The following is a 144,179-nucleotide window of genomic DNA, read 5'->3' on the forward strand; positions in this document are numbered from 1 at the left end:
TGGTAAACACTTTTTAGATGGAAGCGTTAATATGTCATATTATCAAGAAACATTGAAAACTACAAAACTGGGCAAAGATATGACTAATTGAGTTTTTAACGCTGTCATTATAACAACAATATTTGAGGTTTATTCTATGTTTTCCTTGGGAATTGTTTGTGTATGTGTGGAGGAAGGATTGAATGCGTGCGTGGCTGATTTTAAACAGTACAAATACTGATAATGACATTGTTAATGATGTTATTTTTTTGATTGGGTAGAATTGGATTCTTACTTTCATCATGGAGGCCTCTGAATGATTTAAATCTTTAGAATGATACCATTCTTGTTCTTTACGATATCATTAGTATTCAAGTTGGGTGTAACGCCGTATACGACGAAATCCACTACATTACTTTAATCCCTGTCGTTCCTGGCACAATCGTTTTTCATAAATATATTAGTTTCCCTCTTATCAGGCTAACATCATTGTAAGATCAGTTGTAATTATCGGATCATGAAAGGATATTGGGATAAGGGGAGATGTAATAGGGATTATCTATGGAATATTTACTATGAATATGGATTTTTGTTGTCAAGTTATACCCACTATACTGGGAGAATAAGTTCTTTCGGTGTTTGTGAGCGGACCATGATATTACGGAATTCAAATAATGTACTCAAGTTGGGTGATCGATTTCACTTTGATATGGGAGATACCTTGCGGGTCCCTGTGTTATTTGTTCGAAAAGTATGTATCTTTAATTCATATCGGCACAACGCCGGGTGAACGGGAAATAGTTTCGGCAATGCGTACCCTGCTAAATCTCTGTTTTTGTTTGCTGATATGGTTTCTTATTCATGTATGTACGTCTCCGCCTCCCAGTGCTTCTTATGGCCTTGCCTCGCATCTTGAATTAATAGATTACTCCCAGGACTCCTCATTTGAGAGAAAGTCGATGTATCTCGGCCTATACCCGTAGAGTCATTAGAAAACGCTGTATTTTGTTCTTCTTCCAATTATACATATGAATCAACACATTCGAGGTGATGGCTCTGTTTAAAGGTATAACTCAAAAACTTTCGAGCGGAAAGAGTGCTTGCATCTAGCGTAAAATGTGACGAAAAACGCTTTCAATTAAAATTATAATTGGACAGGTTCAAAACAAAGCAGTATTAATGCTTTATTCGTCTAAAAGAGAGATTTGTGTTATTCTTTGGGTACATTCCTTTTCTATTACCGTAGGAAAACAAAAGGATAAATAGTATGACTAGCCAAGTCATCTTCCAAATTCAACTTTCATCACCGTTATTACTTTAAAAAAAAATATTCATCATCATTTTTTGCTTGTTTACGGGAAAGATAACCAGATACTAGTTGAACGAAACGACACCCCAATAAATAACTTTAGTTATTCTGAGAGAACTATTGTATTCTTGTTCATTCAGCTACAATATTCCATACCAAAGTGTACGAGGGAGGGAATAAAGCAAGAATAATGTGCAGGTTCTCAGCAGGACATAGACATGCCATTTGTATGATAATGTGACGTACTATATATGCGAAGTCGTTTATCAACTAAATGTATTTAGATGTATAGATGCGTCCTTTCCAGGTGCCTGTGTGTGGCGATGAAGCATTTAATTAACTCACATTTCGGTATTTTTTTAAATAAATGATTGAAAATTGTTCCCCTTTAAAGTGCCTAGTTAACATTGTTAAAGGTTGGTGAAAAAACTGCGTAATTTGTGTATTGAATGTAACTATATTCCGTCAAATTTACTAACCCTCTAACCTGCAACAAATCCTGAACAACAAATCTGAAACCTCAAATATATTTATGGTTTTCTTTAAAGGCGTCACTGTGCGACACCCTCTAACAGTAAATTCCCCAACCATTTTTGAATGTCACCAACTCTTTTTCCTTGAAAGCTTTACATTCACCTAAAATGTAATTGAACTGTAATGATATAGTTTGGAGAATTAAGGAATCGATCGGATCAGTTTTCCCCAATTGTTATCATTAATGGTCTGTTTTTCACTCAAAATTTCAGATTATCTTTAATTGTACATCTTGCATTGAAGTCACTACATTAGCAAAATAGCCTCTTATTTGAACAATGTTACCAAGTCCCTATAATGTATTTGTTCACCAAATATAATTATTATCTTCTCAGCTATGGTTTTCCCTTATTGAAAAATAAAGGCTTTGTTAATGAATTAAAAAGTCTTTTCAACTTATGCTTGGTGCGTGATACATCATCTGGTGCGTCACATTTTTCAAGAATATTTCATCATTTTTGCATGTCGGGTATGTTATTCTCCCCGCTGGTCTATAAGCCCGTTCATGTAGAAGGTTTATATCTAATTCAACTTAATTGCGATTGATATCAATATATAGCAACTCTGTAACACAAGAGACAGGAGACTGTAAAGTTGTGATTGATTGGAGGCTTGTGATTAATTTGAATACAAGAATAAATACATCAATCCCATGAGCATAAATCTTGTACGTCGGTAATGCCTGCAGGCGTAAACAGGACAGCGCTCCCTACAGTGCTCAACGACTCCTCCCTAATTCTCAATGATTTTACTGGAAATGTAGGTCTTAATATATTATACAGACTTAGATTACCATGAAATGAAATATCAAGCAGTACATCGAGAAAAAAAAGCAAGAATGTTTAAAAGCCTATAAGGCACGCGTGACTCCAGCACTTAAGACACATGAATGCCGATATCGATTCTGATCTTTACTTGCTATTGATCTCTGTCCTAGGTTTCTACTCAACAATCATGGGAAACCGTTTGCGCGTTGTATTCCCTAAAGCGTTCTCCTTTCTACTACCACTATCTCACTGTTTCTCTCTGCCTCTCTGTCTCTCTGTCTCTCTCTCTTTATATCTCTTTATTTCTCCATTCTTCCTCTTACTCGCAGAAAGTAAATGAATAGATAATTTGAAATGATAAAATAAAATACAAATAAAATCACATGAATAAAAAAGCTTATACTCTCCCGAAAATCAAAAAGCCTTATTTAACTTCTAATTTTCAACTGTGTAAATAGGGTTTACTTGCTTACTGATTCGATTAACAAAAACATAGTTTTGCCCTGTCTAAGGACCGTCTGGCCCTTGAAGTTCTTCCCTTGTATAGATAAAGTGACGCTCATTGAACGTTCCTGAAAATAGTGCCTAAAACATTAATACGCTGGCCATTACAAAACCAGTTGCAGTATACATTTGACTGCACATTTGTGACCATTTATTTGAGTGTATGGGTGAGAAAAAGTAGGTTGAGATGGAAGGGAAGAGAGTGCAAGAGAGAGATGAGAGAGGTTTGTCTTGATATGGTTTATAACTATTTACAATATCGGTCTTTTCACTTAGTAGTTAATATTCTTGAAGACACCATGATTTCTTTCAACGGGTAACTACTTTAAATTCTATTTTAATTTTCGATCTTCTTTTCGTGTTTTTATAAAATCACTGGACGGGTAATACGAGTAATCAGTCATAGGCACCCACGGCCCTGCTTCATGGGAGGCTTATTCCTACGATAGCATGCCGAGGAATACTCCTTCAACCTGCCCCTCCATCTGAAACAAAATAGTTTGCTCCACTCTAGAAAGACGATGGTTTTACTTCCTAAAACGTCTCACTTTCACTTTCGACAGGTTTTTGGCTGGTATTTCTGCCTTGAAATGCTCTCTTCCGCCTCTGGGCTTGCATTAAATGCTTCAAACGTGATTGTATAGCCAGAATAAAAACGTGCAGGCCATGCTGCACTCTCATTTCTTTCCCTTTTTCCCTCTCTTAATGCACGAAGAAAAAAAGGGGTTTCTTCTCTCCTAAAAGATCATGCTTCATATCGAAGTTATAAACAAGGTGAATAGGGAAATAGACATCCGGGGTAATAAGGTAATAGGATCAATAATGAATGGATGTTGAACCAGTATTGGTGAAAGGATGATCTCTAAAGAAAAGATATCAAGTGCAAAGGATATCCAAGGAGTTTTCATAATAACATTCTTATTCCCCTAGTTCACCGACGACAAACTTTCTTTGTAACTAATCCTTTCTATGATTTGACTACTGCTCCGATCATGTGCGATATAAAATACATCAGGATGATATTTTCATATTCTTTTCGATAGATAGCTGGCTGGAGGTGTCTACACACCTCACCAGCAACACCTAAACCTTATCCAAACATTTCCCGATGGTGAGATATCTATGTCACCGGGCTCACACCCACGAGCCGGCAATCATTACCTACTACATATTTTCTAACACGAATGAGATATGTTTCATCAGGACCGTTCCCCCTGCAACTGCTTCTGTACCAATCGTCTTCAAACCGTGGAGTACAGCCCGCTTTGACATTCATCTGGTGCTATCCAGACGTGCGTTAAAGTTTAAATGCGCGATCTATGTTGCGATGAAATCCACATGATACCACTGTTCGGGCAGAGAAACACCGAACAAAACAAAGCTCAGGGGACTCTATTCAGGCGCCATCTTGTACCACGGAACGCTTTTTTTGGCGCCAATTCGAACCTACACAATCTGTTGTTAAGCTAGGGGCGCTGACATCTCCTCATGTCGCAACAATTTAATTCCACAATAACATTGTCCCGGGCCGATCTCCAAATTAAGTTTCCACATTATGAAGAGAGTCCATTCGTGTTTATGTACAGCCTCGGGGCATTAGGTATATCACGCCGAGTAACCTATATACGGATAGGATATATATAGGCCTATATATATCCTTGGAAATGTGTGAGGTGTTTGTAGAGCTTAGATTGAAGACCTCGAACAGCCGTGAGATCGGACCAAACACAATGCTTACCCAGCTTTTAAAGCTGTCCGGTCCATTTTCATATTTTGAAGGATTCGTGTGGGCTTAAAACCCGAGAAAGCTCAGCTTACCCTCTGTCACAGTGCGCCTCGTGTCACAAGGCTAGTAAGGTATGCAGAACGACAAGGTTAATATCACTATACCTTGGTGTAAGCTTCCTGTGGGGTCCTTAAGTAACGCGGCAGTAAACGGAATATGTTTCATCTGACATTTATCATTAAAGGTATCATTTAACAATGTTAAATCTGAGATGCATGGTCCTACGTGTTATCAGTATCTGTGATATAGTGTAATATTGAAGCCCTAAACAAATTGCGCTTCAAAATGATCTTGAAGTGCCTGAAAAAAAGTATCAACAATCTTTAAGTGACCGGTTTTACCATACCCATTATCCCCAATAGACTGTAGTGTTATACAAACCATGAGGAAAACGAAAAATGAAATTTCCAATCATGAATATCTTGATAATCAGACAGGCGATCGGCTTGTTAAAGTCATGGGATTCCTGACTGACCTAAAGGTTTATACTTATGATTGAAGAGCATGAGTTAAATCCAGGATTTTGGTTCAGAATCTGAGGCAATGTTACCGAGTCACAGTTAGGTGTTATTCTCCTCCATTTTAGCGTATTCTCAACGAATTTGAACTACATGCATCGTGAACTTTCCGCTACCCTCATGACCATCACTCAATGGTAATCATAGTCATACTGCACAACCTAGACTGTGTGTTGTCATTAAACACGACAAAGGCTGTGTACATGGATTCATCATTTCCATGCGAAGTATGTCAACAAATAACTGCAATGTCTGCTGAGAGAAGTGTTTTAACTCTGTATGAAAAGGTATGAGATAACATCCTTCTTGCATTAAACATTCTTGTTACAGCCATATCAGCACCCATTCGAGGAAGGCACCCTGCTTAGGTACATCGTCAATATCATGGATATCATTATAATCAGCATTACTATCATCTTCATCATCATCATTATCATCATCATTATCATCATCATCATCATTACCATCTCCATCATTTATATTATAATCATCATCATCCTGGTCGTCATCATTATTATCATTGTCATTGTCATCGTAGTCGTCGTCATTACTATTCTCCTCATCATCATCACTATCAACGTCCCCATCGTCATCATCATCAACAACAAATTCCTATAGATGAGACAAAATTAAGCTCATTATGTCCGTGCTTATCCCCCTTCTATATAGCATACACAATCCACCATCTTTCTTTTATTCCTTCTTCCTTTTGTTCCGATTCTTACGTCTTTTCCTTTCCCGTCCATCTTTCGATCTCATTTTTGTTCCTAATAATTCAACCTTAATACACCCTTGCAATGTTCCAAATTTCTATATTATGCGTATTCGTGTTGTGTTCCTAGAGTGTCATTTGCTCGGCGTAGGATTGCGTCAGATGACGGAAGATGTGGGAGTGCTATGATACTATGAGACATTAATTACGATATAAACAGCGCAAACAGTGCGTTCAATTACCGGCGTACGGGCTTAGTGCATTCACTATGTTTACAGGCCTGATTAGCGCAGGTAATAGCGCAATCGTAATGGCGCCTCGCTTGCAACGGGCGTCAGAGAATGCATGCACAACGGCAGACGATTCCTTTAGCACCATGTGGTCAGCATATCCATTACATCCTATACTCTATACGTGCATATCCTCTATAGAAGAGATACTGATATGATTTATTGATCTGTTCTATATTATTGCACCCTAAGGCTGCCCTACTTTGGGCTTGACATCATTTGCATTTCGATTTTTCGGGCACTTAGAATGATTTGTTTCATAATTTCCATTTATATGTGTATTATACATAGATCGTAAACACGGTGCTCCATATTAACCCTTTTATCCTTTCCATATTGCCGTTCTTCATTAATCTTGAATAACACGACACAATAAGACGGGTTTATTTAGTGTTTGATTCATCTGCGATGCCTCGGAGCACTTTTGATACAGAAATTATAGCTAATTTTGCATTCATATATAGATAGTAATTATAACTTTTAAAACTTGTGAATTCTTTTAAATATTTGTAAAATTTTATTTTACTCTCACCAATATGTTTGCTTCTTTTTTAAAACTCTAATTCAACTTATTAGAAATATTGGGTTGTACAATGTACAACCCAATGTCATGTCCTGTACTTCAGCACGTGAGCAAGCTCAAGCTGAAACTCATTCAAAATTTTGTTTCTGCTTTCACCCAACTGTAGAAAAGCTAGATGTCCCTACATCGCATGGTCGCAATTTCCATGATGATGGTGATGTTGGTGATGATGATTACGAAATTCACATCAAAGAAAACAATATGGTCAACCAATGAAACCTGATAAATGGAAATTAAAATGACAGGATGGAGACGAAAATTGAAGAAAAAAAGACACCATCCCTTTAGATGTGTAATACTGCTGTAAAGGGACTTCCTAGTTCATGGTTATTTTTTCTCCTCCGAGACAACGTGAAAGTTAATACCCACATGCCCGATTGGCGTCGCGTTCTGTGCAACCGATATGGCAGCCAAAGTACATTTAATCTCCGATGAGTTGTGTATTATGTTTTTGACTCTGAACTAATCCATTATCAAATGGTTGTGTTTTGTTAGCTTGTCGCCGATGACTGGAATTTTGTATTTTAGTCTTCTCCTGCACAGTCTTGCCCAAGAAACAGGATCTTGGGTGAACAAATTTGAATGACACGAATTCATCATGTTGATAAATGGTATATATAGAGCGTATATTCATATATTTATTTCTAGGGGGTTTCCTCATCTCATTCAAGTACTTTCACATGGCCAAGATGACACTTGCCCCGGATCGAATGATGAACAAAGGGAGGAGAGGAAGAGAGAAGAAAAGGAGAAAAGAAGGGGAAAGGGAGATTAAACAATAAAAAAAGATTGCAAACCTTTTCACACCTTCGCCAGATGGACGGCATTGCTCTGTGACACTTCACAGGGTTCATCCGAAACACCAGTGCCCTCACCTCTATCTCCCATCAATGGCTGAACCCATGCTACGCCATTATAAATAAAAATACTTTTTCATTAAAAATTTATCATCTAAATGATGACATCAAGTCATTAAAATCTATATTTGATGATGACAGTAATCTGGATGTACCCTGTTTGACGTCACGCTACCCGTACACACATAGACGCACTGTTTGCGTATTGGCCAACAATACGTTCATGAGACTGAGAAATGAGAACATCATTGAGGTTAATCTCGAAATTTAAGAAATTATCTTCCATTTATTGTCATTATTAGTAATTTTTTATTATCTAAGTGTTTATGAATAGTTTTCCCCTTTAGAATTTCTTTTAAATCACAGACATAAATCAACTATACAATGTACTGTTTTAGAGGCACCGGTAAAACATTGGTCTCTCTTCGGTAACAAGCAAAATTACTATTTTCTTCGTGGCTGTGCACCTTAGAAAATAGTGCTTTGCCGGTCACCTCAGAGGGTTCATAATTTCAACCGGCGGACTCGAACCGCGAACCTTGTTATCGACAGTCCGGTGACATATCCACTCGACCACGACACCTCATCATTAGCTTGTACACATTTTCATCACAACAACAATTAGCATCAAGGATTACCATCACCATCATCAAAGTAATCCACCGTGGCATTCCTTTGCTTGTCTTACCATAATTAGATCTAAGATATGTATTCTCGTGTCTACACGCACATGTGCTTACAATTTCCTTCACAATGTTGAGGGGGAATTCCAAAGACATATCTATCGACTTAATTAAGGACTGAATGACAAATGTAGTATGTACGAACAAGAGGGAGAAATGTAGAAGCGGCCGCACCAATCTAAACTAATTAATTACGCTCAACAACGTTCAAATATATATTGTATCACTGATAGACATGTATTAAGATAATCACATTTCTTTCATACTTATACATACTCCAAATGAATGCGAAAAGGTTAACATCATTCCACGTGATAAATCAAAACATGACAGCTTTTTTGCTGAGATAGAGAAGAGTTTTATGTTCATGAGTTTAAAGGCGAGGCCCCAAGGAACGTTTTTCAAAGTGGCGAGGATAAAGTATTTACGATCATGTAAAGCGGAGCGTAAATTGGCGGGGGTCCAGGGGCAAAGGCAAAGCATATAATATAATAGAATAGAAAACCTATGTAATTTAATGCCAATCATGTCTGAATTATTCACAATACGTCATTGCTGTAAATCTATTTATGCCTAAGCCTTCTTAACACTGACAAATTTAAATTAATGTTATATTATATACGAGTTTACGGTAATTCAGGTCAGTTCACTTAAGCATATCGGCCTCCATCCAGACGACTGTTATGGGCATTTACCATGTCTATGATTTTTTATGCATACGACCTGTACCTACCATTTCTTTGATATACTTCAAATGTAAGTTTTCCGTTTTCAGGATCGCAATTAACTATGATTTTTACAATTTAACCATCAAAGATATAGCGTCTTTCTTTTGTTTTATCTTTAACATTTTTTCTTCAAAAACGTGACTAGGGTAGGTGCAGGGAATTGGAGACCCTTAAGCACATTTACATAATTTACATAAATATGAAAAATGTTACACATACAGAAAGTTTTGTATTCTCTTCAGTAACTTCTTCTCTGTATTTGGTCACAAAATTGTGGGCATGGTGTAACTGATTAATAACATAACAATGTTTAATGAAGTCAGCACCAAAGGTCTGTCATTACCTGCATGTGCAGGTTATAAGGAACAGTTACAAATCAAGACATTTTAAATACAATTTGAATGAAAATGGGATTATTATGGTTAGTTCAAACACTTTTTGAAAGAGATATATGCAGCCAATGGACTTACTGTATTAAATTTGAAACGATTTTAAAACAATATGGCCCCAAATATTTCTGTACATGGACAATTAACCAACCAGCATCGGGTCATTGACTGTCCTCGGCATACTCGACATTCACAACAAACGATCCCCATCTCCCTCTCTCACTCTTTCTCTCTCTTCAAATTTCTCTCCTTCTTTTTTTTCTTTTATCCTTCCCTTTTCTCTCTTCTACGATGTACTTGTATGATGATTATTGTTGTCTCGCCGAAATCTGACTCTCTTAATTTTCATTAATGTATTTGTAATTAGGTATAATATGTTTATTTAATTATGATCATTCGATTCCCTGCTCTCTCTTTCTATCTCTCTCTTCCTTTCTATCTTTGTACCTCCCCTTTTCTCCCATCCCCCCTCTCTCTCTACTCCATTTGCTTCATCACTCTCACTTTCATGAGCCATAAACCTTCCCCTGCTCTTGTATATCTTCTGCTAGTACATCCTTTCACGTAATGTACATAAACGAACGCAATATAATTATGCTGTATTGTCATTATGTTACAGATTTATTTACTATTATTCGTAATACTATTGTACATGTATATAACTTACATCACTGTACCTTTGTAAATTTACCCTTTCAGCCTTGTGCTGCTGGTCGATCATTATATACCAATAAATAAATAATAATAATAATAATAATAATAAATCTTGGACCTGGTGTCCCCTATTGCCTGCACACATTTCTGATCAGACACCATTCATAATGTGATGGTTGGCACACTTCATAAACTTCATTTTAAAACTACTTTTTAAGAGCCACCCCTAAATATCTCCATACACCACAACATTCAGTAAAAATTGTGTTCTTATATCAGAGCAAAATGTTACGATCAAAGTTGGTTACCTTGCTTAATTTTGCCAATTTTCTCGGAGTAAGAGCACATTGTAGTCTTCGAAATGAATTGGATATATTGTAGCCAACACGGACAGACAGTGATGGGTTCAAGCTTGATGGTCTCCAATTCCCTGCGGTCTCCAATTCCCTGAACCTACCTTATTTGTTTACAATTTTTTTTAAGAACAAAATTATCACTCATATTTAAAAAGGGTGACCCATTTAGCTTTTCTGGTTGCAATGGAACTTTTTAACCTGAACACATAGACATTAAAAAAAAAAATCAAACGTGGATATGCACAATTTACAGTTAGATAGTTCGGGTATAATTAAGAAAAAAAAAACATCAAGAACTTTAAAAAAAATAGTAACATACAGATAAAATATAATGAGAGAAAAACAGAATTAGAAAAAAGATGATAAAGGTATACTGGAAAAGAGGGGACATAATGAGATTTTTTTGAATGAATTGACTAATACAAACAATTAAACAGTAAATTGATATTTTTAAAAAGTGTAGTAACGCAACAGATGAAAAATTTGAACAAAGTATTAACCGAGAAAGTAAAGGCCACCATTCTCTAAACACACCAATGGTGGGGATCAAGCCACATCTCCTACACAGACGTTAAAGGTGTGACAGTGTTATTAATTAGGACTAATATTGATTTCGCACCATCGCCTAAAGTAGCGGTTCGTTACTATTGGATAAACGTTGCCGATAGGGGCCCATACGAAACACGCGCGATACAAGGGAAATATCGTGCGACAACCCGGGATGTCTTTTTTTTTGGGGGGGGGGGGGTGTTATTGAATTGAAGTTCATTCTGGTAATCCCTGTAGTTATTTTATTTCCATACACTTCAATTAGTAAAATGTTATTTGTAATGTGTTATTATAAAGTAATGATTTGCTTCGCGTTCTTTCTCCTATGCCACATCAGCGCATTCAATGCGAAGGCGCCTTTTGCTGACGTGCTTTTTTTTAATACCCATCAGCTGTAAAACACTATTTTCGACAATCGCGGAAAATGACTTGGTTTCTAACTGATTATTTTCCAGAGAAACGTCTCATTAGTCCAATTCTACTAACTAATCCCGACCGCTTATAGTTTTAAGCTATTCTTTTAAATCTAGTTAGCCTAAGGTCGATTTTTTTCCTTTCTCTCCTTTCACTTGATGGGTCAGGTTTAATTAAATTAGAATGTGAACCTATGTGTTTGAACGGAATCCTTGATCACACCTTGTGTAAAAGTAATCGTAATCGGCTTCATATAATTGAGTCTCAGGACAGTAGATCTCACTTGTCATTCTGTTTGTTTTTGTGCGCATATCGTGCATCGCGATTGAGTAATATTTATATTCATAGAGCTGTCCAATACGTTGTATTAATTCAATTAAAGGCTATCAAAAGATTGCCTAATGATGTTTTCCCTTTGTTATGATGACAAGCAGATAAAGTCTTATCACATTTATTCATACCTCACAGCATATAAATGTATCAACATGTCTAAATGATATGACGTTTAAAGGCTCTTGTTTAAGGTAACAATGTTTGTATAGATTTTGATAAGAGCTACTTTAGGAGTTAACTATGAGCTTAAGGGTAGGTTCTGTCAATCCATTAAGTCCGTCTATCAACAGTTTGAGATGACATTAATGTCCTGATGTTTGTATATCTTTTAAAGCCATCTCCACAAACAATTCAATTGCCAAGCCGGTGAAAGCTAGATGGCAAAGGAATTTGCGTGGTTAGCATTTCTTTCACGGTATGAAGACGGTGTCGCGGAAGCCACATCGTTATGAGAAGATCGGTTTATAGATGTAAGCATTTCCATTCGGCAGAATTTCATTAATGTCTTTTAAAGCCAGACAGAATCTTCTACACAGCTTGATTTAGCCGAACAAATGAATTAGCCACTGGAGTTAAAATGCGAAACAAAATAACAAAAAGGCACAGTTTGACCTGAAATATTAAATCATTGATTAAGGTTTCATTGCTAGCTGTGCAATATGTAAAACAATATAAGAACATTTAATATGTAAAGTACGTATTCATATACAAAGTGTATCCCCCCCCCAAAAAAAAACCCACAATAATAATAAACAATTCAAATAATAATAAAATATCAATTTTGGCACAATTAAACATACAGTTTGGAAATGATAATAAATGATAATAGCTAGTTCTTATATAGCGCTTTTCAGGACCGAAGGCCCTCTCAAAGCGCTTTACAGATAAATATATTGTTACCCCATTCATCGGATTCAGGCTTACCCGCACACAATGTATGCACAATCTCCACTCCCTGGGGAGCATTCCAGCCAGGCGTCATTTTTACAAGCGCACACTTGCTAATCTATAGCTCAATGGCACATTTCTGCCATATTTTTATCAATGTTCTTGGAATTTCCTAAAGGTTAGAAACCGATGTTGCTTTTGAATCTTATAAATAGAGTTTTGCTTCGATATATTTTAGGATCATTTTGTTTCGCCTTTACTAATTCACCGTTTCTGAAGATTATATACATTGTTCCTTATAATTTCGTATTCATCTTTCTTAGGTTATCACATTACCGTTATCCTGATAATGATATTAATACAATAAATAAACAGGGGAACCAATAGTGCAATGCATAGGTGTGCCATTTTCCCCTCTTTCTCACTCTCCAGTGTATCGTCATTATAATTGCTATTTTCGGGGATGCTATTCGCTGGAGGCACAAACGGGACGTGATATGACAGATGTCCAGCTGTATGTTGAACATTCGCACATCAAACGGACGTCGCCAAAGGGGGATGAGGGGAGTGACACCCTTAAACATTTTGTCGGAAAATTCAATGATGATTTATAAACATTTTGTTTCGGATAAGTGCTGTTTCTTTTTTAACTTCTCGTCTATTTTCATCAATTTTTTTTCTTCTTCATTTTCATCTGTTTGCAAATTGTATAGGTTTTTATTGTCGCATATGTCAGATTTGTCGAAAAAATATTCCGTCAACTCCTATGTAGACTTATTCTAGCGATGCCTTTGATACATTCATCCTCGGGTGTCAATCCCCTCAATGGTATTCGTTATGGGCTTTTCCTTCACAATGACAAAAATGTAATGGCGAGGAGTAAATTTAATAAACGGTGACAAGAATAGTTAATGCATGGTATTTTACCTCACACTTGTTTATACAACAAGGGGAATAACTTCAGATATGTTGCCTCTCTCAAATAGTGTAAAATGTCATATGTATTATTGAATCGCTTCTACATGGAAGCCTTGGTATTCTATAGACACGATAACTAAGTTACATTTTGACTTCTTTTCCGGTGAACCATTATCCCTGAAGAAATACAAGTATGTGACAATGCCCTATTGGAGAAGTCTCCTTTTTGTTCGAGTTATATTGATACAATTAATACATGAAATAAAAATAGGTATCCATCAATAACTGACTACCTGAATATTTTTCGGTGTATTCCTAAATTAAAGACATAAACACATGAGCATTGGCTGAATATTTTTCGTGTTGATACAATTTATTGTCTCCCGTGGCATTGGCCATCAATATTTTCTAATTGACTCGACCTCAAGCTTGAATCGATGTGTGGGTTCTCCGACCCGCACGACCTGCAATATCACACCAAAAAATAAGTCGATCGATTTATGATGAATGTATCCTGCCCCACAATCCCCACAAATCGAATACACATATACATGCTGTCCCATGTATTTAAACATTATTTGAACGAAATACACAGACAACGTGACATGCGCTAAATCAGTTTTAAGCATTTTAATACATGGGGAATATTGGTTGCCAATATTCATTCTGATGTTCACCGACGATTAATTTCTCTCGGGTGGTCTTGCAGGCGCTTAAATGTTCTTTTGTAATCTTTAAAACATTATGATTTCAATTCGTCGCGTTGAATATAAGTGATTATAAATACGATCACTCGATTTTTCTCAGCGCCACTCTTTCTGTGAACATTCATGAAGACAACATTAAACTGTCTCATCGTCGATTACATTTGAAGAAAGCCATCGCCCGGTTTGTGACGCGTCTCATAAAGAACCTATGACGTAGGCAGACAGTTGTATTGAAATATGGAATAAAGACATCTTTTTAAGATAACGGCCCTTCCCTCATGACGATTCCGAAAAATTCATCGATTTATTAAATCATCATAAAAGGGCAGAATTGTGGATGTTTCCCTTTAGATTATTCCATCCTCTGTGAGAATAAAAGAAATGTTTAGGCATAGAAAAGAAGAAAGAGGGAGATGAGGGTAGAAATTGAGAAATGGGAGAAGTGAGGAGAACGTGAGCGAGGAATGCATGGGGATCGTGGAAGAGGGAAGGGAAGAGAAAGAGAGAGAGAAAAGGGGATGGCTCAGATTAATTAGATATAGAGAGATAGAGATTATTTAAATGGGGAGAGAGAGAGACAGAGAGGGAAAGAGAGAGAGACAGAGAAAGAGAGAGACAGACAGACAGACAGAGCGAGAGAATTTCACTGCTGAGGAGAACAAAAGTTGGTAGGGAGTGAGATGGAAGATTGGAGGGATATACGGGAAAGTAGGGGAGAGGGAATTAGAGAGAAAAAGAGGAACACTATCTAACAATATCTAACAATATCTAACAAATAAGATTGGGGGCACAACACAATGGAAGACATGAACAAAATGGAGAGTGGAAGAGATAGAAAGAAATAGAAAGAGAGAGAGATAGAGAGACAGAGAGAGAGAAAGAGAGAGAGAGAGATAGAGAGGGGGTGGGGGAGTAAGGAAAGCAGTTGGAGCGATGTACATCGAAAAGATTATTTCAAAATGTTGGACCCTATACCCTTGCCATTGACAAAACTAAACGCACAGGAAAGTTACTAAATCATCATGAAAATGTATACTGTTGTTTCCTGTAAAGATAACGGCAGATAAAAAAAAAAATATATGTTCTAGACTGGCATTTGTATGCCATGGTGAACTATTCAGATCTGTTTGATTTTTTAGGAGAAAGAAAAGTAGAATTAATTGAATTCGCGTCCTCATTTCAGAATCCGTTTTCATCCCAGCAGAGTGATTCCTAATTGGCCCCTGATTACTGAAATGCCACGTTCCATTAGTAAGACGAAGAATCAACGTCAATAAAAATGATTATTTGGTTTCTATTACATTTCTGTTTGTGAAACTATCTTTATTCCCGCTGTCATATATAAATATATTTCCTTAATGATTATTAACGTATTTTCTAGCTTAAATTATATACATATAAACCTAAAGGTTTCTATCTAGTTATTACTTCAAGATTATGACATCTACATGAATATTCTCAATAAGATAAGCGAATTTTGTTTTCTTCTCTTTTTGTTTGTGAGAATTTGTTCTTGTTAATTTTTTCTATTAAAAAAAAAAAATCTTTCACGTGGATGTTACAATTTTTTCGAGGAGGGCAATGACGTTACCACTTAGTTAAAAGTAGTGCGATAGACTATTTCTCTTTATCATTTCCCAGGGCTTTTTACGTCTCCCAATCTGCCCCACTTCTCTCTCTCCTCCCTCTCTCTTTCTCTCTCTCTCTTTCTCCCTTCTCTCTCTCTTTCTCTCTCTCTGTAGTCGCTATCCCATCAGCCTTCCGGAGAGAGTCTCTTTCCCCGAATTGTTGTTTAGCATCGCATCTTTGTACTCACGAAAAATATTTAACCCATATCTTAGTCGTCTCAGTGATCGTGTTGATATGGCAGACACAGCGATACAAACTTCAAATTAATATCGGTCCAATTCCTTACAATCAGTGACAAAATATGAAGAATATAAACCAATCACAATCACGGTCTGATTGTGATTGAAAATTTGCGGTCACTCGAAGAGACAGGAACTTAAAAAAGATGTATGCTTAAGTATGCATACACCCGTCACTGCTTTATATCGCACTCGTTGATCAGTTCATTTGAGTTAAACAGCTGGTAGCAACAACATGACCTACAAGTAGGATGTACTGTAGCAGGAGGGGGTCGGGAAGGGGGGGGGGGGGTAGAGTATCTACCTAACGAAGAGTTACGTTTCCTATTCACTAACCTTGAAATTGTAATATGTATTACATTTGTTTTCATTCGACATTGGACATTCGAGAAACTATGGATTTTTTCCCGATTTTCAAATCATTTTTTTTTCTCTCTCTCTTTTCCCTTTTTTTCCAAGAGTTTCCGTTTTTTTTCTCTTTTCGTTATGTGAAACATACTTTCGTGTCATCCCTGCATCTTTCTCACCTCATCATCTGCTCATCTTTCTCTCTCTCCCTCTCTCTCTCTTTCTTCCTCTCTCTCCTGGGTTTTCTCTCTTTTTTCCAATACCCTCATTATCCCGCAGGCGCTACCTTGAACAATCCAGCGCTAACATGCCAATTATTTCGATTGTCTGCGATCAATAGAAATTACACACACAACTCATTCGTAATTTAACATCTTTAGTTCCTTTGCAGACAATTTCAGGGGACTCCCACCCCCCTCTCTCTCTCTCTCTCACTCTCTCTCTCTCTCTCACTCTCTCTCTCTCTCTCTCTTTCTCTCTCTCTCTAAGTATCCTCTCTGCAATGTGATTTCTATCCTCTCTATACCCATCTCTTGCTCTCTAATTCTCGCTTTTTTGCCTGTTTTTGAACCCACTCTCTTCCCTCGCCCACACTGCTTCGAATCCATCCTCATTTGACCTGTGTCTCTCGCCACTTTTGGTGGAATATGAACATAAACATACTTCGCCATACTCGCCATTTATCGTGATGTTATGTTATCAATGGTAAGCACATAATGCGTACTAAAGGAATTATACTCGTTCTTTTCAATTTCCAGAAGTGGTTAAGCTCGAAACGTGCGCTGAATTGAAGAGGCACGAACGTGACTGCAGTCGTTTGCGCAATCACCCAACGGATATATTTGTGGTTTTTGAGGATTTCTATGATTAAATCGTATTCTCTTTACTTGTTCATGCAGCTGTACTTATCCCTTTTCCTAATAATTCTCTATTTGAATGATTTTATCGTTCCGCTGTTCGTTGTAGTTGTTTTTTCTCTCTATCTATATATCTCTTATTATCTATTTTTTCTCTCTCTTTCTCGCTCGCTTTCCTATTTTATTTTTCTGTTTTTATGTACATTTTTATTTCCATCTCTCCCTACATCTTACCATTTTCCGCTTTATATATCTCCACCCCCCCCCCTCTCTCTCTCATGCTGTCATAAAGATCCATTTATTTACTTCCGACTTGTTATCTCCCTCAGTCGGCTCTACCTTTCTCTAATAAATAACCACTGGTTTTCTTTCACCCCACGGTCATGCTACATAAATGTGACGGAGTCTAAAATAGCACTTACCATTAATGATCAGAACGGTTTTTATTCTGCATATTGCCCTATTGTGATGACTGTAGATGACAAGATCATTTAAATTCGATGTGTTCATTCGATTACAAACTGTTTATTGGCATTAATATGGATTTAATTAATATGGCCACAAACGTCGCCTAAGACAAACGGTTCTAGGCCTCCCCAACGCAAGAGCAATTTGTTATGCTCGTAATTTGTTATTAAGATTTGTTTAACCATGAACCCATCTGTCGATATAGCTGGCGTATTCATGCTAGGATGGGGTCGGTCAACGCCCCTTCCTTTATTAGACCCTTAACATCAACACAATTTGAAAGGGCACTCGGATGTGTCCAGATAAATGCCACCGTCAGGGTAAGTCTCCCCTACATCTTCAAATAATTCTCGACATTTCACGGGTAACCCCCTCTATTTATTTTCAAGGACCAATAAATCGATCCGTTAAAGTGTTTTGCCATCCTTTCTCTTTAATAATAACCCCTACAAGCATGCTACCATCCTTTCCCCAGCCTCCTTATTAAAATAAGTAAAGAAGGCCATCTTTTAAATGCATTACAAAGATACAGCCGGCTGGTCACTTCAAGGAAATGCGTGCCTTAATATGGTCACTTATTAGCGGACAAGTGAGTGACCAAACGGCAGAGGATACTTACAATGTTTGCTGACCAAACGGTGACTTGTTCAAAGAAGCTAAATGCGAGATATCCAATGATAGATTAACGGGGCAATTCAACATTTGTCATGAGTTAATTCGTATGAACAATGGAAAACGAAAGAAACAGAATGGCGAAAGTTTGAAAATAATCGGAACAATAACATGAATAACAAGAAAATTATGAGTGTTATTAGATTATTAGATACATGCAAATCATACATTGGTAATTATGTCCAGGGATAATGATGTATAAACGGATACCTCTACCCTTTTCGTGCAACAAAATTTACTCCTATTGAAGTCCTACATTTGGGAAAATTGACATTAATTTTAGTCGTTACGTTTGTTGAAACGGAGGGGAATTTAATCCGTCACTACATCACAATGACATTCACGATTTAGCCAATTTCAAATTCCCATACGTATAGTGATTACAACTTATACAATTCTAAACTTTCTTACGTTTGTATAATTTCGTTTCGATTTTCACTATATTCTCTGTCTGCTTTCTATTAGAATAGTTTCTTTGTTAGGTTTGTCTTTAGATTCTGGTAAAGATGAAGAAGAATGGTTGAGCTTTCTCATTCTCTTTTTGCCACTCTGGAAGACTATACAATAGGAGTGCCCCCTATATTAAAAAACTGCTCTTCAAATGCCATCAATTTCTAGAATATGACGGGGAAAAAGTGAAAAGTTTAGACCCAGCTTGTCTCAAAATCCATAATCAAACAAGTCATGAAAATTGAAAACACACAAAATCGCAACAAAAAAACAAGCAAACAAAAATGAGATATCTTGCAGAGATTTAAGTGATTGCGACTTTCATTTCAGACAGGGGTAATACATCCATGAATATTTCATTATCGTGAAAATACATTTGAAGAGAAGGTTGAGTTCAGGGAAGAGGTGAAAAATTATTTGTGAGCGTTATCATTGTTATTATGGAACTGTGGAAGGACATCAGATATAAAATGTTTCCTGAAAAGCACGGCTCTTCAATTGCGTTCATTTCCTAAATATGGCATGTTAAAGCATACAAATCGGGACGAATTTTTATGTAGCCCCATATACATCTTTCCGTGTACAGTGCTTGTAACTGTACCAAGACTTGGCCAAATTTCTTATAAATTTGATGACTCCAGAACTTTGCAGTACACACCAATACTTACATGCTACATGATCAACTTTTTCGGATCCATTCCATACATTTTCTTTCACAGTGCAATCGCATGACCAGAACTCAACTTTTTATTTAAGTAGAGGCACTCAAGAACTTTAGATGATTTCATATCAGGTCTAGATAATCCTACAAATGCACTGATAAGCTCTACTGGATCGAAAAACGTGTTTATTCAAAACTTGGTGTATGATAAAAACGTGCATCTACATTGAGTCTGACGAAGCATAGAGCTGTATTGAACATAAGCTCCCCTGCTAGGCATTTATACTGTCTTTGGGACTTCAATTTCCTTTCAACGTTGCATGAGAATTGAATTGCAATACATTTGGGAGTATCTGACGACAATCCAGGCTTAAATAGCGAATATTGTTTTCAAAAAAGCTCTTTCTATCATACTTTTAGCACCCTATTCATGGTTTTTATGTTTCGTTCAACAACAACAAAATGAACAAGCTTTAAGTTGGAATAATGCATAATGTTAGAATTTATAATTGGCAGAGTAGTCGTCATATTCGTAAAATAATATGAAATATATCCAGCTATACAGCTCGGGATCAACATGATAACAGAATAATGTTGTCAGGTCCTTTATGGAATTGAAAGGGAAGTCCACCCTAATATAAAGTTGGTTTTAATAGAAGCAGAAAAAGAGAGAAACAGGTCAGTGAAAGTTTGAGCAAAACAATTTTGCTCAAACTTCAATTTATTTATTCCCTTCATTTCTCTGCTTGTATATCCCAACTTAATATCAAAGTGTTCTTCCCCTTTAATTATAATAAGAAAGTCTCAAGGAATTCGGTAATCGCTTTTCCCCAACCATTTATCGTTGTTTTCTTCATTCATTAAGCGACTGCAAAACATTTTTTTCAAATATATTAACAAATATATACCATGCTTGTCGACACAACATATTGAATCTAGCGGAATTATGGGTAAATTATTTATTTCCTTTAAATCACTGTCCTGATCATGTTTATGTTCGAAATTGATCCACATAAGCATTTGCCTCGTATTCAAATTTTTGTCACAAATGGACATACATTGTAAAACATAATTCTCAGATATTTCTTATTCTGTTGAATTGAGGTGAAAAACATAAATACATCTTTACGGGTGGTCAAGGCGAGGGAAACGGATCATTTATTTGGAGTTAACGTATTTACCATGTCTAAACCCCCAAGCACAGGCAAGGCGCCTAATATTATTGCAGAGTCACACAGCTCATTGCAATTTCCTGAAAATGATTTCTGAAGTCACCGGGGATCGGGGAGGTCACACTGCATATGATTTTCAGACAAAGAAGGGGTGATCGAGTGACAAGAAAGGTTTGGGGGGGGGGGAGTAGTAGTGGGATGCGATGTCCATCCTTGGCATCATTGGTTGTTGTGTGTTAGGGTGTGAGGAGGTGATCGCGATAAAGAGGGAGAGAGGGGAGAGATATAGAGAAGGAGAGAGAGAGAGAGAGAGAGAGAGGGAGGGGTATGAGCGTGACAAGTGGAGAGGTGGCGTAAAATAAAGCACGGGTGTCAAAAAACTGTTCCGCATCGCCACCAACAGTGTTAATTAGAAGGTCTAGCCAGCAATCTTTAACCTTGACGACATTCGATTACCGCAGCAGACGACACCCTAGGGACATTACTACAGCGATTCGGACGTGGTATAGTTCAAGACGAAGTCTGGGCGACAGAAAAAACACCTGGTGTATTCTAAAGACCATTTTAGCCTAAGATGAATTACGAACTAAGATGAATTACGACTTGGCGTCTTCACACTAAATGGAAGTTAACGACGTTTAAATCTTACATCGGTGATATTTAATATCCTATTAGGTGGATAACGAACCCCCACATAAATTGTCGTTTGAGTTGGTACTAAATCAGAAAGGCGTCGTTATAGCTATAATATGCATTTGAGACTTATTACCGGTGGCTTTACTCAATGAATTTTAATCTTGAAAAAAAAGAAGTGATACGTTTATCTTGCATTCTACATCAAGCTTAATTGTTTTCTCATAAAATGTTCTTAAGCACGTACTCAAGCATATGGCGACTATAACTTTATTGAGTCAAAAGTATACAGTTTGTGCGGCAAATGTAAATGAATGTTTTGTCAAAGGATGCGGTTGGACTCGAACCGCGAACCATGTGATCCACAGTCCGGTGACGCACCCATTAGAATACGGCACCTCCACGATCACAATGTACTTTACATTTTGTCGACAGTGTAATGATACGGTCACAAAGGTTCGTACGAACGATTATTTCGTACGAATCTCCCTGTTTTTCCATTGTCTTCCCGAATTTCCATTGTCTAAAAATCGTTCGTACGGCGTTCGTAGCAGTTCGTAATGGCGTTAAGTTAATAGTTCAAAACCTGTTGTCTTGTTTACAAATGATATTTGACCGGACAGACCTGTAATAACATATTTACGTGCAATCTACGTTAGATGTGAAAATGGCGTGATATTTTTATTTTGTTAATAAATGAGAATTGCAAATGTTTTTAGTGATGTGTTGTTTAGATATATTTCTGTTCTTCATATTTATCAGCAAATACCTGTTGGTCATAGAGAGTCATATCCTCTCCCATAAAGAATGATGTTTTGTATTTGTTTGTCTGCAGCTGCTGCGAGGCTATGATTTGCTTTATAGATAGGGCTCAATGTCATACAAGCCATTCCAACATGATGCTCTCTAGGCTGGACATTGTAATAGCTGGCCTCCCACGATAATAACATCTGTCTAACCTCAATGGAAGGTTGCTCTCCTTTTGAATCGTATTTATCCAAATGATAACATGCTCTTTCTTTATCGTGTGACCTTCCATATCATCTTTCACTGAGTACACATTTTAGAACAAAGTTAGTAAAAGCAAATTTTCATTAATAAACAAAATCATGAATCAACAAGTATTACAGTCTTTACGATTGATATGTAATCTCGATATTATGCCGGAAGAAAACTGTATTGATGACAGGTGCCTTAGTGTAGTTCAGTATGTTTTCACTGACCTGGGTATTGAATGGTGTTTGTATTTAATATGTTTTGATATTTGTCACATTAAATGCACGAACCACCTGATTAGTTTATATTTTCAGTTGGTAGCAGTGGTTATTGTGAAATTTTAGAATACCTTAGAGAGTCGCAGACGGTTCATGCATTCTAGCAGGACAGGATCCCACGGGAATAGAAATTACAAAAGTAGAAAAAGGGTTGCTGAATATTAAAGGACTTCTCTCTCTCTCTCTCTCTCTCTCTGAAATAGAGAGACAGCTGAACGAGTGTGTGGGAGAGGAAATCACTGATAGAGAGAGAAATTTGAGTACATTATTCATTGTAAGAACCCAAGAATTAAACATGAAGGATAATCGAATATGGGTATCAATTTAATGTAATGCCCAAATTATGTCACAAGTTAAAGATTAATATTCAACTTCCACTTTTATATATTATTACCCCGGTCATCGGATTCAGGCGTGCCCGTAACAAAATGTATGCACATTCTCCACTCCCTGGGGAGCATCAATTTAACAGACGCTCAGAATGCAGAGTATTAAAAGCTATATTAACTTCGCATCCTACCGGGTACCCATTTAACATCTTGGTTGAGAGTGGAAAATGCAGATTAACGTCTTGCCAAAGGACGCTAGTGTCGGGCTGGGATTTGAATCCCGTACCTTGTGATCTGCAGTCGCGTGACTTATCCACTATAGTCTAGACTACAACACCTCTACAATCAACTCTACAAAGGAAAAATCAACTTTAACCCTTTGCTTACGGGAACCTGGTGGTCCCTGTGTTAAGCCTATTGGACCTATACCATTCAGTAGTCAACGGGTTAATAGTATAGCTCTTTATATAGCTTGACATATATTGCAACGATTATACTGCTTCAATATACTGCTTGCATCTACTTTAGTTAATGCGACCGCAGAGCTTACAAAATTGAGCCGTTGTGTTATTTGTAGGTTGTATCCACGTCACACTTCTATTGTATCATAATTATGCAACGGATCTCTTCCATGTAAGCTCCGGGTACTGTGATAGAAAAACAAAATCGTTCAAATAGCTTTTTTTATTTGCTTTCAAAGCTTTCCTCTTTCCAACTGAGCATATCCCAAAGATTAGCCTATATCCCACGAACCAGCTTGCAATCATCTCGCTTTGATATGGACCAGTCATTGCTCAAATTGATAAAGACTGATAACTTTCCACTGCCAGGACTGTGTTTCAAACTTACGTGTCTGCTCGCACACTCGTTGTCAAAGATAAAGACCAGTTATGGTCATGCGATTGCATTGTGAAAGAAACGTTGTGGAATCGATCAGAAGAGGTTAATCATCTAGCATGTAAGTATTGGTGTGTACTGCAGGGTTCTGGAATCATCAAAATGATAAGAAATTTAGCCCAGTCTTGGTAAAGTTACAAGCACTGTACACAGAAAGATGTATATGGGACTACGCGACACGTGCGCGACACGTGCTTGATATCTATCAGGTCCAAATAGATGTAATAATTTACCAAATATCAATTAGTAGGCGGCTTCTCGGCAAAATTTGTATCATCACGTATTAGTAAAAATATATTCTTTCAAATGATTGGTAAAAAGAGATTCTATTTCATTTTTTGAGAGAGGAGCGTAATATAAAACTGATCTTTACCTTTAACACGAAATAATTACGTTTGTCTCCACACACAAACCCGATTTGAAGAATGCTTCTTTAATAGAAAAAAGCGTGGGATTGTCAAACGTGAGTTTAAGAAATAAAAACCAAGATAATGTGTCCAGTAGCAAGGCTGTTTTGATTGCCACGTCTGCAAAAGTAAGCCTCAATGTATTAAATTAACCATTTAAAGGAAGAATCACAGATTGAAATTTAACAAAATTCAAATGACATGTTAACTTGCCTTCCACATTGTTCCTTGTAACAGTCCTACAGCTAATAAAAGAGGTACTACTAATTCTACTACTACTACTACTACTACTACTACTACTACTACTACTACTACTACTACTACTATTACTACTACTACTACCACTACTACTACTACTACTACTACTACTACTACTTCTACTACTACTACTACTACTACTACTACTACTACAGCTACTACTAATACTACTACTTTTACTACTACTACTACTACTACTACTACTACTACTACTACTACTATTACTACTACTACTGCTGCTGCTGCTGAAATACTATTGTAATATTAGACGAAGTGTGGTTGAGGTGGTGGTGGTAGTACTTGGAATATTCATGATTTAGAATATTTTATGTACTTGAGGTTACCAAATATTTCGAGTACTTGAGATATTAACCAAAAATGTTGTTATTACCATAATCATACAATTTATATTACACATGTTTACATTCATGCCTGTCTCACGTTACAAAGAAAGAAAAAAAGGCTGGTATATCAATTTCAGTACATAAAGCAGTGTACTGAAGCGCTTCGCTGATTTTTTTTTAAACGGAAACTTAGTGTTTTAATTTTAAAACGGAAGTTGAGTTGAGTCTTTATCAGGTCAAATATATATTCCATTTGCTAACGCATGGCTTACTTTGGTTTACCTCATACATCATGAAGTGATCTTCCATACTTTAATGACACCAACTGTGTGCATGAAATCCATCACAGACCGCATATAGAAACCGCACCCAACCATGGAGTGATGCTCAGGATTCGGATTCGGTCTGAGAGTAGTTTGTTTTGAAATTTTTGCCTCCTCTAAAAGGAAAAAAAAGAGAACTTAAGACAGCGATGGAATTCTAATTCCTGCAAAGTTTAATAAAGTTTCCACTGAAGCCGAACTTTTTTGCACATAATAGTGGATATCTTTGACTTTACTTTAACAGAATTTTATGATAAAATGTTGTAATCAAATTTTCCAAGGGTAGGGACGGGAGAATATCATTGTGCGTCCCCGGGAGAAGGCCTTATGCATGCATGGCCACAATGTGTACATTTTTAGGAATATTTATTTTAAAAGTTTTGACCTTAAACTTTCATTTCATGTACAACCGACTTCAGTCTATTCCGGGTCTACATCATGAAGAAAGTTCTGTTTCTATTCCTGTATTATAATTTCTTTATTCTTTCACTACGAAAAAAAATTGAAAAAGAAATTTGACGAAATATTTTTTCAACTTTTTTTTTTCTTTGACACTTTGCTAGATGATGATGGCTTTAAAAAATGCAGTTACGATGCCCTACAAAAAATTATAAATTAGAGCAGCCATACAAAACGTAGAGAAAACAAACGTATAAGTACGTATCATGATTTCCGGATTAAATGTACCGAATGACAAACATAGTTTGCGTCAGGAATGCCATCGAAATGCGGAAATGTCAAATTTGTGATTAATAATTATGATTTTAAATATAAGCAATGACCTTTTTATAATAAGGAAACGATATCTGAAAAACACGTTTCTAAAGCTTGAGCATTCCTTGTCGTCATTTGTCTTAATTGTTTGCCAACCGCATGAAACCAAGTCAAAGAACAGTGTACTCATGATATATATATTCTAAAGACATGACAATTCTGAAAAAGGACCCCCCCCCCCCCCCCGTAGAAAAAAAAAAACACAATAGGCGCGGGTTCAGGCTCCCGAAACGATGACTGCCAATCATAGTATCTTAAATAAAGCAGGCTATTGATTCACTATTTCAGGTGTTTTTAACATTAACGTTGTTGGGAATCAAAGGATGTGTCAGGACATTGGGAATGTTATAAACCGTCATCAGTCGCAATGCACAACTCGGGGTCTGATGTTTGAGACTATAGACCGCATTGAAATACACCCTGTACAGCGTCTGCTCCTGCTTCATGACAATTCCCCAACGTCGTTTCCTATGATTAGTTGTTATATCTCTATTTCATTTTCAATGTTGATTTATCTCATCCGGGAAAGGATAATTCCGGTGCTATAAATGTTTTATTTGTTGTCGTATAATAAAGTAATACAATCCTAGTATATATCTAAGGCGTACCGCTTTATCAAATACCAAGATGGTCAACAAACATTTTAATCGGTATCCTCAAAGCAAATAACGCGTTGCCAAAACTCCAAATAAACTCAGGAATACTTTTATATGTATATATACTTCAGATGGTCAACAAACATTTTAATTAGTATCCTCAAGGCGAACATCGAGCAGCCGAACCCCCTTTAAACTTTATATTGCCTAATGGTTGTCTCATCTAGTTCGGCGGTAGAAGGGAGTTACAACGACGAGCACCAATAGGACGAAATACTTGATATTCCTCGAACGGTATAGTTTAAGGCAAATTATGAATATTTAAGATGTGAATATAGTAAATCTTAAGGTAAAATTGTGACCAAACTTTAACATAATTAAACATTATAATCAAGAGATAGATATATTTGAAAATATTTCTGCTACTTTAGGATTATTTTTCTTCGGAATTATCATAGTCAGCTTTGTATAGCTTTGAAACTGTATTCTATATTGAAACACAATTATAACATGAAAATTTAACCTTAATGTTCGATTCCCCTTGCACTATCATAGTTATAGGAAAAATGTATTATTTAACAGAAAAGGCATTGTTTGAACTGAGAACAATCCTGCATGATGTTCTTTACACAAATTCACACACAAAAAATCCACATAAACATAATAATCATAGTCAGAATAAAAAGCTTTCAAAACTAATAGTATCTCCAGAATAATTAGTCAAATAAAATATCAAAGAATAACATTTTGAAAGTTATGTTAGAATCTAGGCTACAGAGCATAACGAACTAGCATGAATGGGATTGTTTTGACATTCCCGAAATTCTACTTGTGATCAACATTACACCTTACAATTTAACTCATAAACAAATTAAGTTTAATCAGCTTAAATACTTGTCAAGACTCTAAAACCTTCCTTTGTATCTAGGTTAAGCATTTAACAGTCAAATACAATTTCCGGAAATTACATTTTACCGTCATGCTCGACTCTTTCTAGCTACGCAGCAGCATGGCAATGGCATGAAAGGCATTGTTTTAACCGACCGGAATCCTACATGCCGACGAAATTCAATGAATATAAAATCGATTGCACTCCGATGCCCTTTTTAGCGGCTACCGGAAACCGATTAAGGGTTCTTAGTGCGGATTGATTCGATAGCGTACGGGTAATGATATCAAATGGGTCTATTTTACAATAGAAAAGAGAAAGAGAAGAAGAGGATGATAGATACAAAAGATACAAAGAGTCGAAAACAAAGGGGAGAGTGGGGAGGAAATAGGAATGGAATGAGAGCTAGAACGGTAAGGGAAGATAGAGGGAGAGTGAAAGAGAAAGAGAGAGAGAGAGAGAAAGAGAGGATGAGGAACAGCGAGAGAGACAGAGGAAGGGACAAGATGGAGACCATTATGTTTGCGTGGGTGCTTGTGCGTGTGTCCGCGGGTGTGCGTTGATTCTCATGAGTCCCTACATTGTTATGAGACAGATAGGGTCATTTTAACACCAGAATCTATGTCCTTTCTCTCTTTTCTTTTGTATTAATATGGGGATATTTTCAAAGGATTGAGTACTTTTGGCTCACTCATGCTATATTACTAAACATTACAAGGCGCAATTACAATATTCTATTAGCCACATAATGTTGTTACGGGCTATGTTGGTATTAGGTTTAGTTTCTATTTTTGAATAGTTTTTGTCAAGCTAAGAACCTATATACCTAAAGGTTGTCCTGGATACTACTACTTTACTGCTAATGATGATGATAATAATAATGATAATGACAATAATAATAAAAAGCGCTCATGTATTTCAGATTTGACACTCCTGGCGCTCCACTGTTGTAAGTTGGACTTTAGGCGTTTTTAAGCTACTCCATTTATTTAGTTTTGCTATTTCACCCCCTCCCCCTTCTGAAAGTAATGCCAAGAAAAATACTATTGAAACTCTAGCTTCCCTAGTCAGGGTAGCGATTTTTGTTACAAATGAGAAAAATGTGACTGAGCAAAGTCATAACATTGGAAAGTACGGCCATGAAGGAGCGTTTCCATTTCAACGAGTCATTTTCCTTTGGCAATATCAAGATTTTTTTTTTTCCTGACGTGTTTTTGTTTTTCATTTCCGTTTTCAGTTAATATTCGGTACACTTATTTGCACTCTTTGTCAATTCTTTGAATGTTAATATGCCATTAGTACTTATCTAAATGTATACATAATTTCGTGTGTAACTTCAAAGCATTACATATAATTTGAATCTGTCATCTGTATTTTGTATGGTTGAAAGGGAAGTGCTGTAATACGAAAAAAGACTTTTACCACGATCGACCGCTCTTATTCCTTTTCTATTAAATAAAATGAAACATGTAAGTGTAAATGACTTGGGGCATTTGTTCAGAGCCTACTTATAATTTTAGAAATAATTTCCATGCCTTTCCCATCTAATTTTGTCTGTTGTCAGTTTCAAGTACCCTGCCATCAATCTGTCCATTAAATATTCATGTTTTTTCTTTGCTTTCCTCTCTTCCAACCTTTCCTGCGAGAGTTAAATTCAAAATTCTTCTGGTTTTTATAAAATGCTTTTATGCCTACCTCGCTTGAAGTGCTCATGGCGATGAGTAAAAGGTATGATTGATTCTGGACCAGGTACCTCCATTAATCACGTGTGTTTCTCCCAGCATAATATCCTTTCCTCTTTTCGCGTCGGCTGTTTGTTTCATGAATAACATTTCGGAGGTTCCTGTCCGAATCGATGAAGTATCATTATTTTTGCCCAGGTACCTCTGGAGAAAAAATAAGGCCCGTTAAGTTGTTACAGTCTAAAAAAAAAGAGTTGAAAATAAGAATGAAAGGTTATTTTGGTACATTATTGATAATGGAGTGCGGTTTATTTCGTCAATTGTAAGTGAGTTTTTGAGGGTCTTTGTCTGTATGTTATATTCGGATGAAAAAAATGACGGAGTGCATTTTGCAGAAACCCGCTTCTTCCTTTCCTTTATCCAATGCCCCCAACATGACCAATCTACCATAAATCCATGATTCCTTTCTTACGTACACTAATCCCTTTTCCACTCTTTATTCTGTATGTTAGTCTGTCTATCTATTTCTCTTTAAATATACCCCCTTACTCCTCTCTCTCTCTCTCTCTCTCTCTCTCTCTCTCTCTCTCTCTCCCTCTCTCTCTTTTAAAGACGTTAACCACAAATGATTAAGCCACTTTGTACCCAGGTGAATAAATGGTTACTGGTAGACATAATTTACGTGTAGTAGGGCTGCAGGCTAGTCACGCTATCTGAGTATGATATAGCCCTTCTGTGTCTTACTAATAACAAGTTCATTATTCATACATTCATTTCGTTTCATTTTGTAAATTCTCAGTTTATGTCTTTGATTTTTCAGCTACCTTAAACTGTGGTGCTTTAAGTAAAAACAAGCACAAATAACCGTTAAAGATCCTTCATTATTTATTATGCATTTGCATTCATCTATAAGCGTTACAAATGCTTTGAAAAACTACGTTCACGTACCAATGAATGTGATGGATTAATTTTACACACGTTAGCTGCAAAAAGTTTCCAGCTTTGGTGTGTGTTTTGGAATTAAAAAAACTGAAAATAGCAAGGCAGATTTCAATTTAAATTCGTCTAGAATCCAGGTAGTACAACAGCAGATAATCGTGTCATGATTCTGTTCACAATGCTATAAATAAACTGTCGAAGTGTTAGATTGGAGTTGTTTTTTTCCTTGAGTTAACATTAAAGATTGAACTATTTCATAATTATTTTTGTTGTTGTTGAATTTGATAGACTTTAATTTCGTGCGCCCCATACTGAAAGCCACTTATTTATCCAAGCATTTAAAGCCCTACTGTCCTACTTGTAGCTACTTGCTCCCTCTTTATAGAAAACTTCCCCAATCGGTGCTGTTGATCCCCCTATGATTCTCTATTTCTTATGCTAGGTAAGAGCTGAGTTGATGAGATAGCCACCTATCAGTGACCTCGCTGTGTGGTCTAATCCCCTAGCCACACTAGTGTTGATAAGCTTTAAGATCAAGAGTGAACTGAAAGGCAATGTTTCTTTATCAATATCATATTTTAATTATCTTGCAGCACACGTTTCTTTGGTTAGAGGTTCGGATCAACACAAACGTCTAGTGGCCGACTTATTTAAAAATTACTCGAAAGTTCTACGACCCGTCAAGCAATTCAGCACCTCAATTGACCTGGAGATGATGCTGCTCCTCTCACAGGTCATTCATCTCGTAAGTATTTCCCTTTTCATCTCTCAGAACTCATCTCAACATTTTACTCTGTTCAGTGACGTATTGGGGCGAGGCAAGAGGAAACATGCCACTCACTTTCAAAGGGATAAAGAGGGGACCAGAAACATCAAAAGCAACAACAATTTATATTACCCCCCCCCCTCAATTATATAGCCCTTCTCTCTTACGTTTAGTCCTCCTGATATATAACCCCTGCACCCAATAAGACTTGTGCGCCACCCCCTCCCTCAATATTGGGACCCATCCTGCAGCATTTTGATACAACTCTCCTGGCCCAATTCGACAAATAAGTACGCCCTGCATTCCGGATATCATTATGTTTCATAAACTGTAATCATGGTAATGGTCAATAATCACTTGAGCCGCATTTTATTTTCTCTCAATTTTATTAATTCCTGAACCAAGGATAAATCGTAAACGAAAATATAACAACCAGATTTATACCAGGCAGCACAGTTTCAATCTCATAATTCCCACAGCGCATTTAGCCACCGGTTATTCCATACATTTCGTTATGTGTCCTAGATAACTGATCTAGGGTATGATATAGAAATTGAATATTCTATTGGCAAGATGCCAAGCTGAGTTATTCAATATTATTTAAGACATATGGGCCAAAGTTCTCTTCGACTCCAGATCAGTGTCTTTGTTCAAAATTTATTTAAGTTTTACAAATGAGATTGTTATACTTGTATTCCAATATTGTTTTACAATGAATCAAACAGTCAAAGAAGATATTTCAAATTTACAATAAAATATAAATGTTGATTTGCATTTGTTTTATGATTACGGACGTTAATATTGTGTGAGTATATTTCAATCCAAAAGATATTTGATGTGGCGCCCTTTGCTTGCTGTTTGAAATTACATAACACGTGATCGGGCCACCCAAACAATATTATTTCGAAAAGAACAGCTGTTCAGTTTCACAACAGAATATGTACAACACCGGAAATCGTTAGTGATATATTTCGAAACGATAAAATGACAATGCACATTTCATTGCAACCATACAAAAAAGAAATAAACTAGAATAAATAACAACATAAAACGTAAGCATGGCAAAAAGGAGGGGGGTGGGCTGGATTGGAGGATCGGCTCCTTGTTGATGGAACATGAATGTTTCATAAAAGTCTATACCTTTTGTCGGTAAATCAATATGTGCAGTTATATATGCGACTATGTCATGTAATGAACTCATAAATAACGATTTATCGTCCCATGAAAAACTGTTATCACATTGGAATGTTGCGCTTTAAAATCCAAAGGGCGAATCGTGATTTGGAATAAACCATGTATCAGGCGGGCATTGAGATTTGCTTATTGATAGGATGAAAAATGAAGAAAAAAAGCATGTAGAAAAATGAATTAGAAAAAAATGAACAAACAGCAGAGAGAGAAAAGATATTACAACTTAAAAACAAACAATGCAAGAGAGAGGATAAAGAAAAGATGAAAAAGAAGAAGGAAAAATAAAGAAAATTAAAAAAACAGAGAGAGAGAGAAGGGAGACATACGTTAGGGTTGAGAGATGATTATTCACATATACTACATCACTTTCTTTTGGCTTTGACATTGCATTATCTGCAACTTACGTAATAATTTTAGAATTCCATCAGATGCAAAATGGAGATGGAATGCGCAAACGTTTACATCAATTTTCATCAATTGATATCAGTAATAAGGAACTCATTGCATCAATGCCGACATTGATTTTCCTCTACTCAAAATCCCTTACTGTATTCCTTTAAAAGGGTTCATGGCTTATCATGAAACGAAACTAATACTTTGGGTGTTCCTAATTCCATCATTATAGCACTTAATGGCGGGGGCGCCTAATCAATATTCCGTCTCCAAATTTTGCGTTGCATATTTATGCTCGCTTTGAATTCAACCAAAAGTGTCAGTGAAATTGTCATTAGGAGCATTACATTACATTACATTGATGGAGACTCTCCGAATATCCATTTGCTCTATACTTGTATTTCAGTTCATCACTCTTGTTTTCGTGTGAATAAATACTAAAAATAAGTAGACGACGATTATATTCATTTTCGACATATGTATTCCTTTCAAAATATCTGTCAATTATATATACTTTTGAAGAACTGATAGTTTCATCTATTGTGGTTTAAAAAGATATAGATATTTGGTAAATGGATTGCAATTTAAGAGAGGCCTGACGTCACCTCTAACTTGTTAACGTTAAAGAGGGCGGGTTGTTTAAAACAGAAGAAAACCAATGAACTAATGATCTAAACCTTCCAGGAAACTTAATTTTTTTTGATGTGGTAAAGGTTTTTCAGCAAGATTTCGTTACCTCTCGTCCAGTATTCATTGTTATCCCATCAAACTGTAAAAACAGATATTCTTTATTTCTAGTCTTGAACACTCGTCGTAAGTTTTCTCTACTTTTTTATAGTTTGCATGTAATGAGTCCGATAATTGTGAAATCAGTGCATAATCTAACAACGTAATTGTATTCGAGTGATACCAATATATAATACGTTTTCTTCTCGACACTTTAAGTAAATTCCAAGCGATACGGAATGGCATTTCCTAAGAAAAACAATCGTTTTTGAATGAAGAATATCCTAAACATTTATATTTAAAAGATGTTCATATCATATTGGTTAATATCATATTAGTTAATATGTCTCTTATTTATATCTTCATATGAATGATGTGATCTATTAACTAATGTGAAGTACTTTCACAACATCAAGGCTACGGTATTGATGACTCATGAAATATGTAAAACTAAATCCTATTAATTTGTTTAACTTTATTTAATTTTTTAAATTTTATTTATAGTTTTTTTTATTTTTTTAAACAAATTTTTGGTGGGGGTCATTATTTCGTGAAACAAATATTTATGATTCAAATATTATAAATTGAATGAAACGTTGATAGAAAACTCAACTGATTTGAAATACTTCCTATTTAATAGTTTTTTTTAATAAGTTGTAGAATTTCAAATTTCTATAAAATTCATTTTCTAAAATTGAAAATTATCAGAAATGTAATTTATGTCATGTTTTTTATTGAATAAACATGCTGGAGATCGTCGTTTATATTTTACCTCCGTTTCTTTGGAAATTGGGGAAAGAGTGTGAATCGATTAAACTTTTAGAAAACAACGGAACTGTCACCTGTGCCTTTGAGTAGTGTATTACGGCAGCGAGACATACGTGGGGTTAATGGCTCTCGGAAGCATTTGTAAAGTGATACTTGTTATGTGGAATACAGTCAACCTGTTAGTACGAAACGGAACCCTTTTATGGTTCTTGGTGCCTCTCTTCTGGCGTTAGTGTGAAAATGTGCACTCAATTCCTTATGGGTATTAGTTAATAACCGTCGGCATCCTTTACACAATTTTTTCCGAGAACGTTGTAAATAGAGTATATGTCCATGTGTACAATCATCCTTATTGTATATCGGAGAATTTGTTACTCTGGTCTTTTAATTTTCTACAAAGCGCAAAAGAATATGGTGAAGTTTAATTTTGTTTTCTCCGCACCTCTTTTCTTTGTCTTTGTCACTTTCACTCTGACGGTGCTTTCTCTTTCCCTCTCATCTTTCATACTTCTAAATCGTTATTCCTGTTTCAATTATCTTCATCATGTTATACTCTATTCTCATCTTTCAGGGAGCGTCTCTCTTTCCTGTCGTTTCTATAATATATTAGCCACGTTCTCTTTTCCCAAAAAGCAACTACGAAGCCAGGAGCTGACGATCGAGCTCTAGTTAAGAGTGAGGGCGTCGATGGGGACATGCGAGCCCGAAGAATAAGTTTCGCTCTATCTGATTAAGATTTTATTGTGGATCGTTGCCCAAGAACCTATGGGATCCCCGCCGGCTTTAACTTTCCTAGAGATTTGATCATAGAGAGCTAACATGCCAAGGAGAAGTAACGGATATTATGTAGGATGAGAAATTGAACGTCTGTCGATCTGAATTTCTTTCACATCTGCTCTCATATGTGAATATAATATGGATTTTGTTTTTCTTTCTGTCGTTGTAATTCATAACGATTCACTGACGACACTTTTATGCTCGTTCAGACGTATAAGGTTACATTCATGTCATAATCACGTTAGTTTACTTGTTTTGAGATATATTTTGCAGGTTTGTTGTAATGTGCCTGTTGTTTTGTCGGTAATAATGTGAATCCAACGCCATGACATTTCCATTTTCCAAATACATCTACTTCTTAATCTAAATTGATAGGTTATAAAACTTGTTGTTCTAAAATCAAGCCTTTTTATTTTTCTCTATTTCAGTATACATGTTAAATAATATATCTATTTCCTTTTGTCATCCCCATTTTCCTATTTGCTTTATTTTGTCTCCTTCGCCCCTATTCCAGATTCAGCATGATACATAATTTTTGTTTGTTAAAGCGTATTAAAAAAAATATATAATTCGCTTCATTGAGTAGTTTAAGCCCCAGTCCCATATAAAGCCGGACCAGCACGGACGAGCACGGACCACCCCGGACCATCCCGGACCATCGTCTGGGGTGATCCGGGATGGTCCGGGATGTTTTGTTCAAAAAAGTGTGATGCTTTTAAGCTACAGTCCCATATACGTCCCGGACCGTCCCGGACCATCCCGGACCCCATCCGGGGTGATCCGGGATTCGGTCCGTGTTGACACCGTGCTGGCACCGGGGTGGTCCTGGATGGTCCTGGATGGTCCTGGATGGTCCTGGATGGTCCTGGATGGTCCTGGGCGGTCAATAACTCACTCCCGGACTGCCACGGATCAACACGGACCGCCCCGGCGCCACTACGGATGACCCCGGACCCAGCACGGTGGCTACACGGATCACCCCGGATCAAACTATTGTCCCGGACCGTCCCGGACCACCCCGGCAGTTTTTGACCGTCAAAAACATCCGGGGTCGACTCCCGGACCGCCCAGGACCATCCAGGACCATCCAGGACCACCCCGGTGCCAACACGGTGTCAACACGGACCGAATCCCGGATCACCCCGGATGGGGTCCGGGACGGTCCGGGACGGTCCGACGGACGTATATGGGACTGTAGCTTAATATTCGTTAATTCTACGTGTGTCCACTCGGACACTTCATTAACAAAATGAGTTAAAGAAAAAAAGATAAAATACAAGGAGAGAGAGAGAGAGAGAGAAAGAGAGATGGAGAAAAAAAGAGGGAGAGGGGAAAACGCAACGTGAAAATGTATAATTATAAAAGATCCTTGCGATGCCCAGTCATACCCCTTCCCTGCCTCATGGCGTCTGTGCCCCCGTAATGACTGGCCCCTTCATACGCCACGGAATGTAAACAATAATTAGACAAGAGGTTAACGGAAAGCAGGCGTCGACCAGAAACTCGTGTGAATCTATTTTACCGGGCTAATAAAGTGAAACGAAGCGACTCAGACGATCGGGAAAATCTGAATCTGCCGAGTGAATCTCAGGGTATTGGATTTATTTTGCATCCAACAACTCGGGACACTCTTACAATAAAACATTCATGTAATTTCGTAAACATCACATTATTCTGAAGAACGGTGGATGCTCAGGGACAGAAGTCCTTGGAGATTAGTCCCCTATACTCTTCGAGGACATGCATGAACTGATGGAACGTTAATACCATCGAACGATAGAATTTCGAGACTAAAAAAAAAAGAATAATTTAATTTTCCTAAACGTTGAGCATTCCTCTTCAGCATGTTCAGAGTCTCAAGGATGTTCATTTCCATTCGTTCTAAGCCAACGAGTGAGAGCACTGTAGTTTATTGGTGAAGGCTGTTGAATCTCAAACCAGAGATCCCAGGTTCGAACATTGCTCGATGCTTTTAATCTTTGACACGATTTTGTTTTGTCCACATCAGTACCCATCGATCCAGCTCGGGGGCAAAGATATTTATTACCGGGCACGCAGAAAGAGCAGTCTTTAGGCATCCCTGTACACAGTAAAAACGCTGTTTAAAAAAGTGATGTTCACTTACAGTTGTACACTATCTTAAACAACAGTTGAACAAATTGTAAACAATGTTGCTCGAAACGAAAGTAATTTTGTTAAACATTCGTTGTTTAAAATTTAATGACTGCTATATTTACTATACGAGAGCTTTTAGACAGTGTTGTTTACATATGACGTCATGTGTCTCGTGCCAGTAAAGTGCGCGCTGGCTAAAAGCTTTATTTCACATTGTTATGTTTAGAAACAGGTTCCTTGAAACTAACATACAATTGAAATTAACATGCCACTTAGAAATGCAGTGCTGCTGTTCAGGCACAGCTCATTGTTATTCATATTAGATGCATACACACAATGCAAGTATATGCAAGGGTCTTCTGTTGACTACACAGATTGATACATATGTAAAAGCACATGGACATTGAGTCTGGATTAAACTACCAAAGCAACCACACGTGTTTCTGCAGGCTCCATATTGTTTGTCTCTATACTTACATTTATTTAGCTTAATAGTTTTTACTTTCCAACCCACAACACAACACACATCATGGCCGACCAAGCTACCGACGCGCTTCTAAGTGACTGGGGATTCAATGTCTTAATTGAAATCACTTTTCTATTAACCAATTTGAAGTTTTTAACTTATAGCGTAAGTTCACAGTTACAATTTTCAGTATCTGTACGCAAATGTCAGAATAAAGGTAGACTTAAAATCGTCGCGTCATGCAGTGCGGCACTGATCGCGCACTCGTTTATAACGTGTGCTAAATTCCTTGCCATATAGATTGCATGTATCCCTATATATGCAGTTTATACGTGCGTGCATGCGCGCTCATGCAAAATGGGCACTGTTTTGGCGCTAATTCATTAATTGCAGAATTACCCTACCATATTGTAGTCTTGTAGTCTTCATATACCTATATAGAGACCCAGAAGTAGTGGTGCACTTATTCAGAGTATCAAACCCAAATTATACCCCATTATACAACCCTTTTGTTGTAAACAACCCCCACTGAACAACAGCTCCTTTTTAAACAACTTTCTTTAAACAACCCAGTTGGTGTAAACAACCCCCACTGAACAACAGCTCCTTTTTAAACAACTTTCTTTAAACAACCCAGTTGGTGTAAACAATCCCCACTGAACAACAGCTCCTTTTTAAACAACTTTCTTTAAACAACCCAGTTGGTGTAAACAACCCCCACTGAACAACAGCTCCTTTTTAAACAACTTTCTTTAAACAACCCAGTTGGTGTAAACAATCCCCACTGAACAACAGCTCCTTTTTAAACAACTTTCTTTAAACAACCCAGTTGGTGTAAACAATCCCCACTGAACAACAGCTCCTTTTTAAACAACCGTCTTTAAACAACACCAGTTGTTTAAATTGTGATTTTAAACAAGTTGTTCAAAATGTTGATCAACTAAGTGTTTAAACTTTAAACAACTCGAGTTGCTTAACATTTTAAACAACTCTTAGATCAGGTCACCCGTTAATCAAGAGTTGTTTAAACTTTTAAAACAACTTGTTCACAAAAATTTTAACTGTGTATGGGTAAATAAGACCACATGTTTGTTGTTGTTGTTGTTGTTTCTACTCTTCAGCTCTTTTCATTCCTTTTTTCCTTCTTATTCTTCTTCTTATCATTATTATTACTTTTATTGTTTCTTCATCGTCATTAACACCATTATTACTATTATGATATTCAAAAGTGACCACATCCACATTGTAGGTGCATTTGCAGTGTAACTTGATGTCAACAGATAACTGAGTCTCCGTCTCAAGAAGGAAAGCGTCACCCGATACTGCCAAATTAACTTCAACCCTTCTTATCCAAGATGGATGTTTCTAGATTATTCATATCTTAACGATTTTTAATCTAATATTGTTGGGAAGTAGGGTCCCCGTATTTCCCTTTAGGGCCGCAAGCATTGTGCTAACAAATCTCGGGTCCTCATCCGTAGGGGCATGTTGTTAGAGTAGTGGCGAAGAGGGGGCCAAAGGTTACTGATATCACGTGGCGTGCACGTGGTACCAGCCTTAATCAGTAAATTGAATGCGAAACGAGGACACTGATTGGGGGAGAACCAGGAAGTGATCAGATCATTCTATGTTCGATTGTGTTTCCTATCTCATTTTCCCTCACTTACTTTCTATCGCCGTTTCCCTGGTTCACCATAGGCTACGCCACCGATTGGAGGCGAGAAAATTGCCGACTTGAATTTTCTGTAAGTTCAAACTCACAGTATTGAGTGTGCAAGTGTAATGACACAATTACACCGAAGCTATCATCAGTTAGACAAAGGGAGCATATTCTTTCTCTGTGATATTTTACTAGAGAGTCGTATTATTTTTCTGTAAATCAATCATTACTCTTGAATGCGTGATATCATATAAATTCAATAGATCAAAGAAAAGAATAATACAAGTATAGATGCTTTAGCATTTTGTACAGATATGTTGCCCGATGCCTTTTTTGTTTGTTTTGAATCTCTATAAAGCCAAGACCAAGGGGGCTTTGGGTTTTAGATAAGTGCACAGTTAGGAAATGATTTCTTACGACTTTGTGCAAAATGAATGCGACTTCCTGTCGTGTCTGTAGACAGTAGGCTTGGGTTTACTGTGTAGTACAACAAAGGTGGCGTATACGATATAATTTAGGATTAATCAAGATCACAGGAAATTACTCCATAGTTGCTAAAAGTCCCATACACTGTACACAAGTCATGTGACACACATGGCATGGGAACACGTGTGGTATCACGTGGGAATTTAGAAGAAAAAAAGATCAGCTATGTTCAGCCTTTATTATTTTGTACCAGAGTTATCCTTTTCAAGAGAAATTCCTTTTATGATTTTCGAAGCTTCCAAATTGACATTTAACCACTAAGTAAACTCAAACAATATTTTGTTCAACTTTTCCACCACTCCGATTTCTCTTTAAACTGTAAATTTTAGATTCGATTTTCGTACTTGCTGCTTGCCCGGAATATTAAAAAAAAAACTCTTTTGCAAATCAGTGCTTCTAGCATTTTAGAGAAATCTCCAAGCTTTATTTTCTCAGTACCCTGCACATTGAACCCGACTTGAACATGATGAAATGCGACGCTTTTTGGAAATCCAAACCGCTTCGCCAGGCACAGCGAAAATTCTTGCTCAACCTAGCAAAACTAGGCTGCGAATCGAAGTCGAGAGAGTGCATTATTACATCTAATTTGTTGGAGAGCTTTAGTGCTAAGGTATCGTCTAAAACAACATGTGATTGAATCTTGGCAGCGTCCGGTCGATATTCATTCACCTTAATTCTGACTTTGTCAAGATTTTATTTCACATCGCTGGCTTTCCGAGCAACCTGGGTATTCGTTACGTGTACATAGCGGTTACCAACTTTACATAAAAGGGCGAGTCATTGATTAGTTAGCGGCGTTTTTTTTCAATTTGATTCTATTCAGATGATTTTATTTCCATTACTCAATCAGAACTTGAAAATAATGCCTCCGTAAAATTAGTATTACATGCCATTTAAAATGAAACTTATTTGTATTATTACAATCTTAATTGACGAAAAGTAATCAAGGGGGAAGGGGGAGTTTTTTAAAATAAACTTCTTATGCACTGCCATGGTATGTTTTTTAAAATAAACTTCTTATGCACTGCCATGGTATGTTATTTTAAATAAACTTCTTATGCACTGCCATGGTATGTTTTAACAATGTTATTATAGTGTGAAGATGTACTTCTCCCTCTTTCTTTCCTCTCTGCTATATGTATCCCTGCCCCCGCTCCCAACTCTATGTGTGTCTGTCTATGCCCCCACTCTCTTTCTCTCTCTGTCTCTCGCTTTCTCCCTTTATCTATCTACCCCCTCTGTCCCTCCATATATCGATGTCTGTCTCTCTCTCTCTCTCTTTCTCTCTCTTTCTTTCTTTATCTCTCTCTCCACCTCTTTCGTCTGATTTTTCTTCTTCTTCCCCTCCCTGCGTGTTTTCTTTCTTTCTCTATTGTTAATAATGTCTTTTTTCACTTATCTTTCTATCCAAAATACATTAAAAACTTTTGATCTCCCCTTTTCCCCTTCCTATTGTCTTCTAACTATGCTCCTGCCTCTGCCCCCTTCCTTGACGGTTTTCTAAGCCTGACATTAGTTTATCCTCGAGGGCATTTTGCCGTCTCGTGGGCTTTATATATACGACTCCTCACTCAATGTCATTGCTGAGAAACTAGTACTCGTAAATGACCGCGTCCATCACGGCCGAGCTAGAGTCACCATAGAAATACGATCTTGTCGGTCTCGAAGTGCTTACTTTCTTCGAGATTTTAATTTCTCCGTTGAAGGCGCCGTTCGTAAAAGCATTTTGGTCAGTAGACGCATTATAGATATAGTTATAGGGTGGTTAAACTGGAAAATGTATACCATTGTTCCTTCATAAAAACAGTCGGACCATGGGAATTTAGGGAAGCAATGTGTGGCAGTAAGAGAAAATCGAAAATTGAAAAATACAATCTAAAGGTGCAAAGCTTAGGTTACAAATAGTACGGAAATAATTTAACTTGTGATTCTCATGATCCATCATCAGGCACGTACACAGGGGGGGGGGGGGTTGGGGGTTAACCCCCCCACCCTCTTTGGTATTTTTCTGTGTGTAAACCCCCCCCTAACCCCCCCCCCCCACCTTTTTTTTTTTTTTTTTTTTTAATGAAAAAAAAATATTCACATGGCTGACCTCAAAAAGCTGACCTTACCCCCCCCCCCCCCAACGGAGTAAAATGTCAAATTTTCAAATTTCGAGACCCCCCCACCAAAAAAAAAAAAAAAAAAGTGTCCTCTTGTCCTAAATCCAATTCTAATACATACAGTCGATACAGATTCACTAATTGCCTTTAACATAACCGGGTCTTGAATTTGCTGAGAGTCGTTATTTCCGTGCTTCTCTTGTAATAAAAATACAATTTGTCTTCTGTTGTTAACGTTACAGCACGACGAAAAGGAGTCACGGACCATATAAGCGCATATAAACAATTATGGCTACAGGGAAGAAAATCCATCTCTTACTAGATCGATTTATCTTGAAGTAAAGCGCGAACGACGAGTTAATACGGAATGTACCCCATACGCTACGCATTTCGATGGCATTTCTGGCTCTATAACTACAATTTGATCCCATTACATGTTTGAGATTGAAAAATTAAATTGTTAAGATTTGAAACTGGTTTTCATCTTGCAGCAATGAATCAGAATTGTCAGAATACATTTGTGCTGAAAAATAACAGGCCATAAATGCTTGGCAGTGCAAGACAAGAATTACTCTGACTAGCATTTCTTTTCGAGGGCTTGTGCACAGTGTAACCATATTGCTGGGCCTCTCCGTATGGCATCATACAGTCAAATGTATATTAAACAAACATTATCTGATTTGAGGAGCTGTTAAAACCATTGCCCGAAGGTGATCTCGAAAACATGCATACTTAAGTCTCAAAATCACTGGAGGCTTAAGGTCTTGATAGTGATCCGAAAATGGTGATCTATAAGTGTCGTAGATACTGCATCCCGCGTCTGAATCCTTAAAAAGGCAATTCTGATTAAAAATATGATTGTTGAAAAGTATTTCTTTGTAGGAATAAATTATCTACAAACCAAAGAGTATAATTAGTCCACTGCATGGATTATTTCCGTGTTGTGCTGAGCAAATAACACACCCTCAACGCTAAAACGGAGACAGTCTTGCATTCATATTTCGACGGGTTGTATTTTCGGGGATCGCGCGATTAGTGGAGACATCCTTCACTGTGTTAGATGCGGGTATTAAGGGGGAAATATGATTGAAGAAAACAAATATTTAAAAACGGACAGAATCTGGACTACCTTGTAACATGTCTGATACATACCCCACCCGAGATACCGGTCAAACAATACTTTTGACACAAGCCCGCAACTGTGATCTTGTAGTCAATAGTATAATGTTATGCCAACACTTTTGACCAATCCGACGCCTCTATTCTGAAAGGCGTAATATCTAATGATACCAATTATTTCCCTCACATTATTTTGTATTCATTTCCCTCACATTTATATATAGAGTCTATTATTGCATTCTCTCTAGTAAGAAATAGTACAGTGTTAAAAAAATAATAAATAAATGGCGTTTCGGAAGCATATGAACCTAAATTACATCAAGAAATAGCGTTAAATTCAGCCGGCAGTCAGTATTAATAAGAAAACATCAATGACCTAGTTCTGAAGTTGTAAATACATTTCTACAATTATCAATTTTTTGAGTGCTTACCTTATATCTTAAGTAGTTCGCCGGATTTATGACCACACACGCGTGCACCATTTTGCATTAGCGTGAAGTCTAGAGCAGGATTATTTCCCAGCCACAAAGCATGCCAAATCTTTTTAAAAGCTGTAAATCCAATAATCACAGAATGGCTCGTTCTGTCGGAAATGTGTGTGAAATGGAGGTATTGGGTAACGGGACTTCGTGCTCATGGTCAAGGCCACGTTGAGTTTGAAGGGTGTTTAAAGAACCCTTTGCCCAAAGGGGCCATCGCTTAAGAAAGAGGAAAGAGGATTCGTCATTTCAGATGCTCTTTAATCATAGGCGACACGTCATGAATGTGGTATTTTGGCGACGACTCTTGATTATCACGAAAGATGTCCCGGATTCGGTCCTTATTCGGTGCTTGTATCTTTGGGTGAGGTGTATTGCTCACATCAAAATGCTGTCCCTCTCGACCCAGGTGTATCGGCTTCGAAGCAAATTTCGGTTGATGATAATTGTAGGACCCGCAGGAAGAGTTTTTTTTTTTTTTTTTTTTTTTTTTTTTTTTTTTTTTTTTTTTTTTTTTTTTTTTTTTTTTTTTTACTTCTGACGTATCTTTCTTGGGTAAAGAAGACCACATTGATATCATCCAGTTATGTGTACACCATCTGTACATACATGAAATGCCCCCTGAAGGGAAACGGCGTATACATCATAAGATAGAGTGGGCGTACGCCTCCTGTACATGTACGTTAAGCTACCCCTCCCCTGCTATATATTTCTGGCTATGCCACCTCAAAGAAAGGGGTCTGAGGGGTCTGGCATCCCATTTGTATTAACAAGTGGATTGGGGCTCATGCATTATATACACAGCGGCTTTGGGCACTTTGCTAGTTTCCCAATTGCCGCAGTTACAAAAAAATGTCCATGAATTAGACAAAATGCAAGGACATTAACCGAATGTAATCTAGTAAAATTACATTATAATCACATTCATCATTGAGGGTTTGGAGACATTACACAAAGTCAACGTTAGGCATAATCAAATTCATTTAAACTTGCAATAGAGTTGACAGCAATGTATTCAACGTATCAAAAACAGAAAAGTCTTTGGAAACCCTTACCATCTAAGACAGCTATGCATAAAGTAAAGCCTCGTTCTGATATAATGCGGAAAAACAGCGGCGGTTTTTTTCTTCTTCATGATGATGTGAAATTTAACACGATTCACATTTACAGAGATAAGTGAAATTTGCTTAGGATCGTTTGTCGCACACAGTTACTATATACGTAGAGAAAACCGCGGCTGTATTATTATATGTTTTCGGCGGTTTGCCTTTTCATATCTGTTCGATGCTATGTTAGCGTTAGTTTCCAAATGTTGTCTTTCTTACAAATTTTGTACGTGTCCTACAAACAAAATAAATCTACAGTGTCGTATCCACCAATGAACATAGTCGACGGGGAAGGGGGTGCATGAGCCATGTCAACCCACCCCCCTCCTCTTGTTTGAAGGCCTAGGAACAAATAAACAACACAAACCAACCAAACAACACAATGTATACTGTTTGTCTATAAACAAGCTTCATGACAATGCATCTGAAGATTAAATATTCTCCTCTCTCTTTGAATACCCCCTCCCCGCCCCAAACCTTAATCGGTTTCTGGATACGCCTCTGCTTGTCCAGTGGGCTATTCGTGATTCTCCTGTACGCTATAAACAAGTATCAAACATGCCTGGCTTGGTCCCCCGATGACCACCCTCTCAACAGGTGATCATTGAGGTAGAATACATCGAAGAGCCAACCATATACGAGGATACGAGGATACGAACTATTGATTGAGCTGGACACCATCGATCGGGGCGAAATGTAGTAATGGCAGCAGAGGAAAGTCCAATTCGACAGGGCAGATGGTAAATACGAGAACGCGTCCCTTTATACAATAACACAATTATGGGGGGGGGGGGGGGGGGGGGGGGAGGGAAAGCGATGTCAGTGTCTCATGTTCAATTTCAATTAAACTATTGACCTAACCCGATTGTACTCCTTTTTACGGGGGATCTTAACATGCACTTATTATGCTCGTGGGCTTGCAAATGACAATTATTAAACGTTAAATTCTACTTTTTTTTTAAATATTAAAAAGAGCAATCCTGAAAATCAACATTTAATGAACTAATTATATGCTAATGAAGCGTATGCTTGTATTGATAAATGTTGCATTTTTGTTATACAAAGGGGAGGCAGTTGATCTTTAGGACGGAGTGAGTTCCTTTCCCGTTACACAGAACCAGACTGTAAAGCCTTTTCCACACGAGACGTCATTCCGTTATCGTTATTAGGGAATTTTATATTTACACGACGAGAACGTGGACTGCCACGTGATACATCCTTTCAAGGCAATGTGACTTACTTTTAAGGCACTACCGGGCACTGCCAGTGCCTTAAATGGACGTCACTTTGCCTTAAAACGATGTCACAAGTGGCAGTCCATGTTCTTGTCGTGTAAATTTAAAAGTCCCTATTACCTACGCTTATCAAGTCTACAAAGGCGTTTTGTGCATGAGCCAATAACCCAACGCAATGCTGCGATAACCATTTCGCATTCACCTTGCTTATGACGTCATTCTGACGCAGGCCTAAGTTAGCAAATGACACATCGTGCGCAACGGGCACAAGCTGGTTTGGCGCAAGGATGCGTTCAAAATCAAGTGTTTCGGAGATAATGAAAACTGTTTGCACCCACCGTTTTTTAGTCTCCCGGAGAATTCGAGTGCTCTATAGACCACCGTCTCCGGTTTAAAAGTCATATCGAATTACCTACTCTAAATTCCCGCCGTGTCCTCCAACATACCGAATCTCATAAAAAAAATCTGTACTCGGTCGATCATTGACTCATACTGACTGTAAATAGAATGTGTTTGTGTAAGAGCGATTTATTCATATTATAAACTGACTTTCAAACCTGCGGCTACTTGGTGCTTATCTGAAGGTTCTGGCATTGAAATGATTTTCGAGGAGATAATTTCTCACAGAATAGTTTTGTTTGTCGAATTTAGAGTCTCGATTATGAACAGCTTCCTGTCTTGCTTGAATCGACATTGCCGGAACCCCTGTCGGTATGAAATGACATATAAGTATGACCCAAGAAACAAATGCTTGAGGCCACATTATTGTTTTTAATTCAATTGAAAGGCAAACAACCGATTTTCATCCTTGATTCAAGTTTAGATTATGCCTCTAAATTTAGCGTCATTTCCAATTTGTAATTGTACCTACGTTTTCTTTTAAAGATTCGAACGACTAGTAAATGACGCGCAGTATGAACAAACATATAATACCAAAATTATACCATTCTGAGATGTTCATGTGTATATACAGATGTGAATCGCACCATGTCAAATTGTGAACGCTATAACGAAATATTACTCCAACCAAGTTGGTTAGCATCAGGAGAGAAAATAAATACTTAATTAGATCAAGTGGTCTCTCTGGAAGATGACGCAACATGATTAAATCGTGGTATTTTCTTCTCTCAAGTTTATTCCATAAAGCAAACTGATTGAAATAAAGAGGCATTATTTCCGCTCTGAACGAAAAAGGATGTTCTTGTATTCCTTTAAAAAATGTCCTTTCAGGCCGTGTAAGGTTTACCTGTTCACATATATATCAGGAGTCCGCGTCTGGGAGGCTGGGAGCGGCTTCACGTATTGCATACCTCAAGGATTTTTTGGATTCACAAAAGCGTCGATTTCCATCTCTCGTGTTTAGATTCATCTTTCATCCCGCATCCATAAAGGCTGTGATGCAACGCGTTGATGGTTGTATCCTCACTGCCGAAATGTGATCAAGGAAAGGTTGCGTTCTGGTACAGGTGAAATAGATAATTATGAGCTTTCTCAAACTTTATTTATGTTAGTGTTGTGTGGAAAAAAAATATTAGCAATATGGTCTAGTTAAGAGTAATGATGAAGTGGCTTGATATTCAAAGTGTAAGTGACAATAGGCAAAAACTTGGGCTACGATCTAATTCATTTCATTCCACATGTCTGCGGAGTACCACATACTATTATCCAAGTGGCATTCAGTGTTTTCCAATGTATGTGATTTTCAGTAAGATTTAATCTATTCGTTATCATTCTAAAACAAATCTATAACGCAGTATAACCACCGCAGAAAAAAGCCGCCGTGATCCTCTTTTGGGTGTTAAAGACGTGTACATGAAAGGCAAAGGCGCGCAACAAAGGTTCTGTACGTATTCAGCGAGCTATGTGGTGTACGATACAAAATCATGAAGCATATTACACTTTACTTCATTATAAAACAAATTAAAAAACCGCCGCGGTTTTGCCACGTCGTGTCTGAAGTATGAACAAAGCTTAATAATTCTAAACCATACAAAAGGCAATCATTATTATGCCCTACAAAATCAAACTCTCCAAACAACTAATAGACAATTTATTTCGAAGTGCTATCATACAATCAGTGCTCATCGTTATCTTTAACAAGTGGTTTCCTCCGGCGCAATATAGGAATGAAGCGCCAATGGCTTTTGTTCATCCAGCAGAAAGAGCGATGGGGGTTGTGCACGAAAGCGTAATGCCACTTGGAATGCGGGTTAAAATAAAGAAACAGTTATAGATTATAAAGCACCTGCCTTGTGATAGACAAATATTGATTGTGATATGATCACTTTTCATCTCGCGCGCAAGGAAGAGATGGCAAAATCGATATTCTCATAATAGATAATATCAATAGCCTCAACACAAGACATTTAGTAGCAACAAAAATATTTTCTTGATACATGAGAATGTTAAAAAGAACTTCACCTCTTTACCTTTTCGATTTCGATTTAAAAACTAAAATATGTATGTTATCATGTATATGTAGCTATGCATCATTTTTCTTTTATTCTATCTCCGATTTGTAACCTTTTATTTTCCCCAAAATAGAGAAGTTCACCTTTTTACCTTTTAGATTTATTGCACATGCAATTTACTTTTATTTGGATATGATATTAAAACAACAATGTCGACGACACCAACAACAACAACAACAACATCAATCTTTTCTTTGTGGAAACTTTTGAACCTTTGTAACCTTATTACAATTTGAAATTATGAACCCTGTTTCATTTTCGTAATTATGGACTCGTCTTTATTTTCTGAATTATAAACCATCGAAATCCAGGACCTTCGGAATAAAAAAAACTTCAAAATAACCCTTTTTAAAATTGACGTACCTTTGCATCATCGGAGCATCGGAATTCTAAGCCGACATATAATTTAGTAAAAAGACGACATGTAACTGATATTTCCTCTGATCGCCCTCCCAGTCCCCTAATGGACGGGAGAGAAAAGCTGTTAAAATCTCGAATAAATGGGTTCTCGTTCAATATTGACACTGAACCAAATCGCTTGTAGTAGAAGTCATTAGAGACCTCTGGAAGAGGCTCGCTTCAACTGCCCCATATCTACATCGCCCTCCCCTTTCTCCCCCGTGACAAAATACTACTAATACTATAGAGTTAGGTGGATAGGTATATTTAATGGTAGGTGAATGCAGGCAACACATCTTACCTTTTTTACAGACTAGAAGCCCTTATTCTGAACTGTCAAACAGTGTTATATTGAATAAATAAGAATAATCGGGTGTTTTCATTTCATAGAAATCATGAATAAATATGTATATGCTTGTAATTCATAACATGACCTATACAAAATAGACAGTTATAAAAAATCAATATGAAATCCGGGAAAAGTCAGGGATTTGTACGCATGGCCTTAAGACCTTTTCCTGAAAATCAATTTCTGTTTCATAAATCAGTATTTTATACAAATCAATTGAGAAAAAACAAATCAAAACTCACACGCGCAACGTGATAGTTTAACAAAAGTACCAAATGTTCCAGTCTACTGTTATCACCTGTCTTGTCAAAACGTGTTGTTTTTTCAATGAATAAAATGACTAAAAAATGAAATATTCATGTGCATGCGCGTTATAAATTAAGCATAACAGATATTTCTAATGAAATTGGCAGAAACATATAGTATCTAAAACCTTTTCCGTCGTATGCATAGGTATCTGTCAGCCTCGGTAGATAAGTGGTAACATCTAGCTTCCCGCCAGGAGCTAAGGTAATCGTGATTTAAGAGGACACTTGCCGGAATGTTTCCCCAACCAATCATTTTACTTCATTGCACAAGAACATCCCCCAGACGCTTCGCGCAGCAGCGCTGTCTGTCGCTTAGAATAAGACGTCAAACTCCACACGATGCCTATATGCATGCAATTCCGATTACTGCGCGGGAAATCGCCTAATAATGTAGCAGTGCGAAAGATGCCGTCGAAGTTGAAAAATTGGAACGCATCGCTCAGCAAGAGTGCATTTACTTGAGAGCCCTCTAATCTGCTGGATGTTATGAATGCCTTTACAATAGGGTTTCCGTGTGACAAAAAAAAACACCGTCTTCGTCATGAAGACACAAACAATTTAAGTGTTCTCCGATGAAAACATATTACGAATAAGCTGTCTTGCTTATCACGTGACTATCATGATGAAATAATTCATCAAAGGTTCCATTTTGGGGAATGAAAATGAAAGAAAGCGTCTTACATGGCAATTCACTTTTTGTACCACTAGAAATGTGTTTGTGTATATGTTTAAATATATTGTACTAAACCTGTGAAGACTAAAACCCATGCGACCGACAATTTCGGTCTTGATAGCAAGCTTTATGAAAGTTTTTTTTTAGTAGACTCTAGAGAACGACGGCCATCGAGGGACTTCTGACAACCTATTTGAGCTATCATCAGGGTTAAAAAAAAAGTGAAATTCTTTGTTTACACTTATCGTGTAGCATGTGTCCCGGATGTGCTTTTTTATTACGCATCTTCATCCTTAAATAATCGTAATATGATAAGTAATGTGTTAACTTATGAACGGCATTGTCCATGTTTAACCTTCAACCTTTAACAAAATTTCCCGTCTCCTTTGTCATTTGTTTTTGCAGGACGAAAGGATGCAGACCCTGAAAGTAAATGTCTGGATGACTTTTGTAAGTATTACTTTCTTTGCCTCTACAACAACATTTACCTCTTTAACAAACATTTCAACCAAATAAATGTTCAACTTAATCTACTTTGATACATTTTCAGATAAAGATTGAGACTACCACATTTTGATTTTTTTTTTTATTGTGTAAATTAAAGTACTCGCCATTATCTCCATGGTGATATATATTGTTTACTGCAGGCTGGAAGTCTGAAACCATCGATAAAGACATCCAATAAGGACGTCAAAACATACATTGAACTTTCCATATCCAACCTGCACATTTTGTGCACCCTTCTCTGAAATAGAGGTATAACGGTGTATCATAAACAAGGATTAATTAGGGTAAACACTGTTTGCGACCTTGGGTTCTCGGGGAGTTGCATCTGCGCTAAAGGCGGCTGTTGGTTTGAATTATTGCATAACTGTAATGGATGCCAAATCACCATGAAAGTAACATTATAAATCATTTATCTAATATGCGTATTCAAAGAATCCAAGTCTATGTTTTCTTTCTATTTGTCATGTACAATCATTTATTTTAGCTTACCTGAACAAACTTCTTCTCTTCTTGTATTAACCTCGGTTTGGGGGGATTCTCTTTGTTAATGTTGGAAGTGTTTAAGATGACGAGGAGTCAATGGAAGTAAATAAAGATGGAACAAACGGCAAAGGGGAAAACTTGCAGACGAGGGAATTGTGTGAACTCTGCTTCTCACCCAAGAAAAACCTACGAAGAGAGTATCCTTCATACAAAGTATGAAAGCTGAGCTGTGGGAAGATGCCTGTTCAATCCCATAGTATTAAAATTCACCTGTTTCCAACGTGACAGCGACACATCACTCTTGCAATTTTGCTCTTATCATTTTGTGTGCTCTTGTCGAGGCAGAATCCCGTCTTTTTTCAGAAGCGCAGCTACGGAGGCAATCAGACGACACGTTACCCTAGATACTTCAGCCACATCCAACCTTTTCGCGCTTAAAAAGAAACCAGTCGGATCGAGTAGCCAAATTTGCCTTATTGATCCGTTATTGGAGGCGTGAAGCCTGTAAGGGATATCAAGCCTCCGGAAACATAATGGTGAAGTGCTTTTATTTTGAAGTTCATTTTTTGTGTGGACGAGTTCCTGAGGGTCCGACATGTCTTCTTGTAACGTAAACCAAAGTATCTTGTCAGCTAATAAACAGTGGTTCAACCTTGGGGTATTTAGAGTATCATCTAAACCCCTTTCGAAGAAAATGTATCGTGGGATAGAACGGGGAATTGATACAGAGTCCTGGACAGAATATGTTGTCAATGTACCATGTTCACTCGGCTCTAAACCACTATCCCATCACCTCTTTTCTATTTGCTGACGACTTTTATGACGAAAGCAAATATCACATACGGTATTTTGGTGCAAATATACATTTCTGAAGCATTTCCGTAATTACTATCACCCCGATGCGAATATAGATTACCCTTTTCTCGCAAGGACAACGGCGTAATAACATTTGTGGTGTATGCCAATCAAGAACATGGATCAATGCATACACCATAAACGTTATTACCCTTTTCTCGCAAGGACAACGGCGTAATAACGTTTGTGGTGTATGCATTTATCCATGTTCTTGATTGGCATGGGGTTCCTTATTAGGCAAAGGGAGCTGCAAACTTTTTTGAAATCATTATTGGTTATCTTATAATGTCTCTTTTCTTGTTTTTTCAGTTAATTTCCTAGGTGAATTGTTTTTAAAGTAAATCATTAGATTTCAAGGATGTTTATTTTATTCCAAAGTCACATTATTTATTCATCATAAATTACAAGCACATTAGACTGATTAGCTTAAAGGGGGTTCGGTTTTGTCGTAAAATTACAGTCAATTGCGGGTTCAACCTTCTCCTGGTATGACAATATTTTCTTACTTTTCCTCAGTAGCACATCCTCAAGACAATTTTTACAATGAGAGCTTTAGCAAAAGTCATTAAAACAATAAATCCATTAAAGCTCCCTAAAGTCTATAACCACCTGACCATCGTCATTGTGACGAGTTTTTTTTTACACACAAACACACATACAGGTAAAACGTGCCAACTAGGGATATTTATCTTTAACTATCTTTTACTTTGACATTGGGGATATTGGAATTTGAGGTGTTTTTAGAAAGATTCTTTTTATTTGAATCCCCAGTTGGAAGTTATGTATTCGTATGATTATCCCCGTTTCACACTATAAACCCACACACACACGCACACACACACATACAACACACACACATACACACCTCGTCTGTACAACTTTTCCGGTCAACATTATCTAGTTGATTGACTACCCAAGGAAATGATGGAAGCACTGTGGTGTATCTGTAAAGGATTCCGACTCCTGTATCAGGTGTCTTGGGTTCGAACTTCGAAGCTTGCTCGGTGATTACATCCTTGGATGAGGTGTTCCGTCTCTCAAGCCAGGTGTATTAAATGGAAACCTTGTAACGCTTGGGTATTATTAATAGTATGGTCCTCGTATTTGTGGCTACCCTCGGTAAAAAGACCATAATTAACAAGACCATAATTAACTACTCTAAGTCCATGAATTAGTCCATGATTCTCTTTCCATTGTTGTCTCTATAAGCAGGCACTGGCTATCAGGTATGAGCATCACGAGCAATGCAAGTCATATGTGTGACACTTCATACACATTCTAGGTTTTTTTACCATCGTGAATGTGTTTGAATCATTTTGTAGAATAGTGGTTCCTCTATGTTAATGATTATCATCGCATCCATTAAAGGGCCTCTTCAGTCATTAAGGCTCTTTCGCTTTATAAAGAATGTATTAGAAGCGTATTTTCAGATTTCCTAGAATCACACACAATTAAAGAAATAGGCCTACACGCTTAGATTTGCTCCGTAGAAGCACATACACCTGAAGGAATAAGATCTAATCTTTCTAAATTTTCGACTCTCACATCATGCGCCCTTTAGATGCACTTTTTAGATTCAATGATTGCACCTTTTTTGTAGTCATGTTTAGTTAAGGGTGCAAATTTGAACATTTATTTTCTAGTGTCTAAGGCGAACATTACAACCAATGTCTGAACTAACAAAATAATAGGTAAGCAGGTTCTATATATCGAGTCCCTGATAACTCTTGTCGAATCAATGAGGCACGCTGTACCTTTAACTTGTTGTTTCTTGCATTTCCTTAGCAGACCAATGCCTAACTTTAAGTTATGCTCTTGAGTAAAATGTGTATGAAATCTGGTAGACATTCTTCCCTTTCTAATCTGCAGAATAAATACCTTGAGTATAAGTACTTTGTGTGTTACCCTGCATGAAATACGGTAGGGTTGTAGGATGGGAGGTTTTATTTTCCAATCTCGCTGTATCCCTCTCTGCACCGAGACCAAGTGCTGAGCGTGTAACCCTGTACACCATTAGACAGGTTTGTTGCCCGGCTAATATTCTATCGGGAAACCCTCCGTTGTACCCCTACTGGAGTCTCCAGGTACCGAACTGGCATTCGTGAGCGTGCTAGAGTGTTTAGTCTTGACCTCTTTTGGTCCACAACTTGTGGTCCTCTTTCCGACACTCGAAACCCTGGTTAACATTCTCACCGCTTCATCACCAAAACGCAGAGCTTGGAAACAGGCATGCATGTGTGAACCGACGAAACGCCTACTCTTCATGATTATGTCGCCGAAATGCGTTGTCACACCCCTCAAAGCCTTGACATGTTCAGAAGATCCTGTAAAAAGCTGTCTTCCACTCGACCACTGCGGCACGGACCTTGGTTTTATGATAAATATTGTTGCCCGTGACATATTCCTTGCATTTTTTCCAAAGGGTAAACCATCTCCGGTAATATTCCGATTGACACATAGCTGTGGTTGGAAAACTGCGGTGTGGCACTTTGTGGAAAATTCAGTATTAAGACTTCCAGAATTGAGTTTCTATTAGCGTCTTTGTTTTAAATGTCAAGGGATCAAGTACAATAATGTAGTATGTTTAAAGATAAACTTGAGTTCTGATAATGAAAGAAAATAAATTCCAACAGAATCCAGCAAAATTTACACTGAATGTTCAAGATTTCTAATAAATGACATGTGCCAAACGATTTCGGTAGAACATGTATAAGGGCTAAAAAGTAATGAGCATAGAAAGATTAGGAAATCAAGGAAGGTAGGCCCGACACCATGTGCTTATTAACACAAGTCACCTTGTGCAAATGAGAGTGTTTTTTTTAATTTCATTGAAGATGATTTCCAGCATGTTTTAGTGAGATTGTTTTTATTCTACTGGTTCACACAGTCACTCTACTGCAGGATAATAATCCAGAATGAATTATAACCATGTTCTCTCGACATACGATGCCCATACCAGAGCTCAATATTAGCTTGAAGTCGTAGAGAGAACAGTAGTTGAGAAATTAGTCCGCAACCGTAAAAGGGGTTTACTGACCTTTAATATTGTATTCGTTATTCGGAGAGATAAAGATGAATGACTGTTCAAGAAAGTATAAGTACCTTATTAACATTTTAACAATGCTTGTCCGTTTCCTCCTAATGTACTCTTAATGTAAATATTTTCAATATACAATTCTCCTTTTAACAGCGACCTTTTGGTGAACATTAAATATTCATCGAGCATCAACATTACGAAGGATACTGTTCGATACGTCAAGAACATGCTCCTCGACGATCGCAAACCTTCTGTAAAACGACAAAATGTAATAGTTTGCATAAGGGTTTGAGTTGCAAGATTTGAATATATAACGAGAAATTTTTGAGACATTTAAAAAGGACGAGCTGATTTCGCGAATCTCGTAAACACAATTTTGTTTACCCCATCTCCGAACTAAAAAAATATATTACCCATAGGTGTGGGGGGGGGGGGGGGGGGGTAAGGCAGCCTGTGAGAACTTTGAAAATGCACTAGATTCCTATACGTGAATAGCGACGTAATACAATGTGATTTTGTTATTGTCTTCTCCAGTATATTTTCAACATAAATTACATTGTTACTATTAAAACCCGTGATTCCCTGCTTTTCTCGCTCGCAATATTTAGATACGGAAAAGTATTTGGGCTGAACAAGACATTGCGTCCGTGCAACATTGGTCTCATGCAAATTTGACATGTTTGTGTTTTTGTTTTTGTTTTTGTTTTTTTGTTTTTTTGTACTCTAGAATTGGAAAGATGAGTTCATGATGTGGGACCCTGCAGTGTATGGCAACATTACAGACTTGAAGATCGCATCGGAACTAGTATGGATGCCTGATGTAGTCCTTTACAACAAGTAAGCACTATTATTATTATTATTATTATTATTATTATTATTATTATTATTATTATTATTATTATCATTATTGATTTTATTGATATAATTATTATTATCATTACTTATATTATTATATTATAAATTTCATTAATATTATTATTATTAATAATAATATTATTATTAATATTGTTATTAGTAGTAGTAGTATCTTTATGATCATTATCATAAGTAGTAGTATTAGTAGTAGTAGTAGTAGTAGTAGTAGTAGTAGTAGTAGTAGTAATTATTTCCCTTCATTCTAGCTACCTGATAATATGCAACTCACCTGTACAAGATCGATGATTAAATGAATTGAAAGAAATGGAGTAAAAGTAGACATTCATTGACATTACAAGTATGGCCAACTAATTTATCACTTTAAACCAGGAAGCTTGTATATGACACTCGTATAAGTCTTACGTAAACTGCGTATTGGACAATCAAAATATTGATACAAATACAAAAAAAAACACCTGTCATGATTTTGGATAAACGAGCTCCGTAGGAATTTTAGCTTATGACGTCACATCATTGATCAATCCTATGTATTAAAGCAGACACCGACCTATAACTAATAAAAAACATTTTAGTGCAACTATTTCTCGATTATAAGAGTTTGATTGATTTTAAACATGAATGTTTTTCACACCATTTTACAAGGGAAGTGATTATGATGACAATAGTCGTTTGTTTGGAAACATTCACATCAAGGATATATTATCGATTTAAAAAACGCTGGAAAACCCGTCGAACAGTAGAATAAACGATGTTCGTTCCGGATTGAAATGCTGCACATGTTTGGGGTGTGAAGTTGAATGTACAATGGCGTCTTCCTTACTTAGTGAAGCTTAAACCTATTCATTTATTTTTTGTTGTATAACGCTGCATTTTTCATCAATGTAAAACCATGTCCAAAATGTAGAGTGATGCAACAGATCTAACAGTTACCATGACACTGGTGAGAAAAATGCGTGAAGAAGAAGAGACGACGAAATAGGCTCTGAAAGTGTTAAGGGACATCGCCTCCCAATGCTAATTCGGTCCCTTGAGTAACGTCACAAATCTCGACACTCTTTAAGTACATAATTGGGGCTGTATTTTACTGTTTCAAAAATGAAAACAATCGTTATTTGTTATTTGCAGTGTTTTTTGTTGCAATTATAGACTGCTATGAAACATTTTTTTTCTTCATTTTGATGTTGGCCCCTAAACGCTCGCCCACTCGTTCCGTGGATTATTATGAAAAGAAAAATACGTTCATTCAGGATTTGTATAATATTCTCCTGTGGGGTTTAAAGGAATTCATTCCTGCCAGGTACCCATTTACATTACCTGGGTCGACAGGATGTACTTGCATATCAATACACAAAAAAGATGTATATGTTCATAAGTAAGAGACACGGACGAGCTGTACAATATGTACATTATTTGATTTATTGAACAATACAAGAAAACTATCAAACTATGAACTTGAAATGAAAACAAAATCAAGCATGTATCTCTCACATTTCTTAAGTGCAATGTACGTAGCACCTTTTGGAACAGAACCAAAATTAATCAACCATTTGTCAGTAGAGAAACAAGATTGCATAATTTGTTTTGTCTGTGTTAAATTCATATAGCGTAAATACATTACTGACCGGATACGGTAACATATGGCAAGATGTACCACCGTCACTAATGCAAAATAGTAAAATACAGGAAAAGAGGGGGTAGATAAGCTTAGTCCATTTCTTCCTCCCTTGGTCCCCTCACAAATGATGATTTGCTTGGACACCATCACACCTTCCAATTCCACATGGTTGTTTATTCTATCACACCGCTGATGTGATATGTTACAGAACATTGAACAAACATCGGCGTTGCCTTGGGTTAATCATTTTATCCTGCAGATGAAGACGTGTGGTTTGTGAGGACCCCTCATATCACCTTCCCCGAAACAGTTAAATAATTCATCTGTCGAGAGGCCTTACAAAAAAAATATACTACGGTCTAAGGGAATATTCTGAAGTTAAGATTCCAAATCACAAATTTGGTATCACTAATAACATCGTCAATCGGTTTACTGAAACGTGATTAAAAAAATCTCTGCCATAATCCAAAAAGTAAAGGGAGAAGGACAGGTCTGCGACTTTGGTTTACAAATATGGAAGAAAGTAAATGTCACTTTGATTAGGAAAATATGTAAACTATTAACATAATATCTTTGACAGAATTACATATCATAACCTGATATTCCCATTTTCCTCACTCTTTGAAAAATATAATACATTGCCTAATTATTAAAAACAATATGGCAGTTTGAGAATTGGACTAGATAAAGTATATAATAAATGACCTAACCTTAGGTAATTTAAGTGGCATACAACTACACCAATTGTCGGCGAATATTAAAATTAGCAAGTTTGTAATCATCACATTTTTCGAATCACCTGAAACGTTAATGGAGGCTTACATTACATTTGGAAAAGGACGTTTCGTGATGAACGGATGGATTGAAAAGAATGAAGAGGGGTTTGTATGTATTTTTAATAGACGTTACCACTGTCCCTGTAAATATTAACCGATATGTATATCTAGGTAGGAATAAACTATTTCATCATTAAACATTGATTGTCATACTACATGTTAATTTAAATCCTCATCTTTAGAATAGGGTATTTCAAATGGTTAGTGTCGTTCATAATTGATTTGGGTGGGAATTCATTTATGATTTTAAACATATTTATACAGGATAACAATGTTAGCCAAAGCTGTTTATCACATTGGTCGTTTATATGCATGGTAACATACAAAATACCAATGAAATAAGGTAAAACATTCAATATATTAAAGGGATATTAAATAATATGACATTGTATGATATATTCAACGACTAGAGACATGGATGCAAATTTAAAGATTTACCAAGAATCACAAAATGATATTATCGAACGATTTGAAAAACAGAAAGACAAAATTAAACTTCACCGGAAATGTAATTAACCCTTTTACTAGAAAAATAGAATCAGAATCTCACCCAGCGGACTCATAGGAAACGAAACACAACACACCCATTAATCATCAACACATCTGAACTATCAGTCACAGAAGCAATAACAGCACTCAGCAACGAATCCCAACGAAACTAAATGATTAATTAACAACATTCACATTTTAAATACATTTTCGGTGACGAATGTCGCTTCCGATGCTCAATTTAATTTTACAGACCGCGAGATGTATAAATATCATTGAGTGGACTTCAGATAGTAAATATTACGTCCAACATTTAGAAGGCTGTGTTGAAATATTGTCAACATTCATCAAATTATCAAATTATCAAATTATACCTATCCCCCCAAAAGAAAATTATTTAGGCGTTTTCCGTTTTTAATGGAAACGATAGACATTACCTTATGAAATCATTATTTTTAGCCTCGTGATTCTTTATTAATGCAGTGACCGTAGTGACGGAAATCTAATTCTAAATTCAGAAAATTTTATACCGATTTCGTATGGTAGAATATTTATGATATATACATGTAAAGTATTGTCTATATTACCTTATCCATTTACGTATTCGTTTGATCAACATCAAACATTTTAATTCTGGCAATAACCCGCTACATTTATTTCAGGGATCCGTCTTGGATTCTTTTCAATAGGTTTTTCTGATGAAAAATTAGGGTTTAATGGCCTCTTTCGTCTGCAAACCAACCGTCCCCCACCCGTGAAATGTTCTTTATATGCCGGCGTCGGAAGTACTGGGAAGACAAATCGATCATGGTATCTGGATGCCTTATTACACTTAACGCTACACGGGGAGAAAATTTGTGGGGGAGCCCCAAAGCTTGCATACTAAAATCCCTCCAGAATGATGGATTGGAAGATTGTTCTCGATCAAATTTTGGGATATGTCGAGGTTTCTAAATGTCACCATTAACAGAGAGATGTGATTAATCACCATTCTCGCTCTATGTCTTCCTTCTTTCCTTATGTTTTTTTTTTGGTTTATCCTTCCTATGATTAATATTTATTTCCTGGAGTAATCATGGTAATGAGGGTAGGATTTTATTTTCGTGGAAGCGTAGGCCCCTCCTGAAACGCATATTGCTTTACATTTCATACTGCCTAATTATGAGCTATCTGCCGTGCGCTAATAATGGTAAACACTAGGGCTTTGTTTGATATGATATAGGCAGATAAGTATTAAAAAAAAAAAAAACAGGAGACGATATTGCTACTATAATAGTATTTTTGAGGGCATATTTATTCAACCACTAACTGCATGACAGTATAAGAAAGCTATGCCTTCGAAGTCCGATTAATTCTTGATTCGTGACATCTTCTGAACGTTGCTGGGGGAATGTTACTGGTGTATTGAGCCTGAACAGAAAACTTAACATTCAGGAAGCCAAAGTATTTATGTTTCCTCAGAATGATTACACAAAATGGGGTAGCAATTTCGATTTTTATTTTCACCATGATATGATGTTCACGTTCACGATATTTTCTCAAAACGTTAAAGATGCCAGGATTCAACTTCTTACGATATTAGAACCATGATGAAACTGAAGAAAAGAAATCGATGTTGCCTAAAGCTATACATTGACGTCGGATCCATTAGGTCGGTGCATAATGTTTGGAAGTGTTTATTACATTGATGATTATGATAATCAATCCCCACTGTCAATACACAACGCTTTGCCTTATTTGACAAATATGCATAGAAATAGTTAAGAAAGTATATACCGACTTTCATGCTATGTTTTTCAATCATCATCCTGCATATGGGTTTCCGTATTTGAGCTTTGTCTTTACGTAAGAAAGACCATTACCATTTCAAATGTACATTGGACATTCGGAAGAAGCGAAAGGCTAAGTTAGAGAAGTTAACAAAAAAATTGACAATGTCAAAACCTCTTGAATATGGATTGGTTCCTATTATTACAAAATCAATCATCATGGGTAACTTCTAGACAGCTTTTTCACTGGTTCTCATGATTATCATTAAATCATCAATTTAATTTTTGCTGGGATTCGGACACGGCCATCAAGGATATATCAACTACTGAAGAATGTTCGCAATTTATCTCATGTCTATTTACAAAGATGACCACATACGGCAATTCAAGAAACCAATAAGAAATGTTAATAAAAAAAAAGCAAGACAGAATGTGTTAAGTGGTCAAGTCATGCATATGGTCGCCCAAGTGGTGTTAGTTTTCTCACTTCCCCTCTTTTGTAGGATCTCCGATTCCCTTCTCCGGGGCTGGTTGTAGACCCTGGTGCCACATGTATGGAATGCATGATAATAACCATATGGTTCATTTCGATTCTGGTCACGATTTGGGAACATTCGTGACTTCTCCAATGCGTCCCCCTAGCCAGATGTTGAGACGTTTAGTGATATCAGAATGGAGTGGCCCAATGATATCGATGACACCCTATCATAATCAAAAAGGACTTCATTCTCCGTCTGCAAATAATCTGTCCTCGACTGTGCGTGCGTGCGTGCGTGCGTGAGTGGGTGCGTGTGGGAGAGGAAATATGTTGAGCAGTATGGCGTAATGTGTACCCGATGCCGAGTTTTCACTTTCATTACAACACTAGAGTACATTATTAGTAACATAATAAATTCGGAGTTGAAATCAAGTGATCAAAATTAGACAGGAAAAATGACAACTTCGCTCTCCGATTGTGCGTGTGTGGGTACGATGGGAGAGCTAGTAGTATGACTCGATTTGTATTCGATAATAGGTTTTCGATGACGCTTCTTATATTAATTGAGTGTTTAGAATCGGTAGCAGAACGTCCTACTTTCAAATTTCATATTACAAAAGAACATGAATTTTTTCAAACATAACTCTGTGAGCGTGCGTGTGTGTTTGACAGCATGCTGTTTAGTGCGTTCGATAATGATTTAAAAAAAATTAAAACAGCAGTTTTAATTGGTAGCTAAATATCTAAAGAACGAAAATGAAATTAGGAAGTGACATGAAAGAGTAAAAATTACCTATTTGGATCAAGGTTAGAGAGACCTACAATGGTATCATTGTGACCAATTCTTTCTTCTTCCGTTTATCACGTTCTGGGCATGATTTCATTACCTTGGAATTTCTTCTGTGGGTGTTGTTGTGACACTTGAAAATACGATGTTATTGTGGTTCAGGAAATTACAGTTACAATTACAGTGAGAAAAGGTTTGATATAAGTGCCATCAAACCTGACTGATGGCACGTGTTGGCACATAATTCGGCTGATAAAATAAGGCGAGGAATTGCTAGACCCTTGACTCCTGTACAATGGTTCTACATAACAAAATATGATCAAAAAAGATAGCGAGGCGTGGTAATATTTCGGAAATCTACTACATAAGGTCATTCTGAATAAATTAAGTTGTTATAAAACACAATCCTGGGTTCTTTCAAAGTAGTAAGTATAATTATGAAAAATAAAGATGACATTCGCACCACATACACTCCAACCAAAGCTAAAGGGAAAATAAAAATTGTGTTTCTGATCCAGGTATATCCTCTTTTTCTTTCTTTTCACTTTGCCTCATAGCTCAGCTACCACCTCCTAAACATTGTCGAATCATTTAAGAATCGTCAACGAAAGCTGTGGGTGTGTGTGTGGGGGGGGGGGAGGGGATGGGAATGAATATCTTGTAATTCAATTCAGGAAAAACCTTGTGAATATTGTCATTTCAGATTCTCACTTAAATGTTGTTGTTTTTTGTTTAAATAGCGCCGCCAACGAGTACAAGGATTTCATGAAAGATGAGATCGTGGTGATCACCAACGAGGGCCAAGTCAACTGGGCAGCTCCTAAGATCATCTCCAGCTACTGTTCCATCAACGTCAATACCTTCCCGTTCGACGAGCAGCAATGCCCTATGAAATTCGGTCCCTGGCAACATGAAGGGAAGGAACTGAGGATTTGGGGCGGAGGTAGTGGTAATAATCAAACCCATCATCATTGCTACTCATTCATTCCGCTTCATAGAGTGTCCATTTCTATCAACTCGGCCATCCATCACTTCAATAGTTGTGGTGGTTTCTTGTCTTCAAGTCAGGTTTATTTTTGTCAGTGGACGGTTCGGGCGCTATAGGTGACCCGCTTTTTTAGTATGTCTTTTTCTGTTCGATGAATTTTACATGAAATTGCTAAAAGGCCAGTCTCGATGTTTTTCTTATTTTTTATATAATTATATTACCTTATCTGTTTATATTTTTACAAAAATCGAAATATCAAAAAATTGAATTGTTAATATATGTAGATCAAAGTGGTAATAATTTTTTTTTAAATAAATAATTTCTTTGCTAATACAAAATGAAGAGGGTTGATGAAAATGGAAGCCTTTATTGATTATATATTCAGCACGCAAAATCAGTCACAGCGAACTAGATGTATACGTCATCCTTTCAAACTTTAATAGACATTCAGTAATGTGTGTAAATTGTCATATCAATCGCTCATTCTGTAGAGTATATTTCATTCATATATTCATACATTAATACATGATAACCTTTACCATGCTTCACTTCTGTGAAAAGTATATATACTAACAAATGTGCTTTCAAATAATTGTTAATGACCTGGTCATTGTGCAAAATCTCGGCACAAGCAGCTCATAATGTGAAATCCATTTCATACATACATACTTACATACGACATTATCTTTTTTATTTTGCAAATTCGAATGTTCCACGTCACAATGTATTCCATTCCACATGCATACCATTGTTCGATGTACCATATATTTACATTCATGCAATTGAATTTTGTTTTAAAGTCAGTTGGTAACATTGTCCATATTGGAAAAAATTATTTAGGACATACTAAATCCATGACTGCTGCGTTCATGGAAACAAGTGAAGATTGTTTTATAGAAACCTATCACTTCTTTGAAAGATCAAGATATTCGTAATAGAAATCGGGAACCCATCGCCTTGTTACGGGATTCAGCATATAGTATCCCAGACCAATGCCTGTACTACTTTGCTCACCGCTTCTAAGTCTCCTTTGTTTATAGCCTCCAACTTCGGGCATAAACTATCGTGTTTACTTTTTAAGGGAATTTACCCTCATATCTCCGTATATTTTCAAATACTCGCGTCTGAAAAGTTTCTTTTGTCTAAAACAAACGAAATGATAACATTTTCTTTCAAACGGTTCACGTCTATTTTTTGTCACATTCTAGAATGTTACCAGATGGCTTAAATACCTGTGTCGATGTGAGTTTCTTGTCGAATTTGAAATTGTAAATTGTGTATGTTCACAGTTCAAGATCAGAAGCATTCATATTCATATGTACTGCTATGTGGTTATGAAAATCCTTTTTTCTTTTTCAATACCAGTTAAAACTTTCTAAATAAGATATCATGTTAATGCTCATCGGTCATTCATTATAATGGACTCGGACTGAAGTAGGTGACATTGACGAAAATTAAGAAGCACATGGAATATTGCAACGGCAATAATAGTTAACAGGCAAACAACAAAATTGTCATGACGTCAGCTTTTAGAGGGGGCCAAATGTTGAGTACGATAAAATGGAATGACCTTCTTTCTTGTCATTGATAGGAATTCACCTTTTTTTCTTCTCACCTCCATCCTCTCAGTAATATGGGCCTTTAATTTGCATGACTCAAGTCCCCTCCACAAACACGCCACCAGTGTCGCAGCCAATTTTGGCGTCGTGCCTATGTTGAATCACCTGCAAGAAGTGCGTTCCAAAGGGTGAATTAGGCAAGAGATTTGGGGAGTACTTTATCGCCTCTATTCTACCAGAAGGTGTTCTTTTGCTCTCTCTCTCTCTCTCTCTCTCTCTCTCTCTCTCTCTCTCTCTCGCTTTCAGTCTCTCCTCTTTCTGTCTGTCTTCCTCTGTCTGTCTCCTTCTCACTCTCCCACTCTGTCTCTCGCGGGCGCTCTTTCTTACTTTCTCTCTCACTCTCCTATCTCTCTATTTCTCGACCCCTCTCACTCTAACCTCTTTATGTCTCTCTCTCTCTCTCTCTCCCATTTTGTATATATATATGTGTCTTCTCTATTTATCTACCTCTATTTTTCTCTGATTAGGTGGTAAGGTGTGTGTTGTGCCTTTTTATCTGTGCCACTACTTGCTCTAGATTCAAAATTTACACCTCCATACAGTTGTTTGTGATGAAATGCCTACATGTTCTTTCAAACTTGCAGGTCTCCCTAAAATTCCCCAGAATGGAAAAAAGGGTACAATTCAACCAACAGGGATTACTTTCCCGCCTCTATCTTCTACTAGGTGTTTTCATTTAATTCTGTCTCTCTGTATGTCCGTCTGTCTCAGACTCTCTCCTTTTTTATTTCTCTCTCTCTCTCTTTCTTTGTATCATTATCCCTACAATATATGCAATTTTACATTTAACATTTTAGATAGTAGGTCTTCCTTACTATCGAGTACACCTTCTGTTTTCTGGTTCGTTGTCCCTGTTCTCACCTTTTCCCCCTTCCGACCTCTCTCACCAAACTTGGCTTATTGAACTGTATTCTCGCTCCTTGCGTTTGGGATGTTTTAAGGTTGATTTAGATTACTCCTTCCCGCAAACGCACATCCACATTGACGTACATGTACGCACAAACACACACACCTGCATTGCTCACTTCTGTCAGTAATCGATGCTTCCTTTTCAAACACACACAGAATCAACTCTCTTGCCTCTGATGTGTTTTTTCCTGTAAAGAAAAACACAACCACAAGGTGAAAAATGAAATGACTATGTTAAAAAGAATCATTTTTTTTTCTTCTAAAGGGAAGGTTTTGTATTACATTGAGAAGGATGAAAGGCAATAGAAATCAATTTTATTTTATTAAACACAATGGAAAACGTGGAGAAAATATCTGCCTTCCAAGTTAATAGTATAAAATTCAATAGGCCCGTTCACACATAACAATTAGTGCGATTTGGATCGCGATGCAAAGATTAAAAAAAAATTGTGCGACCGTTCACAATTGTCAATTTAGTACGAATTGGGTGGCGATGCAAAGATTTTTTTTGGCGACCATTCACACACAGGGAGAATTCCCGCTCGACGGCAAAGACGTCCGAACTACGCATGCGTAAATCTCGACGATGTATGCGCGCTTGGAATCCTGGGATTAAATAAATCGACTTTTGATTCTTAATACCATTCCCCGTACCATTCACACACACAGTGCCCGGCAAACCATCGCGATTATTCTGAAAAATCACAAGATTCACTTCGAATTAGAATGGGATCGCGATGCGTCCCCACACGCAAAAAATAAAAGTATTTTGGTTAGCGATGCAAAGGTCGATTTTTATATCTCACTTTTTTCTGTAGGCCGGGTGTGATTACCCCTAATGCTACAACAAATTACAAAAGAAAGTATAAGAAATGAGGATCACGTGAATGTACCATCCATGCCCTTCCTGTCATCTCGGCAATGAACTGATCTCAGCACGCTTCGGAATAAAAGATCTACCCTAAACAGAACACATACTGATTTAAATATGCTTAACAAATAATTCATTGCATTCCAAATTACAAATCTATGTATACTGAACTGCTGTAGGTCTTTAAAAGGTCATACGATGCTAGTCATTAATGAAGCATGTCATTATACCGTTCATGAACAGTTCTGCTCTTATATCTTTCCTTGCCTCGACAAAAGATTCATGGGAGCAATCATGCTCGGTGGGTGCTAATTATAATCGATCATTCTCCCGTAGGGGGCGCGTACCTCATTCTTACAAGTGCTCTGAATAGCAAATGGTTTCGACTCTGTTACCTCTAAAACATTTACAATGTTGTCTGCATACTCAAACAACTTGAACAAAGGCACAGCCAGGCGGGTTGCTATGCAACTGGGAAACTAGAGCAGTAATTACGCGGCTAATTTTTCGCTCCAAGATACACTTCCCCCCATTACTGTCATCAGTATGTCTTTAGTCAAGACAAAGAGGTGAAAGAAAGGAGTGGAATCAAGCAGCTTTCCTTTGACCCCATGCTCCAAGCCGCCGAAAATTATGTGCTAATCTGCAACTGTTGACCAGGTGGTAAGATAAAAGAGCGCATGAAATTTCAGGATTTAGAATTCCTACAATAGAACAGGCGCGTACATGGGGGGGGGGGGTTAACCCCCCCCTTTGGTATTTTTGTATGTGTGTAAACCCCCCCCCCCCCGTCACCCCCCGTCACCCCCCGTCACCCCCCCCCCCTTTGGATTTTTTTTTTTTTTTTTTTAATTATTAAAAAAAAAAAAAAAAAAATCCCATGGCTGACCTAAAAAAGTGACCTTACCCCTCCCCCCCCCCAACGGAGCCAAATGTCAAATTTTCAAATTTCGAGGCCAAAAATTATTCGGCGGCTGGCTGAGTCGTTGCGAAATTTTCGGCCCGATTTATAAATATTAAACCCTCCCCCCCCCCCCCCCCCCCTTGAAAAAATCCTGCGTACGCGCCTGCATTAGAAAATGGTATCTCAGCAACTGTTCGCTGTTCCTTTCAAAAATTTCTCACTAATTGTTAAATTTGTATTAAATGAGTAGAGCAAAAGAACACAAACTTGTGTAATTTCATTCTCTTTCTAACTGCAAAGTTACAAAAAAAAAACACTCGAAAACAAGCTTAGTAAACTTAAAAGTATTGAAGATTGTAAATCAAGGATTAAATAACGGGACATTAAAACATGCACAAATTAGCGCGTTATCCTTGAATATTGATTTGTTTGTGAGGATCTAAATTTTCTTTTACCAACTCTGGCACACAAGTTAGAGGAAGGGCGGAGTACTGAATGTGAACAATTGATTGACGCACTATTCCCAATACAATCCCCATATAAAGTTTATAATTTACCTATTTTGCCGGTAATTTAATATTTTGTAATTAATGTGAAACTGGTGCCTGGCCTCCGAAATTCCCCGCAGTAGAAACGCGGCTCGGGGCATGGAACTTCAAAGCCAAGTGGAATGTTACACTTCCCATCATTACGCTTTAGCACTCACGAGTGCGTTTGAATAAATCACAAGGGTTTCCACTCCTTTATTTCACCTCCCTGGTCCAAAAAACATGTTCTGTAAATTATGCAGATTAATTTTGAAATGAGCATTGGTGCTTTTTTGGTAATTTGTGTGTGCCATTATGTAAAACCATAGGAGGTCTGACATATATTTTTTATTTTTTACTTTTATAACAAATCATCGACGCGTGAAACGAGACGCTTTATCACTAAACTGAACATGCTGAAGAAAAGTCTATACTTTCTTTAATTATACGTAGAATGTTATCTTTGGTCTCTAAAAGGACTGCGATGAGACCGTTGATTTGACTCAAACAGCGGGGTGCTCTTCCAAACCGTACACATTATAACGAGTAAGCCGATGGGCATTTTCTTATATATTTCATGCATTTCCATTTTCCTTTTATATTTACATAACAAGCACAATGGCGGCGCCTCGTAAATACATATCAAAAGAACAAACGACACAGAACAGCGTTTTTTAAATACTGGAATAACACCAAAAGAATATCCCTCACAAACCCCACAACATCACACTACTACCATGATAGACTTATCCAATCTACCATTAAAGCATTGAAAGCATCCATAATAATTTATTCTTACACTGTAATACTCCCGAGTTGAGAGTGGCAAATATATATATATATATATATGTTTTGCCAAGGGGCATTAGCGCAACTGTTTGGCACTCCGACGGAGAACCACTATAATTCTTCGCACATCATTGACTAGACCATAATACCTCTACAAATTGATTTACCGGTATCTTAAGGGCTACATGGAATACCATTTTCATCTCTGACCATTTTTTTTTATTTCTTGTTCTTTGTTTACACCAAGGAGATGCATCTGTCTTCAACAGCGACGGGCAGTGGGATATTCTAGCGATGACCGCTAAAAGCAACGAGGTCGAGTACCCGGATGCACCTGGCAAAACCTATACTGATGTGACATACGTAGTAAGATCAATTGAAACGAAATGAGTAGTTTATAATTGTGTGTAGTTTCTTTACATTCCCTATGCTTTTAGTAGATATATATAATATACATAATATACATATATAAATATACGTTTATATTTGCAGCTGAATATATTGAAAATATTTAGTTGGAAAGTATATAATCTTAACTTGCACCGATCCCCTAAAACAAAAATGTGCGTACGGCTAGAATGTATGCAGTCAACCTTAAACAAATTTACCCGGCATTGTATAGACCAGCGGATAAGAAAAGTAAGGAGAATAAAGAGTAACATAAAACTGCAAGCACGGGACCCAAGTCAATTTTGCTATACTTTAATTTAAAATGGTGTTTCATTACATGTCTCAAGAAAGTACAGCGCCACTGGTTCCCAGATCTGAATTAACGTGTAATTTCCCCCAAAAGTTTGTGTGTATTATTTGTATCCCACTCCTGACTTAGAAAACTAACTTCTAACATTATTCTAGTATTGGAAATGGGAAGGCTGTCTACAAAAATTATGCATTCAAGGATGAACAAAAACAAACATATAACATGATTGATTTTATTATTCTCATCTAAAGAATGGCAAACATTCCGGAAAACGATGCGTGGTATAAATGCCAGACTACATGATGAGTGATGAAACAAAGAGATTAGTGGAGCCCATAATGAAATGCGAGGAAGTTTTCCAAGGGAACATGGACTTTTATGATGTTTAAAGCAATATCATGATTAACTGGTAATCTTTCACTCAGTGACATGTTTCTTCTTTTGTCCATGTAGATCAAATTCAAGCGAAGACCTCTGTATTACGTGTTCAATCTGATTCTACCTTGTACATTTGTGTCGATGGTGGCGCTACTCAGCTTCTTTTTACCTCCCGAATCGGGTGAAAAGATCAGTCTTGGTATTACAGTGCTTCTATCGCTCACTGTCTTCCTCCTCTTGGTCGCAGAAACAATGCCCCCAACAAGTGCTGTTCCTGTTGTGGGTAAGCATTTTTTCTTGCAGTGATTACAGAGCATACTAAATACATAAAAAATAATGTATGAGAGGATCTTTTGTGTTCATCTTTTTAATTGCAATACTTTTAAAGAAAGGATAAAAGCTATTCATATAGGAAAACCAAGTGCCTGAAGTTTTGCTCAGATTTATTAAACACTGAACAATGTTTGGGAGCGAAAATAACCTCTAAGACAAGAGATCTCCTAACCCCCTCTATCATTCAACATTTTTTTTATTCGTCAATGTTGTGGCTATATACGGGAAACAGGTACATTCATGAAAAACTAAAAATCCCGTTGGATTTTTTTCTTCTAATTTGATGAAGCACATTTAGGGTCCAAATACTAAGAAATCATCATGACTTTGTACTACGTAAGGAGTGTTTGTTAAAATCGCTAGTGATGAAGTAGGTTTTTGTTTTAAAGAAATAATAACATAGTTACATCTATAATCTTAAGTAGCCGAGTCAAGCTAGGCACGAAAGAAAAAATAATAAGACAACCAAGCAGTGGCATTCCGTGTATACAAAGTTTGAAGAAAAAGTGGAGGGGGGGGGGGGGTAGCGGTTTGGGACTAGGGGTTAAGGGATGCCGTTCCCCTGGCCGAATCTAAGTTGGTTAATATTCGGGGAAGACATGTCACGCCCCTCGTTATACTGCACCCATACCTTTGCCTGTATAGTGCATGACAACAAGTAATAATATTAATAGTTCGTTCTTATATAGCGCGGCTATGTATTATCATCCCGGTCATCGGATTCAGGCTTACCAGCACACAATATACGCACATTCTCAACTCCCTAGGAAGCATTCCAGCCAGGCGTCATTTTTAGAAGCGCACACTCGCTAATCTAACCACATTAACTTTCACATCCTACCGGATACCCATTTAACACATGGGTGGAGAGTGGCAAATGTACATGTAGATCAATGTCTTGCCAAATGACCTTAGTGCCGCGGCAAAACTTTATTGGACCGCGGACCTTGTGATCCACAGTACGGCGACATATCCACTCGCCCATGACATCTCTACATTACTTTTATTAATTTGTTGGTTGTCGTTATTTATCATTATAATTATGACAGATTGATACGATATTACAACAACGTTTTGATAAGTGCATTCTCTTATTAATTGCAGGACAATACTTCATGAGTACCATGGTTCTTATCTCTGGTTCATTAGCAATGTCCGTCATGGTTCTCAACATGCATCATTGTCGCCCCGACTGTCGACCAGTCCCTCGCTGGGTTCGTATCGTGGTCATCGATTGCCTGGGACGTCTACTCGCTCCCACTGCGGTCAAGAACTCTAAGACGGACCGACGTCGTCTCAGCGTCCGCACCGAGTCGCTCCAAAAACACTGCCACAATTGGGAACTGGAAGACCTAATGGCGTGCACGGACCCGCTCGCGCTGAACGCCAAGCGTGACCTGAACGGCGTGGCGATGAACCCGGGCGGCAATGCCGTATCGAGTAAAGATGGAACGGTGCATTTGGTCGAGTGCGGGCGCCGTTCAGACTCTTTCACACGGGACGCCATTCCCATACTGCGTAGCATGCTAACGGAACTGCGCAAACTGACAGCCAATAATCGCTCGGAGAGAGAGGAGAAGCTACGACAGAACGAATGGCAGCGGGTAGCGTTGGTCATGGACAGGGTATTCTTGTTGATCTTTCTTAGCGGTACTTTTGCAGCATCAGCATTCATGTTCAGCAAGGCATAATGATTCTCCTTAAGACTTGATATGGGGAGACAGTTCCCGAACTGATGATTATGATAGTCTAGTATAATTTGGCAAGGTAACTGGATTCTTCCTCGATATGGCCTCATTTTTGGGTCGGCTACCTATGCACCTTCTGACGTTTAATTGACTAAAACGAGATCGATCAACTCGATAAGGTGAACTAACTACACAACCACAAGCCTCTATAATTATTTTCTTTTCTTCATCGAGCCATTAACGGTATCATACTTGCTCTGAGAACGAAATAGTATTACTAAGTTTTTTTTTTCTTTCCAGTAGCATCTTTTGGGTTAAAGCGGTGTTTTGGATTTCTCTATTAATTTTAGACCGTTTCTAAGTAGTTTTTTCTATTCTCGAATTAGTTTTGATTTTTTTCATTGAGTAACGGGAAATCGTGTGAAGTTATACATGCATTATTATTTTCTTATCACTTAAAACCGTAGTTTATTGAGACATAGGAAAGTCAATGCCGAATCAATTAAAGCTACTCACGAGTAAGTAAGATCTTCCCGTAAACGTCATCACCTTGTAATTATAATATAACGAACATGTGAAGGGAACACAATTGTCTTACAAACTGCCATTGATGGCAATGCAAAAAAATAGCTATTAAATATTCCCCGTGATTGATTGATTGATTGATTGAATTCCATTTCATATATCAATTGTTTGCACAATAAAAAACATAGTTGACAAAGTAAGTTCAAAATTATAAAATGAAAAAGGAACCTACTAAAAAGCATACAAGTAGCTTTACTATATTTCCTTTTTGCTTCTTATTTAACTATTCTTTTCAACTGAAAAAAAAAAACATGGAAAAATGTTTGTTATGGAAATGTAGTACCTATTTAGTTGGATCAAAGAGATAGCTGGTATCTCTTTGGTTGGACATTACATTTCTAATGCGATCACAAACACTTTAGCAAAATCAACCTAAGATAATGTCAATGGCCTATTCCGTCATCTAGAGGTGTCGTGGTCGAGCGGATACTTCACCGGACTGTGGATCACAAGGTCCGCGGTTCGAATCCCACCGCGGCACTAATGTTCTTAGGCAAGACATTAATCATCATTTTTCACACACCACCCATGTGAGGTAAATGGGTATCTAGTAGGATTATGCACTGTGCCCTGATAATGGCTGCCGGAGATATTAAAAGGTAGTGTAATAATTTCCAACGCTCTTTGGAAGCGCATAGGGACGTTATAATGTGATATGCGCTATACAAGATTGGAATATTAATTATATTATTATCAATATCGACAATGATAATAATATTAGATAAGTAGATTCGCATGAAGTGTATTGTTCTTTACTTAGTAGGATAGAATAGTGATAGCTTTATTTTAAGATACTTACAATAGGAAATATAGGGATGTTATTGAGGAACAGTGTAATACAGGTAAGTGGGAAAATGCCAAAAATACCAAAGAATAAGCAAATAATCTAGAAATTATCGTATTACAGTAAATTATAGGTCCATAAAAATAACAAAATGACTAAATGTAGAGAAATATCTGACGACAAAAAAATTATAGGATAGAGAACAGAGCAAAATATAATATAGCAAAGCAAAACATTTTGTATTGGATACTCTACACTTTTATTACAAATATATTAACATTCAATAAAGATGACTCGAAGATGTGCATTTTTTAAGAGACTCTTGAAGATCTATAGCAGGGTATCATTGTAATGTACAGAAATTACGGTGACGTAAATCCGAATACGACTTCTAAAGACAATACTAAAAGAGTGCTCAAGTGTGACGTCATCAAAAAACATTTTTTAGAATTTCCAAATTTGAACTTCATTTTCAGAAAAAAGAATATTAATAATAATGTCCAAATGTCGAAAACTAATTAAATATGTTAAGTATTGATACATTGTTATGAACCAGAGCAAAATAACAGTGATTTCCTATTTAACTCTATTTATTCGGATCATCATACCTCAGCCAATACTTATGATAATAACATATGCAATTGGTTTTTGACATGTACGGATGCGTCGACTGATTCGCTTACATGTTGCTTCATGTTGCATTAAAAGTATATTTAATATTGCAATACATATTTATAGAGGTAACTTTTAAGCTCATTATTGATTTCGATCGTTACTGCTATTGGTTTTATTTAAATTATCATTGTTGTTGTTATGGTTGTAATTATGATTATAACCATTGTTTTGGTGTGTTTTTTTTATAATTCTCATAACAAATTATTATCACGATCATCATCTTCATTATCAATATTATTATTAACACTCTCAAAAGAAAAAAATAATAAAATATTGTTTTGGTAATTATGTTCTGACTTCAAAGTGTCCTTTGGCAAGACATTGATCTACATTTGCCACACTCAACCCAGGTGGTGTAAATGGGTACCTGGCAGGAATTAATTCGTTGACATGCTAGAGCGCCGTAATGGCAGCACAGCTAAAGCCGGGGGTAATACTCTCCCAGTTTGGAAGCGCTTAGTGATTGTAATAAGTGCTATATAAAAACTGAGTATTATTATTATTATTATATAAAATCAAAATAACACTTGTAAGCAAGGGGGTGTAAGCATCTTTATCCTTCTTTTAAATTCTACAATATACCAGATGCTTCAGGAAAAAATAGGACATGTATAAAGCATATGCAGCTGATGATATTTATATATTAACACAAAGTTCAGTAACAAAGCAATGCATATATAATGAACGAAAGAAATGCTTCACTGTTCATAAATTATAACGAATGCCTACTTTATAAATGTAAGAAGAGTATGTAATACCATAATCGATTCCACTGTATTCTAGTCTAATTAACAAACAAAAACTTATTTTATAAACCATGTGCGCAATTAGAAGCAAGAGTAAGAAAGCAGGCTTATAAACCTACTAGAATTAGAGGCTCTATTTCGTGCATAAAGATAATACGAATGATTTTATTCATACCTTGTAGAAATTACATTTGATATTTTCCGTCTCGTTTACGATTTTTACTCATTTATTTCATCATTGCCCAGCTTTCACTTTTTTATAAATATTTTCATTATTTTGTCTTCTCTTCTTTTAGATACTTAATTATCTGGATTATGTAATCATAAGAAGTAGTGTAAATCGTTCAGTTTATCATCTTTATTTAGAATTTAGTGTGAGCTTTTGTTGTACAATTATTAACTTCACGACAAGCCTATATATTGGTTCATAAGGAGGTTTGAAAAAGAAATAGTCACAATGTCTCGCCGTTTCTATACCAATTTAAGGTTTAAGGGTAATGCTAACAATAGTGCTAGATTATGATAGAAAAGTAGAAAAAGTAAACGCGGAAAAATGCCCCTCTTAATCCTTTGATATTTCCGTGAGGTTACGTATGATGGAAATTGATGCTACACATTACGAACGAAAAGTCTTACAGTGATGCTTTAAAAACATATTTCCAATTTTGAGAACTTGTTTGAAAAAAGTGCTTTCGTAGATTTAAGTCTTTTTGTCAGAATACTATACAGAGAATACGTTAATGTTCAATGTATCAGGAAATTCCTCGCCCCCGGACAAACACAATTTCCGGTGGATAATTGTCCTAAGGGGGATCATTGTCCCGCTGGTAATTGATAGGAGGTGATTATCAAGGGAAGGGGGTAATTGTCCTAGAACCGATGTTCCAACAAGTCACCCATGATTTGTAAGACAAAACATTCTTGGATAATTTTGAGTTCTATTGAATATTTCCTGTTGTTAAATTGTAAATTTAATCTCTGCTTTATATGGTTAATGATAATTCATCTTTATTACTCAATTGTGACGATCTTTGTTGCTTTGGAAATGACTTACGTGTGTGTTATGCTTAACTAGATAGTACTGTAGTATTATTATTATAGACTTTTATTATGACACCATATGCAATAATGGGAATTGCATAATGGAATGTTGTATCTTTGCTATTATATCATTAGATGGATTTGATAATAAATAAATATCATCCTATTTAAGGATCGACCTGTGTTCTTTGTTTTTTATTCAGCAGTGGATTATTTAGTCCTTGGTTAGGTGGGTGGAGGTGGGTGGGAGTGGAGGGGAGGGTGGCAAAGCATCCGTGTCAGTGCTGATCCAGCAAGAAAATAAATTTCTTAGCCTTGATACAATTACATCCAGATGTAGGATGAGGCGACGGCAGATTCTCCAGTAATCCGTTATGTACCTCTACATAATGACGATAATAAATTATATATATATTTATATATACATGTATATGTATATTGATATGGTGTATATCTATACAAAAAAGGAAACTTTTAAAATATTTTCAAAACTATAATTTCACGATATCTGCATGATTTTTCTTATGAAATCATTGGTAAGGGACTATTTAATCGAAAGGCACTAACAGTGATTACAATATTTTATGCTTGAGAGACCCCCACTGAAATTGGTGTGCGTAACATCTTCAGTTTTGAACTAGAGCAAACTGCATATCAGGCATCAATTGCAGGTACTCTGTTAACTATCAATCATTGATTTGAACCATCAATTGATCTTTACATCTTACATCTGTAGTCGTGTACCACTACCCCCTCCCATACCCACACACAAACATACATACACATACCTAAGCCCGGGCGTACACACCATCTTCACCCTCACCCTCTCCCACATACACATACACACACACACGCACACACACACCCAACCACATCCTTCATATACATATACATGTATATACATATAATCCTACATGTTCTATTAACAGGACATCTATAAATGACCCCAAATTGGTTTATTACCCTTACCCTAACCCTAACTTCAAAACAATTTTACTAATTAAACCTATTGTTTCTTGGGATGCCTTTAAGTTTCTGATTCCTGCACACGTACGTAGAGGGCACTACTTCTTTTGTTCAATGTATTACTTTTTTCATACTATATAACATCAAATGGAAACATCAAACATCAAAACTGTACATCATTGAACTATGAAAAAAACAAATCGATTTACTCACGATTGTGGGGTCTACTCAAATGAATGCCAATTGATTGAACGTGTCTTTGCTTTGTTCAATTCATCATTCAGATTTTGTCGAATTTCGATTTTTGCAAACATGTTCTTTTGGGAGGGCTTTATTTTATTTTTTATTATTTGCATCGTACTCAAAGGAACATTGAACGTTACTTTCTTGTTTTTGCCTCTATCTGTTGTTATTTCTTTTTCATTGTAAAATGAATAATTACATTATACATGATATCTTTGTGCCAAGTACTTCTTGCATTCTTCATTTTTATCATCATACTTATCAGTTTAAGTACTCAGTCACATGGAACAATTGATAGCCTACTTGTATGGTATAAAATAAGGTGTATTGATCCCCATTACTAATAACTGATGAGAAAGGTTGGGTTTCGTATTTTTCAGACGTATACTCCCAACCCCCACACAAATATATATGTATATGCATATAATATATATACGTATATATATATATATATATATATATAGGCGTGAAGAAAAAGGTCTAGGAACACCCGTTGTCATGTCAGAGTTCATAATTCTCGCACTTATATATATATATATATATATATATATATATATATATATATATATATATATTATATGCATATACATATATATTTGTAATATAAAAATTAATTGTCCTGATATATATATATATATATATATATATATATATATATATATATATAGGCGTGAAGAAAAAGGTCTAGGAACACCCGTTGTCATGTCAGAGTTCATAATTCCCGCACTTATATATATATATATATATATATATATATATATATATATATATATATATATATATCAGGACAATTACCTCCTTGATAGTTACCCCAGGATAATTAGCCCCCCCCCCCCCATCTAGGAAAACTACCCCAAAACAATACCCCTTGGAAAAATACCCCAAAGACACCCATCCCCGAGTACAATTACCCCCGGACAAGTGACAACGATTGAAATGATGATTCGAATGCTCCGTTTTCTATGTAAAAGATAATGATTTTATTCATATCATAACATTCTCGCACTTGAATCACAATGCAACATGAATCACAATGCATTATGAAAACGAACATTTTCATTCACATTCCCATACAACCTAAATCAAGTGTAAAGAGATGTATCGACCCACATATACATTATATCATTTCTTAAAATAATTGTAGGTTAGGATATCAAACATTTGCCCCCCGAGCCGTATATCTTGAAAGATATAGTATTAGAGCGTGGGAAAAGGTTTTGGGTTAGTAGTAGGGTTAGGTTAAGGCTTTGTGTACAGTGATGGGTCCAGTGTTGGAGATAGGAATTCTACAATATTTAAACATCGACTTTGATGCCATTGTCTCTATAGATCGTATATGAGGTAATAGGCATTTTAAAATGCAATATTGACTATTCAGATATACAACTTTTGGAGGGAAAGAGTGAGACAGACGGAGGGAGACAGACAGGCATACACAGACAGAGCATGGGAGAGAGGGAGATATAGGGAGACACACAGAGGAATGTCGGAGAGAGATGTGCAGAGACAATTGGATAGAGGTAGAGACGGATAGCAAGGATACATTGAGAGAAAATAGAGTGAAGAGAAAAGAGGGAGAAGTTACGGGAGGGAGAAAAAACGGAGATGAAGAAGAAAAGGTGAGAGAGGTGCAGAAATATGTTCCATCAGATATAACACATTCTTCTTAAATTATTATTATATTGTTATTGTTAGCTAGATATAAACGATTCCCTCTATTAACAAAACATTGAGGGTGTGCAGTTATTAAATGAATATCGTGTCAGTTTTCAACATGTATCGCAAATTTTAAGAAAAGCGTGGATTATTTGATGTTCTTGCTGACTTTAGCAAATTTTCTGTACAGTTTCATTGTAAACAAAATCCACCAACTCTCTAACTAGCCAAAATTAAATGCAAAATCTGAAATAAAAAATAATAGAAAATTATATCAAACAGAGATAAGATGACACCAAGATCAGAAAAATTCTGCACTATTTTGATTATGATAATTATAAGGATAACATGTTTTGCTTAACAATGGTAGCTTTATCGATACTGTTCTCCCTATAAGAGTCAATATATTTTTACCTCAGCTTTAGCCGAGCTACCATGAGCAAGTACTCGATCGTTCAAGCAATTTTGTTCCCAGTTTATTTACCTGGGTAGATAGTACCAAATGTAGATTGATGCCTTGAAAAGTGACATTTGTGACTGAGGAAGGGGTTCGAACCCCGTACCTTGGGCTTCATAGTCTGGTGACTTATTCACTCGACCACGTGTGCACTCATGGAATATTGCAAAGAGAAACATTTAAAAATGAGTGGGTTGAGCAGGGAGGTGAAAGAAAGGAGTGGAATCAAGCCGCTTTCTTTTGACCCCATGCTCCAAGCCGCCGAACAGTTATGTGCTAATCTGCAACTGTTGACTAGGTGGTGAGATAAAAGAGCGCACACAATTTCAGGATTTAGAATTCCTACATCAGAAAATGGTATCTCAGCAACTATTTGCTGTCCTTTTCAATGATTTCTCATCAATTGTTGAATGTGTTATGAGTAGAACAAGCGAACACAAACTTGTGTAATTTCATCCTTTTTTCAAACTGCCAAAAATACAAAACAACACACGACAACACGCATTAGCAAACTTAAAGTTATCGAAGCTTGTAAATTATGGATTAAATAACGGGACATTTAAACTTGCTTAAATTAGGGCATTATCCTAACATTTTTATATCGAGTTTTTGTCAGGATCTAATTCTTCTTTTACCAACTCTGGCACACATATTATAGGAAGGGCGGAATACTAAATATGAAATTGTTTTGATGCACTATTTCCAATACAATCCCCGTTTAAAATTTTATAATTCACTTTGAAATTTTTCGGTAATTTAATATTTTGTAATAAATGTGAAACTGGTGCCTCCGAAATTCCCCGCAGTGGAAGCGCGGCTTGGAGCATGGAACTTCAAAGCCAAGTTGAATGTTAGACATCCAATTGTTACGCTTTAGAACTCACGAATGCGTTTCAATAAATTACAAAAGTTTCCACTCCTTTCCTTTTCCTTAGAGGTGTCGTGGACGAGTGGATACGTCGCCGGACTGTCGATCACGAGGTCCGCGGTTCGAATCCCGTCGCGGCACTAATGTCCTTTGGCAAGACATTTGCCACACTCCACCCAGGTGAGGTAAATGGGGACCGGTAGGAAGGAATTCCTAGAATGCTGTGAGCACCGAAATCGGTAGCATAGCAGAGCCGGGGTAATATTGGAGCGCTTTGAGCACCTTACAGGTATAAAAATCCAATATTATTATATTATTATTTCTTTCACCTCCCTGGGTTGAGCAGAAAAAAATCATTTCAAATGATACATGATTTGACTTTAGTCTCGTAATTTGTCACACAGTGTTTCACGCGATGACAATAATATCGAAACCACGAATGTTGTCCTCGCTGTGCTGGACCAGCAAAAATGAGAGGATAAACTGGTTAAAGGCATCGTTTAACAGTGTTAAATCTGAGATGCATGGCACTACGTGTTTTGAGTGTATGTGATATGGTGTAAATAATGTTGAAGCCCGTAACAAATTGATCATAAAGTGCCTCAAAAAAGTAAAAAATCTTTGAGTGACCGGTTTTTACCATACCCATTTTCCCCAAAAGACTGTAGTGCTATAAAAACCGTTAGAAAAACGGCAAATTCTATTTCGATTTCCAATCATAAATAATCTTGATAATCAGACAGGCGATCGGCTTGTAAAAGTCATGGGATTCATGACTGACCTAATTATGATTGCAGCATGAGCTAAATCCAGGATTTTGTCTTAGAATCTGAGACAATCACTTCAAGGAGCATGCAATGATTGAAAAATCTTATCACAAAAAAGGGTGTGCAAATTGTAAATTTGTAAATGATTAAATAATTAAATCACTCTCGATGTAATAGTGCATATTTTTAAAATAGATAAATGATAAATGTTTCAAATCTCCATATAACCTCAATATATAGCGATGTTATACATCATTCAACAAAACACATGAAATACGTATGGAAGAACAAGATATACATTATGAATGGGATACTTTATATTCTACCTAGCTCATAACTTGTACTACCTTTTACATGATGGTTAAGCTTTCTTAAACAACGATCAATACCCTATCTCCTTGTATCACACCGCAACAAAACGTATTTACAAAATAATAATTATATTCCATCAAAATGTAACACGTGTATTCGTATTAGCTTCGTTCATATCCCACATCACTGTGGGTAATCTGTGCTCATTGTTTCTACACCCCTTAAAAGAAGGGCGAGTCAAAGCATGCAGATACTGCGACCTTCTTTTTTGCGGATTGAAATTGAAAAGATTGAGCATGGGATGTTGCTTATGAAGAGATTTTGATCACCACTGTCATCAACAATGGCAACAACATCCTCGGGATCTTTGAGACCAACCCGACAAAGTGAAGAGTAATCTTTGTTACACACAAAGCAGAATCGCCGACATTTCGGTTTGGGCCTGAAACAATATCGTCGATTTTGGTTGCCCTTGGAAGCTCGATTTCCCTGTGCTTTAGGGTAGAGCTTCTGCGAACAATGAAAGATCTGGAGCAACGCATTCGATGGCGCTTCGACCTGATCTTCCCTCACGATGTAACCTGCGTGACAATAATCAAAATGGTTGCAATCATACCAATCAGATAGATAAACATAAAGATTCTATCAACAACCAAAGCCACTTGCTTCCACTCGTTGTGGCATTTCTGCTCGTGCTCCTTCCGTTTCTGAGTCTCTTTTAAATACCGGAAGTCGTCGTGGATCTTTCGCAAGAGGTTGATTTCGCGCATGCGCATAGAGTTAGAAGAGCTGCGGCTGTGCGTGGTGACGGGCTGCGAGCACGGTCTCGTATGTCTATCGTTACGATCCAACCTGGTGCTGCCGCCGTTGCTGTTGGATTCGGCTACATCCCGGTGCTCTTCCCAGTAATTCCCGTCGTAAGAATCCATCTCGTAGTGGTTCAGGAGCCTCGTTCCCTGGCACTGTTGAGACTTCCTGCTTCGGTAGTAGATCTCCTGGTTGAAAGATGTCTTCCGCATGAGGACCACTTTGCCCACACGCCCAAGGACGATCTTCCGTAACCAGAGTGGTACCGGGCTTGTTTCGGGTCCGCGGTGATGCAGATTGAGTACTACGACCGACATCGCCAGCGATAGAGATACCATTACCATGGTAACTGCGTAGTATATTGCTAAGTTAAGATAACAACAAAGATTGCCATTAGGTTAAATCATAAAGAATTAGTCTGTCACATGTATAACCTTTCCATTATCAATCCAATTCCCAATTGGAAATGTACACTTTCGAGAAATCGATCAAGAGGCAATTCTACAAACTCTGTTCTACATCCAATAGAAATCGTGTTATGGTAACGTAGTGTGACTTTACTAATAGCAATGTTCGCACATTTCAATGGGAGATGGTCAAGCCTATCGAAATTGTCTCCGGTTGTTTTTTTCAAAAGTCTCTGCGACCGTTTTAAATCACAATTTATGATGAAACGAAAATACCCTGCAGTATCTTTACTGATGAAAAAGGACAAGGACACAGTGATTGTGTAGGCTTATGATCGAGTATCTTCGTTAGAGGGAGATGGTAGTCGGTATCCATATGCAGTAGGCCATATTTCACTGACACCATACTTGGTGGAAATAACTTAATGGGTGTACAAGTCCCATCAAACCCCATAAAAACTAACCCCTAGTCTTTCGGAAAGTTTTCAGGTAAGGGAAATGTAAGAGAATGGTTTTTCCATATGGGGTGATTGGTGGAAAATGCAGAGCATTACGTAAGGCCTGTTGCTTACAAAACTGAAGGCTAATCCTGACAAAGCCTGATATTGGGTAAACGCCCAAATGTTAAAGAATTCTATTACTATGCGTCTTTAAGAAAATTCAGATCTTAAGCCATACCAACAAAGACCAAAAGGAGACTATGGTGCGGCTTTAGCATTTATTAATTTATATATTTATCAAAAATCTTGTTAAACCATGCGTGATCTCTTTTTATTATGTTACAACGAAGCGTGAATGCTGGCTGCCACTTTTGAAATTGAAGTGATGGATCACTAAGGCAGATAAATCTGTCAAGGAGATTTAATGTTCTTGATGTGGAATTTATGAAACGTCTAAAATACTTGAATGTTTGCTGTTGAATATATTTCAAAATAAGGCTACAAATGACTCTCCATAATTTTTAAGTCCAACTTAGAGATAAGTTCAACTTAGGATCTTTGTGAAACACCCCCTGGTCATCGGAGCCAACTCACCAATGATAGGCACAGCGCCAGAGGGCGGTAGAAGCTCCGCAACAAGCAACAAGAAGACAGTCAAAGACAGCAGGACAGTGATGCCAAGGCTCACTTTCTCCCCGGACTCTGGTGGCAGGAAGAAACTAAGGAAGGTGGTGGCAGAGATGAGGGTGCAGGGCATGATGAGGTTGAAGACAAAGTAGGTCGGGATGCGACGGAGGAAGACGGAGTATTCGACGTAACTGTAGAGGATGGGCTCGTCGTCCAAGTAGATTTGGTAAGGTTCTTGGTTGGCCTTGGCGCGGAACGACGTTATCTCCCACTCACTGGAGCTCCTCAGGTATTTGTCGGCGGAACCTGTGACAGAAATTGCAGGAAATACATGAATTGAATAGAATTACACTGATGATATTAGCAATATTAATGAAAACAGTGGTGGTAATGATTATTAATCAATAAAATAGAAAAACAAGATCTCTCATTTTTCTGATCTACGACATACAGAAGGCAGCTACATTGGGCACAACCAGACTGAATGGAACAAAATTTCTGGCAATTAATAGCATTAAGGTTCATTTGAAAAGACTTTTTTGAGGAGTAACAACAACATCAATAGCAAAAAAAAACCCTAAAAGAAATAATCAGGGAAAATAAAGTATAAAAATATTACAATATTTTATAAACCGGTTCATAAACGAATAATTGCAAAATGGTCACGGGAATACCCAATGGCTAAGATGGGGAAGAGTGACTATATTCCCTTTAGCTTTTCAAGGTGGAGGTAGGGGACATGTATTTTCAATCCTAAATAGCATAGTTATTTATTTATTCATTCATTCATTTTTACATGGTTCCTTAGCTTACATGGTTTGCTAAACATGAGATTAAAAAAACTTAAAAAACAATAAACTTTAAAAGGCAGTTACAATCATCTATACAGCATGGAGAACACGCAAAAGTTTGGTAACATAAACCTAGGCCTTGCAATGTTGCCACACCTCTACCGTTCAATTTAACAAATATATTCTTAACGTGATACTAAATCAAACATCCTAAACAATTAGAATACTAAATATTGATATTGAATACTAAAGGCGGTAGCTAAAGGAACGAATTAACTAGCTAAATATGTGTTACAAACACATTTTCGATAAAAGCATAGTAATAGAGCATAGTAGCCCTTATCTGGTTAAAATAAAGCATACAATGCTATATTCAAACACTTTGCCCAACGTTGTGCCAATAGGAGTCGACCCAACCATCTATTGGACAATATGTTGCCCAGTGGTATTGTTAAACGTAAGTACCCTAGTTCACACATAATTGTTTTGTATTTTGTCCAAAATGTGGGCAAAGATATGACCCTTTAACTGCCCGACTACGGCAGCCCACTTGTTGGGAAAATATTGACCAGCTGTTTGGCAAAATACGATACAATTATGCACGTACTTACGTTTACCAATACCACTTGGCAACATATTTCCCAATAGATGGTTTGCTTTACTATTGGCACAACGTTGGGCGAAGTGTTGGAAAATATTGCCCAACCTTTTCACTTTGTACCCTCATTTTTTCCAGTGCATGTGTATAGGATGGTAACATACCAATATAGAATATAATTGCTCTGAAATAATTGTTATGTTACATGATAATTTTTTCAGTCCAATTCACCTCGCAATCATTTCATGAATAAAATTATTAAAAGCAATCAACATCATATGTTTGTGACAATCTCGTTGAGTCGTTCGATCAGTAGTATAATTCGTCCATTACCTCCTGGATTTTCCGATTAAATGACATAGATGATTGGCTCATAATGCAGGGCCCCAAGATGCAATCTCCTGCATCGTTATATTACATATTCCCCTAATACATGGTATAATTTGGCGGTTGGTGGCTCACGCTCACGCGATAAAATGCATTTTTGCTTCCTTTTAGTAGATTAACTATCACAGTATAATGCCGAAAACTCCCGGAACACGCGTTCTGTGATATCGTTTGACAACTTACTCTCTGCTATATGTTTTAGCATGTTGACTCTCCATTCTTCAACCAAATTGAAACGTATTTATATAATGTTATAAATGTCTATTTATGTTATTTGTATTGAGTTACCATGATATAACAATTATTTCTTTCTTTTTCATTATAAAGTATCATATTTCAAAAAAACAAAATAAAATACAAACAAACAAAAGCAACCCCTTCACCAACAAAAAAGATGAATTTAAAACGAAAGCTTAGAAAAATCACCTATGAAGGCTTCACATACTAATATGGTTTATTGTACGGTCTGCCTGATACACTGATTTGTAGACTGCAGCGAATACAAAATTCTGCTGCCAGGCTCATTTACATTGGCTCCCAGTTAAAGATAGATTAATATTTAAACTTGTAATAGAATTCAAATTTCAGCATAAATTGGCTCCTCTCTACTTACAACAGCTTCTCAATGAGTATCATCCAATTAGGCAGCTTCGTTCTAGTTCAAGACAGTTGTTTGTCCCCCTTACGGTATCTACAATATCATATGGGCATAGAGCATTTCAATATGCAGTCCCTCAACTATGGAACAAACTTCCTATTAATATTAAAGAATGTTCTTCTCTTGATATATGCAAGCCTCTGTTTAATAAAGTCTTACCTTTTTCAAACGTAATTGTGTACCATTCTTTATACAATGCAATGTATTATACATGGACATGTAGTTTCAGTTTGGATATTCATCATGCTATTATGTTCTTATCATTTCATTTCTTCTGTACTCACTTATTGATTTTTTTTTCTATTTCACAGCGCTTAGAGACTTAATTGTAACTTGCGCTATATAAAAACTGAGTATTATTATTATTATCATTATTCAAACGCGGATCTTTGCAGGGAGAAAATCGCCCTCCCCCTCCTTGCCCTCCCTGAAATATATTGTTCATGATATGTATGAGGCCTGATATCAGTGACTTTCATGATTTTTAAACACTCGCCAGCACCCCTTCAGATAATCTTGAATTCATCTTTGCCTATATTTTATAAGTCCATTTTAACACTAAATTTGATCTTAGAAGGTAGATTTATGAAAGGTTCCTTGAACAGAATTTCTCACGAAATGCTGCTCCCTCTCTGGACACAAGTTCTCGGTCATAGGCAATAACTATTCAATTAATTTGCATCGAACTTAACGATAGTTAACCTCGGGTAATAAAAGTCGAGATCAACTGCCCTATTACCAACGTTCGTTTTTCCTAATGGGTCATATTTTATCCAGTAATACAGTTAGCTCATAACATATCGTAGTGTATTCTTCTGTCGTTTAACAGGAAACACTTTTATGGTCATCGTGGTCATGATGATAAAGCACGTTGCCTATTAAATATTCAGAATGATCGATGTAATAAGGTAATAAGGTCAAGGAATAGTCTTCCTAAAATGATAAACTTTTGGAAAGGGAAGTATTTTGTATAGAACTCCACTATGTACATACTATGAAGGGCATGAAGAGGGTAATAACGACAAAAAGAAGAAGCATCTATTACATTATAGTTATTAGATATTCTGTACCTTCTTTTGAATGCCTAAACACGTATTTACATGACAAAATTGTACCTCAATTTTGTCTCACCTCACATCCCCAGATTAACTCCATTCGACCGGGGGCGTTTGCTGGGTTTTGGGGATTGCTATTGGGGTCTGTCTCTTTGGTATGACTGGGTTGTATTGCATATCTTAACCCTGATAAATAACATTACCGCAATACGCTTTGCATTCACTCACTACATGACCTGCCTCACAAAAATCACACTTTTGCACCGACCCTTACATTTTTAATAGAGAAGAGAATCGCGAAATTATCTTTGCTAATTCAATCATTCTTAGCATTATCTGATTATCAATGCGAGGAATTTAATTTTCAACCAGAAACTAGTGTCATCTGACCGTACCAGTAGCAGTATAGAAGAAAACCAATTCATACATTGTCACTAATCCATGAGTGGGTTGGCAAAAAATGAGATGGGGTATTAAAAAAAGGGGCTGATACAGGATTTTGTCAAATTTTGGAGAGGCACAATCCAGTAAACCTGTGACAAAGAGAAAATGCATTACTTTGTGAGTACTTAAGTTACTATGCATGCTTGGAGTTTAAAGGTATAGACTAGTTTTGGAAATCCCTCCGCCCCCCCCCCCACCTCCTCACAAAAATGAGATGTAAGCTCTTATTAGCAATTATGTGGAAGAATATGCTTTGAATAATACGTGATGATACAAATTTTGCCGGGAAACCGCATACCAATTGATATATTTGGTAAATTATCATATCGATCCGGCCTGGATAGATATAGCGTAGTTACACATACATCTTCCTGTGTACAGTGCTTGTAACTTTACCAAGACCGGGCAAAATATTTTACCATTTTGATTATTTTCAGAACCTTGCAGTACACACCAATACTTATATGCTACATGATCAACATTATCTGATCGATTCCACAACATTTCTTTCACAATGCAATCGCATGACCAGAACTGGTCTAAACCTTTAAAAGTGGGCCAGGGGAGATTTTGCCCCTCCCTCTTGCTGCTTCCATTTTTAAGTCGACCAGGGGGATATGTTATCCATGGCATCGATCTTAAATTGGTAGATCGCATAATCAAAGCGTGCGACTTGTATTAAAAGGAAGGATATCTATATACATTACCTGTTCCGTTGAGCATAATTTCATTAGCGCCATGTTGCCAGGGGCCAAAGGTCACGGTACAGGTCTGCACATCAAAGGGAAAGTTTGTGACGTCCATGGTACAATGTGTCTTAATGATGGTGGGTGACTGCCAAACTACCTTGCCTGTATGATATACACTGCAGATTGAATGGGCTGCGTAGTCCTCGTACCGACTTCCAGCACTAAAACCACAGATTAGAGAAGACAAATGAAGGAAAACATTATTTATAATTTTACTGAACCTTTAAAAGAAACACCTAGATGTTCATTAAAAAAAAAATAGCTGCTATGGGCTTTATTTCGTGAAAGTTATATGACTCGAAATAGGTTTGCGGTCGGATTTATACCAACAATCACTTTATTTTTATTTTCTTTTAGATGGAACTACTTTCAGTTATTCGGAGAAGTATCATACATAAGACTTACATTTTAAATCTCGTCGTATATGAATTTTGTAGACAATAGATTTGTACTGAAACTTCCTAGTATTGTACCTGGGATTCCCAAACAAGGTGATAAATTAAGATGATCGATGTGAATATGTGATTGAGAACTACGATGATAGTCAAAGTCAACATGAATATAACTACAAACTCTAAACTTGATCGCATAAACGTTTAAAGAATCAATTCAAGAGCAATTTCAATACCCTATCATTTTGTCTATGAACCTGTTTGGACTGTAAAATGTGACAAGATCCCGTGCGCACAATACGAAGGGTGACGGACATGGCTTTCTAAATTGCCTTAGCTTTCGTTTGCTGACAGTCTTTACAATTGTGTTTGTTGTGACGAGTAATTTTGATACAGATTTTAGACTTGGTACCAAAGAAACAGTCAAGTAGTTTTAGAATAACGACACTTGTTGTACTTGTCTTACTTGTTGTACAGCCATAGATCCGGCATCCAAACGTCGTCTCTCGTAATCTTGAAGTTTTTGACATTGTTATACCGCGTTGGTTCCCATACCAGGTAGTCATCGTGCCATCTCTGCAAAACAAAATTAAAAAAATTGAAATCAGAAGGATTTGCACAAGTTTGTCTTCCCGGGAATAGCCAACCCTCTTAAGCAATTCACTAGTAAAGTAAGGCTTTATTAAAAGAAATCACGTTAATTCGCTATACATCCTGCGCCATTTGCCACGCATCGTTGCTTCTAGTGATCGTAAACCCAATGAAGCACAACATTTCATAGTTCGCATATACAATTTTGATTCTAGCATAGTCCATGAAAAATATACATTCCTTGTTTTTGCGAGGGTGTGAAGCCCCTCATGGAGAAAGTTTTGTCTATGCCCGTGAGGGTGGGGATGTATATATATATATATATATATATACGTATATATATATATATATATCTTTCTTTTTTTTGGTGGGGGGGGGGGGTGGGGGATGGGGGTTCGTTCGTTCGTGTCTCCTTAGATCAAGATTAATGTATCTTGATCTTCGGAGTACTTGCTACAACCGGCCTTGTCAGACACGTTGCCCCGGGGTGCGAGATAGGACTCTTGCGTGCCCTCATTTAAAACAATTATACAATAACAGTTAACATTACATTTAATTAATAGTATGAAACTATTAAAATTACTCTCATGTTACGGGAAAATTATATATATATAATATGAATCAATTGATTTGGTCGATCCAGTTCGATGGCACAAACACGGCACTACTTGGTCTTGTTGCTCTGTTCGCCAGCAGTTTGAGGATATGGAATCCCGCGGCACATTTAAATACTCAAAAGAGTTCTAACAAGCTGGCCCATGTATTGCTATTTTTAATTAATTAATTTACCGTCACCGTATTTTTCGGAAAGTCGAGCTGAATTACCTTCATAGCAACTTGAGCTCCTAAAATGGCACTAGAAATGTCATATATTAAAATAAGAGCAATAGCCGTGCACTTTGAAGGCATTTGCGGTATGAAAACAGAACTCAACTATCCCTTTAAAGGTAAAAACCAGTATTGGAAACGCCCCAATTTCAAAAAATGAAATGGAAGCTGTTATTACCAATAATGTGAAAGAGTATGTTTTGACTAATACATGATGATAACAAATTTGCCGGGAAACCACCTAAAGATAAGATATATTTGCTAAATTAGTTTATCTATTAGTGTATGAGAGATAAACGCACGTGTCGCGCACGTGTGCGTAGTCCCATATACATCTGTCTGTGTACAGTGTTTGTAACTTTACGTAGACTGGGCCAAATTTCTTATCATTTTGATGATTCCAGAACCTTGCGGTACACACCAATACTTATATGCTAGATGATCAACCTTTTCTGATCGATTCCACAACGTTTCTTTCACAATGCAATGGCATGACCATAACTGGTCTTTATCTTTAAGTAATTTCCTCTCTTACAGGAAAAACAATAACGCTTAATCACCCTAATTCATCATGAATTCACCCTATGATATTGTCTTCCGGCTCATTTCGGACGAATCACACACAACGTCAATTTTGATTGATACGTCATGAATAAAGTATCTCTGCTTATATTTGAATGAAATAGCCCACAGGAAGCAAGGTAAATCGCTCATGTGGTAATACCCGTGGTCATTGCGTCTACCTGAATATTCAAGTTTGCCTCAAACCTCCCACGGGTGCGATGATGAAAGGCTAATCCAGCCTTGATGTGAAGTTAGACGTAAATATTGAAAGAAAAAAACCCTCAATAACAGTTTCATGAAAGTTTCAGGAGAATTAGATGAATACAAAAAGAGTAAAGAATGCTTGAACTTCATTGAGAGGGGATTCTAGATAGCTAAAAACGCCTACGTTTGGTGAAATCTTTTGTTTTTTAGGCACTCGTTTTGCAAACAAAAAGGGTTCAATGATCTGTTTTCTCAGTTTTGTAAAGGGTGAGCACACGTAATCCTTTCATTGGACGAAGAAATAATAAAACATCACTTTTCTTAATCGTATTGTAATAAGAAATAATTAACAGGATACAGCGGCCGCTATCCACAAACAAGGTCGTATTAACATGCTATTTATTTTCGATGGTAAAAAGGCCTTTTTGCGGGCAGCCAACGAATCGGCTTCATTCGCCAGGAAATTTGGGACAATTCCTGGGCTATTTCCCGGTCAGACGTAAAGTATCCCGTAAGTCGTAACACATGTGATATAAATAAAAAGGTTTCATGAATTTTGAAATCTTCATCCACATGAAAACCTTGGTAAAAACCGCCCCATGAATTGATCTGTATAGGTGCTTTCGCATCTAGTACTGATTTGAATAGCCAGGGGCGGATCTAGCTTTTTGCCAAAGGGGGGGGGGGGGGGTTGAACCAGTGGGGGATCCAGGATTTTCCAAAATTCGCGCCGTTTGATTGTTTTACGTTTTGCTCTTCTTTTTTTCCTTCTTCTTCTCCCCCTTTTTTTTCTTCCCTTTTTTTCTTCACTTGGCCACCCAAGGGGGGGGGGGGGTAAACCGCCGAACCCCCCCCCCCCCCCAGATTCGCCCCTGATAGATTGTACCTAATGTTCTTTTAAAACGAAAGTGCAAAACCTTTAAAGCTCTTAACGTATACGGGCAATACCATGAACAAGTTTGATGGACTTAACCTTTGTGTGTGTGTGTGTGTGTGTGAGGTGGTGTATGTGTGTGTGTGTGGGGTCTGCTGTTGGAGTGCGTGTTAGTCATTGTCTTTTCGTTGAGTAGTTTTGTAAGACTTCGTAGCCAATTTTGAAACATGGAATTTATTAAAGTAGGTACAAGATCCCCGCCTTTCAATAGAAAATGGAAAAGAACACCAAAACACGTCTTCTCTCATTTTCTGTAGATTTGTTTGTTTGTTCGTGTTGTGGTTTGTTTTTGTTTCTTTTTGTTTCTTTTCTTTCCGTTTCTTTAGCAGAGAGTTTCCATATGATGTATATGAATGTATGTGTGTGTGTGTGTGTGTGTGTGTGTGTGCGTGTGTGCGTGTGTGTGTGTGTGTACGAGTATGTTTTATGAAACAGAGGGGTCATCTTTCGTCTGCTGCAAAAGAATGGAAGAAATTTTATAATGAGCTCTGACTAATCTAGGTCAGGGCTGTATAGCAAGGAAGCAGAAAGCATGTAATATCTTAATTGATGACCCATCTTAAAGAGAAGGTTGGGTTATGGTTACGTTGAATAATAAGCTGTGAGCCTCTTCATTCAGTTGATGTCAGCTTTGAAGAACATTATTGTGGAAATATCGGATACAAAATTACAATCCCCTGAAACAGACCTATGAAGACAAATGGCTGAAATTTGTTGACCAAATTTTCATTCCGCATGTAAGCCTGTAGTTTCTTATTCCGATTTCAGCGTGCAGTAAATGTGATTTGAAGAAACACTGAGTCTTTTTATAGTCATGTTGATCATTCCATAACCTTTAAGAGTAATTAACAAAATGTCTTTAATATGTTAACGACTACATTATTAACTTTTTCCTAATGCTTTCAAAACAAATGTTTGCTTCACGATGGCTACCAGACATTTTCTTTCAGATGTAATCAAATAACCCCAAACTCAACTTTCTCTTTAAGGTGAATTCAGCTAAGATTTCCCCATCACGGATGCTTACATGTATGTTTCATTCCCAGTCTTGCAATCAATAATAATATACGCAACTTGTCATAAAAATAAACACACGTATTTATGTTAATTCCCCGGCTTCACGAAATGGGCAACCCTCCTAGGACACGCATTAAAACATGAATAAGTGTATATACAATGTGCATTTTTCCAACCATTCCATAAATGGAATATATTTTATCTATTCATTTCATTTTTTCTGCTGTCTCATACATAAATTGATATGTATATCCCATTTACCTACCATCTCGCATTATAATGGATATCCCTTTTTGTTCATTTTATTTTGAAAGGTTTTTATCATGTAATGGCTCTACATGCTTCGAAGTTCATATCTTTTGAAAACAGCGTCTTGTTATAATACTGGAAACCCTCCATACAGAAGCATACGGTAGCCTTTCAGAACGAGCTTAAATATATATTATGCTTGCGTAGAAGGTTTAAACAGGAGTAGATGTTTTTACCAACATCGGAAATTGAGTGCTTGGCATGCAAACGTCGTCTTGAGAATGGTTTGCGTCATTGCCATCCATTTGCGGAATAAAAATCAGTTATGAGAAACCCGTGCTATGTTTCAGTGACGAACAAACGCAGATGTGTAGTGTAGGCCCGTTGCTTTTTATTTAGGGCAATTATCGAATAGATGCAAATAGTTGGAATGTTATGAAAAAATACATTTGTATACCTTACAAAAAAATATTTGTAAATGTGGGGATTGAAATTAAATTGTAATATGCAAGAATTTATTAGGGAAAAATATTTTCTTTCCAATAACTTAGGAATGCATTTTAGATGTTAGGTTTTCTTTGAATAGAACACTTAACCTTGTCCCGTGGAACACAACACGCACTCGGGGCGTACATAAAGGCATTGTGAACGTTTGAAAGTCTTCCGACGTTTTGCGAGAGTCTGGAGAACGGTAGTTTGATTGGACTTTGTTAACAATTAATTATACATTTATTTTTCATCTTTTGAATGTTTGCAATAATGAACTTATCGCAAAAATGTAAGTGACATTTTATTGAGCAGCTAAAGTGAAGTAAATACCTGAAACTTGTAACGTAATTATTATGATTAGTTCCTTAAACTCTTTACGATATATAATATACACGTATATAAGGACTAGACCATGAAGATACAAGCTAGAAGTTACTGTATGCAAAAAGAAAACCTATACACGTCATTGGTATTTGATTGTGCACTCCTTCTTCTTTTAATATGATCCGTCGGCAAATATCCGGTGAACTTTTAGCTGGCCTAGTGAGCCAACATTCAATTTATCGACCCTTGATCGCCCAACGGAACCATTTTTTAAGGTTCAATGTTACGCTCTCAGAGATAACTAAGAAGTCATAGGAAGAAGAAAAAGATAGTGTCCACTATTTGTTTCCATCATCTCTTTCCTTTCTTGTTCTTGTTTTGTTTAAATATGTATTGTAATATCTTACTATTCATTTATTTGTTTATTGCTCTACATTGTATCATTATTTTTTGTTACACGGGGCTCTCCCGGAAAGCATTTTTTTAATGAACTGAAGAGACTCCCTTGTATAAAGAACACGGAATTAATAAATAAATGAGTAAATGAATCGATAAATTAATAAATAAATAGATATTCGAATAGTAAAAGACATATACTATCAGTATTTTACAGAAAGTATTGCTTTCAAATACAAATGAACTATAATTAGAAGACACAAGAGGGAATACTAAATATGAAAAGTCTAAGAAATAGCAATAGGCTTGTATTTTCCAGCTTTAAGATTTGCAAATGTAAAAATACAATGGTCAAGATAGTTGTAATATACAAACTTGTGTTACCTTCGAAAATTAGATTACCAGGCGAAAACAAAAATGAAATGAGACAGTTCTGATATAATTATGCAAAACGAGCTGTTGTGTGGTGGGTAGTCTATTTAAGTCTCCTAAATGACAGATTCCGGTATATCGAGTCATTCGTAGCGTTATGTCGGAGAAATTTGATAATTTTTAACGTTTGACCAAATATCGGCGAATGAATTTTTTTAAATTATATATATATATATATATGCATGCCTTCGCGGTGGGCCTGCCGCATTGCATCGATATCTCCGACTCCACGTGAATGACAACTTTAAGGTGACGCCCCTAACTTATATTATGTAACACTCGGAGAAATTAAAAGACAAACAAACATCTTCTTCATGATTTAGGTTCTAGAATAATGATAACAAAGTTAACAACCGAAATTGTAGTGCATCTAAGCGTTTTTGTCAGAAATAAAGCCGAACTGGCTCAGAATCGAAGACGATCACATTACTGATCTGGTGTCAATACGACTTTGAGCCGATTAAGCTTTTCCTTTTTTCCAAAATGGGATCGTAGTAAGATAGTGTTCGAAGAGCCTAAGGGTTCTTCATGGGGATTTAGGTTTTGGAGGATGATAACAATACTAACAACCGAAATTGTAGTGCATTTAAGCGTTTTGGCAGAATAAAGCCGAATCTACTCCGAATCGTAGATGATCACATTACTGATCTGGCGTCAATACGACTCTGAGCCGATTTAGCTTTCCCTTCTATGACTTCAAAAAGCGGATGGTAATTAGTGTGCGGAGGGCTTAATGGTTAATCATAGGGATTTAAGTTCTGAAGGATGATAACAAAACTAACAACCGAAATTGTAATGCATTTAAGCGGTCTTGTCAGAAGTCGAATCGGTTTCAAATCGTATACAATCGCATTACTGATCTGGCGTTAATACGACTTTGAGCCGATTTTTCTTTCCCTTCTACGACTTCCGAAATCGGATCGTAGTCAGATCGCATAGTGTGTGAAGGGCCTAAAGGTTTATCATGGGGATTTGAAAAAGAATGTACTTACCATAGTTAACCATGCGTTAATTTTAAAGGTCTCTGATCGTTCGTCCTGTATTAAGATAATACCAGGGAAAAAACATTAAACTTCTGGAAGTTTACATGCGTAGTATTCAAGCCTTGGCCTTTCTATAAGTGTGCAGTTCGTGAAAACAGTGCAATTGGCCCAATGAATATTTAAAATTGAATCAGTTTTAGTGTCTGATATCGTATAAGTTATTTCATAGAAATATGAATCGTTTTGTTTAAGACATTTTCCATGCTTTTGATTTCTGTAAGATCGTTGCATTATTTTGCTGGCCATTTTTTTTTTCATCATATCGTTTATCAATTTAAAATCGAATATAAACAATGATAAACCTGTCAACAACTAGATATTTCAACGTTTTCCTTGAATACAAGATAATTCTTTCTATCACAAGGGGTTGGGGTAACAAGGTCCAACCCCTTTCAATCGCAAAATTCGATATTTAGACAGACAAACCTCTATGAATCACTTCTTTTGACCTGCTTGTTATTTGGAAGAAACATATCTATCAGGAAATTATTAAGTCCAAGAACCGTTTATTTCTCACTTGAAAATTCGTCATACAGAAACATTCTGTATTAAAGGGGAATTCGACCCTGATTAATAAATTGGGTTTAATAGAAGGAGAAAAATGAAACAAACAGGTCAGTGAAAGTTTGTTCAAAAACAGATACAAAATAAGGAAGTATTAATATTTGAAGGTGCGATCGATCAAACACAACGCGATGAAATATCTTGCGATGTCTCCTTCGAATTAAAAAAAAAATCAAAAAAGAAAATAAAATTTCCCTTTAGAAAATGTTCAATCATACATTCACCCTAAATATAATTTGTTTGGAAATAGGTTTTATACAATCCTTGTATGTAACAAGTCTATTACATCATCAATAACTAAATAAGTGAAAGTATATGACATGTACAGAGTAAGTTGGAGAGTAGCTCACAAGATCCGTCACAGTGTCGCCAATTTGTGTTTCATTGATGCCAAATTAAAAAATTCATAACTTTCCTATTATTAATCGGATACTTTTAAAACTGTTAACTAATTTGCTTCTCTCATCTTTCTACATTTATTAAATGCAAGATATCAGGGTGGACTTCCTCTTCAATTAATTCATACTATAGGAACATTTTAAGTTACACAGTCGGGAGCTTTGATCTGACACACCAACTCGAAATGACCTACGATGCACCTGGGTATGCTAACCGATACTCAAATGTCATTTTAACAGAGCATCTTTTCTTTTTTCGAGCATGAATATAAATAATTCCTTTCTCTGGACTTGACTGCTTATAAAAGGTAGAAGAAAAAACATCTTCAACGAGTAAGAGTTACTGTATATTGGGAAAACCCTGGAATGCAAATATGAGAAAAAGGATTGATAACGATCCGGGAATAGCGCCATATCTTACCACATCTAAGACCTGGGCAACGAAGAACTGCATCTCGACAAGGGTGGTCTGGGAGATATTTCGTACCGGTCGAATCGACTTGTCGTATCGACCATTCGAAAACAGATCCGAGCGGAGTTTCATGTGGTCACGTGACCCTAAGGCCTCTAAAGAGATAAAAAGAGATGAAACGGGAAAGGTAGAACAGAATCAGTCTTGTTGATACAGTAACGAGTTATGTTTTGGGTTTAAAGGGAAGGAACTCTAGTAATATTGTGTCGTGTTGAATAACAACTTGTTCTTGATATTAAATTCATATAGTTGGTTGTAAGAGTGTAAGCTGCTACGCCATATAGAGAGTCACTGTATATTTTATTAGATGAAAATAAAATATGTTATGGGATCCTTGCAAATATATTAAACCAGTTTGATGAAACAGTGTCCTTATCCTCATTCTATGAAGCCTGATAAAACTTATGAAGAAAATAAATTTAAAAAAGGCTCTCTTTATTTCCTTCTCTCTCTCTTTCTCTCTATATCTCTCTCTCTCTCTCTCCCCTCTCTTTCTCCCTGCATCGATCTTGAGTTTTGAGGAAAAGAATGAGGCTAAAAGCGGAAAAGGCTACTGTGAATCGCTGTTATATTAAAGGCCCGAAGTAACATTGTCCATAGATCTTACATACACGTCCTGCTTCCCCGTAAAACTCTTTATCTCGAATGTTACTTATCATCATTAAGGGCTTACTTAATTTCATATTAAACTCATTGAAACATTCTAGGATTTTATATCCATAAATCTTCGGCAGCCCGCATGCAAGAAGGCCATTACATCCACCTACAATACATACATGTAGGTCTTATGGCATTATTGCAAGCAGTCGTTTTTTTTTCCTGTCAATAATTTGAATAGATTATTCACAGTGTATTCTTAATGGTGTTTTCTTAATATGTAGTGAAGGGTTTTTTAAATAACAAATAAAGGAAATTAGCTACAGTCACAATACAATGTGCACTCTTTGAATAATTAGTTTTTGTTAACAACATCTCTTGTGTGCTCCCTGCTAATAAATTTAAGTGCATGCGTTGCCACTGTTCGCGTTTTATTGTTGAATGCACAGCCCGACTTCAAACTATACGTGCATTGCCGTCCCCGAGGGAAATATGGCGGGGATATCTTATATCACGTCCCTTACGTCATTTGCGTGGATAAGTAAATTATATTATGTAGATACCCTTATTACAGACTTGACCCTTATACCCCAGACACACCAACGAGACCGACACTTGGGCCCTGTTTCACAAAACTTGTCATCAGTGACAAATGACAGTTTTTGTTTTAAGCTACTGAAATCCTTGCTTCTGATTGGTTAACAGCAGATTTGTCCGTGATTTTTGTCATTTGTTTTTGCGAAACACCCCCAGATCGACAATAGGCCAAACAAAAAGTAGCATTGCCTTGTATGGCCATGATCTTGATGGTAAGAGTCGGTTGGGTAGTCTGACTGGGGTATCAAACTTTTCCTTGGAAGACGTCATCTCTTGTTTCCCAAAATATTGTCCACAGCAAAACAAGATGATTAGCACAGGAGTGATATAAAGTTTCGACAATATGTACCATGTTGCGCAAGCACACATTAGAATAGTATACGCCTTGCTGTCCATGGGCATTTCCGGTATAGAGGGTGTAGCTGGCGAACGTCCAATTCCGTTTAAAAAAAGAAATAATAAAAAGAAGAAAAAACGATGGCAGCAGCAGCAAAAATAGCAAAAACAATTGCAGCATGCAGGCAGTAGCAACACTGCTTCGAGGAACATTCCGCCTACAATTGTTTTTAAATGTCTGGATACGTCACTGTCGTTATCTCACTACAAATTTAGCCAGGTCCTCCTCTTTGCTTAAATGGTTTTGATTGCATGTGTTCATCCCGAATTAGCGTGAAATGAGAACAATAAAGACAATTAGAATGTTTCAGAGTTTAGGGAAAAGATTACCAGTGATAAAGAAACGGATATAACATTGTCAAAACAATTCAGATCTTTTGTTCCTATGACGCGTCGTAGCATACGCTAGCTTTGAATTAAAACAGTATCAACCACGAGCAATAATACATTGATCCAACATTATTCATGCTAGAACTATGTGATGTTACATTTAAAAGGAAATGGATCGATAAAACATGAAACACGAAACAACATAACACTTTTTTTTTGCAAAATTAATATGACACGTGTGTATCTATTCATCAAAGAGCATTATATGTAGCGATTATCTGTACAACATCTCCCTTAATCCCTGATAGCTTGCATAAGGTATACAAAACTACCTTAAATTTATTATTCTTTGCTGGCATTTGTTCCCTCCCAGCAGCTTCCATCCTTTTAATTTGATAGTATATGTCTTTGAAGGTTATTTGGATAGATTGGGCTACTAAGCGAGAGAGATTATCGGCTTGCGTCTTCGGAAATGTGAAAGTTCATTCTCACAGCACGACCGCTGTAAGGCTTTCTATTCTATTACGGTACCGTTACTACGTTACCACATTAATAAAGATGTGAAGAGATTACAAAGTAATGTTTCTTATCCTTCTTAGCACTTTTCACTAACGATGAGCAGATGTTTAATCTTTCTGTGACGAAAGTGTTATTATTCGAATTGAAAAAGAATATCGAACGATAGTCTAACTTGGGTGCAGCCGGCGTACGCAACTGCCTGCTTTCAGATAAAGAATAAATTAACAGAATCAACAAAAACATAAAGCCCACAGTATACGCCTCATATGAAAAGGATATTAATGATAATAATAATAGTGGCTTCTTATACAGTGCGTCCCAGAAAAAACGAAACCGAGAATTATCGATGTTTTATCATAACTTAGTCACATTTATAATTAATACATGACACATATTTGGAAAGCTTAGATCCTCCCCTTTCATTTGATGCAACTCACTTGATGCATATTTCACGCATGAGTGAAATAAATGAATTTGAAGAGAGAAAACCAAAAAGTCATTTGGCGGACGATATCTGAATTTTAAAGGGAATATCAAATTTCTAGAAAGTTGAGTTTCTGCCCTTTCATATGACACCTCAATCACGAAAAATGAGCCAGGAATAACAAAGTTTTGTATGTTTAAAGTAGTGCTTGCATTTCCATAATTTTATCGAATTCGTTTTCACTGGCTGCCTGCCGTAGCACAAAACAGAATTGTCAATAGACTTAACTCCGTTTCGTTGACAATCAGCCATGCATGAAGTCTTTCGTCTACGGCCTATTGTGAATGAAACGGAGTTAAGTGTTTTCTTAATTCTATGTCCCTTTTGTAGCGAACATCAAATTCTGTAGAACTTTGCAGGAATAAGGAATATGTCATGTATGTCCTATCTCTGAAATTGAAACGTTAGCAGTGTCCTAATATTCAATTTATGCAAGGAAACCCGTTTACTTGCTAGACTTCACTGTCAGACACGAATGAGTGACTGACTGGCTTTTTTCTTCTTCGATAATAACATCCATAAAATGAGCTGTAAAGGTTACATGAGCATTTGTCTACATAAATAACCCACTTCTTGTAATGGCCAAAATTAAACTGATTGAATCTTTGGGCAGCATAAAACGTACAACCATTCGGCACAATGGTCTGAAAATCTGACTATTACTTACTGGCTCTATAGCTCTTAAGTCGATTTGAAAACTAATAGCCGTTATTTTCCCATTTAAAGACATTTCCACCCCCCCCCCATTTTTTTAAGGGAAGATCTAAATTAGTATAATCTTTCAAATGCTGTTGTAATTTAACATTTTCATTTTGGGGCCTATAAATGGACAAAGTACCTTTAAATACACACAAAGTATATAATTAAGATTTTCCAAAATGTACTTGTCTCTCCAATCGTGCCACTGGCGGCCAAAAGAAAGATGGTACTCCTTCAGACAGAAACTCCTCATAGTACAAGTAGTACGACAAGTGGATAAGGGGTTAAAGCTACAGCGCTGTCTACGTGCATTGAATCATGAAAACTCGCCATTGGGCCATGCGATTCAAGAGTCTTACAAATGGGGGTGGGGGGGGGGGAGCTTTCAGTTTACTGAAGCTAATGAAAAGAGGAACCCGTGAGTTCATACAAAAGTATGGGGCACTTGTAAAACCAATTACGAATCGGAGTGGCTCAAAAATACAGATCTGCATGCCAAAACTTCATTAGTGTAGTCATGAGGGGCACACTCAAAGGTTTCCACAAGAGAACGTCATGAGAGTTCATCAAGAACACAATGGCGCTCGCAAACAACTTATATGTGCATGAAAAAAGGTATAATACAACAACTGAGAAGCATATTCGAACATTTTATTCGTACTTTCCAAAGAATAAGTAACATTAATGATGGGGCACACGCCAATCCTCAAAAGTGCGTGTAGTGCGATGTTATGAGTACTGATATATAGAAAAAAAAGGGCTTGATGCCCCTGCCCCCACCCCTGGATCCGAAACTCATATACCAACTTGCATGATATCAAACCACGCACGTGGGTAGCCAATATCGTGACCGCGTTACCAAACAGTGCCGAAGGGTCACAATCCCATTAATGAACACTTTGCTCGACCTTTTTTTTTTTTATTAAACTACGATTATACCCCTGAATAATCAGACAGACTTTCATTACTTCCTTATTGTCCTCTTTTCGATCAATAATGGTCACATTACAGAATTTTCCCACATATTTTATTGGAGGGTGGCAAAGAGGCGTTGTCCATTATGAGATTAACTTTCTAAAAGGCACTCCCTCTAGGGAATGAGGTTCTGAACACTTGAAATGTTAGGATATACGTCTTCGTTTTTAATTAAATTCGTGTGCCTTAAAGGTAGTATGTCCCATTTTCAGCCAACATTAAATCATGTAGAACTTTGCAGGATTTATGAACACGTCACGTATGTCATAACTGTGAAATTTAAACTTTAGCAGTGTCCTAATAGTATTCAAATTATGCAAGGAAACCCGGTTACGTTTTAGAATTCACTGTCAGACACTATTGAGTGACTGGCTGACTTCTTTTTTTCCTTTGGTAATAACATACAATGAGTGAGCTGTAAATCACACACAAAATAGTCTGAAAATCAGATTATTAAAAGTCACCCAATTAATCACAAAACTAATGGTCGTTATTTTCCCCACAGACAATATTAAGCCCTTTCGTTCTTAATGCCGTTGTAATTTAAACTTTTTACTTTTTTTGGCCTGTAAATGGGACATAGCAACTTTAAAGGAAATCTGGTCTATTAAAGTATAAAACTTATCTAAAAAAAAGCGGAAAAGTCAAAGAAACAGACTAGTGTAAGTTGAATAATATCGGACAAACATTAAGAAAGTATTGTTGTAAACACTGTACGTATGGGCACTTTAAATTGACTGAATCTGAAATGTTACTATGAAGTGGTATGGGAAAACTTTCCAGTTTATTTCAATACACAAAATTACTAAAATGTTAATTTTTCAAAATGTATGACTCCTGAAGGTTATTTTTCTTTTAGATGGCCGATGAAAGCGTGTCATCCATATTATCATGCGTAGTGCCCTAGTACCCAACCCACGGACCAAGTTGCCAATTAGAGATTCGCTTAGACTTAGTGATCACACGCTTCACACATTCATAACTCTCTTTATTATTGGTCCGATTTATTTCATACTTTAGCAATACCTTTGCTCTTATTTTGTTTGTTTTCATGCAAATGAAGTTATTACAGAAGTAATTAAGATTGCCCTTTTTATCTCCTCGGCAAATACGTGTTACCCCAGAATGAGAAATAAAAACGATTTAAACCCACCCCTATCCCCCCCCCCCCAAAAAAAGGAAAAACAAATCAAAGACATATTGGGCAATCAACATAAATAAATTTTTGTCAATTACAGATTTCTGTGATAACGTCATTCTTGGAAACCTATTACAATTACATAGTTACCTAACAACTTATTACAGCTGGTCCGGAGTTGAAAACACTTCATTTTCTTTATCCCATAATAGGACAAGATCACGAAGATAAGCCCAGATAACAGGTATAATCTATAGCCAAGCTGGGCGTGATTGTGACTTTAAAGTATATTTTATCTTTTTTTCTCTCCTCTAAATTCTAGGGAATACTGTTAGTAATCATTACGAGGATCAATCCGTCTTCAAGATTACAAAAGGGAATACAATTGATCTGCAACATCCAACACGAAGAATACAAGAGCAATCTTCTTTCTTATACTTTATGGTCTCCTACCCATTGGGGCGGGGGACGAAGGGGAGGCAAATATCAAATTTCCCCCCTCCCCCACGCCCATGATTTCTTGGTCTTTGACTATGCTTAAAGTTAATAACTCAAAGCCGAACTCAAATGTCCCGTTCACTTTAAAAAGAAATTCTGCCTGATAGAGAATTTCTGAATTAAAACCTACCCCCCCCCTCCCCCGAGATAGTTAATGACATTTTCTTTACATTTATTCATAGCTTTTTGAGTAAATTTCGGAGGAACCCCAGGTGCACCACAAAAATGTAATAATTTTTGTTTTCTTATTCTATACACTGAATTTGTACACCACAAAAGCGAGAAAACCATTTATCAAGAAAAATAATGATTCCCTCTTGTGTAAAAAGAACATAAGAGGAATCTCCAACATGCAGCCTCCAGCGATCCAATTTAGTAATGAGGCCCCTATATTTCACAGCCAATGAAAAGGCAAAAAAAAGAAAAGACAACGACCTTAAAGTCCCGGATGGTAATAACACAACGATGACGATAATTACATTTATTAGCTACGTCACACCTGCTCAAAACCGGAAGGGCGTTAGGCTAAATACAAAGTGAAATAAGTTAACGCCATCCTTGCTCTTAAGAGATGGCCATCATTATAGATTGGTGTCGGGAATCTGTGATAAGACGGATTCCAGAGGAATATTGTGCGACCGAGGTGTAAAACATTATAATGGTCTAATGCATCGTTTGTTCACAGCCAAAAGGGCGGAAACCCTGTATAAAATTATAAACCACTCTGGCTTTCAACAATAACATAAACATTGCTGTCATAGGCGAGCTTTATTGTTGTGTTGCAGGTATTGTCAATGCACCTTTCGACCACGATAATGAAACCTTAATCTTTAGTTATAACACAGAAGTGCTAAACGAATAGTTATAATTATTTGCCAAACGAAGGTACCCTCCAATAATTGTCACTAAAGTTGTAATTCTCTAAACTACAATCATTGTACCTGAGCAGAAATATGTTTGTTCCATACCTTTAATAGTTTGTATGCATTAGGTATGCTTCATATTTGGGAAACTCTTTATCATATTATCAAATACAAGTTTAAGTTCCTTCCGTTTCCCCGATAAATCTAACCATTCGCAACAATGTATACTTGTTGTAATTACGCTGTCTATTTTTTATAAATTATAGTTTGCCTTGTTGTTTTGTTTCCTATGTTGTTATTTATACATTGTTGTTGTTGTTGTTGTTGTGTTTTTTTTTTGTGTGTGGGGGGGGGGTGAGGCTTGCCCCATCAAATATTTCAAAGTAAGGATAGTTCATATAATTATCTATATTTCTGAAAGTGAGAATACAAATATAATGTATGCCCTTGTTGTTATCTAACTCTGCAACAAATGAGCATTCGTTTATTATCCGACACTACATTCATGTCATCATGATTCAATGGTAACATGTTGATTCGTGATTCACGGAATGTGCTACACAAACAAAATATAAAAAACTTATTGCATGATGTCATTGAATTTATAGAAGAAAAAATATAATTTATCGGTTCAAAGAAAAACACATACCTACGAAATACATACAAAACAAGTAGTACCAGGTACACTGCAACGTTTCGTTCTTACTATATTATGATGATGTTATCATACGTGGGTTCGTTGCGCAAACACACGGCCAATCAAAAAGTTACATGTCGTCATACATTGTGCCTTTTCTTTGTGTTCCTTCGCCGTTTTGCCTTATGTTTTTAAAGAAAACAATTTTCCACTGTCAAATTCGGCCAGAACAACACAATGGTGAATTGTATTTGACTTTCTATGTGTACTCATAAGCGAGATAGTTTGCCATATTTCAGATTAGATAGGTAATAGGCAATATACATGCATATGGGACTAGTTTGTGTCGTACATGTTTACACAAGCGAGATAGTTTGCCATATTCCAGATTAGACAGGTAATAGGCAATATACATGTTTATGGGACTAGTTTGTGTCGTCCATGTTTACATAACAGAGGGGTCATTAAATAATCCATGCCTTATTTCCCTCAAATATATAAAGAAAGAGTGGCATTTTTTAATTTATTTGTTATTATTATTATTATTATTATTTTTATTATTTTTATTTTTTATTTTTTTATTTTATTTATTTATTTATTTATTTATTTATTTTTTTTTTTTTAATTTATTTTTTTTATTTATTTATTATTATTTTTTTTTGGGGGGGGGGGGATGGGGGAGGGATAAATTGAGTGTTTAGTATTTGGCCCAGGGCTGAAGTTAGGAATGGACCATTTTCGAAATGTAACCAAATGTAATGCATACGTCTTTGTAAAATGCATCGGTACGAATTATTTCATTCATCTGTTTTAATACGAATAATTTTATTTCAAAAGTCAAAAAGCGAACTGGATCACCAATTTTTGTCAGATAGGACAAATATTATAGTTTGCCCTATCTATAAACAACGCGTAATATATGCATTTAGCATTCTGACTAGTGGCAGGGGGACATTATTAATCGCACCTGAACTCTTTTATTCCGTAATTGTATCCGTCTGTTGAATGAAATATAAAATGTAGAATGTATCACTCGTATTATATTCTTTTCTATTTGATTGTAGGAAATGATCAAATGTAGAGGTGTTGTGGTCGAGTGGATACGTTGCCGGACTGTCGATCACAAGGTCCGCGGTTCGAGTCCCGCCGCCGCACTAATGTCCTTTGGCAAGACATTGATTTACATTTGCCACACTCTACCCAGGTAAAGTAAATGGGTACCTGGTAGGAATTTATTCCTTGAAATGCTAGAGCGCCGTATGGCAGCCGTGCTAAAGCCAGGGTAATAATCGGGAGCGCCAGGAGGGTCAAATCTGACTGACATGAGCGCTATACAAGAACCCACTTTTATTATTATTATTATTATTATTATTATTATTATTATCTATTTGTATTTATTATAGGACAATTACACTTACTTTCTGATAATAGCCATCTGTTCCCAAATGAAATGAAAAAGGCTCTTTTCTAATTGCTTGTTTATTCATAATTATTTCATACTGCCTTTCATTGGTATTCATATTGCATACGTACTGCACTGAGTGCACTCATATTTAGGTTTATTTAACTTACTATAGGATATATACATCCTTATTTTTCCACCATATTTATTAGGATAAAAGTTTTTGATTGTTAAACTGTTTGTTGTTTATTGTTTGCCTATATATATTGTTATTATTATCATAATGATATAATGAGTCAAACTACTAATAATAACAATACATTTAATAATAATAATAAAAATGTTAATATTGATAATGATAATAGTAATAATAATTATATATTATATTGTTTTAGTAATTACTCTGGATATAGGAACAAATATTGTCAATAATAAACATTCAGAGAAAATATCGATATAATGAGAATGTTAAAGTGCTATATGTTTATGTTCATTTTCTCTATATACTCGTTTTATGTTCTATGTATCATGTCACATGTATATTTTTTTTCTGTGAATAATGCATGTAAAGGCAACAAATTTCCTTTCGGACATATACAGTGCGTCCCAGAAAAAACGAAACCGAGAAGTATCGATGTTCTATCATAACTTAATCACAACTATAATTAATGAATGATACATATTTGGAAAACTTAGAGTCTCCTCTTTCATGTGATGCTCCTCAGATAATGTGAATTTATCTTTGAAATTCAGATACCGCCGGCCAAATTACTTTTTGGTTTCCTTCCTTCAAATTGCTTTTAATCACTCATGCGTGAAATATGCATCACGTGAGTAGCATCAACTGAAAGAGAAGACTCTCAGCTTTCCAAATATGTATCATTCATTAATTATGGTTGTGATTAAGTTATGAAAAAACATCGATACTTCTCGGTTTCGTTTTTTCTGGGACGCACTGTACAATTTGAATTTAATTTAATAGAGTATTTGTATTGAGGCACTTCACAAAGACGTATGTATTAAATTTGGGTACATAAGTGTAGAAAACTGAACACTGATCAGTTGTATTATGTTGACCAACAAAACACTGCCTGCCTCAAGCATGCCAAGAGGCTTTGAGTTTGAAACCTATAAACCGACAACCGTATTATATCGAACATTTTCTACAAGGATGAATGAATAAGAGGAAAATGAGTGACAATCTTTCCTCAGCAGATTGTGTACGCCTTTCTAAGAACGATATGGGAAAACAGCCGAACATTGCACAGTAGGACGGTTGAAACATTAGAAATCAGAATGAGTTGATAACAGTTTTTTTTACGACTAACATGTGGGATATCTAAGGTTGTAGTTTCAGAGTCTACAAGCATGTGACACAGGTAGCGATGGGTTATTTGATACAAGAGAATGGATTGTATAAGACCCAGTTACACTAACGAGACCGACACCATACCAAAAACGATTGAACCAACAAAATTACATAATCATGAGTTGTAACGAATCGGTTGGTTTGATATCGGTATGGAGTCGCTTAGGCGGTGTGACAGTGATATAATTATGGTGATATTTAATAAAAACGTAATCGTTGTATATAAAACAATTCATACCTCCCATTCCATCAGATGGACTTAGATCATCTCGTGTGGTATTCTCTTTGTCCTGTCCTAAAACAGCAGGAATTACCAGGTAGAATAACAGCACAAACATGACGAAAGCCAACGTTAGATTATTGATCAGTATGTCGTTCATGCCGAAGCTCGAAATGTACTTAATGATTAATCCCAAATGCACTAAAGTGTGCATCTAATGTAGTCACAACAAACAGTGTTTCGGTCGCGAATCAACACGTTCTCCGAGCTACATAAGTTCTAGCAAGAGCATCGACTTCGCGAGAGGACTTCAGTGCGTTCATCCATACTTTATCGGGGGCTGATGTGCTATCCATGTATAATCCGAAATGAATAATCCAAAAGTCTTATCCATATGTAATCTGAAACGAATAATCCGCAAGCCAAGACCTTCTGTTCATGCTTCATCACGCCAGTGTAAGATAGTGTCACCATTAATACATTAGTTTATAGTGAAGTTCATCTTCCTGAACCAAGTCAAGAAGTGGCTGCTTTGCGGTGCGTGCATGTGGTATGTTGTATAAGGGTCTAAAAGATAGGGAATGCAATTGTTATTTAGAAAAAAGAGGAAAAAATTGCACTCTCAAAACAAAGCTTTTCTTTACGCAGACGACCTTATATTGTTCAAAAGTCCGTACTTCACGCCTATACGGCACCTCTAGGTAGGTCACGTGATGGTATCGTTGCTCGTTTTTTAATAAACATCCATTGTGAAGCCTTGAAACTTGCCACCAGGTACATGTGATTTATCACAACTTCATTTAGAAAAAGGGGACGGATGGTGAAAAAGTGAACTCTTTCAGTGAAAGGCTCACACAATAAACGTTATGTGTCAGAGTGACACGCGATGACACGCTAGATATAATCACTCAGCATTGTACTCATGTCATCGTGTATACACATAGTAAACGTCCAAACTGGCGTCATCCGAAAGTACAGTAAATTGCAGTTTACAATTAATACTCAACTTGTGAGATTGCTAAAGCATTGATATATTCCATTGGATAGAGTGAATTAAGGCGAAGTTCACATACGTATACAGAAGAAATACCACTATACGTTTAGGAAACGTATTCACTATTTCACCATAAACATGTAAACGACCAACAACCCTGTGTAGCAAAGACGGTTAAAATTCCTTTGAAGAAGAACTCGGTAGCATTTAACCTTTCCCGCGCTTTGATGAATCGTCTGCACAGCGTGAGAGCAGCATCCGCAATCTGGACCTTTTCTCTTTCGGTCATGGCGCGCGTGTGTGTCGTCTGCGTTTTAACTAATGTCCCCGGTTGTGTGGCGATCCCCCCTGCTGGGGGAGTGTTCACTCGGCCTGCACTTAATCAACATCCTAAACAACCCTCCCTCCCTCTCAACCAAAAAAAAGACAGGATGAAGTAGTATTTGAGTTTAAGATGACCGTCTGCCTATTGCATAATATTTAATAATTTCCATCAGATGATAATCAGTATGTGATTGATTTGTTTGCATTTTTTATTTACGGGTATGATGTAGATCATGTAGACACGTGTTGAACGGAAAGCAGGAAACTCGTTAGGATTTGATAACCTCTTGAAGCTGTCGTAGAGGATTCTCCGGATCTCTATTATTGATTTCTGCCAATTTTAATACCAATTTAATTGATGTCTGCGTCTGTAATCAGCGCAAGATAAATAGGCATACATGTTGATCATTTCAAGATCTAAATGCAGACGTTCAAACTCGTTGCATTGACGACTTTCGTAAATGTCTTGTTTTAAATGTAAATGTTTCAAGAATCGTCACATGGCACTCTTTAGATTATTGCGAAGATGTATGGTAATAACAACGTCGAAGCACAGAAGTATTATTCAGTAACATGCCAATCAGACTGCCGTGTTCTTATTTACAAGACCTTTCTCAAAATAAGCATAACATCTCGAAGATTATCAGTATTTCCAAAATCAATAGTAGTTTGCTCCTTGCTTTGCCCTTTGGTGAGGCAGAATAAACTGTTTTTCCCGTCTTCAGCTTTATTCAAATACAAACGTCGGTGATTTCTTTTTTGTTCGACAAAAAAATTAGATATAACACCGACTTCAAATCCACATTTTCATTATACTATGGAAATGTAACAGTTTCAAAGTCCATCAACCGACTCGAGGAAAGCGTACGGTACAGGGTATTTACACACATACAATGCGCGGATGGCAATGGACTTAAACCCAATGGTGAAGTACCAGAGACGTGACAAGAGGTTGTATCTATAGTAGATGTAAATTGATTCTGTAATCCGGCAGATCACTACCTTCTGTTTTTTCACCCCGCCAGTTTTCTCTTGACCACATTAAGTATCGACTAAGGACCGGTGGCTACCGGCACTACCTCTAGCAAACTATCTCAGCTCCTCATCTTTCTTTATCAAAGGTCACGGAGGGGAGGAGGTGGGCTGGCAGAAGAAGGATGGTTTGAGTAGGCTCCAGCTGCATCAAGTTCCCCGATGATCTGCCCTTATTGTGACATGTTGATCCAGTTCTTGTTCGATGAAATATTCATGAAGCACCTAGAGCAGGTAACAAAGTACGATGTCAGCAGTGGGATGATGTCAGCTTGGTGTAATGTATCCTTGATTGCTACGATTTAATTATTTATCTTCTTAAACTCCACGGACAGTGGCGAAAACCAGAACAAATCAATTATTCCACGTGTCTCGTCAAAGTAAAAGTTTAATCACAAATTCGGCCACACCGCGCTTAAACCTTGATGGATATTCTTGACTGTATGGCCGTCTGAGATAAACATTTACAATGTAGACTTGCAATTCACGTGTTCGTTCTCTATGGAGGCAACTCTCAAGGTCCATAATCAGACTCGATAAATTCATGTGATGCAATGCAGATGGCAATGGATTTGAACTTGAGACATATCAAGTCATTCCAATGAGGCATTTGTTGTATTACAATGTAGTATGTGTTCTTGTTGACCTCTCCCGTGTAAAAAAAGTATAATGAACTCGTTGATATACACAAATCTGAAGAATAAAAAAGTATGACAATGGTAATAGACTCAAACTTGCTGTATAAAAGTACCAAAGATAAATAGATAGTCCTTTCAATCGGGCAGTTGTCCTAGTTTATCGTTGAGGGCTATTTCCAGCTAAATGGCCGCTTACGCCTTCCCCATTAGTTTGCCCTAATTGTTACCACCACCCATTAAGTATAATTACGAATGCTTAATAGGTCACTGCTTAACAGATGCGTTTTCATCTATCTACAATGCCCATCCATTTGCAGTGCAACCATTGTGGTGCCGTGCAGCAGCTATTAGGTGCTCATCCCATTGATATTTGACACATTGTTACAATTAAAAAATCAATATTGCATACTTCTACTCTACACGGCTCTCACTGCTGATAACCTATCTACCATAGATTGAACCAGTGTAAATATGTATATATGTATATTTAAAGATTTTCGGGTACAATATATTATTTTATTATTATACGTTCCAATTCCAAATGCCATCTAAGCTTCTGTAACTTGATAAATTGTTAATTTTATAGAATATTAAATTTAAGAGATACGAATTTTTGAACTTCAGGTTTTGTTTGCGTTCTTTGATGGTTTGCAAAATTCACCATTGCGAGGTCGTGGTCTCCTTAAACATAAACTTTTTGATGCTATCTGTATCTGAATCTGAATCTGATGAAATGCCGTCCAACACTCATTGTCGAGTAATCGAATCAGACTGGGTGTGCACGTGATATAATAAAACAATACTTTAATACTGTGATCATCATGATCCTTAAGGCGCAAAAGAGGTTTGAATACGTTATGATCTTGAATATTCACTATAGATGATGGTGAAGTGTTCCAATCTGCAACTTTCGGAAGGAATAAATATTTGAAGCAATACTATATGTCATTTTTGGTGATCGTCTTGTTAAAATGTGGTACACCTATTCTCATTGTTTTCTTGATAAACGAATAAAATGTTAGGCAGTTGGCTATTACCAAGACAAGAAGAGAAATATTTTTGGATTTAAAGAAAGGAAATATTATTGCAATTACATGTAGAAAACTGTATAGTAATGACCTCAAGCATTTTGGAAATCATAATTGGATCAGAGAGCTCTCTAAAAATTTATATTATTCCAATTACCTGAATTAGCAGAGGTTAAATCCTAAATCTGTAAGTGAATGCGTACTTAATGATTTGCCCTGCTCGGTCCAATTTAATTATTAAGGGAGATAAACTCTGATATCCACATAATCCAAGTCACGCGAACAGACGCGTCTCCAAATATTTTAAACATTTAAATCATGCCAGACAGTGTTTGTTTGGAGCCAAGAGGGCGTTAGCTCCGTGTAAATGTATATGTGTTAACAACCTTTCTGGCCCCAAACTACTTCATTTACACAAGCCCCTATTCTCATATGTAAACCTCCAAGTTCAAACTCTATCTCTCTCTGTCTGTCTGTCTCTGTCTTTCTGTCTATCTGTCTCTCTCTCTCTCTCTCTTTCTCTCTCTCTTTCTTTTACCATTGGCAATCATTGTCATCTTCATCTTCGTTTGTTCTACTTCTATTTTTTTTTCTTCTTCTTCTTCTTCTTCTTCTTCTTCTTCTTCTTCTTCTTCTCCTCCAGCTTTGACTTATTTTCCTCTTCCCTGATTTCGGGTTCAATATTTCATTCATTGATTACATGGTTGCGTTCCAGCTATTCCTCAAATTAATCTCCGTTTATACAAGCCGACACATCTTATCGACGGCGTATGCCTACATATTTAATTGCGATCCATTACTGCTAATAATGCTAAATGTTATTTTATCTTAGCCTATCTGACATGTTTGAGATTGCACCTTTAATAGTCTATGTGGTGCAACGATTTAAAACCAACTCCAGCCATCTGTTTGACAGGGGCCATCTTGTACCAATTCGTGCCCTTGCATAACAGCGTCTTTCAAGCTTACGCATCATTCACACCTGACGCTGTGCATTCTCGGAAAAAGAAAAAAACTGAAAACAAAGCAAAACAACACATAACAAAATAAAACGAAAAGAAATGAAACGAAACGAAAAGAAACAAAACGAACGAAACGAAACGAAACAAACAAAACAAAGCAAAGGAAAGTAAAACACAAACGAAAATGGAAACCGCAACAACAAATTTGAAATTATCGTACGCATAAATCATAGAGTTAATAGAGAGATAGTCGTGACAGGCGAGCACAACACTCTCCGAATAGTTCCCTTCCAAATGGCACGCAAACTCTGTTGCAGGTAACGGCATTGTTGCTATGTAAATTTGATCTATATACACTATGAACATGATAGACAAAGAAAGCGGACAAAATAAACAGTTCCTTAGGTAGACAAAGGAACATCCCTTCACTGCTATTATGTAAAAAGGTGAATATGCACGTGACACCTGTTCTACACATTTTTACATACTAGCAGTGAAGGGATGTTCCTTTGTCTACCTGAGGAACTGTATATTTTGTCCGCTTTCTTTGTCAGTCATATTCATAGTGATATGAGCGAGCGCAACTTCCGGTGAATACCAACACGTAGTCTATTTGTTATGGTACAAAAATGAATGATAAGTGACGGAGAATGACAGAGAGAGAGATAGAGAGAGAGAGGGGGGATAGGGGGAGCTGCGCGCAGCGAAATTAAATACTAAAAGCCTTCTACCAAGTAATTTCATTTTCCGCGGCGGAATTTTTTGAGACAGTTATTGCCTCGTGTGTGAACGAGCTTTAGTGATCGCTAATGGATGGATCGAAGAATGTCCATACGCTTATCTGGACGCAGCACTTATCCAAACATGAGGAGTGGCAGGTCGTGCCAGAACTATCATATTGCGTAAAACGAAGAGAATATAATATTGAGGTTTCGCTTGTATAAGAGCTGATAAGCGTGACCAAGCATCTTTCCTACTTTACTTTGTTTATTTCTTTTCTTTAGAAAAATATTTAAGTGGTAATCGGGGTATTAAACCCTACTACCGAATGCAATATGATAGAGGTTGTGCATTCACGTTTTCCCAAAAATCTTTCGAATTCATTAAACGTTTCGATCACGAATGACCAGTGAAAAGAGGAAAAAAGTGTGTGTGTGTGTGTGTGTGCGTGCGTGTGTGTGTGCGTGTGTGTGTGTGTGTATGTGTGAAAGAGAGAGAAGGGCATTGACAGAGTGAAACAGAGTACAGAAAAGAAGAGGAAGATATAAACAAAATTGAGAAATGAGAAAAATGATGGTGTGATAATAATATTTCACTTTTATATAGCACTTAATACATTGAGAGTGTATCTAAGCGCTTTACAAATATATTATTACCCCAGGCATCGGATTCAGGCTCGCCCGCACCCTGGGGAGCATTCCAGCCAGGCACCATTTTATAGACGTCCACAGTGCTAAGCAAACTATATACATTAAAGGCTCGCATCCAAACCTGGATAGAGAGTGGCAAATATACATTATTAAATTAAAAGGACGTTAGTGTTGGGCTGGGATTTGAACCCCGTACCTTGTGGCCTGCAGTCGGATGACTTATCCACCAGATCACAGCACCTCTACACCGTGATCATGGCAAGGATGAGATGAAGAAGTGAAATGAAAGGAAATGAAAGACGAGGGCAATGCGGAGAGTTAGAACGAAAGAAGAGAGAGTAAACAAAAGGGAGAGACTGAAAGGAAGAAAGGGTCTTCTGCTGGCTGAATTTCCAGACACGCACATTGTCGTGTATCTGGTATCATGTTGTCGAGAAAAGAACGCCTCATGGCGCCCCTGATTTTGCGCTCTACTTCTTAAGGAGCATGGAGTATCAACTCCAGAACTACGAGACAATAAACAAAATGATCTAAGACCTTGAACCTGACATAGAGAAGCCTTAGGTGGATGTCATATAAGATGGTGATATTTTTTGGACGTTGATCTTTACTAGCCAGCTTGGAACTGAATGAATCAAGTCATTCAGTAATAATTATTGCATACAAGTCATTTGGACAAATTAATCAACATGTTCAATTAATGCCAACGTATCATAATGTATAGTGAGACATGGCCCATGTGCCCGCTTGAACTACCTTACCATTCAGAATTGATGCATAAGGCCATTAAAAAAATATATACATAATTAGCGTCCCCGCCCGCTTCCTTTTTGGGGGCCGCCTCCTATTTCTTGTTATTTTTTATTTTTGAAATTTTTAATTTTTTAATTTTTTTTAATTTTTAATTTTTAATTTTTTTTTTTGACAGAAAAAAAACATGAAAAACATTGCTAAAATGGCTCTATTTCTGATTTAAAAAAAAAAAAAATTGTCGGCGGCCATCTTGAAAAAAATAGCCCCGACTGTCAGGGAAATGTACCGAGCGGCTATTTTGAGCGGCCATTTTGAAATAAAAAATAAAAAATAAAAAGGGCCCCCTCCTTCCTATTTTTCGAAAAAACAGGACGCTAAACATGTTTTTATTTTATTTGGCCTAATGTCAAATGTTCACCATAGTCATGACAGTGTTTTTAGCAATTGTTAAGAGAAATGCCAAATCATGACGGTATTATCAATCGGTTCGATGGATGGTTTTATACTGCCGTGATCGTGCTTATGAGGATTGCGATTGTTAAATGAATCTACCAGAAGGCCTTTTAACTTAACCCGTTGACTACTGAATTATCAAATTCCCATAGACTTAACACAGGGACCACCAGGTTCCAGTAAGCAATGGGTTAAAATGTAAAAATAAATATTGAAAGTCAATATCTACGCAGAAACGTAGGCTAATAATCGATCAGGCGAAAGAGGCATCCGTCTTCCAAAATGTCGTCCGTATCCATTATCCAACAGAAAATGGAGCTGCAGCTGAAACATGATATATCATGATATGCAGATTGATATCTACAATCCTCATTCAGGTTGCCTTAAAGCATGATACAGGCCTAAGTTCAACATACGTCTGGGGATGTGCCCATCCCGAAATGCATTATCGGGATGAAACCAAATCTGTGCGTTCCTTGGCAAACACAAATTTAGGCCTTCAACTGAAACAAACCTTTAATAATACATCAAACATAATACTGGAATAGGTTGCATTGTTTCAGTATTTCAATTTTCAAGCCATTATGCTTTCATTATCTTTTGGGGAAAACATATCTATTAAAATAAAAAAATATTCAATTTCTCATGCTAGGGCACCATAAAGGTTTTAGGTTTCTTTTTCCCTCTTTCATATTAATAATTCAAACAGGACCTTCTCTCAAATTATTCTATCTGGCTTACCGTTCCTGTTTGTGTCTGTTTGTGCATGCATCATAATAATTACCCATTGTGATATTCATTCCGAGAAGAAAAAAATAATATTCATCCCACTAGTGCATATTTTGATGTATTTTGATTTATGATATATTTTCACGATTCGACAACATGCCGCAATAACGAAATATAAACAAAACAATTGAATTGAAAAATTGAATATCCGAAAGCTACCACTAGAGAGCTCTTTTCTTGCGATTCCAGGACACATCTTTCCCCAAGTGTATTTTGGCCCGACTGATTAGATTCTATAAGGTTACTCGTGCTGTCTTATCTCCCATAGCTTATGCATGGGTGAAGGAAATCATATAATAACAAGTAAGCCCAAACCTCCATCGAAAGGAGGAAAATCAATGCGAAAGGGTCGCATTTCCCTTATTTTGATTAGTGGAAATGCTATTTTTGTAGATGATCCTGTCTACGTGGGTAGGTTGGGAGAGATGTATATTTTGATATAGTTATTTTTATACGCTTTGCGTATACGAAGAAAGGAATAAGTAATATAGATGCTACACATATCCTATCATTCGGGACCCTACATGAATAAAGGAATCACTCTTTGCAATGTAAGTCCTCTCTTTAATGCAAGAGTAGTATTAGGGCTCATTACATTTGAAGTTGAATCTATTCCAAATTATATTGAAATCCTCCGCGAGATAGCAGGCACAGTTGCTTGCGCTCTGTTTTCATTGATCTTGTTTTTTTAAGTTTTTGTTAAGGATGCATAGATAAATTTGCCAATCAAGCTTGCAAATTCTTTCCCCACATTTTCTAAATCCTCCCGCCCCTGTCTTTCTCTCTTTCTATTTCACACACACACACACACTCGCCAGTGGCGGATCCAGGGGGGGGGGGGGGGGGCCCGGGCCCCCCCCCTTGAGAAAAAAATCATGTAAAATAACGTGATTTTTACCTTTTTTGGGGGTTGGGCCCCCCCCCCCTGGTGCTCAAGGGGGGGGGGGGGGGGGGCGGGGTGCAAATTGAAATTTTTTTTTGAGGACCAAAAAAAAAAAAAAATGTGCTCACTACCCCCCCCCCCCCCCCCCCCCCCCCCCCCCCCCCCCCCCCCCCCCCCCCCCCCCCACTGAGCGAATTTTGGGCCGGCGCGTTTTTCAAATTTTCGGGAGCAAAAAAAAAAAAAAAAAAAAAAAAAAAAAAATTGTGCTCTGTACCCCCCCCCCCCCCCCCCCCCCCCACTGAGCGACTTTTCGGCCGGCGTGATTTTCAAATTTTCGGGAGCAAAAAAAAAAAAAGTTGGGCCCCCTCCCCTAAGAAATCCTGGATCCGCGCCTGACACTCGCCCTCACTTTCCTCAGCAAGATTCACACCATATTTGTTTGATTTTCAGGATAAATAACACAGTTCTAGCTATATTTTACAATATAGAACCATTGTCCCACTCGCAACGACAGATGTTGCATTATCTAAATCCCGCAGATACGGTTTCAGAATCCGAAACTCGCCTCCATAGGTCAAGAGTTGCGCCACATGGAGCGACAAATACAAAATCGATATTTTCAATAATGGTTGCATGTCGACAGTTAGTGCCGCAGGTTATGATATACTGTCCAATTTCCTGCAACAAATATCTTCAAGTGATCGCAGACCTTTCGTTTCATTACATACAAAGTCTTGGGTTCTGATTGTGGTAGCTATTCTTTAAAATGCAATGTTTACACATGCTTTGTCTGCATGGAGGGGGGGGGGGGGAGGGGGAGGGGGCCACAGAGGGCGAAGTGAGAACGAGAAAGAAATAGACAGAAAGAGAGACAAACAAACACAAATATAGAGAGGCACATATATAGCGGTGGTCGGGATGGACAGAAAGAGACAGCGATTAAGAAAGAGAGAGAGAAAGAGAGAGAGAGAGAGAGAGAGAAAGAGAGAGAGAGAGAGAGAAAGAAAGACAGAGATAATGTATATAAATATATGAGATTTTAGATAGCCTAGATAGCGAGCTGATGAATTATTGTAGACCAGAATAGTTTCATGTTATACAATGTCCGTTGAATCATTGCCATGTTGCATGTTCTATAAAGCTAGACATCCCTCGAGGAATGTAGTTCTTTTCCTGGGCTATTTGATTTCCTCTGGCGTCACAAATGTTTTGCACTTCTGTGTTAATGTCTATGACGTAGTTTTTCTTCTGTTTGAGTTTCGGTTTTATAACGTGACTATTGAACTATAATTAACACAAAGAGAGAAGGCCATTTGTCAAAAAATATATTTCCACATTCACTCACAATTCAATCGATGTCATTTTTATTTATTATTGTTAATTATTATTTTATTGACACACGGAATGCCAATTTCAGCCTGTGGATGATCTTCAATGTATTCGTAAAAGAGAGAAATGGGGATGGGGTGGGTTGGTAGTTGGTAGTTGGTCGGGACCGATTTTACTCTGTGGCCGATCAACGTTTTAGCAAGGCCAATCGGGGGGGGGGGGGGGGGGGGTGGAGGGTTGTCCAGCCATCATTTTTGCATTCCCTATCCTCCTCTCTCGTTTTCCTCCCCCCCCCCCCCCAAAAAAAGCATATTGTTGCGTTTCTTTTCTCGACATTTCATTAGGTCGACGTGTCATCATTATGCCATCTTTCAGTTACGCAATTATTAGGTTTCTTAAAGAATTGCCACGCCTTCAAGCTTACCTTAGCTTATTTGGCAATTCTTCTTCATAATTATTCCATACTTACGATGTAAGGATTTCACATCGATGATGTATTAATTATGTGATTTGTTCATTATCATGATTTAATGATGTAATTATTTTGTAACCTTGGGAAAAGGCCATGAATAGAAATGAATAAATGAACAACAACAATAACATTAGAAGAACTAATAAGCGATATCTTTACAGATACATCTATCATGTCTATTGATAGGGCGGAATTAAATGCCATGATGGATGTATCCATCGTGGTATAGGCTGCTTCACAAAGAGTGAGGAGTGTGTTTGATATACCTCATTAAGATAATAACCTAGGCTTTATATCATAAACATGAAAACACTATTATATTATTCAGTAGGCTTGCGATTACCTGCAGTCCTTTTCAGGACTCCCCAATCCTCCCCTCTCTCATATGGTGCAATCGTAAGCCTACGGTATATAATTATCTACGTCACCATGCAAGCCGATACTTATAATTAGCATCTATCATTATATTATTATAGTATTGCGTGGCATTTAACATGCAACCAGCTATGTATTATCTAAGCAAACACGGAATATTCCTTGATTATTACCTTCTTCACTTTCTTCTCTTATTCTTCCTTTTTATCTTCGTGTTTTGGTCATTCTCCTCCCCACCCTCCCCATCCTCTTTCTCTTCCTCCTCCTCTTCTTCTTCTTCTTCCTCTTCTTTTTCTTTTTCTTCTTGTTCTTCTTCCCCCTCTTATTCTTCCTCCTCTTCATCTTTCTCTTCCTCGTATACTTCCTTTTCTTCTTCTTTCTTGTCTTTTGTTTCTTTTGTAACAGTAACAATTGATGCATCAGTATAAAACATGATGAGGCGATAAGGCATTTAAATAGTTTTTTCCTATTTATCCATTTACCTCACATGGGTAGAGAAAGGGGCAACATTTCATGTAGATTATGTTTTGCCCAAGCGTTGAGGCCCGGGTTAGTGATCCGAATCATGCGTCGCGTGATCGACAATTCACTCGACAGTTCAACAAATATTTCAATCTTGAGAAGTCAATTTTATTTATATTATACTATAAATTACCTTGAATATATGTCTGTTCATATGTTGCAAATGAAAATCAATATAATCCTTGTGGAGGGAATTTGTTTGTTTTTGTTTTAATGTATCTTGTGATCCATGGCATGTTATTTATCAACTAGACTTCAAACATTCTGATATTTATGATTTCTTTGACGATTTAAAGTTTTATGATGAATAATAGTTGATACTTATAATTTGTATTGTATTATGAATATAATTCAATTGTACGTATATTGTATTTTAAGAATATATGATATACATAACTAAAGGGCGCTATTGCACGTTCTCAAGTTCAACACCAAGTCAGAAATGTCTTCCATATGGAAGAGCGCCATCTATCGCTACCTAAACATGCTATAAACAGTTTGTGGACACGAGCATTAATTGTTTGTAAAGAAAATTAAATTAAATCATGTTATGAATTATGTGCCTCTGATAGCCTACGTGAGATAAATTAGGATTCTCTTGATTTTCTTTTTTCGCCGATTAAATCAAATGATATGTGATCGTCGTGACAATGTAAAGGACAAGGAAAAATAGAAATTGTCCTAAATACAAAACAGAACTGGGAGTGATAGAAGAAAGATGTAAGACGCCATTAGGAAAAACACAGTCCGATTGCACAAAGAGAAGATCATTTTCATTATTTATTCTTCATATAAGTTAAATGTTTAGGAAATTACCAACAATTTAAATGTTACTTATGGCCATTGGCAAAAAAATAGTTTCTCCTCGTTGCTTACTCATTTGTTGTCGCCAACATTCATTGTTGGAGCAAAGCTACCTCAAATGGGCTATTACGTTAATGAATTCAAGAGAAATGTTGAATTACTTGTCTAACATTATAGCCTCTAACAGACCAGTTTATAATACAGAATGAAAAAAATAATAAATTATCATTTACCTTCACTATGAAAAAACTCTAAGTTTCCTTTCTCATCTTCGTGCCACAATCGAGTCGTTACCAACCCAGTGGAAAAGAACTCAATATATTGAGAAAGTTCTCTAATTTTTATTTTCTTCTGTACCAGAACTCAATTTTCCCTTTAAGTTACGATTCCCACCTCCCCGTCACATATTGGCTTGTAACGAATGTGACTGGAGGTATTCTGAACACAACCCGTCAGCTACTCTAGGAATCTACTGGTTGAACGCTCTGCAGCAATGTCAATTTACCCTGATCTCTAGCGCTAATGCGAAGGAAATTTGACAAGCCATCGAAAGATCAAGATCTATCTCCGGTAGATATTAACGTATCACCAATCCGGTCTTTCCAATGGGGGAGCTGAGGGAAACACAACCTCCCCAAAATATCTGGACATTTCAAAAGACTTAAGAAGAGTCTCTTAAAGATTTGCTGGGAGGAAAGGTAGAAGGTGCTAGACAAAAATAGAAGCCAGGAACCAATTGAGAGACTGGCAATAAGACATTGGGAGGAACAAAACTGCAAGAGTGCATTACAATGAAAGGGAAAAAAAGAGATGCGTTGGAAAATGTTACAATTGATCACCGCGTTTTGAGAAGATACCATGATAGAATAAACCATTCCACCAAATTAGATAAACTCGAAACGAGGGCTAAAGTTTAATTAAACAACAGTACTTTAGGGAGCATTTAGCCCGCGGTCTAACTGAATTTGTCTAACTCGACTAAAGACCCCCCCCCCCCCTCCCCCTTTCACACACACAACACCCTCTTTTTCACGGAAACCTTGATCCGCCCGTCCACGGACGTCAAGCTTAAATTACATGCATCGGAAGAGGATTTTGTCTGGGGCTGGGGGGCTTTATGTATTTTTCACTTTTTGCCTATTGACTAAGAGAAAGGTATCGAATTTTATGAGCAGAACTTTACATGGGGCATATCTGTGATGGACATCATCGTTTACACTTTAGGGGGTATGTGTTTACTCGACGTGGTGATATACAGGGAAAATGATAATCTGTGCTCAGTATCTGCAGGCTGGAAAAAAAGTTTTTATTTTGTTTAGTAATTTATCTTTTTGATTAGCATTATACTCGTATACATTGAAATATCAATATTCATCTAATAAAGATATTAAAGTTAAATCGAATTTGTCTCCTTATACATGTAGCTGAGAGGACTGAGATGCACAGTGATATTTTAAAATCTTTTGGGAGGATAATTAGTTTCTGCTTTTATTTTAAGCTGGACTATATTGTTTTCGTACTCACCCAACAATAACACACGCGGGCATGTTGACTTTAGCACAGATTAGAGCGTTGATCTAGTTCTGTACGTTTTAAATGATTGCGCTATGCCCAAACAAGTACAATTTATCGAAAATGTACTATGGTCTTTAAAACGTTTATGTGTTGCATAAAATGAAACAACGTATAGATTGTACACGTATGGACATATCCGAGCATTTCTTATCTTTGGTAGATGTAAACGTATTGCAATATTCTCTCAATATTCTGGACGATTACATGCACTTGTCATAATATAAAAATGGATTGAATTTGCAAACACATGAGACAAAAGATAGTGTTCTTGCACATCTTCTTGACAGCAAAATAGTATATACTGAATTCATGCGCAAAATAGCGCGTTTGACCAGTTTAGTCTCCCTGGAGCTCCTGCATGTATATTGAATCAGCGAAACTCGTTGGTGGGGATTTCATATAATCTATATCAATCATTTCATATGTTCTCTCTCTCTCTCTCTCTCTCTCTCTCTCTCTCTTTCTGTTAAGGGTTTAGATTGGAAGTCCAATTTTAGGAGGCATCGGAGAATCACTTTGAGGTCCAATTCACTCCAAAAGATAGTGAAGTACTCTCAATAGAAGTGGCTAAGTACCAATTTTGAAACGGGACTGCACTATGTGTAGCTACGTGCCCCCTCTATTTAGCCAACAACCCCCAAGCGGTACCCGTTGATCCCCCATGGTGCCCCTTTTATTATGTTAATTGAGAGATTATTTGACGAGATATAAACACCTGCCAGTGACCATGCAGGGAGGTCTAATCTCTCTTGACCAAACTGGTGCAGATAGGCATTTAGAGTTGATCGCGCTTCTTCGGTTTTTCTATTTCATTTATTATTTTTTTTTATTTCAGGAGTTCTACCCCGAACCAAGCGACTTCTGATATTACTTGTGAATTTCTACGCGTGTACATTGGGAGAGTGTACCTGATAAGTTTGCTATCACAATAGTTCTTAAGAAGAGTAGTACATCATAGTGGTTCATTTACTTGTCTTTCAATAAACATAAGTTAATGAACCACTATAGAAAACAACAGAATTGTGGTAGAGTTCAATTTCATTGTTTTTCGGTACCTAGGTGATCTTTCATGTATGCCTGACTACTCCTGTTTCTTCAGAATGGAACATTATACAAGAGAGAGAAGTTCATCGACTTGAAGTGCAGGATTTTGATACCGACATGGAGATCGACTTCGATTGAAGCCTCCAGTATAGATCATATGACCACAGTTCTCCCCTCCTATCTCCTCCCCACCGGGTATTCCCCTTCTTCATTCACATTTCCAGAAGAGAAGACTTCGCTTGTACTACATACAGTCACTCAGATGAGAACTAACAACAGACCGAACTAGCAACCACATTAACAAGAATGACCTGGGACCCGTTTCTCAAAGCGTTTTTTCTATGACAAATGAAAAAAAAGCAGTGACAAATCGGCTGATAACCAATCAGAAGCAAGGATTTCAGTAGCATGAGTAGCTTATAACAAAAACTGTCATTTGTCAACTGATGACAATTTCCGTTAAACGCCCCCACCCCCAAGAGTCAGGGGTGGAGTCGACTTGACGGTGTTACGGGGTACCATGGAACATCCTCGAATGAGACACTGTATGGGTCTGTAAGTTGTCAAGATATATAGATGTAGAACTTATAATTGGGTCTTAATTGCTCTTCGTGCAGGTCCTGCAATCATTATTACCCAGGCCTGTATTGCCAGGTATCCACTTACACCTAGATCTAATGCTGCATATATGGATCGTACCAAGGACCATCCTCGATTGAGAAACTGTCTGGGTCTGTAAATTGTCAATGAAGTGGTTTTCAATAGATCAGGAAGAATTAGGTTACCAAGAATAAGAACTGATAGGTTCGGCAGGTCCTTTCTCCCAAGTGCAATGAAAGTGTTTAACAACAATTTCTGTAGATGAATGACCCTGTACACCCCCGAGTACGATTCCCTACCCTCTCATTCTATCTCTCCCTCTCTCTCTCTCCTCTGTCTTCTGCTCTCTCCCTCTCTCTCTCTCCTACATATATCTCTCCCTCTCTCTCTCTCTCTCGTTCTGTCTGCATGTCTCTCTCTATCTCTTCATATCCTGGAAGTACAGGGGGTGAAGATGGGTCAGCTTGTATATTAAAGGTCAAGGGGGAGGGGGTCTTCCCTGCTGTTATGGTTGGGTGGTTGGTAGTGTGTAAGTGACATGTGGACTCATCAATTCAGTTCAATTTATTTCAACAATATTTTCAATATCTCACACTTCACTTTTCCTCCTTTTCCTTTCTTCCCTCTCTTTCCTTTTCTCCACTTGTCTTTCTTCTTCTTCTTCTTTCCTTCTTGTCTCTCTTCTATCCTCTTCTATCTGGCATCAATTTTCTTCTTTCAACTGTACAGTGTATCTACCATCTATATGTACTATACATGTACTAGCATACAGTTGTATTTGTATTTGTTGGCATGCATAGCAGTGTTTCATAAATGTAACAGTACTAAGCACAGGTGCAATATAAATGATATAAATAATGTCTATTACAAAGCAATGTTTTGAATGAAACTGTATATGCATCATCTCACACTGAACTGTTCCTCTCTTCTACTCTCTCTCTCTCTCTCTCTCTCTCTCTCTCTCTTTTCCCTTTCCCTTTCTCTCTCCCTTTCTCACTCCCTTTCTCACTCTCTCGTTCTCTCTCTTGTCTTTCCTCTTTGCCATTCAGTATGATGTACTTTTAGTTTATGTCTGCTACTCAAAATAAACAGTTTTTATCTGAAATTTTTAACAATTGATGCACAATGGATTTTTAGATCTTTGCTGTGACTTGTTATATTTATATGTTATATGACATTGATTGTTGTCATGTACATTTTCTGCTATTTATTTAAGTTAATATTGTCTGTTGGGAGCCAGGGGAGTACAAATAATCAAATAATTCCTCTGGCTCTCAACAGAGAGGTTAAATTATATTACATTGTTATGTTATTTATGTTATTTGTAGTTACTGTCTATGATATGTTAATGTATTGTTATATTTATACAAATGTGAGCTGTAAAACGATTTTTATGCCTTCATTTTATTTTTGTGCATGACAATAAAGAAATTCAATTCAATTCAATTGTCAAGAAAGATAGATGTACAACTAATAATTGGGTTTTAATTGCTCTTCGTGCGGGTCCTGCAATCATTATTACCCCTGCATTGCCAGGTAATCACCTGGCAATATGATCAATAATGATCGATGTGTTAATATCCGAATTCTCCATAGACCTGTATCCACTCCTGTGGCCATCCTCCAAATAATCATTTTGGTTGAGAATGTGTGGCCCCCAACCAATCAAGGCATTTATCTACACTTGCCACACTCTATTAAGGTGGGGATAAAGGGTACGTGGCAGGAATCAATTCCTTGAAATGATTGGGCGCTCTAATGATAGCCGTACTAAAGCCGGGGCAATTGAATTGGAGCGTCAGGAGTGGCAATATGCCAGATATGAGCCCTCTACAAGACTCCAATATCAGTACCGTTATAATGTTTTTGTCATATCATTTTATTCTTACTATGTGTTATCGTTGTTATCATTTCTTTTTCGTTATCAATATAATTATTATAATTACTATTGTTTTCATTTATCATTATTATTATCATCATTATCATTACTATTATTATTATCATCATCATCATCATCATGAAAAATGTTCTCTTCTCACCTACATACATATACCCTACATGGTTGTGTACCAGAACTTCTACTTTTAACTGTCTCAAGTCTTTAAATTAAGGTACGTACAAAGACACAAATGTAAAATATCACAAACCTTTATTTATGGAAGTAATTGATTACTAGAGTACACTAAATTTGCCCATTATTTCGGACCTTTTTGTTTTCATGGAAATCATACATGGACCTTCAAGAAAATTTTTTGACAACCCCTGTCCTACTTCTTTCTTTAGACTCGTCTTAACACTACTTTTCTCACTCTCAATTTTAAAAGGAGCAAATTAAATGTGCGAGCATTACCATGTTGTTCACATAAATTGAACATGATTTCAATGGCATATAGGGTACTAAAATTGCCATTTAGTTCATTTCTAGAAGTCTTTTAGGGGGACCTTAAATTAATTCATATAGGTTCCGTGGCACTACCAGCGACTATGGGACTCGCAATTGAGTATTTGCATAAGATCTAATAACCCCGACTCGCTCACGAATGTTCATTTATCATCTCGATCCACCCGATATCGATAGTGACATTTGAAGCTAAGACCACCCCTCCATTCGGAGCGGGGAAGAACTCCTGATATTTAACGTCTCAATGAACCTGACCTAATTCACCAGACGACCTACTGACCACCTGGTAGTCATCACGTGACTTCTTGTATTGTGACGTAAGTCCCTGAATCCAATCGTGGGCATCACGTAGACCGTGACCACCCTTCCACTGGCGATTAATCGCCGAGGTAACACACGTCCTCGTGTATACGGGTTTGTATCAGTGTTGCGTCAGAAAACAACATAATTGATTGCTAACTTTTACTGAGAGTTATCAACGTTTGTTTTGATTTTCAAAAGCGTTTTGAAAAACTCATTTCCTGCCTCCGATTGTGTCGACTGTAAGATGCATCTGTTGAAGACTTACGTCATGTTGAGCTTTTAAGTTTGATCTAAGAAAAGCATAACGTCCGTTACACACGATGTCTAATTTGGTGACGCACGGCTGCGTCAGTGATTGGCATGGTCTTTGACACATTATGTGGAAATGACAACATGAATTTGAAGGATGAGTACGAAGTTTGCGTTGAATGATTGGCGCGTGCATTAATCAGGTTTAATGCCTTCAATAGGTTCTTTAGGCTGGCGCAATTTCTAACTAATTAAAACATAACGTCTGTTGTGTAACGGGTACAAATGTTGCATATATGGAGAAAAGGTTTACATTTTCGCCTCATATTTCATTGTCGCGTCAACTTTGCTCGTTAAATATTTGAATCAACATATGAGGAAGACAATACCGCAAAACCATGCAGTGTACGTGTCAGCCAAATGATCTTGTCAAATACCTGTCTGCATCTCGACCTGACTCTTTACTGACATCTTGGCGTGATGTTACGCCAATAGAGGTAATATTCGCAGGGACCCTCCTCCCGGTGACAACAAATCAATGCATGCATGGACCTCACGAGAAAGTAGGCCTCTAAATATATACCAGGTTCAACCGGGGAATCTAGGATAATGCGCTTAATCAATACGATGACACGCTGGCCCGTGTATTAAATGACATATCAATTTCGTCTTCTGCGTTTAGCGGGGGTTGTTTGTATTCGGCAAGCAGTGTCGGTGTTCCTCGGAGAACCGAGGGTTTTTTAAAAGCGCTGATTTAAATGAATATTTCTTCGTTGCAGGAGGGGCTGTTGAATTAAAATCGTATACAGAAAAAACCTGTCTGTAAAAACCACCCGAGGGAGACAAGAAAATTGTCTTTATAGGTAGGTGGTCTTTATGTACAGGTGCCTATAGTACACGTTTCAATGAGAAACTATTTTCAATGGAAACAAAAATTGAGGTCTTTGTAGACAGGTGGTCACTTGAGCAGGTCTGACTGTATAAGGAATTGTAAGTCGTTACATTTTTACTTGTTTATCTGCCAATTTCTAGCACCGTTCTGTGAGAAGCTGTTATTCAACCAACTGAGAAAGTTCACCTAGCAGATTTTTAACCGAAATTTCAATAACACTCTCTATCTCTTTCTCTCTCTCTCTTTCTCTCCCTCCGGATGCATCCGATGAAAATCAGGCCAGTTTGAGAGGGGTACTAGCAAACACACATTTCTCCCCCCCCCCCCTCTCTCTCTCTCTCTCTATCTCTCTCTCTCTCTCTCTCTCTCTCACTCTTAGCACATGCAGAAAGACGCACTCATTCGAGAGGGGAAACAATTCATTGCACGGAGGTCATCGAGTCATCCGCCATAAAATCAGATAATTACTTTAAGGGCCATTCAAACAATCCAATCGAACAAAATAGCCCTTTATCGGAGCGTGCCAACAGCGACACATATTTAATACCCCAGTCACAACGCCATACCGATTGCAAACCGATTGCAAACCGATTTCGCACCGACTGATTCTTAGCCACAGTGGTAGTACATTGTTTCGTTTGGACTATAGTCGGTCTTGTGTCGGTTTCTCCGAAGTGACTGGGGTATAATACCCGACATCTCTTGGGATCTGCTGACTGATATAAGGCAATCTTCTGCGAGTGACTTGGGCCTGACCGTTAAGCAGTAGTTCCTTATTTAAAGACAATTTCTTATTTTGATTTTGATTTTGATTTGATTTATTGGTTTCTGCATCTTTTTTCTTGTTTTCATCATACATTTTCATGAACATAATATGGCTTGATGCAATATTTCAAGTGTATATAATTTTATACAGATAATAAACGATATTAAACAAATATATTGAATTTAAACATATACATTGAATGCATAATTAACATACATTATCTTATAGTAATTATTATTTGCAAAGAAGGTCAAGGAAATTTATGGAAATTAAAATAAATGCAGTAGACTTAAAAGGATAACTACAGGTATGAATACAGGATTAATAAATCAAATTCTTAGATGTTCCCAATAAATCAGACCAGGGCCTTGTTTTATAAAGTTGCGATTGATCGCAACTCTTCATAATACAGGGCCCTGATTGGTATTCTTTACCCTTCTTTTCAATTAGCAAACGGCACTCAAACTTAAAGTGCACATTCTCCACTCCACTTGGAAGTCGCCTCATAGCCATTACACTGGCGCTCACTGCATTCTGCTAAATTCAGCTACAATGAAATTCGTATCTGTCAGGTACCAGCCTAGCACATGGGTGAAGAGAGGCAACGTAAATATAATCATATTTTTTTTTTTTTTTTTAAATGATATTTTATTTCCTTCCTCATAATTTCACATAACAAGAAATTCACATAACAAGAAATTCACATAACAAGAAATTATCAAATTAAGCAATATAAAACAAGATCTTTGATACAAGACATTTCATGAGTTACATCAATCAATGAACATAGAAAAAAAAGGAAAAAAAAAATTCTTGCATGTAACAGTGTATAATCAAAATAACAGTAGAGGAAGGTTTAAAGATTTTTTTTTTTTTTTTTTTTTTTAAATGATATTTTATTTCCTTCCTCACAATTTCACATAACAAGAAATTCACATAACAAGAAATTATCAAGATAAGCAATATAAAACAAGATCTTTGATACAAGACATTTCATAAGTTACATCAATCAATGAACATAGAGAAAAAAAAAGGAAAAAAAAAGTCTTGCATGTAACAGTGAATAATCAAAATAACAGTAGAGGAAGGTTTAAAATTACATATTACCATCCTATCACAACACTCTCACACTCCCCCCCCCCCCTCCCCTCTAGCCCACCCACACCACCTTTCACCACCTTTCACCACCTTTCACACACATAAACACACATAGAAACACAAACACACACTGCATGCAACCTGTTCCCTCAACTCACACCACACAAACTCTTAACCCCCCCCCCCCCTAGCCCACCCATCTCATCATACCCCCTTCACGCCGACACACACACTGCATGCAACCTGTTCCGGTTTGTCCACCTGTACACGAGAGAGAATTAATAATACTACTAATAATAATAATACCCACATCCATTAAAGTAAAAATGCATCGATTTGTTCCCATTTCTGTAAGTGCATCCCCAGTTTCCCCTTTTTGAAGGCTATTTTGTATTCCTCGTCTCTGTAATTTTTAAGCATATGTACTGTTTTCTGTACAGATGGCAAAGTTCCTTCTTTTCTAGAAATAAAAATGATATACTTTACTAAAAATATGATACAATTTATTACAAATATTCTCGCAGTATTGCCGGATATTCCCATAAAAATGGGTTTCCAATCATCAATGTCAATTTCGATTAAATGTAACTTTTGAATTACCTCCTGCCATAATCTTTTAACTTTAAGACAATCTAAAAATAAATGTTGGTATGTCTCTACTTCTAGTCTACAAAAGGAACAAAAATGGTCTGACTCAAAACCAAATTTAAAGAGCTCTCTTTTCGTATATACAGCCCCTTGTAATTGTTTGTATTGAAACTCTCTATGTTTATTACAAAGCATTGCACATTTCATCCTTGTGAATGTTTCTTTCAACTCCGTCATTCCAAGATCAAATTGACAGTTGCCATCTGTAACATGTAATGTATACTCTTTTTGAAGGTCTTCAATGAAGTAATCATATAACCGCCTGGATTTTATATCACATAGTTTCTGTAAACGTCCAAATATCATCAATTCTATTTCAAAATTTTCAGTGTCCACTTCCATAAAATCACTTTGTATCCAATCGTTTCTAATTGCTGAAAAGATCTTTTGAATTCTAAGCAAGCTTTTAGTTTCAAAACCCAAATTTAAAAAATGTAAGATCGGTTTTAAATGACCTCTGACAATTATATCTGATGCTTGAAGTATACCTTTCTGAAATAGTTCGACATCAAAAAATGTTTTATTGCTGAGACAAATACACTTGTTGCTAAATATAATCGGATTATTCTTATTTTCTCCAAAGTGTCTGCATTTATCTAATTCTTGCCATGCCTTCAACATGTCTTTATAAAAAGATGGTATACCCTTCAAGTCCATTTTATTTATATCATAATTACAAAGAAATATAATTCGACCCCCCAGTGATCTGAAAAAGTGGTCAAAGGTTACTTTCCAACCTGAATACTTTTCTCCATAGAGCAACCGTTTGATCCACATTATTCTCTGAGTCTTGATAAATATCTTAAAATTCGTTACTCTGAGTCCCCCAGCGCAATAATCTTGATATAATATTTTCCGTTTTATTCTGTCTCTCCCTCCCCAAATAAAATTAAAAGAAATCTTTTCGATTTCTTCAAAAATGTTTTGTGGGACTGTCATAAGAGACGAAACATAATTTAGTTTTGAAAATACATATATCTTCAACAATTTAATTTTGCCAAACATCGTTAAATCTCGTTGCTTCCACCAACCGATTAGTCTTTTGATTTTGCTCAAAATTTCCTTATAGTTCAAATCATCTTTTATTTTGGAATGACGTGCGAAATATACCCCTAGGATCTTTATATGTTGTACCCTATGTCCAAAAAAAGGTAAACCCGGCCTATCACTTTCCTCTCCTAACCACATAAAATTTGTCTTATCCATATTTATCTTCAACCCACTTAATTTTTCAAAGTTTTTGAAAACTTTCTTCACTTTATTAATTGAATCCATATCTTTTAAAAACAATGTAATATCATCGGCATACAAAACTTGCTTTATTTCTTTATTCCCGAATCCTACCCCTTTAATGCTCTCATCTTTCCTAATATAACGAGCTAGTAATTCGATAACTATTACAAATAAATATGGAGATAGGGGGTCACCTTGTCTTACCCCTCTATTAATTCCAAAATATCCTGTTGAGTGTCCCCCGTTCATCACGCAACTGCTAACATTAGTGTAGAGGGTTTTTACCCAAGAACACAAAACTTTACCAAACCCGAACTGTTCCAAAGCTTTAAATAAAAGTTTATGGGAAATGCAATCGAAAGCCTTTTAGTTTCATTTCACAACGCCCCCTATCGTCAGAGCATGATCAGATTCAGCAGCCTAACATGTTAGCCTATGGACGTTTTTTTTTTAAATCGTTAAAAATTCATTTTTCGTTTAAACGAAAAGCACATCTACCCCGACGTACGTTATCACTAGCTCTTTCATTGGAGCCCTCATGTCTCATTGACTTTTGAAAGTTCACCCACCGTAATTTTTCAAAATAGGTTGCAAGCTCGTCATTGCCTATAATACACATGTGAAACAAGTCTAACTTTGGACTCAGTTTACCGAGCGATTTGAAGATTATAGGTCGTGCACACGAAACATAAAGAGCATGAATTATCATAGATCACTTCTGCCTATTTCATTATGTCCATTTCATCCAACCCCCCACCGTAATTTTTCCATTTAGTAAAAGCAAACATTTTGCCGAGTTTAGCAAAAACATGAATATTCATGAACGGTCAGACAATACAGCCTTTTAGTACGTAACTTATTTTGAATGGGAATGGGCGATGATCCGTTCAGGAGGTAGAGGTCAGTGGTTTGTGCTGGCAATGTTCACGCGAGCGAAAATGAGACAATCGGAGCAATATGACCTTCTTGCTTAAAGGTATTAGGTAACTTTGCTTCTGATTCTAAATAAAAACCTGGATTTAGCTCATGCACCAATCATAATTATAAACATTTAGGTCAGAAATGAATCCCATGACTTTTACAAGCCAATCCCATGTTTGACTATCAAGATATGGAATTCGAAATTTCAAAACCGTTTTCCCAATGGTTTTGTATAACACTACACTTTATTGGGGAAAACGAGTATGGTAAAACCGGTCACTCAAAGATTTTACTTTTTGAAGGACTTCATGATCAGTTTGAAGGGCAATTTGTGTAGGGCTTCAATATACACCATAATGATTATCACAGACACTGATAACACGTAGAGCCATGCATCTCGGATTTGTAAAACTTGAAACATTGCTAAACAATGCCTTTAAAGACATGCGTGCTGTAGCGAGGCTTGAACCTACACCCTATGCATTATCAGTCAAGTGATTAAACCATACAGGACCCTGTACGTGCACGTGTTTACAAAGGAAAATGACGGATGAACTTGTTACATATGAAGCAACCTTTAAACGACACTCCAGTTTAATCTGTACAAGACACGTAACCTCAAGCCATGTCCTGATCCCAAGAATTTGCACTCTTTACCCCTTTGCCAATTAGCCAACGCCACCCAGCGTCTTTGCCGGGTGGGATTTGCAAGAATACGAAAAGCAAGAGGCGTAAGACAGGTATATACCAGAATAACTTTCAGTATAGATTATTGAATTACTTAAGGGACACCGATGTGTACCGGTGGTGCCTTAATCGAATTGGTTTCGGTTAAATGAGCGGCCGTTATCCGGGGTGTCACATTTTATAGAAGAAGAAAAAAGAACAAGGTTCATGTCACAGTGAGAGTTGCCCGCAAATACGTTTAAAGAGAGTGTTAAGCTCTGATAAAGATTAAAATAGTGTTTGAGCTTCATCAGTCTTATTAATATGTCAATTTTGAAGAATGTCGTAGTAGAAATACAACGTCAGCGGGAGTGCTCTTCCAATATCTCAATTTTGTTTAAACATGACTAAAAGTAGTAGGTGAACAATTTGGACTACACTTACATGCAACATGTGTGTGTAGTCCCGTGTAGAGGTTTTTGTGTGCAGTGTGTGTGGTTTTCAGCCAAGATTGAGTTCATTTCTCTACATTTTGATAATTCCAAAACCTCACAGAATACATCATTGTTATTCAGTGCATAATCCACAATGCATATTCCTCTCCGTATAGCTTCTAGACAGTTTCATTCCCGATGTAATCACCTGACCATGGTACAATTTCACAAAACTTTTCATCAGTAACAAATGACAGTTTTTGTTATAAGCTAGTGAAACCCTTGCTCCTGATTGGTCATCAGCAGTTTTGTCACTGATTCTTGTAACTTTTTATTGGAAAAGCCTTTGTGAAACGGGTCCCAGTTCTCAACATTATGTTTAAACATTATAAAGCTTCTGCACAGGCAACTTCAAATATAGATTCAGTATAAAGGCGAAATATTACGATTATATCAGTCGATACGATAAATAATATCAGATTATGCCAGGATTATTACTACAAAGATCATTAGATACCCCAACATGGTACAAAAGATTATGAAACCATCACAGGGAGCATGTTATACTAGGTTCATATCTAATGAAGATGTATGACTGATCCATAAAGTTTGAAATATGAGACCATTTATTTCAACTCGCAGACATGCATAAATCAAAATCAAATTGGAGAGAGAGGTATTCATCGGCTGTTGAGAGTCATGCGGGCATTAACCCAGTGTAAACTGTGTTCGAGTTTAACGATTTCTTTCTGGCTTTCAGCAAATATAAATGCAGGGTGAACATTGCATGTTAGACAAGTCAGTGGAAGAAAGGCAATAACGCTGTATACAAGTTAATGTCCTTCTGAAAGTAGGTTAGCATTGCATGTCAAAAAGGCATTAACTCTGTGTTGACGAATACTAGTTAATGTCATTATGGCGCTCAACAAAATGTATCAAAGTAGGTTAGAATTACATACAAGAAGGGCACTAACTCTGTGACATTGTACACGCTTTAATATCATTCTGGCTCTTACTCGACCATGTGAGATTAGCATAGCATTGCATGCTAGAAGGTCACTAACATTATGTTTATGCATGCAAAAGATTAATTTCCATCTAGCTCTCAATAGACGGATACATGTCGGGTCACATTGCATGCAAAAAGGGCATTAACTCTGTGTTGATGTACTGGAATTAATGTCCTTATGCTCTCGCAAGACTTTGAAATTAGGGTGACATTGCATACAAGAAGGGTTCATTAACGTCCTTCTTGCTCTCTGCAGGTGAATGTAGGACAACATTACCACGATTGCATGTCGGGATAGTAAACAGACCCCCCCCCTCCCCCACCCCCACCCATCCGGTATTATCATGACATTTTCAAAACGTCACGCCATTAATCAAAATGAAAATAAATGATGGCGGATTGATTGACGGCTCCATTACCTCATAGCAGGTATCTACATGTAAATTAAAAACATGAGTATCTCCCAGGTAAAATGTTGATCTATTTTTCATGCTATCTTCCCCATGCATTAGCATGGAAGTATCCTATGTTGCATTATGTATAAAGGTATATACGAATAATTGTCTCTATCGTTTATATGGCCATCCCATCACAAGTTTCGCCTCCTTCCTTCATGCGTGAAAATATTTAATAACGATTCTCTCTGTGCATTCGTTCGATACAAAGAGGGAATAGATGTTTTGTTTTAATTCGAATAAAATTTGAATAATGTAATTGTTTAAACTAATAATGTCTTATGCAAAGTATCTTGTATTTGACCATTAAAAGTAAAATTAGAAATTTTAAAGATAGACTTTTCTTTAAATATATTTTTGGTAATGAATGCAAACAACATTTCAAGATCAGGCTACTCTGTTGTTGCCAAAAAATAGCCATGATAAGGAAAAGCTCGGTGAACAGCAATAAACAGCTTTAAAAAAAAAAAACATTAATGTTTTTGTTGTTATCTTTGCTTTACATTATGATATGAATGATTTGGGAACTACGCTTGTACAATGCATATTAGGCTTTATTTATGTAGTTCCCCATTTCATTTTCTAAATTTGTTTATGAATTATCTTGTATCTTTTGTATCAATGTGATTTATAATCGAGAATGAAATAAATGAAGATGAATTATTTTAGAATGATTATTATTTATCTATGAATGGCAAGGCAATGTTCATTTTATTTATCAAATCATGACGTCTCCAATATGTTGGTACGTACATACTATAAATATCGGGGGAATGAAATGAGTAAACTGGATTGCACGGATCAGATAACATGTTTATGAATCTGTATGTAGGAGGGTCGCGGTCGTACGACATTTTCCTTTAAGAACATTGGGAGCTCGGCAATTGCCCTCGAGATAGAAGAAAAAGAAATTGAAAAGTTAACTGATAGCATGAACCTTCTCATCTTCCACCCCCCCCCCCCCCTCTCTCTCTCTCTCTTTCTCTCTGCCAGAGGGTGCATGTGTATCTAAACCTCGTATACTTGTATGCTTGCTTAAGATTTATGTATCACATGCAACACATGGTGAACATTGCATCAGAGTCAACGGCTATATATAGCTATTCTAAGAAACCACTCGAGTTGGTATCATCAAATGTTTTATGTATTCAACAGAGCTGAACTATTTTTGCATTGTGAGTTTCTTCAAGGGTACCAGCCAACGAAAACGTTGGTTAAAGGGCAATCCAACCCGTGTAATATGTAGCTTTGTATAAAAGCAGATACCGAACAGAAACAGAATGACAACAGTTTGAAATGAATCGGACCAATAGTAAGGAAGTTTGAATGTTTGAAATATGAGATCACTAATATTGTGATTGTGACGTAAGACGTGGAATACTCTCCCATTTGCTGTGTACAAAAATATCACAATCCTGTTTTTCTCGTTAGTTCCTTCTCCCTCAGGGTACTACTCAAAATATATCATAGATAGCATATTATGACATACCTCTAAAAGGAATAAACCCTCCTGAGCCATGAATTTTGAAAAATTTAAAATGTAGTCTTTTTATATGTTTAATAGAACAGATGGGAAAGTAGTCAGGCACTACATCTCATTGACATTACCGCTTCAGCCGATTTGACGTGCCCATACGAATAGTGATTACAACTTTTAAAAATTCATAACTTTCTTGTATTTAGTGGAATTTAATTGAAACTTTCATTAATTTGCCTTTAAATTGTTCTGCTGTCGTTTCCAGTAGATATCTATTTATTTAAGGGTTTCCTTTTAAAGCAAAAGGTACTGTAAGGTTGAAGTAATGTTGACAATTAGACGTAATTAGAAGGAATAGGAAACTTGCCATTGATTAATTAGTTTCAAATTGTATACCGCACAGATTGATCACAAGCAATCTAGGCAAGTAGCAAGTTGTTACGTAATATATTTTCAAAGTTCTTAAACGAAATTACCGGGAATGTTAGGTTTTGACGTAAAAGTTAATCAGATTAGAGAATTTTTCTTTTTAAAAACCATTTGACAATTTCTTTATTGGCTCTCTGCCCGTCATTTTTAAGTACCATCCTTGGTCTTGGTTGAATCCCCATTTATGAAATATACGGATCCAAGGGAAAGGGTTAAATAGGGCACGTTCCCCGCCACCCCTTCCTCCATTCCGACCTCATCCTCCCCAACCTGGCTACATTCAATCTGATTTATCTTTGGTTCGGGATGTGGTTGGTTGACAGACATTTTTAAAGGAAAAGGGCACCCCCCCCCCCCTCCCTTGCCTAAGAATAACGGATTTGCTCATATTACCCCCACATTCAGTATAGCATCCATTACGTCGTTATGTTTTTCAATTAATCTCTTTATATCAGTTTAAATCATTGGGGGATTTACAAGAGGCAACGTGGGATCTATCTTTAGATAAGTCCGTAAAAAGGCATTACTTGATCTTGCTTCGACTTAAAGTAGAAAATCGGAAAGCTAAAATTTGAAAACCGAAGGATACGATAACGAAAACATGACAAGATGAATGCAGAATTACCGATATGATTTAGGGGTACGTGACAATTAGCAAATGTGTTCATATTCATTATTGAACTTCTTTATATATGTCCATAAAAATAAAAAAATAAATAATATAATAACTGTATTTCTAATAAATTGTCGCTTGCTAAAAATCCATCACATAATAGAATCATTTTATTAGGGGAAACATGTCACCCGTGATGTGCCTCCAGCGTCGACGCAAATGACAGTTTAGAAACTGGTGTGTACCTAGATTAATAAAAAACATGCATTGTTTGTTTAAGAATATAAGTGACACATTAAACAAATTAAGGCTATACAAATTGAGCAATTTGATATTATCGAATGTGTTGTGGTCCAGACTTTTATGATTTTCAAAACTATTTGATCGACGTGTCTTTAAATTCACACTCCTCGCTTTCTTCATATTCAGTGTTTGCCCTTATAATTATAGCGAATGGCTATCATGATAGGATTCATTCTTTAATTTTGATGTTCAAAACAATTTAGAGAGGGAATAATCGTATTACAACCAAGTAGCAGTTCCGGGGAATTTTAGCCGACAACAATTATTTAATGTTCTTTTTTGTAGGAATACATTTACTGCTCTCTTGGGCACATTGCAGACAACATACGATGACAAACCAGCCCGACGCGCCATCAATAAGCTGGTCACTTGGGCCATATTTGGACCAGAATTTATGCAATAATACTTATTGAGCGCGCTAAGGAAATTACAAAGTTTAATTGCTTTACGGTTACATTGCATTGCGCGATGTTGCGTTTTAAAGGTAATACAAAGTTTTGGGAAATTTTGGAAATTGGGTAGATAGTGAATCTTTACAATTTTGATATATTTGGATGCCCCTGTGGATGTATTATAAGCACTAAAAAAATTAGCCCCTAAAACACTTCTGTTTTCGAGAAAAATTGAATATAAAAATTTACCGGTGCTCCCGGTAAATTTTGATAAATGTCAAATAGCGCCTATGGCCGTACAATGGTAGCTGCGACCATGAAAATCTCAGAATATATAGTTGAGATATATAATTTCCAAACGGGAATAGCTAATCGGTCGATTTTAGTCAAGAAACACTGTTTCATAGCTAAATTAATATTTTGACCTTGAGAGGGAGCTACACTGTATACAACATAAAGAGTTTATTATCTATAATTTCATAACTTTAGACTCGATTTCAACCGCGACAACGATCAATGAATATTGTAAGAACGCATATGCTTCCAATATGTTAATTTGAACCAATTTCTTGACCCCATACCAAAACTTTGTAATACCTTTAACTGACTGACATAAATATCAGTTTTGAAATGCAGATGATAATGCTTTTGTTGTTATATAAACCTGTAAAATGGAATATTTTTTTCTCGAGGGAGGATTTTTTAATAATGGAATGGCATGAGATGAGAGTACAATCTACTGAATATCAAAAGCATCTACCAAAACAGATATTGAAATGTTGTATGATGTCCCTTTAAAGAAAATAATAATAAATAATAAATTAAACTTAAAAACTCACATAGGCCGGCAGCCTCCGGCCCCATCCTCATTTTCGACCATCAGACGGGCTGGGAGGCTTCTGAAAATAATTACAGGGGCTCTTTTTTTTTTTTTTTTTTTTTTTTTTTTTTTTTTTTTTGGGGGGGGGGGGGGTTGGGATTTCTGTTTATTTTCTGTCAGGAAATACCCCCCCCCCCTCCTCCCCCGGATAATTCTTGATCCTACTCCTATCATCATGATATCATTAAACGAAAATATAGTAGCTATACAGAGACAGTTTCCAAAGGTAAATATAAACATTTAAACCATTAAACTTTTATGTTTAGTTGGTGGGGAGCATTCTTGCCTTGAACGCGATGGCGCGAGAATATAAACCACTATCCAACCACGCATTTGTGAATGGATAAGTATATTATATCAGTGCCGTTTCGTTCTTTAGGTATTTCATTCTATTTGTAGAGAACACACTTACGATATATAAAAATGCTAATCATAACAATATTTTAGTTCATAAATGAGAGGACAGCGATGGAAAATAAGAATGTTATTGGTGCCGTTAAAAAAAACACCGTCACAACTGTCACGTTGATATTTTGAAAAATATATTAAAGTATATATATTAAAGTATTAAAATTACCCTTAGGTTGATTTCTTGAAATTCTTTACGATCGCGCTTAGTAAATCAGAATTTTATCAACTCTGAATTTCAACTTTATACGCGTTTAATAGCTGTGAAGTTTGTTTCTAATTGAAAAAAAAAAAATGTTGCCTACTACTTACAAAATACAATACTCAAGTCTTATCGCAGAATGATAAAGGTGTTATATTTAGAATTGTCCTGACGACATTGTAGTGAAACTGGTAAGTATGGTAATACTCTATGCCTCCGCTTACGCTTGCAACAGTATATTTATTACAGGTGCAATATCATTAACATTTTTCTCTACTCTTTCTCGAAAATTTCCCTGAAGGCAAAACTGTGCCATTCTAAAGCGGGAGTAAAGGGTTTTGATTTCCGAGTGCAAGAGATCGATCCAATATTTGGACATGCATTTTTTGCCCCCAAAACATGAGTCGGCTGTTCGCCCGAAGTTCGATAAGATTGAATTACGATGGAATCTATACACAGCTAATGGCAATACTTTATGAAATGACACAAGTACTCGTTTAAAGAGCCGATGTACTTCTAGTCACTGTTAAATCCGAGATCGCTTTCATTTCGTCAAGATTGTCAGACATTAAGTTGTGAGATGAAGAAAACAAAATCAAAAGGACGCTCATCTTTCGAGAGTTAAGCTTTGATAAGTCGTAATTTCTTGACACGAAAACAATTTTCATTTCGTTAGACGAAGGCAATGAGAAACAAGTGACTTCATATTTTTAAGCGTTGTATCGAAATATTGCATTGTAAAAATGTATTCGTGGTATTTGTTGATTTATCAACATCAGAGAGGCAATACTTGCATCCTCTAGCTTTCCTGTAAATTACGATGGATGAATTTAAATTCAAACGAAGTATTTTCTATAGTCTAATTGATCATTTATAACTAACAAAAGAATAAAGAATGTTGATTTGCTGCAGTAGTAGTAGTAGTAGTAGTAGTAGTAGTAGTAGTAGTAGTAGTAGAAGAAGTATATAGCAGTAGTAGGAGTACTATATTTTTCTATTTGGACGTATGTTTCCTTTTTCTTTCTTTTTTTCTATGAGGTGAGGGGATGGAAAGTGTTCCCTGTTTCCTCAGCATCATGCGAATAGACAACGATAAACAATGATGCCAATTCTGTTCCCCTTTCAGCCCCTTCTGAAACTAGGCAAAAGTGCTAACTGAGGCGCCGATATATCGAGTATGGAATACATGTTCGTCAATAACAGATATTCTGTTCCATCTCACACCCAGCCTAGAATGACATATGCATGTCAAGCACCCCTCCATTTAACTCCATTTAACTCTCGTCCATTTTCTAGTCCGAATTATTTCTTTTTAACATTTTCAATTAACGTTAAGCCATGTCCGAATGTTTTTAATCATAGGCCTATAATTTCATTCCTCGTGATAACTTTTACTCTGTTTTTGCTTTTCCTTCTACCTTTTTAAAACTTTCATTTCCGGGAATATTTTTGTGAACAAGATATGCGGCGTGATAAAATCACGTATATGATTTTGTTGGTCATTTATTCATGTTAGTCCTTTCTTTTCTTTTCGGACTTTGACATATTCTGTACCCACACGTTTTTGCAGCAATTAAAGTGAATAATATGTTATTTTCATCACCGAGTGCCCTTCCATTTGATTTCTTTATCACAGTTTTAGGATATTCGGCAATATCTTTCTTAATTCATATCACGGATCAAAGTTGGAATTTTTTGTATAAGTGAACATGAATCAACACAGAGTTAATTGTTATTATAACATTTAAAGGAACACTGTTGGTCAATATTGCAAGGTGGTCTTTAAAGACACGTAATCGTGAGTTATCATTAAGATTTTTTGTTTAAATCATTTGGCTATTATACCCGATAACAGATGTAATCAGATCCGAGCTGCATGGACTTTGATTTTACGACCAACAGGTCTTGCAGAATGAACTCATAGGCACACCTTTCAACCACTTATGAGGAACCGTCCCGTAATGGAAAGCCAACATGATAAATTACGCATCTTCAAGAGTGTTTTGAAGCAAGTTCTTCGTGGGACACCATTTTCGCTGAGTGCGAGATATGTACACAAATTATTAGTAATTCCTAAGTAATTCAGTAGTATGCGAACTACAAACTGATGCACATGGAAATTGCCGACAGCCTATGTCTTTAAACGAAACTATTTACCTCATGAAGAATTGAACTGGCTTTCACGTGAATCTTTTACACGAAAAAAAAAACGAATTTCCTTTCTTCGATATCTTCCCAAGAGATAGACAATACAGTACTGGCAAAATAAAGGAAATCTAGGCAGTTGTATTGGCGGAAATTAAGTTTTGCACTTGGATGGAAAATGAGAACGGTTCGATGATGTGAAAGATTGTTCATTTGATTTCGAGAAACACAGTCTGTTTTATCGACCCCGAGGGATTCTGGGAGAAGATGATTTTCGGACAAGTGGTACGATGGAGGTTCTTTCTTCATGGGACGTTTGAGGGTAATCGTATAGACGGTTGACGTTTAACCTCATTTCGATCTGAAGTTAGGTGAAACGGGGGTTTCTCACAATTGCGTCATTTGTGATTGCTTTGTTTCTATACTCATGAAAATTTGATAAATAATTTATAAGTAAGTTACCGAAATTGCAGTTTCGATTAAGAGGTACTTGATAAATAGCTCTTTGGTTTATTTAAACAACCCATTAAAATAAAATTATGCTATCTGAATAACGTTTAGGTTTGGTTATCAGCTCTATATACGAAGTGTTCGGGTAATTTAAAAGAAGAAGAAAGTGTTTATATCTGATGCTGACAAAGTATCGGCGGTGTACGTGAAAAACGAGGACAAGTCCGGCATCTTTTTATTTATTATGACCAGTAATTATATTTTTATGGCCATCAATAGTTCAGATTTTATTCATTATCGTCAACAGGGCTTCTTTCCTCGTAAATTGCCGGAATTTCACTAGATTAGTTTTGGTAGGTAATACCAACCAATTTCCTCACTATACCTGATTTTAAAATATGAGGGGTTGTATCAAGATAGTTTACATGTCACCATACCCACTTAATACGGTACGCCGGTCTGGAATGCGTTTTACTCATATTTCTGTCTAGTCACACTCGACACCATGATCCAAACCGACAAGTACCCGGCCAGTGGGGTTGGGTCTGTTGTCAGCCTGGTCTTGGTCTTCTTGGTGTGACCTGTGTATTATGCTGAAGATGACTAAACGGATGGTCAAGAATTTTAGCGCGAATATCATCACGTAGGATCTCATTTCACATTGAATGATTGATATCTTTCCCCAATGTAAACAATGTGATACAATATTACAATGCCATGAAGTTCAACAACGTGTTTTTTTTTAGGCAGGTGAAGAGGCACATATTTGCATAAACACGTGTATTTCGACGTTTGAGACACAAATTGATATTTAGAAAATATATATAACCTTTTAGCAATTTAAATGTCTCTCGCCTCACTACCAATACCCGTTGCACATAAGACCAGTTGCAGACGTTGCGTCTTTTCACTGCCGTAGAAATGCATAATCGGCTTGTGCTGTCTTTGACATTCCCTGATAGAGGTATATCTAACAAAAGATGAACGCGAAAATGAGCACCTGGTTGAATCGCTTGCTGATACATGCGCTAAATTTCCTCGATATAGACTAATCGCGGAGTTAATAACGCAGCAGGATTACTCCGCGAATGCAATGTGCTTGAGGCGTGTATTCGCCTGGCGTATGACTGCGTCAGCGACTCGCACGATCGTGTGAGCGTGAACTGAATGCATAATGAACGGTGCAGACAATGAGCTGAACTCCTTGCGTATGGGCTAGTTGCCTTCGCAAGTTTGATTAAAGCAGATGATAATGCAATCGAAAACGTCTCGTCTGCAATAGGCATCAGACTTCACAATTATAAAACGTAGACTTTTTATTGCCCTCTTTTCAATTGCAACGCTAAAAATACTTTCCTCTCGTCACGTTGACCGATATGCCTTTTCCTTTAAGATGATTCCTACTCTTCTCCTTCAAAACCCCTCTTCATTCGTCACGTGACCCTTGGAGGCACGCCATAGGACCACTTCAATCACGTGACTGCACTTGAGGGTAGGCTATCGCCACTTGAACCCCGAGCACAGAATAACGATTTTGCTGAAGGGCTCTAAGCGGGGCGCAATTATTTAATATCAATTTGGCGCGCAAAGAGAATAACGATTACAAAATAAAAGTGAAATCGTGCCGCTGTAAACGCTTCTTCCCCTACCCACAGTCCCTCCTTCCCTCCCAATTTCTTTATAACACGTCTATACTAGTATGCATTAGGATTACTTGTTAGTTGCTAAAGTAACGAGAAATATTAAACAGTTCTTTAACAGTACTTGGAATGTCGAACTTGACGATTTTTCTTTTAGATTAATATGTATTTTTTAGATACAAACTACCACCCCTCGTGCCTTTCTTACACTAGGCCGACATACATGGTGACGTATGGCAGTGCATTATCCTGTAGACAACTCTGTCTCAGGCTTTCAGAATCGAGATATGCCTCGATTAAGTGGCGTAGAATGGAACCAGACTTGGAAGGGGCACTGGCGGGGGAGGGGGCGACCAGAAATATCTGGTACATATATTTCGAGAGAGTGGTGGGATGTGAGAGAAGGTTGCAAAACACTTTGTTTTGCGTAGATACCTATTTCCTCTGTTCTCTATTCCACCTATATAAACTCCCTCCACAACTCTCTCTCTCTCTCTCTCTCTCTCTCTCTCTCTCTCTCTCTCTCTGTCTGCCTATCTTTCTTGTCATTCGATGGGGGGGGGGGGATGTGCTCCCGTATCGCCTTTTTTAAACGACTGATTAAACGTCATCACAACGCCAACGTTCAAGAATGTCTATTGCTGAAGTGTTGACGATAGTGCCCAGAATTAACTTTGAAGATGCTCGAAACCCCTCCGAGAAGAAATCCGTTAAGAATTTATGACCAACGGCGGAGACAGTTAAAAGAAATACCGCGTACTTAGTTGAATGACACGAGAGGAGATGATTTATTAATGATCTCCGTTTCCCATGTTCTCTTTCCTTCTCAGTTTGGTAAGAGTATTGGTTTTGCTAATGCATTTTTTAAACTAAACTGCCTAGAAGTTATTAGAAAATGTTGATCAGGGAGCTAAGACTTTTCCCTCCCTTGGTCGATCATACATTACAAGATAATATTTGGTGGTCGGGAATATAAAAAATGACAACAAATCGACTCAACTCTGCTGAAAATCACATACAGTCACAAAAAAGCAAGGAAATATACAAGCATATGTCAAACAAAAAACCATGATCCAAACTTTTGAAATATTTCTGGTCATATTTCGAATTTGGAAACATTTAAAAATCAATCCTTGTCAGGGAGCATTTCATGGTACAATTCCAAACTGACATGGAGAGAATTTGGAACCTCGCAAATTGTGCCT

At 36.9% G+C, this 144,179-nt stretch overlaps 2 protein-coding genes across 2 annotated transcripts; one reads left to right on the top strand and one right to left on the bottom strand.

Moving 5' to 3' along the window:
- Positions 1 to 30,895: 30,895 nt before the first annotated feature.
- LOC575288 (neuronal acetylcholine receptor subunit alpha-9-like) lies at positions 30,896 to 72,031 on the top strand. The gene is made up of 7 exons (XM_030985896.1): positions 30,896 to 31,044; positions 50,297 to 50,341; positions 55,501 to 55,610; positions 62,364 to 62,572; positions 68,478 to 68,596; positions 69,384 to 69,591; positions 70,746 to 72,031. The coding sequence occupies exons 1-7, from the start codon at positions 31,012 to 31,014 to the stop codon at positions 71,330 to 71,332; spliced, it is 1,311 nt and encodes a 436-aa protein (XP_030841756.1). The 5' UTR covers positions 30,896 to 31,011; the 3' UTR covers positions 71,333 to 72,031.
- An 8,069-nt stretch (positions 72,032 to 80,100) lies between these two features.
- Positions 80,101 to 108,306, bottom strand: LOC575367 (neuronal acetylcholine receptor subunit beta-2). The gene is made up of 7 exons (XM_775771.5): positions 107,032 to 108,306; positions 96,239 to 96,384; positions 94,805 to 94,849; positions 88,251 to 88,360; positions 87,351 to 87,553; positions 82,678 to 83,016; positions 80,101 to 81,600 (listed from the first exon to the last, which is right to left on the bottom strand). Exons 1-7 carry the CDS (start codon positions 107,225 to 107,227, stop codon positions 80,999 to 81,001), a joined length of 1,641 nt encoding a protein of 546 aa, XP_780864.3. The 5' UTR covers positions 107,228 to 108,306; the 3' UTR covers positions 80,101 to 80,998.
- Positions 108,307 to 144,179: the final 35,873 nt, after the last annotated feature.

The sequence above is a fragment of the Strongylocentrotus purpuratus genome, unplaced genomic scaffold (assembly GCF_000002235.5).
Source record: "Strongylocentrotus purpuratus isolate Spur 01 unplaced genomic scaffold, Spur_5.0 spur5_scaffold_15, whole genome shotgun sequence".
NCBI classification, from domain to species: domain Eukaryota; kingdom Metazoa; phylum Echinodermata; class Echinoidea; order Camarodonta; family Strongylocentrotidae; genus Strongylocentrotus; species Strongylocentrotus purpuratus.

Coding starts and splice junctions, on each gene's coding strand:
- LOC575288 (XM_030985896.1), top strand. CDS start 31,012: ATGATGCTGCTCCTCTCACAGGTCATTCATCTC. Junction 62,573..68,477: donor GATTTGGGGCGGAGGTAGTG/GTAATAATCAAA, acceptor GTTTACACCAAG/GAGATGCATCTGTCTTCAAC. Junction 68,597..69,383: donor ATACTGATGTGACATACGTA/GTAAGATCAATT, acceptor TTGTCCATGTAG/ATCAAATTCAAGCGAAGACC.
- LOC575367 (XM_775771.5), bottom strand. CDS start 107,227: ATGCACACTTTAGTGCATTTGGGATTAATCATTAAGTACATTTCGAGC. Junction 88,361..94,804: donor TTAACGCATGGTTAACTATG/GTAAGTACATTC, acceptor TTTGTTTTGCAG/AGATGGCACGATGACTACCT. Junction 87,554..88,250: donor GATCTATGGCTGTACAACAA/GTAAGACAAGTA, acceptor CTGTGGTTTTAG/TGCTGGAAGTCGGTACGAGG.